The sequence below is a fragment of the Hesperophylax consimilis genome, chromosome 8 (genome assembly GCF_061612785.1).
Source record: "Hesperophylax consimilis isolate HC1 chromosome 8, BYU_Hcon_1.0, whole genome shotgun sequence".
NCBI lineage: Eukaryota > Metazoa > Arthropoda > Insecta > Trichoptera > Limnephilidae > Hesperophylax > Hesperophylax consimilis.
The window spans coordinates 6,874,597-7,018,775 of NC_142843.1; the positions used below are offsets into that span (position 1 = coordinate 6,874,597).

General features: G+C 35.4%; 2 protein-coding genes and 1 pseudogene across 2 annotated transcripts; all 3 read left to right on the top strand.

The window, feature by feature from the left end:
* Positions 1-39,127: 39,127 nt before the first annotated feature.
* LOC149421492 (gustatory receptor for sugar taste 64a-like) lies at positions 39,128-39,529 on the top strand. Its single transcript, XM_089634713.1, has one exon. It carries the CDS (start codon positions 39,128-39,130, stop codon positions 39,527-39,529), a length of 402 nt encoding a protein of 133 aa, XP_089490839.1.
* Positions 39,530-64,504: 24,975 nt separating this feature from the next.
* On the top strand, positions 64,505-76,441 carry LOC149421493 (uncharacterized). The gene is made up of 5 exons (XM_089634715.1): positions 64,505-64,673; positions 64,809-64,915; positions 65,427-65,514; positions 65,680-65,737; positions 76,369-76,441. Exons 1-5 carry the CDS (start codon positions 64,607-64,609, stop codon positions 76,439-76,441), a joined length of 393 nt encoding a protein of 130 aa, XP_089490841.1. The 5' UTR covers positions 64,505-64,606.
* A 67,724-nt stretch (positions 76,442-144,165) lies between these two features.
* The window catches only part of LOC149421494 (uncharacterized), a 1,500-nt pseudogene continuing 1,486 nt past the window's right edge, over positions 144,166-144,179 (top strand).

A 144,179-nucleotide genomic window follows, 5' to 3' on the forward strand; every position in this document is an offset into this window, starting at 1 on the left:
TCATCCAGATTTCGGCCCGGGAGGAGTCCTGGAAAGCGACGACTTCCGGTGTCATTTTTGGGATGAAAATATCCGAAGAGCCACATTACCAAAACTAACGGCAAAAGTTGATTGCAAATTTGTTATGAAAAAAAAAATCGTTCGGCCAACTTTTGTGTGGGGAGAAGTACCTAACAAATGACATTTTAGGTATCCTCCAGATGCGGCAAAATATCTCATCGGCCACACGAATGCAATCGATGTCAGAATTTAGATAAAAGTTCCCTGTTTACGAATATGTCGGAAATTCGTATAAATTCGGCCGAGGAGAACCTTGTGGTCTACGCGATTATTCGAGCGAAAAATACCTTTCTTCTAGCGACATTTTTAAATTCCCGTTCCTCGCCAAGGTTCCCGCCTTATTTACTATCTAACTCGGTCTCTAAAATACTCGACAGCTAAATGCCGTCTATGGGTATTCTAATAGACGATAGGTGAGCTCTTACTCAAGGATTGTCCGGCATTTTCACTTTATATAATTATTTTTGCTAGACGACTTTGATATATTTATATCACCTAATGAATAAAAGCAAATCATCGAAGTGGAAATTAACTCCCTTCCTGACATTCGATCAAGCTGAAACTTGGCAGATAAACTCGTTCTCAATGACATTGCATTCTATCAACTTTTCTTTCTAATACGAAATAATTTTCTTTTCTACGCATTTCTTTGAAATACATAACAGCAGTTAATAATCGAAATAAATGTCGGTTCTACCCAATCGGATTCGGCTCAGCAGTTAGCATGGTTGACTCCTGTCCCTGGGGAGGAAGGTTCATTCCTCAGTCAAACCATTTTTATAAAATAAGTTTTAATGGTTCACAGCCATTAAGAGCCGATGCCTAGGAAGTAAGGTTCAATCCCCAGTAAAGATTTTTATTTTTTAAAAATACATCTAAAAATAAAAATGTGTACATTTATTTTTTTTCTCTCCCTTATTACACCATTTAGTCCGCCAATAACATCGCAATGATAAATTTTTATTGTAGGTACATTTCTGTCATCTACCTCAGAACAGGTTACACCTGATGAGATAGGTAATGTAAGGCATGCAATTGAATTGCCGAAAATGATTTATGGTGTCTACTAATATTCGTGTTGTTTTTTTTGTATGAAATTTTTATTTTTTTATTTAATCGTTAATTTATCGACACTGAACTGAAATCTTAGTATTCATCCAGGTAACAATCTTAAAAAATGTTATTTATGCTGATTATTTATTGCTGCACACAAAATGGAACAGGCATTACCGTCATAATATTAACGGTTAATAGTCGGTTGGTTCACACTTAGACGTCATGGGTTGAATTCTGTATCTAGCACGATTGCACATCGAATAAATGGAGAATACTTGGCGTTTTGCAATCGTGCTCGGGAACGATAAAGTCACCGATATTATCAATAAAATCTTTGTCGATCGACCGTGCTAGGATAAACTGGATATAGCCATATAATTTTTCATCCCACAAGCCATATTTTCCAGTTTAGACAGGAATAGGAAGAATTAAACATTATAATAATAATAACATAGCATTTTTATAGCGCAGTTTTGTGTTGTTTCACTTCAAGTGCGCTTAACTATAATAAACTTAAAAATAAAATTTCCTATTGAGTTCCTATAAAAAAATAAATTAATAACATAATATGAAATAAAGAATAAACGGTTTACACAAAAGCAGAGAATAAAATTTAACTATAACAGTGCTATTTTAGTAGAGGACAACAATAAAAGACAATAACAGTGCACGAAAAATAAGAACTTTAAAATTAAAATATTATATAAAACAGGAAAACATTAAAATATTATATAATAGGTGGACATTAAACATAAAAGTACAATAAGGAGGAAACCGAAACCAAACAATTACCGGAAACTTCAAAACCTGGCTTTTTATAGTATATTGAAAAGAAGCTTAGATTCATGAGAATATAAATGATACTATTTTTTGAATAATTTTGTTTTTAAAACCCGTTTAAATTCAACCAAATTTTGTATATTGGTAAGGGCTGGGAGAAGTTTATTTCAAATGAGTGGGCCAGCTCCACGAAAAGAGCGATCATAGTAAACAGCTCGATTTGACCGAGAAAGTTCGATTAAACGATTGGTAACATCTAGATCTGCTGACCTCAGAGTAAGCTGTCTATCGCTTAGGTTTTGTCGAACACATAATTCCGATATATAGGCTGGCGCCATTCCCTGCAATGCTTTAAAGGTCATTAAGCAGATCTTGAGCTCTATTCTTTCAGGGCATCGAAGCCAATGAAGACGATCCCTTAGAAGCGGGGTTATACGACAATGCTTAGATTCACCAAAAATCATTCTCGCCGCAGCATTAAAAACGGACTAGATTCTGTTGAATTGTTTTTTTGGTAGGCCAGCATATGCACTATTACAATAGTCCATACGTGAGACAACGAACGAATTTATGAGTGATTTTGCTCCATCAGAGGGAAGGCATCTCCTAATTGATTTTATCTGCCTTAGATGGAAAAAGCCAGCACTTACAGTTTTTGAAATTTGCGATTCAAGAGAAAGACAATTGTCTAAAGTGAAACCTAGAAATTTTATTTCCGTAGAAGGGATTATATTTGTATTCTGAATATGGATTGGACTGGAGTCGATGAGGGCTTGTCTTCCAGGAGAAGCTATCCAAATAAATTCCGTCTTTGTCGGATTAAGTTTGAGTTTATTAACAGACATCCAACTTGAAACCTTGTCAATGAAACTAACCACCTCGTTTTTAAGGACGTCTTTTTCATCCGGGGAGCAAAACTTGAAAATCAAACGATCATCCGCGTAGCCTTGTGATTCAAAGCCAGCTAAGTGAATGAGTCGTTTGAGACGATTAGTATATATAATGAAAATAATGGGACCCAGTACAGAACCCTGGGGAACTCCAAATTCGATGGGAGTTTCAGGTGATGTATATTTATTGAAAGTTACTGAAGCTACTCGTCCAGACAGGTACGATGACATCCATTGGAGTACATCACCTCGAACGCCAAATTCGGTTTCAAGCACATTTAATAAAATACTATAATCTACAGTGTCAAATGCAGCACTCATATCAAGAACAGATACCAAACCCAACTTACCTGCTTCCATCCCGATGATCAAATCTGAAATTACCCGCAAAAGGACAGTTTCCGTTGAATGAAACTGTCGATAAGCAGATTGATTTTTGGCAAATAGACCGGCCGAGTTCAAGTACCCCACCAATTGTTTGGCAACGATTTTCTCAAGCAGTTTTGACAGAAATGGTAGGTTAGATATTGGCCTGTAATTATCTGTATTGTCTGTATCAAGATTTTGTTTTTTTAGAATCGTAGTTATAATTGATTTTTTAAGTGTTCCAGGTATAAGTGAATTTACTAGTGACTTCTGGATAATTGCGGTAATTATAGGCGTTATATCCGGAAGACATTTCTTTAAGAGCCAGGTAGGTATGGGATCTTGTGTGCATTGTTTATTAAAACAAGACATCACAGCACGCGTGACATCTTCTTCCGTTACAGCTGCGAAAGTAGTGAAGTCACCAGAGAGCGGACTTGGTGCTGCGACAGAAGGCGATCCTACTACACTGAGGGCCCGAATGTTTTCAACCTTATTTCTGAAATGTGTTGCGAGGCTGTTTGCTTCAAGGGGTTTGCTTCAAGGGAGGAATCAACCTTGATGTTGCTCTCTCCAGACAAAGTCTTTATATTTTTCCAGAGCTTTCAAGGGGTCTTTTCTGACTCAATTTGGTCACACCAAAAGTTTGATTTTTTCTTCGTCACTTCTTCCTTATACACTTTTTGCTTTGCAATCCAAAGCTGCCGATTGCTGAGAGTTGGGTTCCGTCTGTAAGCCCTCTCCAATTTACGCATTTCCCTTTTCCTTTGAAGACATTCTGCATCGAACCATTTACTGCAATTTCTAATGCGGCAGATCTTTTCTGTGAAAGGAGCATTTTTATCAATTAATGCCAGTAGCGTAGAATCATAGAGAGTAACTAACTCTTCTACCTGCATTTCGCAATACTTTTCCTTATCACAGAGAGGCGAGGTTTTTAATTCGATGCAAAATGTCTCGAAGTCGAATTCTCTCCAATTTCTGGAGATAATAGATTTAAACTCCAGTTTTGGAGGATCGAAGGCAAACACACATATGACGAGACGATGATCCGATAGTCCGATGTCCGTAACATCTACGATTTTCGGAGGAAAACCGACCCGGGAAATTATTGCGTCAAGTGTGCCTCCTGCATCACGAGTAGGTGAGTTAACCCACTGGTCGCAGCCGAAGTCACGCAGAATTTTATTAAATTTTTTAGTCATGGGATTGGCTTTCTTTTCCAAGTGAATTTTTATATCTTCCAGAATAACAACGTCGCAATTGTAATTGGAGGTGCACTCCAGGAGAGATCTAAATTCATTGAAGAAAATTGCAGTCGGTGTGCATGACCCGGGACGATAGATGGAAATTATCACGAGGGATGCACCATTAGCTGAAGCCTTGCAGCCGACAAACTCAAAAGTGGTATACACCTGACGTATTCCTATACTGTCTAAGCGAATACCATTTTGCGCTACAATTGCAACCCCCCCGTGATGTGTAAAATTAACGTTGTTTGTGTCCGTTTTGATCGGTCTTGCAGCTTCTACACCGAGAAACCGCTTGTCCGAAGTGTTTTGATGGAGTATGAGTCTGCATTCTCATGCCAAGTCTCCGATAGCGCCAAAATATGAATATCTTTGCCCCTTATCAGATCCGCAATATCATCGTGTTTATTAGTAATGGATCTCGCATTCCAAGCCGCAACATTCAGAGACTTGGGTGGACGCAAATTCCTGGTTTGTGCTAACCGCAGATTTTTCACTAATTTTACCTTCCTCCCGGCTCTACATCCTCGTTTCCTTCCCTTACGTTGGGGAAGAAGTACACCATTGTCCTTTTCATTATCACCACTATAAAAACTATTATTATTGTTTATTACCGGTAAGGGTCGTAAGGCATACAGTTCGTCCAAAGTATATCTTATAACGATTTATGACCTTACTCGTTCCGTTGGCGTCATGTATCTTTTATCAGGAGATATTTCAATGTGGATGAGTGCTTCAGGCTAATAATTATTGCTTGTAAAATAATTGATACCTTACTACCCATTTCGAAATGTTCCCACAAAAAATAAAACGTAACCTTACACCGGTCATCGCTTCACCCCGGCAGAAAAACATGTGGCATCCATCTGTGAACCCACACTGCACTTTTAAATACAGCTTTGTCTGTTAAAAGTTTTTGATTAAAACTCTTACTTCAGTATTTTAAATTGTCATATCTATTAGAATTTACACTAAACATAATTAACATTTTAACATAAAAAACACAACAATTTTAATATTTTTGACCAAAAAAATTTTTCGACCAAAAAAACAAACACAAAATATCACTAATAGACCGGTCAGACAAGCGTACAAAGAAAACATAAAAACTCCGACGGTAAACACTACCTTTGGACAAAGACACCATAAATACCACGCTATTAAAGCATTCAACAGTCTTCCACTTGAAACAAAAATTGAGGAAAATAAAAATAAATTCAAACACAAAATAAAAAAATGGATTAAAGAACAAAAAGACAATATTACCAAAATACTATAACATAAAAGAATAAAACATATACACGCAACACAAAAAAATATATAAAACACGCAACACGCACAAACACATATATTATTATAAATGCCGATTTACATTCTCTTTTGATATTTTTCTTTTAGTGTTATAATTATATTTTAATTTTTAATCTTTATTTTTTATTTTAAATTTATCTTTATTTTAATGTTGTTTTTCTTTTATTTTTTTTAAATGTATAAATTCTTAAATTATAAAATGGGGGCCTCAGCACGGGTAAACAACCCAGTGAGGCCAACATTACTAAATTGAAATATGAAATATTGTAAAAAAAATGTATCAACAATAAAAAAATAAAAAAATAATAAAAATTTCACTTATAAGGACGAACTTTCAGAACACTAGTATAAGAACTACCCCGTCAGGAGAATTAAAGTCCGGGAGCTTATATAGATACGTGTCTGCAGCTTCTAAGCGCGAACACAACTTTGTTTTTGATATCTTTGGAATAGTTGTATTTTTTTTTTAAATCTGTGATAAAGTTTATTTTTTTGTTAAGTGTACTCGTATAAGTTGGTGGTCGAAATTTAGAAAGTTTTAACTTTAAAAAGTTTTTCGGCTTAATGATGATTTTTTTTTCATAATATTGTTCATTTTATTAATTGTATAAAGCCCTTGAGGTGTTTTTTTTCTCACTAAAACCGCTATATTGTTTAGTTAGTGTAGGTAAATGGCAAGTCAATATTATTTTAGAATTTGGAAAAAAAAAATTTTTTCTATAAATATGTGACAAGATTTTTTCCCTTATTCAAAAAAATATATATAAAAAAGGTTGGAATGAAAAAATTCGGAAAAATTTTATAAAATGTCACGGAATGCTAACCGTGTCTATGGTTCGCAAATGTATTACGAAATAAAGTGCGAAGATAAACAAAATTGCAAGCTTAAAGTACGAGACGATGGAATAGCCGTTTTCAAAACAATTTCAAGAGATGTTTCAGATATGTTTTAATTTATCTTTCAGTTTCGTTTCATTTCAGCGCTGCATAAATCGCCTGTTCTCTAAGCTAGGTCGCAGCTGTTATCTTCCCTGAAGATTTAAAGCGTAATTTCCTGAAAAAGTGTGCTTTATTGAGAGGAAGTATATATATCCCAATTGATTCATAATATTAATGGTGGTATAAATATGCTTGGAATAGTTATTATTACTTAAGTGATATTTTATTGCAGAAGGATAGCGGACTTCTCGTGGTTTATAGCAATATAAGGAAAGATTCTATTGCTGGAGCGATTCGTGAATAAAATGTATGTTCTGGTTTATTATCATTCCTTTGCGCTAGAAAGCCATTAACATAATCCTTAGGTTGTATATTTAAACGAATGAATTAAGTTAATGTAAACAATTTCATTTCGTTGTGTTTGTCAATTCAAATAAATCTCCTCTTCTGTAAGTACGCATTCGGTATCTAAACGTTTGAATATACGAAATTGGTGAAGTATAAAAATTGCTTTCTTTTTTAAGTGATTGGATCTGAAGGAATTGGAGATTACTTTTGCTAGTTTAACTTAAGTGCCATGACATTTTGATGCATTGTACAACATTGAATAATAAAGTCTGCAACGATTGAGGTGAAATGTCACTAAATTTCGCTTTAAACAGTTAACTACATTTTTTTTTTTTGGTATAATATTTAACATTTCATAGTTATCTAGTAATCTTGGCCTCACTTGGCGCGTGCTGAGGCCTCCATTTTATAGAGAAAATATAAATTTAAAATTAAAGTAAAATAAAAAGAAAAAAAATTGAAAAAGTTAAAATCATTTTATTTTATAAAATTTGGTAATATCGTCTTTTTTAATCTTTTGTCCATTTTGTAATTTTGTGTCTGAATTTATTTTTGTTTTCCTCAATTTTATTTTTTTTAAATTTTTTATTTTTACTGTTGAATGCTTTAATAGCTTCGTATTGATATTGTCTTATTCAAAGCTTGTATTTACCGTCGGAATATTTATGTTTTCTTTGTACGCATGTCTAACTGGTCTGTTTTTTTGGTCAAAATGTAGTTTAGTAGAGTTTTAACCTGTAATTGGCTTATATCTAGTACGTCACAACTGTTAAATAATTGATCTGTATCAGTCAGTCTATGTTTTTTAGTATTAGCTTTAAGATCGTTTTCTGTTCGATTTCTATGTAATCGATAAGCGAGTTTTTTAATTACTTAATTTAGTTTAATTTTGTATAGATTTGATGCATTTAAAACGTGGACTATTTTAATAATAGCTTTGGTAAAAGAATTTCACATTAAATAATATAAATGACAAAATTCAAGCATTCAGGAATATTTGCTCACACATTCTTCTTCGCAGGAGAAATGTAGATCTGCACAGAGTCGGCCCAAAATAAAATAAATGGAACACTCCTCTAGGGGATTTATCCTTGTTATTTTCATTTTTAAACTTAAAATAGGTCTTATATCATCAAATATTGATACAATCGACTTGCGATTGATCTAATTCATAGTAAACGATACCTCACTTGACCTAGTTTATGAACATGAATTTTTCAAAAATTCGCCTTTTTCCCCCTGCCCATAGAGAGGTCGTTCGCAATTTTTTTTTTGGGCGGCCTTCGCATATCTTCTTTATACTGCCAAGATGAACATATAACCAAAGTTTCACGAATACATGAATTTTCTCATTTATCAAACTCCTTACCTATTCCATGATGTCCAGGAGTCAATTTGATAGTAATAATTGTCTAGCATCACTTCTCCAAAAGGTCACTGACCTTCATCTATGTTATTCATTCAAGTATGTGATAGGCGCTAAAGGTATGATATCTGGAAAAAAAATAATTGCACAAAATTTTTCTCCAACTGACTGAAATTAGTCGATTGTAATGCCTTCTGATCTCTCTCTCTCTAATAAACCACTCGTGCAACGCGAAGAGAAGTCAAAATGGAACTCTTAAGACGAGACAATACTCTAAAATAAAGTCAGAATCTAATAGAAATAAATATGCGATGCGCAGGCCTGGTTTATTGGCCCTATCAAATCTCTAAAATAAAGTGGGAATCTTATCGAAAAAAGTGATAAAGTCGTATAAAACAACATTCGGCGCGCGGCCCGGCGTAACCTATGGTCGATTTTGCCTTAGCAGGCCTAAAAAATCGATCTTTCCGTGGGGTTTATTTGAATTATTTCTGATGAAAATATAAATAAAACATCAAATGTTTCTAAAGGGATACCTTGGCAAATTACTAATTCATCGTCTAGTAAAATAAAATCTGATGCTTACCGCTAATTTTATAGAATTTCAAACCGTTTTACATAAAATATTTTAATTGTAAGTTACTGTTTTAATTAATCCTAAATATAAATAACTTACATCCGGAGGGATCTCTCTAGAAACATTATAGATTTTAGTAATTCGTTCATCAGAAATAATTTAAATGTGAGCGTAGAGCAAACCCCCGTTATAAGATTCTTATGTCACCTTAACAACAATGCCATACACGAACTGGTTTACGCGGTAGCTCCCAAAGGGAAATAAACGTGTTCAAACAGATAGTAAAATATTTTCAGAAAACCAGAAACTATGGTATTTTTATCTGTTTGAATATGTAAGTACTGACAGGTTACCCTACAGCAAGCACTCAGAACGTAAGCGCTAGGGTTTACATTTGACGTGCTTGTACATTCTACTGAAGCATTAAAAAAAGGTAGAGTGTTTGGAGGGCACGCGAACAAAAGTGGTTGAAGAATGGGATCGAGTCCGCACAAGCCATCACGTTAATCATTGATTACTGCGATGTGAAATGATTTCTGATGTGTACATTCAGTCCATGAACGTAAAGGCAAAAAATTGATTCGCCGTAAAAATTCTTGTTCTTTATTAACATTTGCCGTACCTACCTATAAATATTGTTCTGTATTACTGAATTTGTTTCAGTTATGTAACATGTTAATGTTATTTGGATTTTAAATAAATTGTTGATGTTATCTGAATTGTATATAAATGAAACGCTTCGTTTACACCACTTTTAATAAAAAAAATACAGTGTGTGGCAAGCCTACGCACGAAGGAATTATAAATTAAACTTTTAGTATTCTTCTCTCTCTCTTTTCATTTCATTATTCTTGTGCCACGAATGTTTTTCTCACTTCTATCTCGTCACTACTCATTTTTTACAGTAAAACTCTGTTCCAAATCGAATAAACCACAATAAATTACGTATTTCACTCGTATTACACTCACCGCGCAGTACACGAAGCAAGCAGCTGATGCCTGGCGTGGCGTCGTTGGCTAGAAAGAGAGGAAAAGAGAGAAGAGAGAGAGAGAGAGAGAGAACGTTCGTCAGTGGCTCCCTCACCTTAGTAAGCGACTATGGTGAGAGAGCGACAGTGAACGGTGAGCGGTGGTGGGGATCCCGTACCCCACCACCAAATGATCACTGTTTTTCGTGACGGTCATGAGTCGGTTTTACTCCGGTCCTCGAAAATGCATGACGCGCGTAAAGAAGTTTCACTTCAAAAAAAATTGAATGTATCAAAACCAATGGTTTCATTTTCAACGAATTTAAAAATAGATAAGTATGGACAAATAAATACATAAAGACAAAAAATTATAATGAAAGATGATTAATTTGTTATTATTATAAAATATATATTTAATTTTCATTGGCTATCATATTTCTGTGAGACATTTAATATTTCGAGATGTAATTATTCAAAAAATCACTAATTCGGCATGCACACAAAATTATATATAAGTTATACATTCTATTTAAAGCTCTATTTTCTTGAAAATCAAAAACCCTACGTTTAGGTATCAAATGTTGGTAATAAATAGTAAACAAACATGAAATATTACTCTGAAATATGAAATAATTTTTTTATCATTGAAGAAGATATTAATTATAAATTTAAACGAAGCCTGAAACAGAACAAGACACATAAAAATAAAAATTAGATTACGGTCTCAACTAGGAATCCAACCCAGGTCTTCACTCTGTCTTAGCGGACAACGTCTTTAAGCACTCGACCCCTGGAACCTTATTGTAATACGCCACTTTTGTCGATTTTTAATTCAGAATTAAAAATATTGTACCGGACAGCAGATGGATTTACCTAAATAATTATTAAATAATCAAGAAAATGAATATTTATCTGATATCACACATTTTACGATGCCGACTCATTTTAGGCTTATCTCGCACGATGAAAAGATTTTAAAAAACGCACACGTGTCATATCGCCAGTTCAAGGATGAATTACTCGCACGACAAAACTGTGGGACCTTAATAATTAATTCTCGGCGCTATGACGCCTTATAATATTTCTATTTGGATATAAGAATAATTGCTCTACATTAACATGTGTAGAAATTGTTGAATTCGAACCTAATAAATACGCAAACAACTGACCCAACCAGTCAGTTGTCCGACGACGTTCGCGAAGTTGTTTTTCATTGCAAATCCTTACCCAAGGTACCCCCGAGAGGAAACCGGCATTTTACAGTCGATGTCACTGGCGTAGGTGTCCAGTACAAATATTATCTAGCATCTTATCTTTTACATCATTTTGGAAGCTATCTCTTCGAATGATTACAAATTTCTAACAAAACCTAGATAGTGTCTCGGATAAATATATCCGAATTTTAATAATATTTTATTTTCATTAACTTCTTACGTTCGTTTAGATTCATTAGTATTATCTTCTTCTTTCGTGATATATTACATTCGTGTCTATATTCTTAAAATATTTTAAAATTAAAGTTGTTCAAATAAACATTAAATATTTTTTAGATTGTAAAATGGGGTTGTAACGTAGATGTTACTGAAAGTTTGTAATTAAGAATCGCAAATCTCTGAAATATGAACGAGGAGCTTTAAAGCAATTAAGTTTTGGTTGACTAGAGAGAGTAAATAGGAGAGAACCGGTTCATTAGCTTCCGAATCACGAGTCATAGTAACCTAAGCTTCGGTTTCAGGCAGCTGAAATGTAGGGAGTGGTTTACTCAATTAACTCGCAGCTGGGCTTTGTTATAAGCTTGTAATCTCTGCTCAATGTGAAATAGAAACGTAAAATAAAATATTGAAATAATTTTAATATGCCGAAATACCTGACAATCTGTGATCGGATATTATATACCTTACAATATCCTCACAACCTATTAACGGAGCGGTGCAGAAACTGTATTTTCCGTCTCCTGGTGACAAGTTTACAAGGACGGGAAGGTAGGGAATAATCAAACAAATCATTTCCATTGTCAAAACACAAAAATATTTTTATGGTAAAAATTTCATGTTCTTTTCACCAGTGTTTTTAAATCTGTGGGTCGCCGGCAAAAGGAAAAAGGCGAGGTTCTAACTACAATAAAAACACTATTTCAGTGATAAGGATGAGTTTGTTTATTTTTCAAATCGTTGTGCTATTTTAGATATATTAATAATCAAATCATTTTCCAAGTTAAGTCTGTTTCTCTTTTTAGTTTTAATGTCCACCATTGAAGAGAACGTCAGTTCACATAATTATGTAGTGGCAAATGGGACTAATAATTTTAGAGCTTCTCTTGCCAGCTCTAGATACTCTTCTATTCTTTTCGTTCCTGTACTTCATTTTTATCATTATGTTCATGTACTTCATTTTTAACTTAATTTCACTTTTTTTATTTTTTTATTTATTAAAAGTATACAATACAGAATATAGTATATTATATAAAGCATTGTACTCCCAGGAGTTAATAAACTCATTGCGGGAATGATACGCATTACATGAAACATATAGTTGTATGTATTAAATGGACATATGATGGGACATACACAACATTATTATTTCAGATAGTCATTAATAAGTTGAAGTTTGAGCATGTTAGTTTGGGTCTTTTTACATTGACTTGCACATTTGATCTCGTTGGGTAGTTGATTATATTTTGTGTGAGCTATGTATTCTAGGGATCTTAGTCCATATTTTGTTGATTTGATTTTTGGTATATGAAGTTTGTTGTGATTTCTTGTGTTGTGTTGGTGTACGTCGCAATTGTAATAGAGTGTAGTGTTGGAATGTGCCGAGTGTTGAATTACTTGTAATATAGTTTTCGTTATTTCAAAAGTGGGAATGGTATTAAAAGGAAGTATTTGGGTGTTTCTGTAGATGTCTTTGACATGTGTGTCCCAAGGTAGACTGAAAATATTTCGCAGGGCTCTATTTTGGACGACTTGGACTTCTGAAATCATTTTTTTTGTAGCAAATCCCCAGATTCCGGCGAGATATATTAGATGTGAGTGAATCATAGCATGGTAAATCGATTTTAATAGAGAGGGAGGAAGTAACCCGCGAAGTCTATATAAAACACCAGTTATAGGAGTAATTTTGGATAGAACATGTTTAAATTGGTGTTTCCATGTGAGTTGTGAATCAATGAAAAGGCCAAGATATTTTGTAACATCAACCCTTTCAAGGCGGTTATTATCAAGACTTATATTAAGACTTACTTATTTTTGTAATATTTATAATTTTCGTAATACCTGCATCAACAGTAAAGCGCTCCTGAGGTGATATTTCAGAAAAGCGGCGCTATACAAATTGTCCCGTAAATAAATAAATAAATTTTCTTTTCATCCAAAACACGTCAACACTTTGGGGCGTCCAATTCGAAGTCGCACAAAGCCTTCCCAACTTACCTCGTACTTAATTTCAAAGCACTCGCGTCTTCCTTGCGGAGTGTAAGCCGTAATAATGAATATAGGTACCAAAATATATAAAATAATTGACGTATTTAAATTACTAACTTTTTGTCTGTATCTATGGCCAAATGGGGTCGCCAGAATTTTTCAACCCGTAAAGGGGTCGCGTATTCAAAAAGATTGAAAAACACTGTTCTAGACTACCTACTTACTTTATCGCTTGTTTAAAATCTTCATCGTTTGTTCCAAGTTTGAAAATGACACTTCAATTCAAAGCAAATTTGAGACACTGCAATAAGTATTGTGTTACATTTTTCATTTAGAATTTTTAATAGGTACTAGTAGTTATGTCAACAGTAGACTGCGCAGTGTTGATTACTCAGACTTACTCGGATTACTCGCACAGTCGCAACGCTCCTATAAAAAGGTACTGTCAAACACGGCTGCCATCTTGAAAGGATTGACTAGATACGGAATAAATTTTCAGTCAGACCAAATGCCAAATGGTCGTGTCAAAACAGGACTTATTTTCAATGATTATATATAATATTGGCGATTCTTAAACGAAAATTTGAAACAGAAAAATCAGAAAAACATACGGTGGTATCTAGGACTTGAACCCAAGACAAATGATCTAATGGGACCCTATCTCATTCGGTCAAATTTAATTGTATCATATCTTGAATAAGAACTAACAACATTATCTTCATTTTCTCACCGCACATTTTCATTGGCTGCTATCTTTATGAAAGATCGCAAGATTCAACTCAAACTTAATGCAATCTAAGCAGCGTCTTGGATAAATATATCCTATTTTAATTTTTAATGTGCGATATCTTTTGACTTTTCTGCAGTCTAGGATAAATATTCATTTAGAATTTATTTAAAAAATAAATATGTTTATAATGTTCAGGATATTTAACATGGCTACATATTCATTAAAAAAGTGATGAACTCAATTGAACAATGTTTCAAAGTTTCTATAAAAGTAAAAATGTTAATTCCACGCTTACGAACTTTCATACTTCATATCGTAGAAATAACGAAGTCAATTTTTTAAAACTGCCAAACGCAGACATCTTTCATCGCATAATAGCGGGTGAACCAAAATATATTTTGTACCTTTTACTTATTACATACTCTCACTATAAGCTTTAGTGTACAGGTGATCCATAATTGACGTGAGATACATGTTTGAGGAAAATTTAAACAAGCGCGAATTTTACTCACCAATATTACAGAATTGCCCACTGACATATTTTCACAAGGAGTAAATTACACCGATTTAAATTACACATGTCAAAACATTATCGTATTTTCAATAAAAACTATTTTTATGTAAATACTGCACAGTAGTGCCAACTGCTCCCAACTGTCTGGAGCCAATGAGACTATTGTATCCCCAGTTGGGGTATTTTGTGAGGCTGAAGGTAGTGAGGAGGGGAAGGAGATGTTTAAGAGGAAGGTGGGACAGTGCCTGGCTATTTAAACCTGTTCACCAAACACGGCTAAAGCAACTTTTCAATTCTGAATGGTGGTCTAACACCAGGGTGATACTGAAAGTATCGTCCACTCTAAATGTAGTTGATGTTAGGTTTGACGTGTGTAATTCCAACATGTAAATTAAGATTGTAATTCTCTCCATTTGTAATTTTGTTCAAGTATGATTACATCAGTGTGTAATTCCGTAAGCGTGTATTTCTGGTAGTCCAATATTGATGTGTGTAATTAACGACCGCTTAATTTTGTATAATACAACATTATTAAAAAACGTATTAGACGACGAATTCTCAAGCAAAAAAAACGTTTTGTTAATAAATTGTCAAATATCAAAATATGGTAAAATAACAAAAAAATTACACATTGTTCGCAGAGGGGAAGATAATTGGAATAAACTACTCGTATCACTGTGGAAGAAATGAAATTTTAGGGTGTGTCTACAGGGTGCACTAGGTACTAAGTTCACCACGCGAGTTCCGAGTTTCGTCCCTAATAAGGCGACATAAGATTCTAATAACGGGGGTTTGCTTCACGCTCACATTTTAATTATTTATGATGAACGTATTCCTAAAATCTCAAATGTTTATAGAGGGATCTTTACCATAGGCAGTCCCTGCCATAGTGCATTTGTGCAATGCACTGCCGCACATTCATCGTAACATGAGGTTTTATATAAGAAATAGAAAACAAATGATAATAGCACAGTAATAAAGAGAGAAAACGTGCGCCAACATCGTCATTTTTAAAGCTTAGCAACTCCATACTAGACTCGCGTAGTGACGTCACATGACGTGCTCTCACTATGGGCATTGGGCACTAGCTATTATAGTGGCTTAAACCGTGAAATGAGGGAGACGGACTACTCTCATAACGGCAATTCATTTGTTACAGCAGACAGCTCGTGCATTCGCAGCGCAAACGGAGACGCATCCTTGGCCGTTGACAATACATTACACATGCGTATACCAAACGTTTGAAATGAATTAGTTAGGATTTTCATTTAGAACTAACTAACAATGTTGGATGTTTCAGCGCTACAAATCTAGATACAAACTTGACGGTATGAATTCGGTATTAGCACTGAGCCCGGTTTTCACATGTTTTTCTCTGTTGAAAAATTAATAGCAAATAAATTCTCGCGACTCAATAGTTTTTATAATAATGACCGGCCAAAACCATTGTTGAATATGATATAGGTTTGTGAGGTTAAGGCAAAAACTGTAAGCCGGGTTTATAAAAACATTACTTTAATCGACATTATCATGGCTTTGTTGATGTGATCGTTAGTTTGCCGTGTACAATTTAATCAGAGATGTGCTTTATTTCAAATAAATCAATTTCAAATGAAAATGCAAAATGGGTATTTTCAATTTTGCATTTTAAATGCTTTTCTCAATGCATTTTCCATTTTAAATGCTTTTTAGCAACATTCTTCCTACTATCTCCACTCATCTTTTTTTCATAACCCCCAAATATCAGTCGGTCCTCAACCTCACTATCAGAGATAATTTACATTTGTCAAGTTGCTCCCTGGTAGGATCCCTGGCAATTGAGTGATACCATTACAAAAAATACTGATTCAAATACTGAACATGGCCATGACGCTGTAATATTAAATGTTAGATAGCAGTTTCTATATTTTTACGTTGGCAACATTAGTCCCGCGCAAATGTTTTGTGGTTTCATAATCTGAAGTCGTGGTGTTTTTGGATTTACTATCATGTAATATGTTTTTTCTACATTGATGGCTCATCTTACTGAAAAAATGGGAGCTACAGGTATGCAGCTCCCTAAATCATTTAACCCTCATGTCTCTGGCATATTTTGTCAGAAGGTCGGAGTATTTCCGCTTTGCGGTAAACATTTAAAAAAATAAAAAATGGTTCAACTTAGGTTTTACTAACTAAAATTATTATTTTTTAAATCAATCTAAACCCTACAATACAAATTTATTATAAATGTTATTTTTAGTTCACTTTTTGTCGTTTGATATGAAAATAATTAATAAAAATATCACTTAAATTAAGTTTCATAATTTTTTTTCAAATCTCGATCGGAACCTTTGGTTTCATGGAGATGTAATTTTTCTGTGGTTAACTTCTATATTTGAATATATAGCGTGAGGTTTTTTCTTTCTATAACTGTATATCGAATTTCTCAGCATGACGATAAGGGAGATACAACGATTTTTTATGAGACCATGTTAAAAAAGCGAACATATTAACCTTAGGGGTTAATTTATCTATATTCATATTTATCTATACATATGTAATATCATTTTTAGTGCAAAGCACTGCTATCAAATTTAGTCATAAACCGCCTCTGATCCGTATGGATGTTACTCATTTATATTTAAGATCAAGAAGAACAGGACCTTACACATAATAGAATGTATAGCCACATAATAGAATGCCTTTCATATGTATCCCACGAAGATAGCAACGGTCGTATTTAGCTCTTGTTAATGCATCAGTGATACCAACATAACAGTGCGTTCCTAATGGCGGCGCATTGTCGCCACATCGATTCGCGAAGTGAATTTTGGTTTTACGAAATTGAAAATCAAAATGCATAATTTTCCGCCGCCCGAAATGCAAAAAGTTTTCTTTTATAGTAATTAAGGCGAATATAAAGTTTTTTTCTAAAAAATATTCGTAATAAGCGTGTCAGGCCCTATCCAAAAATTACCGAAAATTTGAAACAGAAAAATCAGAAAAACATACGGTGGTATCTAGGACTTGAACCCAAGACAAATGATCTAATGGGACCCAATTTCATTCGGTCAAATTTAATTGTATCATATTTTGAATAAGAACTAACAACATTATCTTCATTTTCTCACCACACATTTTCATTGGCTGCTATCTTTATGAAAGATCCCAAGATTCAACTCAAACTAAATGCAATCTTAGCAGCGTCTTTTGACTTTTCTGAAGTATAGGATAAATATTCATTTAATATTTATTCCAAAAATTAATATGTTTATAATGTTCAGGGTATTTAACATGGCTACATATTCATCAAAAAAATGATGAACTCAATTGAACAATGTTTCAAAGTTTCTTTAAAAGTAAAAATGTTAATTCTACGCTTACGAACTTTCATTAATTCTTCACATTGTAAAAATAACGAAGTCAAATTTTGAAAACTGCCAAACGCAGACATCTTTCATCGTATAATAGCGGGTGAACCAAAAAAAAAAAAAACTAACTAATCATCACGCCGTTTCTCCGCAGGGGTACGCAGAGAGGACGGACCGCCAAACAACTCGGTCTTGGCACACACTTCTTGCCTCATTCACATTCATACATCGTCTCATACATACTCTTCTATTGTTCTGACTCTTGACATGGCGGGTGAACCAAAATATATTTTTTACCTTTTACTTATTGCATACTCTCACTATAAGATCTTTAGTGTACAGGAGATCCGTAATTGATGTGAGATACATGTTTGAGGAAAAATTAAACAAGCGCGAATTTTACTTACCAATATTACAGAATTGCCCACTGACATATTTGCACAAGGAGTAAATTACACCGATTTAAATTACACATGTCAAAATATTGTATGGTATTTGCAATAAAAACTTTTTTATGTGAATACCGCACAGTAGTGCCAACTCCTCCCAACTGTCTGGAGCCAGTGAGACTATGGCATCCCCAATCGGGGTATATTGTGAGGCTGAAGGTAGTGAGGAAGGGAAGGAGATGTTTAAGAGGAAGGTGGGACAGTGCCTGGCTATTTAAACCTGTTCACCAAACACGGCTAAAGCAACTTTTCAATTCTGAATGGTGGTCTAACACCAGGGTGATACTGAAAGTATCGTCCACTCTAAATGTAGTTGATGTTAGGTTTGACGTGTGTTATTCCAACATGTAAATTAAGATGGTAATTCTCTCGATTTGTAATTTTGTTCAAGTATGATTCCATCAGTGTGTAATTCCGTAAGTATGTAATTCTGGTAGTCCAATATTGATGTGTGTAATTAACGACCGCTTAATTTTGTATAATACAACATTATTAAAAAACGTATTAGACGACGAATTCTCAAGCAAAAAAAACGTTTTGTGAATAAATTGTCAAATATCAAAATATGGTTAAATAACAAAAAAAATTACACATTGTTCGCAGAAGGGAAGATAATTGGAACAAACTACTCGTATCGCTGTGGAAGAAATGAAATTTTAGGGTGTGTCTACAGGGTGCACTAGGTACTAAGTTCACCATGCGAGTTCCGAGTATCGTCCCTAATAAGGCGACATAAGATTCTAATAACGGGGGTTTACTCCACGCTCATATTTTAATTATTTATGATGAACGTATTCCTAAAATCTCAAATGTTTATAGAAGGATCCTTTACATAGGCGGTCCCTGCCATAGTGCATTTGTGCAATGCACTACCGCACATTCATCGTAACATGAGATTTTATATAAGAAATAGAAAAAAAATTATAATAGCACAGTAATAAAGAGAGAAAATGTGCGCCAAACATCGTCATTTTTAAAGATTAGCAACTCCATACTAGACTCGCGTAGTGACGTCACATGACGTGCTCTCACTATGGGCATTGGGCACTAGCTATTATAGTGGCTTAAACCGTGAAATGAGGGAGACAGACTACTCTCATAACGGCAATTCATTTGTTACAGCAGACAGCTCGTGCATTCGCAGCGCAAACGGAGACGCATCCTTGGCCGTTGACAATACATTACACATGCGTATACCAAACGTTTGAAATGAATTAGTTAGGATTTTCATTTAGAACTAACTAACAATGTTGGATGTTTCAGCGCTACAAATCTAGATACAAACTTGACGGTATGAATTCGGTATTAGCACTGAGCCCGGTTTTCACATGTTTTTCTCTGTTGAAAAATTAATAGCAAATAAATTCTCGCGACTCAATAGTTTTTATAATAATGACCGGCCAAAACCATTGTTGAATATGATATAGGTTTGTGAGGTTAAGGCAAAAACTGTAAGCCGGGTTTATAAAAACATTACTTTAATCGACATTATCATGGCTTTGTTGATGTGATCGTTAGTTTGCCGTGTACAATTTAATCAGAGATGTGCTTTATTTCAAATAAATCAATTTCAAATGGAAATGCAAAATGCAAAATGGGTATTTTCTATTTTGCATTTTAAATGCTTTTCTCAATGCATTTTCCATTTTAAATGCTTTTTAGCAACATTCTTCCTACTATCTCCACTCATCTTTTTTTCATAAGCCCCAAATATCAGTCGGTCCTCAACCTCACTATCAGAGATAATTTACATTTGTCAAGTTGCTCCCTGGTAGGAGCCCTGGCAATTGAGTGGTACCATTACAAAAAATACTGATTCAAATACTGAACATGGCCATGACTCTGTAATATTAAATGTTAGATAGCAGTTTCTATATTTTTACGTTGGCAACATTAGTCCCGCGCAAATGTTTTGTGGTTTCATAATCTGAAGTCGTGGTGTTTTTGGATTTACTATCATGTAATATGTTTGTTCTACATTGATGGCTCATCTTACTGAAAAAATGGGAGCTACAGGTATGCAGCTCCCGATACCATTTAACTCTCATGCCTCTGGCATATTTTGTCAGAAGGTCGGAGTATTTCCGCTTTGCAGTAAACATTTAAAAAAATTTAAAAAATGGTTCAACTAAGGTTTTATTAACTAAAATGATTATTTTCTTAAATTAATCTAAACTTTATAACACAAATTTATTATAAATGTTATTTTCAGTTCACTTTTTGTCGTTTGATATGAAAATAATTAGTAAAAATATCATAATATTAATAAAAATATCATATTTCATAATTTTTTTTCAAATCTCCGTCGGAACCTTTGGTTTCAAGGAGATGTAATTTTTCTGTGGTTAACTTCTATATTTGAATATACAGGGTGTATCGGCAAGTACCCGACAAACTTTAACTAGCCATTCCTCAGCACATTTGGAGTAAAAAATGTTATGGGCGCTTTGCTGTCCGGTAACATTTTTTTTCCATTAAAAACAAAAAATAAATAAAAAATCTACACTCCGTCACTGTCATTTGCATTGAATTTCGTGTTCAACAGCTGTTATTAGCAAGTGTCCTCGCTCTTTCGTACACACTAAATAATAATAGTTAAAAATGAGACGAATGGTGCCGTGTCATTTCGTTGTGATTGTAAAAGCGCGCCAACGTAGGTACGTACGTACATTAATCAACGAAACTCGAACAAAATATTGCCAGATGGGTTTTCAAACTTTGACAAAGGATAAAACAGTGGTGACATGTGGTGAAAATAGGAATAGCAAATTTTTTATTAAAAAAAATGTTACCGGACAGCAAAGTGCCCAAAACATTTTTTACTCCAAATGTGCTAAGGAATAGCTGGTTAAAGTTTGTCGGCTACGTGCCGATACACCCTGTATAGCGTGAGGTTTTTTCTTTCTATAACCGTTTATATCATATGTCTCACCATGAAGATAAGGGAGATACAACGATTTTTATGAAACCATGTTAAAAAAGCGAAAATATTAACCTTAGGGGTTAATTTATCTGTATTAAATATGTAATATCATTTTTAGTGCAAAGCACTGCTATCAAATTTAGTCATGAACCGCCTCTGATCCCTATGGATGTTACTTATTTATATCTAAGATTAAAAAAAAACAGGACCTTACGATTAAAATATTTTATGAAAAACTATAAAATTAACAGTTATATTTTTTGCACAACTATTTGACTTACGTCGTTACGATTCGGGCTTTATTTTAGGGTATTGTCTTGTCTTAAAGAATTCGTATATACTTTATTAAAGAATTCGTATATACTTTATAAAAGAATTCGCATATACTTTATTAAAGAATTCGTGTATACTTTATTAAATAATTCGTTAGACTTTTTTATTCGCGCTTTTTAGTACAAATTTGACGTAATTTTTGGGAAAAGCGGTGTTTTTTGATTGATTGATTGATGTTGCAATAAAATTTGTGTTTTCATTTTATGTATTTATTTAACGCCCAGAGGGCTTTTACATGATTGGTATTATAATTTTAATTTGACAAATACTTTGAAAAATAAAAAATAAGAATAAAATTATATTTGATAAAAGCTATGCAACAATTCATACAAACACAAGAAACAAAAACAGAAAATTACAGCTATTTGTAGGTTTACATGATGTGTTTAGGAGTATTGTTGAAATAAATGTTTTAAATGATCCACAAAACTTGCCAAGTTGGTATTGAATATGTCAACATCACCCAAGTAATGATTTCCCATGGTGGGAAGTCGTTGTATCGGAGAGTGGGCAATGTAGTTTGCTTCTGTAGAATATTGTATTCTGTCGTGTTGTTACTGTGGGTGTATGAAGATTGCGGAAGATTTTCTTTATAATGTCAGAAAGTAAATTAGAGGAAATGATATGTTAAAATTATACTTTATTAACTCTGTCCAGACACTCCATACAACGCATGTGAGCCGTTTCCAACTAGAAAATAAATAATTAAGCTGTCAAAAAAGGGCAAAATATAGTGTATCTAAACAATTGTAACCATAATATTGTATTCGAGCTTTCCAAGTATTTCTTAGCAAGTATTTATTGACTTACTTGCTAGTTGATAAAGGCTCACGTGCGTTGTGGGGAAAGTCTGAACGAATTTATGTTTATTATAATTCATTGAAAAAGGTACATGCGTACCCGGAAATTAAAACGCAAAAGGGTTGGAATCGTTTTGAATGCTTATTTAGACATCATTTTGAAGAAAATGATTTTAATTATGGAAGAATAATGGTGTTCGTTTTCGACCTCCTTCATAGAAATATATATAGCAATTAAAGATTTATGAAATTTAGAATATAACATTATAACCTATTACAACCTAAAACAACTTTTTATTTTTTATTTTTTTTTCAATAAATAATACTGAACAAGAGTCTCAAACCGTCTGGAGAGGGTAAGACTGTGGCATTCCAAATTGGGGTATGTTGTGAGGCTGAAGGCAGTGGGAAGGGAAAGGAGTTGAGGAAGAGAAAGGTGGGGGAATAACTGGCTCACCAAACACGGCTAAATCCATTTCAAGCTACTTTTCACTTCTGAATGAAGTTCTTGCACCATGGCGATATTGAGTGTTTCTTCCACTCTGGAACGTGCAAGAAAAAAATTGTTATTGGACTAAATTTAGACTCTTAAGCGAATAAGGATACACAATCTATAATCTTAACTGCATAAAAAAACATAAGTATACCCACAAACTGGCGATGCCTATGTGAGATTTTTTGATATTATACATATTATTATTATTTATTGGATAATTTGTATAGCGCCGCTTTTGTGAGATATCACCTCAGGGGCGCTTTACAGTTGATGCAGGTAATACAGAATATATAAATATTGCAAAAATAGAGTGAAGTTAAGTTAAGTAAAATGAAGTATAGGAACAGGTGACACGAAAATAGAAGATGGAGACTCTGCAGCAAGCATCTTAGGTGGTGAAGAAACTGGGCCAACTGCTGCAGCGAAAAAGTCCACCGCGTCCACCAACAGTGCCAGCACGAGGTACGTCATCCGTCCAGGTATGTGTCTGCTGCTAATAAAGCGCTGACACACTATCCTCTCACAGATACCAGACCTTGGCAGCACCGCTGTGACGTTCTACAAAGATAGAATATGGAGACTCTGCAGCAAGAATCCTAGGTGGTGAAGGAACTGGACCAGCTGCTACAGCAAGAGAGTCCACCGCGTCCAACAACAGCGTCCAGGTATGTATCTGACATAGATGAGAGACCCTCACCTCACATAGATGAGAGATCCACACATAGATGAGAGACCCTGGCAGCACCGCTGTGACGTTCGGCAAGTCCATCATTTATCTCAATGTAATCCTGTTCCTGGTAATTGTTGAAGTGGTGCATTCTGCCCGCAATAAAAGGCGACGGTCGGGATAATAAATTACCCTGGGCTTAATAAAAACTTGCCAGGGTTCAAACTTGCCCAGTTTCCGAGAATTTCGTTGAAAACATCTGGGGTGCATTTACCGATCGCCGTTCGTTTCGAATGTCCAATATTTTTGAGCAAATTTCCGAATATTCACTTTTAAAACTCTGCACTCAAATCACATATTATAAAATTCTAAGAATTATTAAGTTTATTTTTATTTATGTTCAAATGTAGATTGATTGATTTTAAAAATAATTTCAAAGGGATGTTGCCTCATTTCCCTTGAAAATACTAAAAAAAACACAAAGCGGTTGGAGGACGCGTTAGGACGCGTCCTGCTGCTACGACGGGCGCTATACTATCGTACTATATTTTTTGTTTAATTGTATATATATATATATATATATATTTATAAGAAACTATATTTTTTTTAATCTTCTGTGTAGAAATAAGATTAAAAAAAATATATATATTTTTATTTTTTTTAATCTTATTTCTACACAGAAGATTAAAAAAAATATAGTTTCTTTTTACTTTTTATAAAATTTATATATTTATATGTATTTAACAAAAAAAATATTAATAAATAAAAAATTATTTAAAAAAATCTTTTTATTTCAGCTAGGTACCCCGTAATGTAGGTACTATTATAGTTGACAATACTTCCTGGCACGTTATCATGCGTTTAGAGTGAAACCTGTTAAAACTGACAGCTAGAGAGAGCCCTCAAATATCTGAAATGGTTTTTCCACACGAAGAAAGAATAAAAGGTCTCGCCGGATATACCCGAATAAAAGCCTTTGACTATTTAAGGTCGTATTTCTACCAATAAAACCCGAAAGAATTATCTTTTATAAAGACGAACGACGTACATTATCATTACGTGGTGTAAATAAAATAAAATAATCTATAAAAATGATCGTAAAATATGAACGCAAGTTTAATACATACTGTGCAGGGAAGTGTTATAAACGTTGTTAAATTTAATGGGGTGTTGTCAAAGGCGACGTAGTTTTATTTTTATAAAATCCAATAAGAAGTAGCCGATGAGGTTATCTAGGCTTTCTATGGTCTCAAGATAAATATCGCAAAAAAGAAACATGTATAGCAAAGATAGACATGCAAATAAGAAACACTCTTATGTCTCGAGTAAAATTTTCATTCAAATTCAAACGTTGTTCGTGTATAACAATGATGGACATGCAAATAAGAAACACTCTTATGTCTCCAGTAAATTCTTAATTCAAATTCAAACGTGGTTCGTGTACAGCAAAGATAGACATGCAAATAAGCAACACTTTTATGTCTCCAGTAAATTCTTAATTCAAATTCAAACACTGTTCGTGTTTAACAAAGATAGACATGCAAATAACATACGAATAAACGAAATAAGAGAAATTAAGCGGTGTTTTCGTTTTTACGTTGAATACTACATTCTGCATCACGGGTGAAACCTGAACTTTAAAATACATTGCTCCTATCACATGGGCATTGCAATAATTGTCCCTCATTGGAAAACTTTTACCATGACACGTATCTAGATGTAAAAATTGAGCAAAATTTAAATTTCACTGAACACATCAACTATTTAAATAATAAAATTAAAAAACTTACCTTTTTCTTTAAAATAAAATTAAAAAATACTTAATAAATATCTACACGGCTCTTTGCCAATCACATTTGAATATGGTATTATCGGATGGGGAAGTGCAAATGACAATATCCTAAAATCACTCATTAAAAGATAAAAAGCCATAATAAGAATTATTATTAAGAACTAACACTGACGAAATCTTCAAAAGAACCCAACCTAACATATCATTTCACTTAAATAACTCTATTCTAAAATAATACTCGTGTACAATCATAAAAACAAAACACAAGAAATATAAACTAACACATTTACTAGAAATACTAGATCTTAAAAACATATCCAACAAGCAACACATACAAATACAACATTTAGGCAAAAAAATTCTCATACTATGGTACTAAACAAAACACCACTCTCATTCAAAACTTTTAAATCTCAAATAAAAAGCTGGATACAAAACAAAGGGATATCAGAAATAGATAATATACACCAAATGCAGACTGATACTGAAACCACCCAACTGAACAACAAAAAAACAATGTTAATTATTCCAGAAAAATACTATTATTTATAATTAATTTATATTATCCATACTCTAAAATTTTCATCATATGTAAATAAAATCCCCAGCACCGGAGATCACAATGAGGATATCATTATATATATTTGCTACAACAACAAAAATATTATAAAACACTTATTATTATTATGTCAAATTATTATAGGATATTTATATAATAATATTTTTTATTCCAGGATGTGGGGAGGTTAGTGCAATCCCACACGTCCCATATAAATATACATATATTTTTGTACAGTAGGTATGTGAAATTGAAAAAATATATGACGAAGAATAAATTAACAACTGTGCAGGGCGTGGTCTATATTCAATAAAATAACATTAGTAATAAATTTAGGAGGTAGAGGTATAGTCAAAATAACTTTTTTGAAACATTATCAGGTAGAAATGCTAAGCACTTTTTTCCATAGGAAAGCTCATAGGTCAGAAATGCACAAAATAATTTGCAATGCAGATAGAATCATTACACTTTTAAATTTATACGACGAGAATGCCAACATTTTTATAAATCCCAACCAGGAATCATTAGATTCCTGGTCAAATAAAATTATTCACGCAAAACATTTCAATTATCTCAACCCAACGTATGTCGACAAATTTTCTAGATGGTTGAGTATTGGAGAGTTGAGCGCAGAAATAGAAGGATTTATGCTTGCCATTCAGGATAGAGTCATTTATACTAAAAATTATAGGAAGCATATAATCAAAGATACAAATCAAATTGATGATTTATGTAGAAAATGTTTGGTTTTTCCGGAAACTATAGAACTTATTATATCAGGATGTTCTGTATTAGCACCGTCCGAGTATACATTTAGACACAATCAAGTTTTTAAAATAATTCACCAATGTTTGGTAATTGAACATAACTTGATTGACTGCCGTAATATAATACTCGTACCATATTATGAATACGAACAAAATTCATTTTTAGAAAACGAATTTTATAAAATATATTATGATAAAACTATATTTACTAACAGACTGAATATATACTAGCAGAAGTCATAATAGACCCGATGTAGTTTTACATGACAAAATTATAAAAATAACTTGTAATTATAAAAATCAGTCATGTTAAATACACGTAGGATTGGGAAAGATTTTTTAAATATTTATGTTGAGGGATCAGTAGGATTTATAGGCCCTGCTAGGAGTTCTACCGAGCCGAGCCCTCTGATATGAAAATATCTGGAGTCGGTGAATTATTTTCCCATTTGATTTCTGGTGAGTTGATGTGTTGTTCTTGTATTGTTTTTTTATTTATTTTGCTTATATAATGCACTTGCATAATGTGGATTGACTAGATGATAATTTTAGCAAAGTGTGTGGAAGGCTTTAGTTTTTCCTATGGGGAAGATTTTACCCGGACATAAAGTCGGAAAAAATAATAGTTTTTATTCCAGAATATGGGGAGGTTAGTGCAATTCCACACTTCCCATATATATATATATACATATTTTTTGTACAGCAGGTATGTCAAATTGAAAAAATATATTACGATGAAATTAACAACAAAGTAATTAACAACTATGCAGGGCGTTGTCTTGAGTATATGGAGTTTGCATTTTTTTTCAAACATTATACCCTTAATTCATGTGCCATTTAGGTCCTACAACAAAGATATTTTTGATACCTCATCCTTACGCATATAAAAAAACATTTTAATCTACGATAAACAAGCATTGGCAATACATCAACTATAGAAAATTAATTCAATAACAATTTTGTCCTGGTAGAATATGAATCTACCCTTCCTGCTATTTCTGATTCCCTGGTTATTTAGCATCCATTTCAATCCTTTCCCCCCACTACCCCCTTGATAGGAAGGACCTAATTATTCACAAGACTTGATTTATATTATAATCATGGTGTTATCATATTCTCGGGTGTTATATTTCACGATTGTGGCGTCGCGTGTTACGAGAAAACGATTTGTTCGCCAGTTCATAATTTACGATATCTTTGCAAATTCAATTAATCAGAATTTTGCTTAAGTGTTTCTTTGTTAAATGCGAACGCTGTAAGTAGCTTTGGGTTGTTATTGATATCATAATGGAAATTAATTTCAAAAGATTTATTATCGTCGCTCTACCCACTGGTGTGATTGGTGTCGTATATGTACATTCACCATGTTATTTAATTACTACCATTCCTCAAAATATTAATATTAAAATATATGAAACTGCTTATTGCGGCTTAAAGCCAATAAATTCAACTAGGTTTCACCTCCTATCCAATATGTTTAGATTCTATAAATAAGGCACATTATGAAAAGCGATCTCTCAAAACGTTTTTGCAAAATGGTAATAAATGCCAGAAAACCACTACAGTGCCTACTCAACTGAAAATAAATATTTTCTTCTGCTTATCACTACCATTAACTAATGTATAAGAATCACGATAAGGGTTATCGCAAATATATAAATATATAATATATGATGGGCCGGACATGTGCACCGAATGCCAAGCACACGTGTACCAAAGAAGGTTCTAACAGGACACCCGGGAGGCAAACGAAAGGCGGGCAGACCTAGGCTGAGATGGGAGGACGATGTCAGGAAAGATGCCAGAGGACTACTCCATGTTGCAGATTGGAAGACGACGGCCGAGGACAGAGGGCGGTGGAGGCTCATGTTAAAGGAGGCCAAGGCTCGAAATGGGCTGTAGCGCCATTGAAGAAGAAGAAGATATAAATATATTGAGTACAGCACGTTACAAACTTGCTTTCCGATTTCATAATGGAAAATTCCTGTGAAAAAAAGGTTTTCAAGATAATATTATTGATTGACAATGCAAAGTCATTTGATTCAATTGAGCACAATAAATAAATTCCAACAAGTCGTTCCAACATTGTCCAATTACATATATGTATGTCTAAACAATCCTTCGTCCTGCTGATTACCCTACATCCCTGCTATATGTTCTACACAGTGGAGCTATCCCAGCTCATTTAAATGTAATTATTGTCAGTCACTCAAACAATTCTTGGTATTGCTCGAAGCTGGAATCGTTGGAAATTTCAATATTAAGCGTTGTCTTTCAAAAGGATTATTACCACAATAGGCATTGTTTGAATCTATTTTGCATAGATTTTATAACACGATAGATATTATCGACTGCAGATTAAAATCCCTCCAACCGTGCTCTCTGGCACGAATGGTGTTAGGTAAAAATATAAATATAAAACCTTGTCTTGTAAACATATCTTTACCTTTAATAAAAAATAACAAAGTATCTGTGGAAATGTTGTTTTTGGTAAAGAATGAATGCTAAACTTTGAAAAGACTAACAAACACTCCCAACATCCGATCGAGCTGAAACTCGGAAAATAGCTCTTGTCGATTACAATGCATTTTATCAATGGTGGCAATCACGTAGAATGTGAATCTAATGACATTACAGCAGTTAATATACGAAATAAATGTCGGTCCTACCTGATCGCCATTTGGTGAGATCGGTAGCGTTGTTGACTCCATTTCCTGGGCACGAAGGTTCAATCCTCAGTCAAACCAGACATTATGTTTTTCAATAAGACATTTTAAAATACATGTAATATTATCTAATTATTTTTTTAACCAATAAACGAAATATGATTAGATGTTCTAAAATCTCAACGTATTTTAAGAATTATCTTTTACCCTACCCTATTCACGAATACAAAATTTTTTACCGAAATATTTTTTCTATTGAAAATTTGACGTCTTGCCTAATTGTTAATCTTACTCGATATTATCCGATTTTTATTTTATTTTTTTTATATATTAACTCCACACAGGAGGCCCTGAAGAAAATAATTTCCCTCAGGGCCTATGTCATCTTTGGGGATGCCATGTGGAGGGTCTTTTTGTATAGAGGAAGGAGTGAACATGGGTCTTGAAGAGTCCCATGTTGTAGGAGGGAGGAAACACATAGGCCGGCAGTTCGTTCCACAGCCGAGCTGTTGAACTTAAGAACGAATCGTAGAAGCGACTCGTTCTCATGTGACAAGTGTCAACTGTGTGCAAATGTTGGGCGCGCGTTTGGCGTGTATCCCGACTACGCACCGGTGCCGAAGGGATCAATGACGCTAGTTCCTCAGAGCATCTCCCATTGTAATACCGATAGAACAAGGACAGCATACCTACCTGACGCCTGTGCTCTAAAGATTGCAGTCCGTCTGTTAAGATTGGGGAATCTATCAAACGGACCGCCCGTTTTTGCACAGAGTCTAGGGTTTTTTTCAGGTATTTAGGGGCTCCGGACCAGAGATGGCTGCCAAATTCGACAGTAGGGCGCACTTGCGATTTGTACAGGGTCAGCAGTTGTGTATTATTAAAGTATCTGCGGGCCCTGTACAGTACGCCCAGCTTCTGAGAGACCAACTTTACTCTGGCTTCGATGGAGCCCCCGTACCTGAGCTGGTCACTTACAGTTATACCAAGCATATCAATGGAAGGCCTGTTCGGAAGATTGCTTCCGTTGAAGGAGACTAGATTATCATTTGGATCCCTTTTAGACGTAATCAGACAGGATTGGGTCTTTGAAACATTAAATTCGACGAGATTATTTTTACCCCAGGAGTAAAGTAACGTAATCAGACAGGATTGGGTCTTTGAAACATTAAATTCGACGAGATTATTTTTACCCCAGGAGGAAATACTCTCGAGATAACCGTCCATTCTCTGCTTCAAAGCCCTCCGAACCGTTGGAGTTTGTGTGCCCTTTAGGGGCTGAACTGTACTGTCATCCGCGTAACAATGAATCGGTGCACATGTCAAAAGGTCATTGATGTGCAACAAAAACAAAGTCGGAGACAGAACCGATCCCTGTGGGACGCCAGCATTTATGGAGTGCGAGGAAGAGGTGAAACCGTCAGCAACCGCCTGAATCGACCTATCCTTTAAAAAGTCAGCAATCCACGTAATCCACAGGGATGCGGGAAGTTCGTAAGAATGCAATTTTTTGACAAGTCCTCGGTGCCAGACCCGGTCAAAGGCCTTGGATATGTCTAGTGCGACCGTTTGGGTCTCACCGTGACGTTTCAGGCACCGCCCCCAAACATGCGTCACATACGCAAGAAGATCACCGCACGAGCGATTCCGCCGGAATCCGTATTGACGGTCGTTGATAATTTTGTTCTTCTCGAGGTATGTGAGCAGTTTGTCGTTGATCACACGTTCCATCACTTTGGACAGAACTGATGTGATCGCTATGGGGCGGTAGTTGGCCGGGTTGGAGCGGTCACCTTTCTTGGGAATAGGGTGAATGACCGCTTTTTTCCAACCAGAGGGCACAGTGCCACACTTCAGGGACATTTTGAAGAGCTTTGTCAAAACTGGAACTATTTCCGCAGCACACCTCTGCAATACCAGGGCAGGTATTCCATCAGGTCCAATAGCTTTGTTTACATCGAGCCCCCGTATGACGTGGAGTACATCCCGATGCCGGATCCTCAGCTTTTTCATATAGAAGCTGCAGTGAGGAACCGACGGCGGAACAGCACCTCCGTCGTCGAGGGTCGAGTTTTCCGCAAAAATTTTACCTAATAGGTTAGCCTTTTCGGTGGCGGTGTTTGCTAGTGAGCCGTCAGGTCTGGTAAGAGGTGGCAAACTGGGTTTGCAAAAATTTTGACCTATTGAGCCCGCAAGCGACCAGAATGCTCTGCTGCCATGCGGGCAGGCAGCCAGCTTTTTGCTGATCTGTTAATCTCTTAAATATAATGCTAATACGAGTTAAAAATATTCGTGACAACCTCAAAGTTCCAGTCAAAAGAAGATAGATTTGATAGATTTCATGACGCCAGAGCTCACTGGTCAAGCTTATTTCAGATATCTCACACAGATAGAGTTAACTATTATTATTTTTTCAATATTTAACTTCGAATTAATGGTCTAGGAGAGACGCAAAATTAATTAAAACACGGATTTTAATTGGAATTCAATTATTTGGTTAACTAAAATCCCACATCAAGCAGTCACTTCTAGGTGAGGTACAGCCATAAACATTTGGAAAACTTGTTAAATATACCTTTCCGATTTTTGACAAACTTCTTTAGTGCTTTAATGTTAGTTTATAACGAAGAATACAAATATATAAATGAATACATATTTTTAAAATAACTTTTTTTACTTTTGAAGATAATACTAACAAATCTAAAAAAAAAGATTACGTACTGAACTGTATATGTATAAAAATATTATATTTTCATTTAGACTTTTATAAAAGTATCCAATATAAATAAAAATCTGATAAGTTTATCCGAGACACTATCTAGGTTTTAAACAAATAACTTTGTGATCATTCAAATAGGTAGCTCCCAAAAATAGGGTAAAATTTTTTTTACAACATAATATTATCATTCTGAATTTGAAATATGAGATCGACAAAAATGACATATTATAATTAGTTCCATTCTCAGTTGAGACCGTTGCCTTTTATTCTTCTGTGTCTTGTTCTGTTTAACGTTTTGTCTAGATTTTCTAGTATTATCTACTGCGTCACAATATATATATTTTAGAATTCAGTTCAGATAATAGATCGATAGTTTGTTTATCAATGGTTAACCTTACTTAAAAAATGCTAGAAAGATAAGTCGAATGTAAATAGAGAATCTGTTGTATAAATTATATTTATAATTTATCGAAAATTCTAATTTCGATTATCTGTGCCTGAAATGTTAGTTATTCCTGCAAGAAATTTTTCATGTTCAATGAATTGAAATTTATTTTTAATTGAGTCAGTTCCAAAATTGGTCAACCCAACCCAATTCATAAGAAACAGTTATATGTGTAGCGATCGACGCTCTTAGAATATGTACCAGCTACCTACTGCCTACGAGCACCTACTTGCGACGTCCGAGCAAACTACCTACGTCAATACAATTGCGTGTTTGACTAGGTACATTACGCGCATCCGTCTGAAAGTTCTAGGCAACTGCCTAAGCATAATTTTAGCAGTAAGTATAAATAGGCCCAACGCAGCGAGTCAGTCAGTCAATCATCAGTCAGCCAACAATTAACCAGTCTCGCGAGTGACCAACCTTGCGCCTCTGCTGCGCACAGGACCATACATCCGGCTCTGCACGGTTCAACCATGGACTCGTACGGGATCATTACAGCGCCCTGGTTTTAAGATCCCTGGACAGCTCTACATCAACGCGCCTAGACCCTGCGGCATCCTCGCCGGTCTGCGCATCGGCTCGCGACATCCTCTCCGTCCTGCATCTCCCGTTCAACCACCGACAGGTCCATCGTATCTTTGGCTACCTTGTTCAGCACTGGAGCACCCGGAAGACCCATGGTCTTCAACAATTCCTGACACATCCACGAGTCCGGTCTAAACGCGCCATTGCCAACTACCGCCTAGACCACTTCACCGCCTGCATGTCATCGCCATCGGTCCCGAAGTCATCTTCCATGCTGTATCCTGACTCAATTAAAACACTGTGACCTTCAACGACTCTTTCATTAAGTGTCTTCGCTACCTGATCGCCAAATTTGTATCTCAATACAACTGGGTTTTAATACACAGATAGAAACTGAGACCATCGGAATGCTTTCAGCGATGACTTCAGATTGGAGCACATTGTGCGTCAGCGCGCCATACGATACAGCAAATGACGCAAGCGACTGCTGCAGCAGTGGCCTGTTCAGTCGGTCAGTTCAGTACGTATCCAGCTCTAGTCAGTTCAGTATGTATCCAGCAGGAATCGGCCAGCTTTTAGGTTGTCAGAATCAGTGGATATTTCCATCGGCAGCACCAGGAATTGGCCAGCCTTTAGGTGATCAGCAGCAGTGGACAGCAGCAGGAATTGGCCAGCCTTTAGGTGTCAGAATAGGTGGCTAGCAGTCAGTAGCAAGCAGGACGTCAGCGGTGGCATGGTCATTTGATTATAAGGGCCGACACACGGAGACGTCATACTATTTTCTAAATTACAAATGTAGATCTAAGGAAAAAAACTGTACAGCGCCCTTGAGGTGATTTTTCACAAAAACGGCGCTCTACAAATTATCCAATTATTATTATTATTATTATTATTATTGTAATTTCTTGAGATTATCAAGACATCATCATGATTCGCGTTTGATATAATGCCTGAAATGTACAGAAAATTTTATTTTAGTTTCAGACAACAAATAAAGTTTAAAATAAAGCTTCCCCCGTCGTGAATCTCTAAATAGTTTAAAATAAAGTCTCTATCCGCGTCTGTCTGTTTGTGCACTTAGTTCTTCTAAACTAAGCAACGGATTTTGATTTTTCACTATCATTTAGAGAACTTCTTCCGAAAGGTGTATATCTATAATACAAGGATATTATACATATAGAAATTAGAGAAAAGTCGAGCAACATCGGGTATACGTCATTTAGTATTAATATACACCTCTATATTCCCCAGTCGTTACAACAAAACTTAAAGCTTTCTTAGAACGTATCGTAAGCTGTTGCAGAAAATTTGCATAAAGGGGTACTGTCTTGCAACGCTAAATAGTTTACGGTCCATGGAAAATTTTAATAATGTAAGTGCAGCTTGCCAACATTTCGCACACTTCGGAAGGAGTTGATAAAAGATTTATGAACACTTCTTACATTAAGGATCCATCGAAGCCAGTCAAGTTAGCCTCACAGAAACTGGCGTTCTGTAAAGGGCCAGTAGATATTTTAATAGTACATAACGGCTGACCCAGTACATATCGCAAGTGCCCCCTATTTTTTTATTTGGCAGCCACCTCTGGTCTAGAGCCCCAAAATACCTTTAAAAAATTCTGGACTCTGAGCAAAAACGGGCGGGCCGTTTGATGAATTAATAAACGGATTGGAATCTTTACAGCACAGGCGTCAGGTGGGCATGCCGACCTTGTTCTACCGGTTTTACAACGGAAGATGCTCCAAGGAACAAGCGTCATTGATCCCTTTGGCACCGATGCATTTTTAAGAAACACGTTAAAAGCGTGCCTTTTTAGTATGGTATGAATTAAAGCTTAAATATGAACCAGAAAATCTACTTTTCCACCGCTCTCGTACGTTTAGCTTCACTAATCATGAAAATATATTTTTCTATATGAAATTTTTGGCTTAACCGCACTCTTTCCAATTCATCATTTCCACCATGAGCTATCGAGCGTTGTATATATATGTTGTATAAATATCATTTTCGTAATTTCAGATTAATTATTTCAATATATTTTTCAACAATATCTTTGTGTTGGAAAGGGGTGTGCAAAGTGAAAAGATATGAAAGCTGGATAAAAAGATACATTGCATTGATGGAATCTTAGAAACATGTTAATTAAGCCTCAAACATAGCATTTGAGAGGGTATTCCATAAGTTAAGAGGAATGGTGTTTGCAAACACCGCTTATTCTACATGTCCATTATATTATCGCTAATCGTACGTTCTCAGACACGAAAACTACTTGATTTTCATTCCAGAGGAATTTCTACATTTGTAAATGTTTAATCCATTCAATTCGAATTCAGATAAATTTGGACTTACCACCCCCATAACTAACACACTGTTTTTCGGTTTATCTCTTCCGTTGGTAAAATTGTGTTAAACAGTACATCAAAAAACTTTTTTCTAACGAACTAGCTACTACGCCGTTTCTCCGCCGGGCTAGGCAGAGAGGACGGACCGCCAAACAACATGGTGTTAGCACACACTCGTTGCCTCATTCATATTCATATATTGTCTCACAGGTGCTCTTCTGTTATCCCGACCCAAGTATCTGGTTCACTTGATCGTACCATGTCTTCCTCGGGCGTCCTTGACTTATTCTATCATTTACATTCGTGTCATATACCTTACACCCCTTTCTTCGGTCATTCGCTCTACATGCCTAAACCATCTAAGCGTCTCTTTCCGGTTTCATCAGTTTGGTATTCTTTTCTAATCTGCACCATTCTCACACGATCATACATGGTTCTACCACACACACATCGCAGGGATCTCATTTCTTTAGCATTGAGACTACATTTGTCCCTATTTTTCCAATTCCATCCCTCAGTGCCATATCAAGCACCAGCACTCAACCCTAACTTCGCTTTTTTGTACATATTTTTGTGAGCGCTGATCGATCCTCGATTAATTCAGTTTTTTTGCATTTACCTTTTTTTCAATATCTCTATCAGCCATTTTGTTTCTCGCAAACATATGTACTTTCAAAATATACAAACTCGCTTATCTTCTTAAAGTATTGCACACTGTTTTCGTACACTCCCTTTCAAACACAATGACTGTAAACTTACTTACATTCATCATTTACTCATTCTTCACACATACTTCGTGCATCCTAAACACGTGGGCCTGTAGATCTTCCAAACTGATAGAAATCAGCATCATCAGCATACAACAGGGTTTTCAATTATTTAGCATTATTCTTATTTGAGCCATTCCAATATCCGACACGTGCTCTACTACCGAAGCAAACTAAATGTAAAAGTAAAGAAAATATTAAAGCTTGTAGCTTCGATTACATCAGCTCCCTCCTCGGAGTGGTGTGAGCTTAGGGCGGGTATTTTGTAGACAGGCGAGGAAATACACTTGCAAGGGTTTAAGTCTGGGATACCCCCGACGCAACAGGGTAGCAGACAGAGCTGAATAAGTATTTCAGACATCTCAGTTTTCCAATCTCACATTATGAGTATATAATTTGAACCTTTTGGTCGTTTTTGCATTGGTGTCATAAAACTGATGAAATGGATTTGTAAGATTGTATTGATCGAGAATATTCATGTGAATATTAAAGGAGTATTGTATATAAAATTCTACGTACTAGAAAATCATGATACCAAAAAAAACAGTCTTTACTAGCTCCTAATATAGTCACGGCTCCCTAAAGGATTCAACTTACTATTATTATTATTGTCATTCTATTCTGTTTTATGTACAATTCATCTGTGTTTTTGTTTTTTTTTGTTGTTGTTTTGTTTTTGTTCATATTTTTATACTGTACCTATATGGAATGTGTGGGACTGCATTAATCTCCCCATATACCGTAATTTATTTATTTATTTATTTACGCCCTAATGGGCTTTTACAAAAGTAGTTAACAATTAATACAGTTGTGTTACATAGTTTAAAATAAATTATGATTTTTGATTAAATTAAGGTAAATTCAAATTAATAGTGTGGATTACGGAAAGCTAAATATGTATTAAGGAACATATACATATAAAAACAAAAGTGTATTCACTATGGAGTTGTGAATTCATACATCTCAGTAAAATGATTAAAAAGATTTCGTTTTATAACTAATACGGAATCTTTAAACATGTCTACAATATTCCCAAATTTATTTGCCAAAATGATGTAGTCTATTTATAGGTGTATGAGCTTCATAGTTGGTTTTAAAATTGTCACAGAAAAATGTAGCACTTTGCCTCGTATTTCTAGTCGGTACGCAAAATTTTATTTTGGCGAGAATTTCAGGGTTGTCAATGGAATTATTAATAATTTTATTTAAAAGTACAAGATCAGAGATGATCCGCCTATCTGAAAGCGTTATTAAGTTTAGTTGTTTCATCAAAAGAACATAGTTAATATTTTGAATTGGAATATTCAGTTTAAAGTTAATAAATCTTAGAAATTTGTTCTGTAAATGTAATAAACACTTATTATTAATATTGATAATATAAACTAGCTTATAGGGGCAACTTTTAGAATCTTGGAATATGAATCTTGGAATAATTATTGATAATAACATCAAATGGAAAAGTCAAATAAATTCCACAGTAGACAGAATGAGAAAACTGATCTATATATTTTTTAGACTAAGAAATACTGTATCATTAAAAATACTAAAAGATATTTATTATGCACTGGCGCACTCTGTCCTACAATATGGAATCGTGGCTTGGGGGGGTGCATATAAATCATCCCTACTCCCATTGGAAACTATTAAAAAAATACTAATAAAAATCACCTTAAAAAAGCCATATTACTACCCAACTATAAATGTTTTTCAAGATTTCCCGGTTCCCCCACTTATTATAAAAATTTATGACAAAATTGCACTCCTACAAATACATAAAGATTTCTTTAGTAAAAATAATTTACCACAATTGAATATTAGCAAAAGAATAATATCTGTTGGAGGACTAACCGTGCCTCTAGCACGAACCACAACAGCACAGCATCACTATATATTCAAGGGTGTAAAATTATTTAATAAATTACCCCTTGATATACGATCGGAAGAAAACTATGAAAAATATTAAAAAAAAATTAAATTAAAATACTCTTGTACCACCTCATAACTTTACTTATTGTTTAGAAATATGTTTTTGCCTTTTAAATTCTTTGAATCATTTATTAACTAACCTATATTTTTATTACTTTTATTGTTATTTTTGTGTTATTTTTTGTTTTATTACTAATATTTTTTGTTTAATTTAAACAAATGTTAAAATATTTTTGTTGTCCTCTCCTAAACACAAGCAGCTGCTTTATTAGGAGAGTGGTTGAAATATTGGTGTTTATATTGTTAAAAAATTGTAACATTGTTTATATGTTTCAATAAAAAAAATTTAAAAAAATCCATGAATTGCCAATAGTTAAATATTAATAAAAATCAACCATTTCTATATATTTTTAAATATATATACATTTATTTATAAGGATAATATCAAATAAGGATATATATGTTGTTTAAGCTGTGGACCTTTTATAACACAATCAATTATTCATTGGCAATGAATTTATAAGGGTATAAGGGTACTTACGGATGTAGAGGAACATTCACTTGTTGGGATTCACTGATTCACTTGGATTCCACTGTAATTTTGGTTTTAGCGAAATATTATTTATTGCGATGCGTTAAGATGATTTTGATTGTTTCTTGCGATAAGATACGTTATGGGTAATGATGTTCCCTTCGCGTCACGGCGGTTGGTTTTGCACTGACTGATTCCCGGACAAAGAGGAGAGGTATGAAGGAGAGGAAAACGGGGTTCAGGAACAAAATTCATTGCCATAAACAATTCGCAATTACACGACAATTAGCCATTATTTGGCGTAAACATGCTCCCCGCCTTGACAGAATGGTCAAAACAAACCAACATACGATAGCAAAAACAAAATAAATAACTGCTATAGAATAACATGGTGTTTTCATTGTTCAAGACGTGTGTCTATTGCGAGTAAAAAAAATATAATAATGTAAAAAAATAAGAAATAAAGTAATTAGAAAAATAACAATCAGATGTATGTGTGCATACTTCGTGTTTTGGCCTTTCCTGATAGACATCGTGTACTTCATCTATTCGTCCAGCTTCCTCGTGGGGCGGTTTCTCATAGTGTCATTGACGGCCGCCCGCCTGAACACCGCCACCAGACAACCCAAGGCACTCCTTCTAGCCGTGTCTTCGAGCCACTACTGCGTTGAGGTGCAAAGATTCCTGGACCAGGTGAATACAGACAAAATAGCGTTTACGGGACTCAACCTATTCGGCATTACCAGAGGACTCATTTTAAAGCTCGCAGGAACGGTGGTCACCTACGAGCTGGTACTGCTGCAGTTCAACGCCCCTACACTAAGTCGGTATGCAAACATCACCATCTCTGCCAAGGACATCGAGAATAAAATGACAGTCAATGCAATTGTCTAGAAATGTTTTGTAAAGGACGTTTTACACGATGCTTTTTTTTCCGTGCAGTTTCCATGTGGGTCGAATTTTCATATGGATTTGGGATGGAAAAAAGGAGTTCTATTTTGATATTTACCGATTTTCGGATAATGTAAGATTACGTGGGACATTATTTGACGCCTGTTATCTATCATTGTATTATGTAACTGCATTATGTGGTAATGCATGTTTAGTCCGTTTTATATTTAAAATGTTGAAAAAAATACCATAAAAATGCGTAATTTCGATGGCAACGGCAAAGGCAAATTACAGATGCTTTAACGAAGTGATCCATGGTTCTTTTTGGCAATTTACTACCGTTCAAAATGTTATTTCTTCTCTAATGACAACTATCTGCATGAAATTGTTAGAAAAAATATAATAATGTAAAAAAATAAGAAATAAAGTAATTAGAAAAATAACAATCAGATGTATGTGTGCATACTTCTAAAATAACTAGGCTAACTAATGAAAAATAAATGCTTATTGATTTGGTAAAGGGCAAACCTTTACCACAGGACGCTTGTAAGATCCTGCCTTGGTTCGGACAAGTACCACTCGAACAATACCATCCTTGCCTGGATAAACTTCATCTATAATACCTAATGGCCAGTGCAGAGGTGGTGCGTTGTCAGCCTTTAATAGCGTACCCTTTTGTACAGGATTAACTGGAGTTTTCCATTTTAACCTAGTTTGTAAAGAATTCAAGTACTCTATCTTCCAACGTCTCCAACAGTTCTGAACCATGTGATCTAACATAGATTTTCTTTTAAGTAATCCGACTGGTTCTTGGGACACGTCTGCAGAAGGCAATGCAGTTAAATAGGTTAATGTGAGGAAATGCGCTGGGGTAAGTGCCAACGGTTCCAATGGATCAGAACTCAATTGAGACAGAGGACGAAAGTTTAATAAAGCTTCAATCTGAGCTAAGATAGTGGATAATTCTTCGTAGATAAGGAGCTGCTCTCCTATTACTCGGTATAAGTGTGTTTTCACACTTCGGACATTGGCTTCCCAACTACCACTGAAATGAGGGGCACTAGGTGCGTTTAATTTCCAGTGGACTCGATATTCTGATAGGGTATGTGAAAATGCGTCTTTAAATTGTTCAGAACTCAGTAAATGATACAAATCATCTAAATATGATTTGGCACCGATGAAAGCAATTCCATTATCCGAATATAATGTACTGCAAAGTCTTCGTCGTAAAATAAAACGTTTAAAGGCGTTTAGAAAGCAATCTGTGCTGAGATCAGAAACAAGTTCAATATGCACGGCTTTAGTGACGGGATATATGAATAAACCTATGTAAGCCTTTAAGCGACGAGTTCCTCTTTGTTGATTCATTGTGATTGCGATAGGTGCTGCATGGTCTACGCCCGTATGTAAAAATGATTTTGATTGTTTCACCCGGCACTCAGGCAAGTCTCCCATAATCGGAAAATTGGCTTTTGGGTTGGTTTTGAAGCAGGTGTTGCACAGGTGTACACGTTTTCTAATCAAGTTTCTAGCGGAAAGTATCCAATATTTTTGACGTAGCAAAGATATTAAAAGCTGTGGTCCAGCATGTAGATATTTCTCATGGTGATAATCGATGAGGATGGTCGTGACGTGTTCCTTACTTGGCAACAAGATCGGATGTTGAGAATTGTAGTTCAGATCAGAATTTTTCAATCTGCCTCCAACACGAATAAGAATAATGTCTAAAAATAGTCTTAATTTTCTTAATGCAGGGGCTAAGTAACGTTGCTTTTGTAAATTCTTTAGGTCATTCTCAAAATGAACTACTTGTACATCACATAGTATGGCCCTCTCAGCAACTTCTAAATGATTTGATGTTATTTTGAGTTTTTTGCGATGAGATACGATGAGTTGCGTTGCGTTTCGTTGCGTTGCGTTGCGTTTTATTGCGTTACGTTGCGGTGCGCTGCCATGCGATGTGATGCGATGCGATGCGTTGCGTTGCGTTGCGTTGCGGTGCGATATGATGCGTGTTGATGCGATGCGATGCGATGCGGTGCGATGTGATGCTTGTTGATGCGAAGCGATGCGATGCGGTGCGATGTGATTAATGTTGATGCGATGCGATGCGATGCGGTGCGATGTGATGCATGTTGTTGCGATGCGATGCGACGCGGTGCGATGTGATCCTTTTTCTAGCATCAAAAGATGACGTAAAGCTACTTGATAAGATTCTCCTTGCATTTTTGGAGGATCCTTAAATGGGATGTTAACTATACATCTACCTGACGGATCTCTGATGGTAGATTGAACATAAATTGCATCATGGACATTTTCTTCCGGTGATTGTGATTCACACTCTGTGACCTTTTCCAATTGACAGAATTTTGCAATAAGTTCTTCAACCGATGGTTCTGTCGTTGTGCAAAATGAGTTACCAAGGGAATAAGAACTTTCGATAGTAGGTGCATTTCCTATTATTATATATCCTAAGCTGGTCTCAATGGCACTTGGTAATAACCGTGTGCCTTTTACCTTACCGGGTAATATTATTTGGCCAAATAAATTGGCTCCGATGATTGCATCTATGACCCCTGGGGTGTGGAATTCGTCATCGGCAAGTGGTAATTCATTTAAATAAGATAAAGCGTTTAGATTTAGCGATGATGCTGGCAGCTGAGTTGTGATGCGATCTACGACCAAAGGTCTAATGGAGAAAGATACTTTATTGTTGTAACGAGACTCAAACCTCAAATTAGTGACTCCTTTAACGCGTTGAGCAACATCCCCTATTCCTCTAATCGTGGCGTGATTACGATTTGGGAATAAATGTAAGCCAAGGCGTTGGCAACATTCCGTTGTAATGAAATCGTTTTGCGATGCGCTATCGATTAGGACACGTATTTTCTGATAATTATTCCTAAAATCAAGAACATTAATGGATGCGGTCCCTAATAGTATGGTTTGATTCGGAGAAAAAACGTTTGCATCTCCATTATTCAGAGTGCACAATGTGACATTATCGGATAGATTTTCAGATTCACGCTCGGAATTTTCCGCTAAATCTTGCTCATTAGAGTGAGAAGAGTCGGATGCTGTTGTATTAAAATGTAATAGAGAGTGATGATTTTGATTACAATATTTGCATCGGTTTTCCGATTTACATTTATTAGCAAAGTGCATTTTACTAAGACAATTTCTGCATAGATTTTGTTTTTGAGCAATTTCAAATCTATTCTTAGGAGATGCTTTTAAAAATGTTGGGCATTTATAAATTGATGTATGATCTGATAGGTTACATACAGCGCACTCGTATTGTTTTATTTTACTGTTTGTTACACTAACAAATGCTTGGCTATATTGCTTCTTAAGTGAGTTTTTCTCCATGCGCTGTTGCGATTTACATTCCGGTAATGCAGATGTTCGCTGTAATATTTTTGCGTGCTCACGCAAAAAAATCACGAACTCTTCATATGAAGGTGTCTCAGATCTCCTTACTGACGATTCGAATGCCATAGCTGTTTCCTTATCTAATTTTTGAGTTCCTATATAAAGGAAGAAATATTGTAATAAATTCGGAATTTTTAATTGTTGTAACGCCGAAATTGACGAATGAAACTGATCTATAAACGCTTCTAAATTGGATGCTGTTGGAATAGTTATTTGTTTAATGTTTAAAATTTGATCGAAATAATACGCTGCGTGTGCTCGATTATCTTCATATTTCTCTATTAAAGCATTCCAAATAATTTCATAATTATCAGCTGTTGTTGGAATCCCAACACAAATATTTAATGCTTTATCAGACAATGAACCGACCAAATATTGTACTTTTTCTGCGTTAGAGAGATCTGTGTTTTCGTGAATAATATTTTTAAACGTTTCATAATAAATTTTCCAGTTCATTAAATTCCCATTAAAGCCGGGTAGCGTTAACTTTGGTAACTTTAGATTATGTTTTGGTTGGGTAGTAGATGACGACTGATTCATATTTTCACTATTCATTTGCCTGGCGGTTAGTTGAATAATGGCGTAAATTTCGTCAAATGATTGTTCCATTTGAAAATTGGGAATATATTCCGAATTTATTTTAAGGTTGAGCGTGTTTATTTTAATAACCATTTCTGAAAATTCCTTCCTAATCTCTGGTAACAATGTGGCGTTTGCGCAAAAAGTGTTTTTTGACGATGTCGTCTTCAAATTTTTCATGCTATCAAATATTCTCTGAGCTCTTGAAAAGAATGAATTTTGACGAGCTTCTAATAACTTAATTTCTCTATTAATTTCTACATTTGACGTTTCGTTAGTCATTTTTATGATAAATAATATAATAACAATAAATCGTTTAATTAAAATAAATAATGCGAGATCTTACTGTACAAAACTATCTACCCTACCCACATAAATAATTCGACACGTATTTAACGATGAAACACAATATCGTGGATAAATGCGTAAATACGTATTATAATTACGTGATGCGCTGGTTCATATCTCTACATAATAATGTATGTGGCTCGAATTGACCAAATGTTTAAGCTGTGGACCTTTTATAACACAATCAATTATTCATTGGCAATGAATTTATAAGGGTATAAGGGTACTTACGGATGTAGAGGAACATTCACTTGTTGGGATTCACTGATTCACTTGGATTCCACTGTAATTTTGGTTTTAGCGAAATATTATTTATTGCGATGCGTTAAGATGATTTTGATTGTTTCTTGCGATAAGATACGTTATGGGTAATGATGTTCCCTTCGCGTCACGGCGGTTGGTTTTGCACTGACTGATTCCCGGACAAAGAGGAGAGGTATGAAGGAGAGGAAAACGGGGTTCAGGAACAAAATTCATTGCCATAAACAATTCGCAATTACACGACAATTAGCCATTATTTGGCGTAAACATATGTATTTTTTGGTTTGACCAAGGATTGAATCTTCTTCCCCAGGGACTGGGTCTTAAGACAAAATGTATATAAAACTTAAACATCAAAATAATGGGTTGACTGAGGATTGAACTTTTTTTCCCAGGGACTAAATAAAAAGAAAGAATCGCGACATCACTTTAGCCAAATTCTGATTGGATGGGACCAAGATTTATTTCGTATAATAAATGCAGTAAGTTTTTACAATATCATCCAATTCCTGAGAAAAGCTCGTCTGTGCGTAAATAAATAAAAAAGCTGATGGAGCGCCCCTGAGGTGATATCTCGCAAAAGCGGCGCTATACAAATTGCCCAATATTATTATAATGCATTGTCATCGACACCAATTCTATATGCTAAGTTTCAGTTCGATCGGGTGTCGAGAAATGGTTAATTTCCACTTAATTCAATTATTTATTTACTCATTAATTCAAAAAAACAAATTCGAAATTCAATCAGAAGTATTTAAAAAAGCTGTCGAATTTGGTAATAAGCTTGTAGCAATCGAGCTTATAATAATTACTGGGTTTGCAAAAAATTATATCAACATTAAATTCGAAAAACGTGTTAAGTGATGCGGTCCTGTGCTTTTCTCTTGATAACTCCTGATTGCGGGGGGAAGCGCGCTTGGGCGAGAAGTAGGGCGCGGGTGGGGTGGTTGCGGGGGATGTTTGTGTTCACTTATAGGCGAGGAATTCAATATCTTCGGTTAAGACTCGGTATTTGAGTTGATGTATCTAGCCGCAAATCAAGATATTCATTAGCTACACCGCCAATCTAGAATGAATATCGTTTCCATCTTCCGAACTACACGTTCCATGTTTTAGGTTTAGCTTGCAGCTTAGCAAATTATTACGTACTTACTAAATTTTTTATTGGTAAATGGCAGCGCACTTACGTTGCGAAAAACTTTTATACTTGCACCATTTTATTAAATTTGAGGTTATGCCAGTGAGTAAATTTTAATAATGTTATTATTGTCGAATATAACATTTTCAAATATATATTTGATTTTTTTCCAGATGGATTTTAGTGTATTTCTAAAAAAAATTACTGTTATGATTATATCGGGATATAAAATAAATTATTTCAATAACAGAGCTTGCCGGTATAGTAACTACCTGATTTCTACAATGTATGTAATTACCGTCCAAATTTAAATCTTCAGTGAATTTAAAAAAAATGTATTGGTATCTCTGCAAGTTCTTCCTGATTTTTTGCATTGGGAAACGTCCTTGAATTACAAATATTGCTTAAACTGAAAAAGGTCTGACGGCAAGGCTCTCGACTAGCAAGTTAGAGGTCGCAGGTTCAAATCCCGGCGTGCGCAAGTAAATTTTATTTGATTAATTTGTAGGTTTTAACGAATGAATTAACACGTTTCCTGGTAAACTTTTACTATATTACCAATATATTTTCACATTATCGAAACACATTGTTTTCATGAAAATCATGAAATATTTTCGCAATTCGTCATCATATATTAATAATGCAAACTTACGTAATCCGATGTCGGAATATAATCGTAATTTACTCTTGTTACTAATAATGTAAAGAGATTCTTAATAAATTAGCAATACTCATTTTACTCTGTGTATGCTGAGTGAAACTTTAATTAACCATAGATATCCGAACAACATTACCATGAAATAGGATAATTTGTGATTTTCACAGACAAAGTTTTTAGGTGTTGAATTTGTAATGTGTAATGGTTCCTCCTATTTTAATCAGCCTTCCAGTAGTCCGTATGGTGTTCATCTTCCTAGAAGATAAAATAGTTTCAGGAAAGTCAAATGTTCTTTTGGGTATCAGTTAGTTAAAACGTATCTTTCTATTAAAGTAGGCTTCAACATTATGGGAAAAACCCTTTAAATCCGGTACCGGAAAGTGTAGTGCTAATCCGGCCTCCCAATTAAAAAAAAAATCGGTTTTACATACATTTCAATCAACTTAGTGTTATGGACCTTCCCGGTAATTAGAGCTCAATTCCAAAAAAATGGATGGATATTATGTAATGATATCAAGGATTTTTACGGATAACATAGTTGAATGCCCTCACGCCCTACATGATTTCCCTTTTGTTATCTTCTATTATGTTTAAACCATCTGCCTTATATGAGTCAGTCCCAATTCACTTTCTTGTTAATAATAATAATTGGATGACTAGTATAGCGCCGTTTTTGTGCAAAATCACCTCAAGGTTGTTTTCAATGTTTGGTTAATACTTTTTACTTTTCTACTTTCCACATAACTTTCAAACTTCACGGTTCCGTAGCAAGCGTTTAAAAAGAAGAAGATGATAGTTTGAAACAGAAATGTGTAAATATGAATGGAGCGCGAAAATATTCAGCTACATTTATGAATTAAAAGATGAGATGTTACATTTCAAGAAATGATATCCTTGGGACGTATGTGTGGTAAAACCATGTATGACTGTGTGAGAAATGTAGAGTGCAAGGCTGATGTAAGCGTATTGAGTAAGATCAAGAAAGGGACGCTTAGATGGTTTAGGCATGTAGAGCAAATGAACGAAGAAAGAAGTGTAAGTAGAATATATTATGCAAATGTGAATGGTAGCAGAAGTCGGGTACGCCCGAGGAAGACATGTCACGACCAAGTGAATCAGATACTTGAGTCGGGCTATGCCAAGAGTCACAATAATAGAAGAGTATGTATGAGACGATGTATTAATGTGAATGAGGCAAGGAGTGTGTGCCAAGACCAAGTTGTTTGCAAGTCCGTCCTCTCTGCCTACTCCTGAGGGAGAAACGGCATGATTGGTAGTTAGTACATTGAAACGGTTCCATGATAAGTCAATACATCGACAATTCAACACACCTTCAAAAAGTGATATAAAGTCATTAGAAACGAAGAAAAAATAATTTAAACCTAACCTAACCTACTTAACCCAGTTAATAAAGTTTTTGTTTCATCATTTTCCATGACTTTATATAACTTTTTAAAGATGTGATGAATTATCATTTTGATGATTTATCCGGTCACTCATTAAAAGATACACTGTGATTTTTTTCATACCCGTAACATGTTAAATAACTGAACAAAATGTATTTTTAATAATTTTCGGAGTATACTCTGCAATGTTGTTGCGCGGAGAAAATTTCATAGAGTTACCATTTCGGCTCCACAAATAATAATAATATTTGGCGAATTTATCACTTCAAAAAGCACCCCAAGAGCGCTGTACAATGTCTTAATATTACCTTCAAAACAACCATATATTTTCTTTGGAAGTTAAAAACTGAGTTCAAAATATTCAAGAATGCGGTGCTTAAAATTTCAAGTGCAATAAATATTCAAGCTCTCTTCCACTTCGTATGGTATATTTTTTCAAAAACTCGGAATCCAATTTAGCGCCATTCACAAAATAGCAAAGCAATTATTGTTAGACCAGAATTTTATTTGTGTCGAGTTGTTATGTTCACAAAAGTTCACAACGTCATTTGACGAACTGGATCACTAAAATCAATCAAAGATGAGCCTTACTACCTTACTCTGCAACAATGCAGGAAGGGGAAATTTCATTTGTAGATATAGATTTGTGTTTGGCATATTTCATAAAAACATGCTCTTGTATTTAGTTGTGGAGTCAGTTTGCTTTAATCTTATCATAAATAAAGTCCTACCATTTTTATTTGAAAAGCATAACAAAAAGATACGCGATATTTAACATCTAGTTATTTAAATCTAAATTCGATTCAAAAGGTAACTAGTAAGCATTCCTCGGCGCAATCGAAGAGCGTGCAATTTTTTTCAGTATTATAGTAGAAAATGTTTTATCAAATAGTCAAAATAAATTAGTCTAGATTTAAGTTACTCTCAAATTGGATATTGTCATAAAGAACATTCGCTACATCTCATATTAAGGGTCAATTTTTTTACAAAATTTTTTTATTTGAAAGTTTATTTATAAGCATCTGCTGACAAACTGCTTTTGCAGTTAGCGGGTATAAATAATAAAAATCATCTAAAGTTCTGTTAATATTTTAATTCTGTGAAATAATTTGTTCCATAATGATCTAATATACCAAAAGTTTAATAGAAAATTCACAAAACTTGTAAATTAAATTTAAAATTTATCAAATTCTTTGAGACTATTGACCCTTAGAGATCTTGATTAAAAAGGTTTTACGCCTATAACATTTTTACCCCACAAAAAACTCATATCTTCGAACACCCGTTACGCGCCATACTTATGCTTATTTGAGCGAAAAAATAATAAGACATTACCCTCTCCAATCCTTTTATTCCTTTCCTTAGTCAATTCAATCAGGGCCGGTCATACGCTGGCGCAATTCAAGCAGTCCGCTCGTGGCGCCGAATTAACAAGGCGCCAAGGCGCTTATATCTAACACGTAACAGTCCTAACCCATCACCCTTGAGATTATTTTTCACAAAAACGGCTCTACACAAATTTACAAATCATCCAAATATTAATAATTACTTCATCATCTACCTAGGCGTCTACTGGTTTTGACAAGGGGGGTCAAAATTTTATTCGCGCCATGCGCCGTTTCGCTCAGGGCCGACCCTGAATTCACTAACCTTGGATGATAAGAAACGCCTCCAATGGTTTGTCCATTAGCGGAAATATGGCACAGGCGTTACTAAGAAAAGATTTTACAGCATTTGTATTCGGGAAGTGTTAAAAAAAAATGAACGAACCGAGATTATTCAGATGACGAGAACAGATGTTGAAGTAGCTATTTAAAAAGTGAAACTCTTAACGAAATAATAAAACAAACTTTACTGTATTTCAAGTATTAATTGTGTATTATAAAAATAATAGATTCGTTCTCAGCAGGGTTATTTTGTTAATTTATAACACTGGTACAAACAGATATTAACCGTACCAGTAGGTACTGAAAAAAATTATTGATTTTTAATTGGGGAAACAATATTCTATCCATGTTTCGAGTGTTGTCATATCAACATATGATACAATTTAGGACGTTTTAACATCTTAAAAGGAACGGCTGCAAGACCTTTTCCATTCAAATCTTAAATTTAGACTTTAAGCCAAAATACACAACAAAACAGAAAAACTAGATTTTTATCAAAGGATATATTAAACAAATATACAATAATATAATAATACCTATAGCATGGATTTTTGCTATTTTATTTATTTGTGTTTTAAATAAGGGCCATAAAATAATAAAAAATTTCATTTAGTGGTAATCTTGGCATTTTTTGTGAGTTATATTATTAAAGTTATTTAAAAAAAACACTTTGCTCGATTTACTATAAAATATGATGAAATAAATATATTATACAAAAATTAAAATGTTTGAAAATAGCATAGAGGAGGAGAATATACTTTTGTAATACTAATATGTTAAAGAATATATAAAAATTTAAAAAAAAGCATTTTTGTGTGAGTAAATTAAAATTACAAATGACTGATTTACGTTAGTCGCACATAAATTAAATTTCCACCCAAAGGCGGTCTTTTTTCCATGTTATATTTATTAAATTTATTTTTCATTAGTTAGGGCAAGATTTCTTTTAATTATAACAATTACTCACAATAATGAAAAAGTTGCCTAAAAAATAATGCAATTTTGATTTATTTATTGGCCTACTATCACAATTTAAAATACAAATAAATAAAATGGCGCATCATTGTATTAACAATGGTTAATACAAGGAGAAATGTTACAACACAGGATAATTAAAAAATTACTGCTATGATAAAAATAGGGTATATAAACAATAATGTTAATGTCAAGCCAAGACAGGAACAAGGTTTTGATGGAGTTCACGACTTTTGCCACATATATATTGCCACGACCGGTCGGTGGCCGAGTTGACATCGCGCTTGGGTCCCACTCAGGCGTAGTATGTTCATTGGTTCAATTCCTCGGCTGGCTAAGTCCTCCATCACAACTCAAGCAACATTTTCAGCTTACTGTGGTGGTAGTAGGAGATTTTCAAATATTGTCAGGTTATTCGTAACCAGGGAATGTTTGTCTTTCTTTAAAAAAAAAAAATAAATAAATAAAAATATAAAATATAACTTGCGTAATGACTGCCAAAAATTATTAAGACTTACACCAAAACATTCAAGGTCCTGACTTGAGTTGACAATAGTATTATATTTATACTGTATTTTTTTATAAAAAATAATTGTTATTAGTTTTGTATTTTGGCCTCACATCCAAATTACTGTTTTGTATGAAAAAGGCCGCGCAGCCGTTCCCCTTTACAATACCCAAATGTAATGTAAAAAGGAAAAAAAAAACTAAGAAACCTACAAAAACATTAATATGTCATATGTGTTATCACAGTCACAAAACCAAATAGAAAACTAACATTTGTATTTTTTGAACTGGCGTTCAAAACGATATCGTTACGTTTGGTTTAATAACGAGAATTTATGTGGTAAAAAAAACTCAGCCAGAAGAAAATCGAGTTATAAAAAAATATATATTTTAACAATTTATAACATTCGCCCAGACAACGTAAAACTCGCAGCCTGCGTGAAAAACTAAGGTATCATCGCTTAGATAAAATTTTCGTAATAAGTACCTGCTCCAGTTTCCTTTCTTCCATAAAATATGATATTTGGCACGCGTGAAACACGTTTTGCCGTATCATATTTCTTTATGTTAGCAGCGAATACTGTTTTTACTTGGCATAATTTGAATGATTTATTGATATATTAAAAACCTGCTCGAAATCTTTCTAAGAGCTCGTAATACATAATAGTTTAGTTAAGCAGCGTTTTTCTAAGGACAGACTGTTGTAAAATATAGACAATTTAAAAGCTCGACTACATCTTTGCTTCAAAAATAAAAATAATACCACCAAAATTATTATAAGTACGTGTTCTAATTATTATTTTGCCTAAGTTACAGAATTGTTCCAAGAAAAAATCCTTTTAGTCCTTGTATTATTTCATGCTCTTTGCTTTAAATAAACTTTAAGCATGTATTTTTAGAATGTAACTACTTACCTACCCATAAAATAAGATTTGATAACATCAAAAAAAGATTGTTTTTCCAATCGCTGAATTTTTATTTGCTTTGTGGCCGATTTGTTTATTTTTTCAAATCTCTACCTACGGGTTTTTAATACTCTAAAATAAAAAAAAATATAATTTAAAGATACGGAAAACGTAGCTTCTTGGAAAACAATCTCTTAAGATTAGTGCAAATATTCTTGCAGTACGTGAGTCAATAATTTACGATATATCAAAGCTTATTTAAACTATTTGATTGAAATCTGGGGAAACGTTTATGAAACAAATATAAATTAACTACCGGTAACTCAAAACAAAGTAATCAAAAAGTTATTTCACTTCAAACCTAGAATATTCACAAAAAATTGTACATGTGAACAAAACTGTTAACATTAAGAAAATTATATGAATATAATACATATAGCAAAATGAATAATAACTCATACATACAAACACATAACTCATGAAAACGTCCCAAGTACACACACATTTTACACGGCAACACGATAACATACATTTAAACACCATACATACCCACTATGGCAAGCAATCCATTGGTTACGAGGGGGGCAACAAAAAAATGGTTCACTTTTATGCTCAGTGAGCAAAACACTGAAAGTGAATAATACTTTTATGTAATGTATTTCTGTGTAATGTATTAGTTATTTCTGGTTAAATAAGTGAAAATTTAATTTTCTTTTATCTTAAATAAAAATGTATACATTTATTTAAAGTTACATATAAATTTAAATTTTAAACAAAATCTTAAAAATTTTCGAGTTATTGAATCTACGAATTCAGTGTAGGCATGTTCTAGTTTTTTTATATATTTTTTTTAAAAAGCAACATCGCATCCATTGATTGTACTCCTATTTCACGATAAATGTTCATGTATCGCATATATTTCCATAAATCCGTCATTCTATAATACATACCGTAATTGATGATTCACACACATACATTCTCTAGCGATTGCGTTCAACTACTTGATAGAGTCAAAATGCTATTGACTTGCCTACCAATGGACAATGGACAATATCAGCGGGAACATAACACGTCAATCGGTTTAATTGTTGGCAGATGAATCATTAAAATACGTTAAAGATCGACGATTAATTTCATTCATTAATTTAAGATATATTTCCAGCTAATAATAAATACTAATTTTATAAACACCCTAGTATAATAGAACTTCCTCCTTCTTCTGGCGCTTGTAAAATTAGATTATTAACGTTTATTTTAGTTATAATTTTCTACATATGTAATTATATATTTTATTAAGATAGTAGTTATAGGCCTCAGTCATAAGTCTCTAGATATAAGTCTCAGACGTAAGTCACTAGTTTTAAGTCAGTAGTTCTAGTGTTAACTATTTAAGAAATATATTTGTACAGCGCCCTTGAGGTGATTTCTCACGAAAACGGCGCAATATAAATTAGCCAAATATTATTATATATGATTACGGCCAAAAGTATTTTTGTGATTTGTTTTTGGGGTGTTATGCCGTGTTGCGCTAACTCCTTCTTTAGCCAACATTGCGGACAGCATTGCAGTGTCCATCATCAGGGCAGATGTGTTATTTGAGGTTGTGTTAAAATGTGTATGTCATACATAAGCTCACATTTTAACACAACCTCAAATAACACATCTGGCCTGATGATGGACACTGCAATGCTGTCCGAAACGTTGGCTAAAGAAGGAGTTAGCACAACACGGCATAACACCCCAAAAACAAATCACAAAAAAAATAATATATATATATATATTATTATTGTATATGAATTCTTTTTTAAATTTAAATTTATTTATTTCATCAAAAAATTACAGAATATATATAATATATCATTAGTAAGTTGTATAATTATATGTCAGTTAGAAACAATGAAATTGTTGGAAGAATAATGTTACAATAATACGGCAGTTTCTAATATAAGAAAAAATATATATGAATGTAAGAGTGTTATATAGAAATGGCATAATATACTATATTTTAGGTTGTGCATAACCTGCCTCACTAGGCGAACCTGTATTGAGGCAGAATTTTTAGTTAATTATTTCTCCATTTAGTCTATGGTTTGCTAATATGTTAATGTTTAATATGGGTTCACATACAGCAATGATCTTTGATCATAATCTCTTTGTTTTGTTTTTAAAGCCCTTCATCCAAGCGTTTCTCTGTGTAAATTCTAAAGCGTACTGGTAGTACAACGGCCAAGAACTACTCTTTCACTTGAATTTGTAATATATTTTTTTAATTGAATAAACTAAATATCATCAATATGAATTCAGATTTTCACGTCTAAAAGTATTATAGTGATTTATGTTTGGGATATAACATCCTTCTTTAACCAAATTTTCGGAGAGCATTAAAAAACAAATCTGCCCTGATCGTGGACCCTGTAATGCACTCCGAAACGTTCGATAAAGCGCACGTAGCGCAACACAGCATAATACCCCAAAAATAAATCCCTTCAATTAGCATCTTGTCTTAAAACTTAACATTTAAAAGTTAAATATTAAATTTCGCGATGCAAATGACATTTAGGATTTCAAATAGATACTTTCATTCATTAGGTATCATGAAAACTCGATGTAAAAAAAAAGTGCGAATTTCATGACGCCACAACTCACCGCAAGCATTATGAGACATGCTTCTATACTTTAGGGTTAAGATTTTTAAAAATTGCGATCGGCGACGTCGCAATTTTAAATTTGGCGGACAATTTTTTTTTTAGATTTACAAAAACCGTTCGTTCGTTTTATTCCGGAAGGACCGGCTGCAAGGTTAGCTGTGTCAAGCTGTACATAATACCTACACGCCTTCAACTAAAATATATCAGGTAAGGTGATAAATCTCTTTGAAATGGTTATTCACGTGTAATTTCTCCCCGGTTCATATGAATGCTAATCAACCTCCATCCCCTGTTCCCCGGTTGATTGTACCAATACCTGGAATCCAACCCTTGTTAACCCCCTGTAGTAATGTGTATTGCTTTATTTACATTAACATTCATCGAAATACACTTTGATATTAATTACAACTCCAAACTTTCTATAATCAAGGTAATACTATAAATGTATTACCTTAATAAATTACCTGTATTACCTTATCTTCTATACGGTAATCGAACTTAGATCATAAACTTAGGTGCCTACATTAAATCAAAACATCCATTCGAATGTATATATGTAGTAAATATGTGAACAGTTGGTGCATCTCGCGTTCACAAAAAGCATTTTTCTAATTTTCTCGTAATCAATAAATAAAAATCAAAATAAATTTCCTCTGAAATCATATATGATTTGTTAGTAGATACATAAATACCTACCCATTTATTAAGAGACATTTTTTAAATTTTAAATAAGTAATTTTACAATTTGTCAAAAAAAGTCTCTCTCGCAATGACAATTATTTTTTAACTTTCGTCACGTAGGTAACACGTTTTGAAAAGTGAATAAGAAAATCTAAATTAATACGACGATTTCACATCCGAATAAAATCTTTGTTGAACCTTTAAAACGGCCACCATCTTTAAACGGAACGTACACTCAGTCAATAGATTTTGTTTTAATTTTTATTATTGGTTTACCAAAAAATCATAATTGTGTACATTGACCGGATAGTAAGAATTATTATGCTGAGACTATTATGTCTCGATTACTGTCAATGAAGTTTTTATGGATTTAAATTGTCCCCATAATTAGGTATGCTCGGTGCGTTTTGGGTTTTCAGGACCTAAAGAAAAAATATGTTTAAAAAATATATATATATTACTGATATTTTCACAGATTCCGCACAAAACTTTCAACTGCCTGAAATCAATGCAAATTAGGGATAGTTATATCAATTTTATTTCAAATCTATATAGATTATAATTCTAGTGATTTTGTGTTCAGTGGTTAAAAGTGGTTCACAATTAAAGCTGGAGTTTCTAGAATGCAAGGCATCTTCAAGACCTGCTGAACTATTATCAGCCTAACGAACGGGTAAATTAATAACGATATTACTGCAAGCTGCGGTGGTATTCCAAGCCACCAAATTGAAGCTTTCAAGGCGTTCGGGCGGATAGCTTCAAATTTGTTATAGTTATACCTAGTTTCTCTAAACTTTAGCTTGTGAATAAACCATTGTTTGCTTTACGGTAATTCGGTTCATGATACAATTTGCGTGATTCGTGGTAGCTTGCACAATGTGACTTAAAATAACTATAGGAGATATTAAATAGTTTTCATACTAATAAAATAATGTGGTAACCTCGGCATTAGTGTATGAGCTCATCCTTAGAGGACATTAGGTTACCTATAGATGGCGCTAGCTGTCGAGTATTGTAGAGACCGAGATAATTAACATGGTGGGAACCTCAACGTCGGGGTTCATATTTTTATTTAATTAGCCCGCTAATTAGTCGAATTATTGTTTTGATGAAGCTGGAGTTACATATTTCCTGGTTTGGGAAGACCGTTAGACCTCTCCAAAAGGCCTCTCGATACATCGGCTTGCACCACAATTTAAGGGATATATTCATACATTTGTCACTCTTAGACAAACTGATCCCTAGATTCCTACCCAACCCTTATACCTTTTACTTTACTAGAACTTCCTTTCATTCATGTCCTCTCTTGTCTCATGTTTGTGCTTGCGCTGCAGGTTTTCAATTTATATTTCTACTTATTTTAGGTAACTGTAATAATTTATTATTACTTCATTTTCCTGTATTTATTTGTGTGTACTGATTCATGTTTGTATATTCGTTCATGTAAACACCATTATTTACAAAGAAAAAATATGTAATTCTACTAACTGTGAAAGTAAAACATAATAAAAAAAATCAAAGTAGCTGAACAATACTGCTATCTTCAAGCTTCAAGCCATTATTGTGATTGAGCTGACAATCATCCCCATAATCCTCTGTATGCGGGACTTGTCTGATTACTGTCAAAGGCTCGTGAATGAGAGATGGTACCTGCCTTATCCCTGGTCATAAAACATGGTTATTTTGAATGAAAAACCACTTCTGTACTTGATATTTGATCAGTGCTTAGTAAACTTAATACTAGCGTTAGTAATAAATTCTTCCCCTACCCAACGGAGGATACCACATGTGCTTCATTTATTGCATTGGAAAAAAAAGTCATACATTGTCGATTTGAGTGGCCGCCGTGAACAATTAATTGGATAACTAACATCTCTACTTTAGGTCATAATTGATGGATTTATTTCTTATAAATTTAGCTACCAGCGGTGTCCCCCAAGGGTCACATTTGGGACCAATTTTATTTTGATATTTGTGAACGATGTGCTCACTATATTCGACGATGTCGAAGTTTCAGTGTTTGCCGACGATATGAAAATATACAAAGTTATAAAAAATATGAATGACTGTCAAAAATTGTCAAATAACTTGTTTAAACTATTTTTTGGTGCAGAGAGAACTATCTACACCTAAATATAAACAAATGTCTAATTATGAGATTTCATAGAATAAAAAATCAAATTATTTATGCTTACTCCATAAATGATGTAGTTCTAACCGCTGTAACTGAGGTGAATGATTAAGGGCCAATTGCATCGAAAATAATTAAAGTAAGGTTTAAAGTTAAATATTTAAACTGAGTTTAAGCCCTAACTAAAGTTAAGCTAAAATTCAACAAAATTGAGTTGCACCAACATTAAAATAGTTAGTTTAAAGTTACCAGTGTTGCCATCGAAATGGCTTCGAATTTTCCTTGTATTTGATGTTTGTTAATAAAAATAAACACATAATTATTTTGACGCGTGTCAACACTGCAGTTCAACGCGCTTTATCATTGTCTTTGACGCATCTTTGACGTTTACGAAGTTTTGAGGTTATTTCGCAGCTCAGTTAAACATAAATAATAAAAATGGAAACAATCACAAAGTAAGTAGGTTTTATTATTGTCGTATGTGTATTTTATTCGACTTGTTATATTATTTTCTTCTCAATACGACGAACTTTACTTTCAGAGAGAGATCTTCAAACTTTAGCGCCGAAGATGTCATTTTGCTGAGAGAGCTCGTGGAGGCCCACAAGAATATTCTTTTGAATAAAAAAAGCGATGCTGTGCATGTCAAAGAGAATGGTTGTGCGGAACTCTTTCGTACGCAATTGTGCGGGGGGTTGCGGTATTGCGGATGCGATATAGACTAAGACAAATAAAAACGAATTGAATTGCCTTAGTGTTTGCAAGAGGAAAATGAGTGGGAAAGGCCAAAGACTTACCCTGGTCTCGTTCTCCATAAGCCGCTGGTTCTGCTCTCTTATCAGTTTGCATACAATTAACATTAACACTTAACACAAAACAAAAAAACACAGTGAAATTCACTGCGGCGGGTAAAACCGTTTCACTGGACGATTGTGCTCCAAAATGATCACAGCCGAGTTCAACATATGCGGGTTTAAATATGACACGAAATGTTCGCGGGTAAGATGCAACGATAACAACTGATAACAATACTCCTTGTCTCTGGGCCCGGATCAAGGAAAGGGGACAAGGGGCAAAGGGGGGTGAAGGGTACACATTTAAGGCTATTCAATTTTAAACCTCACGCGCAACTATCCCCCCCGCCTTGAAAGGGTGCGAAATCACCCCCTTTAAACCGCATTGTCATGGCATTTATCATATAAACAAATTAACATAACCTACAGTTATCCTAAATTTCCTAACCTACATTGACTAAACCTAATGCTACTAGACTACTATTGAGTTGGCAAAGGGTATAGCCGTATTACTGGGCGAATATAAGATCCCAGCACTGTTCTGACACGAGCAACACGAATTACTCCATCTTTTGCGGGGAAAACTTCATCAATAATAGCTAACGGCCAATGTAATGGTGGGGCGTTTTCAGTTCCCACTATTACTACTAAGCCGACCTTTACTGGATTAGTAGGAGTATTCCATTTTGGACGTACTTGCAAAGTATGCAAGTAATCTAATCTCCATCGCTTCCAGAATGATTGAATTAATTTATCGAGTAAATCATGACGCGATAGAAGGTTCAAATTATCCTTCTCGATTTCCATGGCGGGCAGGTGTTTTAAGGGAGTTGTCGTTAAGAAGTGAGCTGGCGTTAACGCAAGGGGCTCGGAGGGGTCTGAAGAGAGCGTTCTACACAATGGCCTCGTATTCAGAATGGTTTCTACTTGTGCAAGTACTGTAGTTGCCTCTTCAAACGATAGAATCTGATCTCCTATTACCCGAAAAAGATGAGTCTTCATACTTTTAATATTGGATTCCCAATTTCCACCAAAGTGGGGTGCTATTGGCGCATTCAAATGCCAGCTTATTCTATTATTGGCCAAAATACTTGCGAATTCTTCACCAAAATGTGAAGATGACGAAAATGCGTGCAATTCATTCAATTTTCTCTTGGCTCCTACAAAGTTAGTTCCGTTGTCTGAGTATAAATTTGACACAGGACCACGCCTAGAAAGAAATCGTTTGAATGCGTTCAGAAAACATTCGGTGCTCAAACTTGATGCCAATTCAAGGTGTATAGCTCTTGTTGTCAAACACACAAATAAGCAAATATACGCCTTTTGAGAACGAATTCCACGTCCGCGTGATACGGTTACCCTTAAAGGCCCGGCAAAGTCTATACCCACATGCGTAAATGGTTTTATAGACTGAATGACACGACAATCTCTATGATCCGCCATTAAAGGTGCAATTGTTTTAGGGCGTAGCCGAAAACACGAATTGCATTTATGTACTCGATTTCGAATTAAACTACGGGCTGACAGTATCCAATATTTTTGCCTCAAAATAGACATTAATAATGCGGGACCCGAGTGACAATGAATTTTATGATAATGATCAACCAACAAATTTAAAACGTGATCCTTTCGCGGGAGAACTATGGGGTGCTTTTGATCATAATTTAAATCCGAATTAACTAAACGACCTCCCAACCTTATGATTCCGTCATTCAAGAACGGTCTCAAACGTTGAAATACGGGTTTACACGTCTTTCCTTGTTGTAGATTTATCAATTCCCCGGGAAAGTACGCTCGTTGTATTTCGCGCAATATTTTAAGCTCAACGAACTCTAAATCTGACCCACTTATATATTTTCGATATGGCAACACCTTAAGAAAACGAAATACGTAAACCAAACATCGTAATAATTTATTCCACGAGGAAAAGCGCTTTGACAGGGTAAGAATATCATATTCTTCTAAAACAGAAGTCATTACTAACGAAATAGACTTCTGTTCGGGTAGTTCTGTCACCATAGTAACATCAAATGTGGTAATGGGTCACCGATCAGGCCTAAATTTCATCCACGGTGGGCCATGAAACCATAGCGGGTGATCTAAAATTTGATTGGGGGTAAGCCCTCGTGACAGACAATCAGCGGGATTATCTGTGCCTGCTATATGATTAAAACAGGTAGCCGATAATTGAGATTGAATTTTAGCAACTCTATTAGCCACGAATGTCCCCCAACGGTGCGGAGAAGACTGAATCCAACAAAGTGCTACAGTGGAATCAGTAAATGCGTATATATTTTCAATTTTCAAGCGTTTTTCTAAGGTTTCTACTACGTTATGCATTAATTTTGCAAGTATTAATGCAGCGCAAAGTTCTAATCGTGCGAGAGAAACAATTTTCACAGGAGAAACCTTCGATTTTGCACAAGCAACATGTACTGAAATTGCTTCATGATTTTGGACATGGAAATACACTATACCTCCATATGCCTTTTCGCATCTGCGAAACCAACAATGGTTACGATGCTACTGGACGTGATGCCAGTATGACGCGGAATTTGTATTCTATTCAGTGAGGAAAGTTCCTCACAGAATTGCGTCCATATCCTTACAATATCGTCGGGAGGCTCATCATCCCAATCGCATTTGTGTAGCCATAATTGTTTAATTAAAAGCTTGGCATATAAAACGACAGGCGCGATGAAGCCCATAATATCCCATATTTTTGCGACACAAGACAATATATTTCGTTTTGTACAACCTGTTTTAGGTGTAGAAGTGACGAACGAGAATAAATCGGAATTTGGTGACCAGTATAAGCCCAATATTTTATGCATGCTTACTTCATCAAATTCCTTTATCGCTGATAAGCGATGCGAATCTGGAATAGATTCCAGAACATTTTGCGAATTGCTGGTCCACTTGACAAGGTCAAATTGGCCAGTCTTCAATAATGCGATTAACTGAGAGGACGTTTCCTTTGCACCCTCTTCAGTTTCCATACTATATACAAAATTATCCATATATAAAAATTCTTCAATAATTTTCTTAGCCTCAGGAAAAGCTTCTCCTTCATCGGAGGCCAATTGCCTGATAGTGCGTAAAGCTTGAAATGGGCTGGATGTAAGACCAAAACAAACGCGGTTAAACTCATAAGTTTTAATATCTTCGCTGGGCGAGAAGCGATACAAGATTCGTTGATATCTCCGATCACTATCTTTCACTCCTATACACAAAAACATTTTGCGTATATCAGCTGAAAGAGCTATTGGGAATACACGAAAATTCATAATTATATTAAATAAATTTCCCTGTAAATTTTCCCCACTATATAAAATATTATTCAATGACACGGAAGTGCTTGTTTTTGCGCTAGCGTCCAGGACTATTCTCAAACTGGTCGTGATTTTATCCTCTCTTACAACTCCATGGTGCGGAATTATGTATGAAGGCATCTCATTTCCTTCATTTGAAGTGCTGAGAGTCAAATAATCCTTCTCTAAATATTCATTGATAATATTATTATAAGCTTCTCTTAATTTTGGAGAGGCTTCCAATTTACGTTCAAGACATAAAAAACGTTTCTTTGCCATTGCAAATGAATCCCCAAGGGTTGAAACATCCCCTTTAAATGGCAAAGTTACTATATATCTTCCATTTTCAGGATCTCTTGTGGTTGTTCTTTGATATATTTCCTCACATTCACGATCTTCAGGACCTTTAATAGACGGTACGTTTACCTCTTCTAATTCCCAAAATCTTTTGAGACAAATATCATCTGGTTCTTCTAGCATGGCACAACAAGATACGCAAACATTATCCTCAACCCGAGTTGGTGCTGATCCCAAAATAACGTATCCTAGAACTGTTTCTAAAGCATGCAGATTATACCTCTGAAAAGGGTCTTGAACCCTTTTTGACAACAGGAGATGCGGGAAGAGCTGGGCTCCTAGCAACATGTCAATTTCTCCTGGTTCTCCATATGACTCATCCGCCAACGGTAAGTCATTCAAATATGACAATGAAGGTACATCAACTTTGGCGGTAGGTAAGCGCTCTGTAACTTTATTCACAATCAATGAAGTAATGTTATAATTTATTGCTCGATTGAAACGAGAGTAAATTTCGGTCTGTATGGAGCCTGTAATGGGCTTAGACGATCCTCCAATACCCTTAACGGTGGAACAAGACGGGCGTTGATATTCAAAAAATCCTAATTTTCTACAACAATCCCGAGTAATAAAATTGCTCTGAGATGCGCTGTCCAATAAACACCTAACGAGATGTTCATTTCCCTGTGCGTCTATTATTCCCACTCGTGCGGTAGCCAGCAATACAGTACAATGAGTCTTTAGATTATGAGATCGAACAGTTGAAAAAGTACACAAAGCTACATCAGAATTGGAGCAGCCCGGTTTTGGATCATTCGATTGATCAGCTTTCTGGTTTTCAATTCTTTGGGCATTTTGAGAGTCTGACTGCCCCTTGTGTGATGCACCCTGTACTTCAAAATGTAACATTGTATGATGAAACTTGTCATTACACTTATGACAATTTTGATTTGAATTGCAAGTCCTAGCCTTATGTCTATCACTAAGGCATCTAAAACAGAATCCCTTTCTTTTGATAAAATTGAACCGTTCCCTTACAGTCAATTTTTTAAATTCTGAACATTTAAACAAATTTCCATGCGATAAATTATTGCAAAGTAAACATTTAATAGGCTGACGATTTTCCTCACTACCAGCGCTCATATAGGCATGCGTCGATTTTTGTGACCGTTTTGACGTTTCACTTTTATTTTCCACCGATTTTCTTGAAGAACCGGTTCCTTGCAAGATCTTAACTTGTTCCCGAACAAATTTCACCAAGTCTTCAAACGAGGGGAATTCATTTTCCCTATTGTATGTTTCGAATCCTTTCACCGAGTCCATATCAAGTTTTTTCAATGCAATGTGTAAGAAAATAAAGTCACACAAATTATCTAAATTTACATTTTTAACGGCTGCCACAGCTGACGCAAAATGATCAATGAAGGATTCCAGATTATTAATATTTGCAACAGCAAAGGATTTAAAATCCAAAATTTGATCGATGTATGCAGAAGATATTACTCTTTTGTCGTTATATTTATCGATCAACGAGTTAAAAATAATTTCGTAATTTTCCGGCGATAAAATGATCCCGGCGAACGTTGATTTAACACGGTTACTAATTTTTCCCAACAAATAATATAACTTTTCTGAATTCGAAAGTGTATCGTTATTGTGTACGGTGTTAATAAAACTTGAATAAAATATGGGCCAATTTTTTATTTCCCCATCGAAATATGCCAATTCAATCGGTGGGAGTTTTACACTACATTTTTTCTGTTTACTAACCACCCGCGAAGTGTTTTCCCGATTTAATGATATTTTTCTTTTGATATGTCCGTACATATCGTCGAACTTGAACCATCTTTCAAAATCAGGTTCAAAGTTTGAATCGATTTCCAAATTTAATATATTTATTTGTTGAGATATGTCCTCATACTTACTTCTAGTCAAGTCTAGAGTTTCAACTAACGAAAGAAACTCCTCTAGAATACTCAAGTCGGAAATTTTATTTGATAGTTCAAATAACTTAGTAAGACGTGCATCTAACGCATCTCGCTGAGCCGTCAGTAATCTCAACTTTTTTTCTTTAGTGGCCATTATGTATTTAGCAATAAATAATTAACCCAAATAATTAATTATAATTTAAATAACGCTATAATTTAATTAACGCTAGCGTAATTGATCAAAGTAAACAATTCTTCTGATATGTGTTTCCAAATTAAACTCAATAACAACTGAATATTATTATTCTGTTTACTATCTATTGTTAGCGGTCGTTAATACATACCTACGTACTTAACGCTAGCGAAGTATGTACTCGTATTATTAGAATTCAGTATTGAATACAAGTACCTACTTACACAATACGATTCCTTGCGTTAAACCAGGTACCTACATACACGATTAAATTATTGTCAACCTATAATTTGCCACGAGGAATTAAATGTAATTCGTTTTTAATATAACTATTTGACGGACTAAATTTTAACCCATTTATAATGCAAATGCCATGATTTTGGTACAAATAATGATTATAGATTGCAATTGCGAACGAAAGTAATACAATATAACCCGGTTCGAAATTGGACCAATTTGATGGTTGTGCGGAACTCTTTCGTACGCAATTGTGCGGGGGGTTGCGGTATTGCGGATGCGATATAGACTAAGACAAATAAAAACGAATTGAATTGCCTTAGTGTTTGCAAGAGGAAAATGAGTGGGAAAGGCCAAAGACTTACCCTGGTCTCGTTCTCCATAAGCCGCTGGTTCTGCTCTCTTATCAGTTTGCATACAATTAACATTAACACTTAACACAAAACAAAAAAACACAGTGAAATTCACTGCGGCGGGTAAAACCGTTTCACTGGACGATTGTGCTCCAAAATGATCACAGCCGAGTTCAACATATGCGGGTTTAAATATGACACGAAATGTTCGCGGGTAAGATGCAACGATAACAACTGATAACAATACTCCTTGTCTCTGGGCCCGGATCAAGGAAAGGGGACAAGGGGCAAAGGGGGGTGAAGGGTACACATTTAAGGCTATTCAATTTTAAACCTCACGCGCAACTAGAGAAGGACCAGACATGGGAACTATTGACAACCAAATATAACGCCTCCTGTCCCCCAAACCGTTATAGATCCACTAAACAGCTTAGAAACAAGTTTGAAAACTTGAAAAAGTCTGCTAGAAAGGTTTGTAGATTGTCACACATTGTTTTCTGAAGTCATGGATTGTTTCAAAATTGAAATGATGAGTTAATGTTTTTTCCAGGAATCTTCACAATTCACAAAAGAACGCCGAAAGACTGGGGGTGGTCCACCACCATCCAAGCTCAGCGATAATGCAACGTGGATGCAAGGTGCCATGCAAATATCCATGGAAGGGATCAACTCTGAATTTGATGACGATGCTTCTATAAGTAAGTTCTATATACTATCCACTGTATGATTAGCATTCCAAACATCTTTACTTTCATTCACAGTTATGGATTGCGAATAATCATTTATTTATGACAAAATATGTTATAAAACCAAATCCAACATTCTGTTTTAAGCTGCTGAAATTCTGCCGTGCGCCCCGATCCTGCACATAAGACCCAAGACACCGGAAGACCCAACTGTGGAAGAAGCGGATGTTCAGACACCATTTTTGATGGAATTTGTAAGAAAGATGTTAATATTTTTTACAATTTATTTATTTAATATCAACGGTATAAATATACCCTAAACACTGATTAAATATCATAAAATCATTGTTAATTAAGAAATAAATAAATAAAAAATAGAGTATAACAGTTAATTGTGGCATTTGATTGAGAAATGACACCACAATTACATACAAAAGTACAAATAAAATTGATTCTACTTTTTTTATAAGAAAACTCTCTTTTTAACTTTTGAAGGTTATTCTCATCAATGTAATATATCATTGAAGAAGATAATAATAATAATCTAAATTAAAATATGAAAATGTACATGACACAGAAAAAATAAAAGATAGCGGTTGCAACTGGGACTCGAACCCAGATCTCTCGTCTGGTAAAACTTTTCCATAAGCACAATACGTGTTGAAAAGGGAGAACTCATTTACCCGCTATGAGTATGGAACTTGTCCCCCAACTGTTAGCCAATTATTCTTCCCACAATAACATGGAATAATGATGTCTTTATAGGTGGCAGTGGAAGATCCCCCACTCCCTTGTGCATCGGAGTATCAAGGTGTAGCGACTAAACGCTTACCAATAACACCATCCCTGAAAAGTGAGTTTAGTTGTGCCTTAAGTATTATAGAATCTTATTATCTTAACAGCATCTCACTAAATGTTTCAGTAAATTTGTCTAAACTAGGTAGTTTAGACAAATAATTTAGAAAGGTAGTAGGTACTTACTATCTAACGTTTTTAATGTAATGTAATATTTTTTTAGGCCTATCAAGAAAAAGAAAATTATCCACGCTAAACGATGTCCGCAGAAATTTCATGGAGTTGGCGGATGAACAAAAAAAATCTGTAGATTTGTCTACAGATTTAGACCTCGAGCACAAAAAAATTCTTCACGAACAGGAATACAGGCATCGTGAAGCTATTTTTGAATTAAAAATTAAACAGATGAAACATGAAGACAGGCATCGTGAAGCTATTTTTGAATTGAAAATTGAACACATGAAACATATACACGAGTTAGAAGTAAAAAAATTCAAAGAGGAAAACCGAAAGGAGAATGATTTCCCCGTTACAATAGATTAAAACATTTATTTTCTTTCTTTCTATTATTATTTGTAAATCTTTTTTATTTTTAAGTTAATTAATGCATTATTTTATACAAAAAATTACAATAAATGAGCAAAATAACTGTTGACAAGATTTTTTCGTATGTCATTATTACCCTGTCCAACATTTTCAGGAAAATGTTCTCCGTCAATTTCTTGGAGAATGGTGACAAAGTCCGGTGGCTCTGTGACATTGTTGTTAGTGCATATGTTGTGCAACACCGCTGTGGCTACAATCACGGCTTCCACTCTTGTGGCATCGATTCTCAATTTCATTCCTACTGCAGGAAAACGCCTTTTCCATATCCCGAAAGTCCTTTCTACAACATTTCTTGTCCTGATTTGGCTTTCATTGTACAAAAGTTCAGCGTCAGAAACAGGATTTGCCAGTGGGGTTAATAAATACGGTTTTACCGCATAACCACGATCGCCAACTAGGTGTCTGGCTCCATAGAGCCCATCTTCCAGTTTTCCTTTAATTCTGGAATTGTTAAAAATGGTGCTGTCATGTGTAGAACCTGGCCATCTTGCCACAATGTTGGTTATTTTGCAGTTGGCATCCACTATTGCTTGCACGTTGTATGAAAAGTAATCTTTTCGATTACGGTAATACTCAGCATTGTTCCCTCCAGGAGAGAGAATTCCTATATGGGTGCAGTCGATGGCACCAATTGTGTTGGGAAATCGAGCAATGCTGTAGAACTCGTTGGCACACTGCTGAATTTCATTCTCTGTTTGAGGAAATACAATATATTGTGACCGAAGGCGGGCTATTGCTCTGCTAACCCTGTCTACTACACGCGAGACAGTACTTTTATGCACCCCAGAGATGTCTCCTGTGCATCTTTGCATCGTTCCTGTTGCATAAAAATGCAATGTTATTAGAACCTGGTCCACAGCACAAACAGCATGATTTCTGAAATGACAAAAAAATGTATTTTGTCAGTTACATACAATATAACTATGCTAGTATATTATCAATAGAACTTATTAGATACATTAGTTTAAATAAACCTACTTGTTTGTAGACGTTGTGATGTCATTAGCAATGAGTGATGTTAATTGCCTAACCATACTTTTCGACATCCGAAATCTGGCGATAAAATCCAACTCTTCCCACAGAAATGATCGGTTCGTGGATTAAATTGTTTCTTTTTTCTATTTCCCACATATTCTAAAATCAATCGATTATCAAAACCCGGATTGTCGGACATTTTTTCAACTATTTTCTCTTCAAACAATATTTCGTTCCTTGAAAGATGGTGACGGATGACAGCTGAACTAAAATTGACCAAAATCTAACTTTAAACTCTCAACATCGCTGGGTTAAATAAAAGTAACTATTTTGTAACAATTTAGTTAACTTTTATTTAAACGAAGTTGAAACAACCCATTTAAGCAAGAAATGATAAAAAAGTTACTTTTATTTAACCTTAACTAAAAAGTAACTTTAACTATTTTCGATGCAACTGAGCCTTAGGTGTAAACTTTGACCAAAAACTGAATTTTAGAAACCATATTGAAATTACGTCAAATAAAGCTTTGAAAATGTTGGGTTTTGTTATAAGAATTTGCAGCCAATTAAAAAATTTGTATATGTCATCAGTGGTTGCAATCACAGCAATCGTTTATCGATTCTTAGTTCCGTACGTACGTGCCGATGCGGATGCCGCACCTGCCCACCAACTTCGTGGCAAGCCGGGTCCAATGAGGCTAGTTTAGATCTTGCGTCGCAACGGGAGAGATGGATTCATACCTCCGTCACTTCTGTACACACTGATCCCTAGATTCCTACACACTCGTTATGCATTTTTCTTTCCCATAACTTATTCTCCTTTCTTTCCTTAAAAAGACCCTACACACAGCATCCCCAAAGACGACATGCCCTCAGGGAAATTATGTTTGGGTAAGTGTATTTTTTGTGCATTAACGTCATCTAATATAATCTCACATTTTCATTTACTTGTTGCCTCCAAAACCAGGTTTTCCCTCCGTTTTATTAAATATACTTACTTAACACATACGAAATTTTCTCTTAAGTACCTCGATCAAATTGTTAACCTTTTTTAAATACATACAGTAATCGCAACGTGCTATGATATCAAGATAAGTGCAACACAACTATATTTTTCGCACGTACCTCAGACTTGAAGAACCGCTTCAATTATTTTTTATTGTCATTCTAGATAAAAAGGTACTATTTTTACTCCGCTGACGTGGAACGTAAAAGGAACTGGTTTGCCGGTACTGCGTTTGATATCCCCAGTTTCCTTCTACGGCTGCCATGGGATCCGATGTTGCTACTGCCGCTTACGTTGTCGTCTGTAACCGGAGCCATTATACTAAACTCTGAGATTCACAAAGAAAGCGCAGTTTTCCTTGCGGCGGTTGCCTCAATTGTTTCGTGTTTCTCTCTCTTCATTTGAAAGCATTGAATAATGCGTGGCTGTTGCAAACGGAAAATATGCTAGCCGGGAAATAGAAAGAAATGAACAATACACAAAAACCTGTAACATTTTCACTCGAGTCTTCGTGTTTTAATCTTATTTTTAATTAAATACAGCATTTATCCACTTATTCTAGAGCCAGAAAGAGATGGAAGCGAAGAATAGGAAAGTTAGGCAGTGCCCGGATATTCAGACCTGGCGACCAAACACGGCTAAAGCAACTTTTCATTTCTGAATTGGGCCTTAAAGAGTCGGCGATGTGTGAATATGGTGCGGTGCAGACTACCAAACATGTGGGCAACGAATGCCCGCTCCATTCATTCCCTGGCGGGATTGATGAGGTCCACATGGCGACGCCTAAGGCCCTAGACTGGCTTGCAGACCTAGATGTCCCCCTCTGATCCCTCCACCATACGAAAGAAGAAGAAGAAGAATTCTGAATGGTGGTCTAACACCAGGGCGATACTGAGAGTATCTTCCACACTAATGTTAGTTGATGTTAGGTTTGACGTGTGTAATTGTGGTCATTTAACACGGGTAATGCAATTTCAAGCAACGCTTTAATTCGGATTTATTTTTCTTTACATTAACCCCACACCGGCCTGCGTCATTTTTTGGAATGCAGTGTGGACGGTTAATTTGAAGGAAAGGAAGGAGAGGAAGTTCTGGGAAGGTAAAATGTATGAGGGTTGGGTAGGAACCTAGGGATCAGTTTGTTCAGGAGTGACGGTCATGTAAATATATCCCTCCCGATCTGGCACGCCACGCAGCTGGTGTGCAGGCACAACCTGAACACACCTCACTTGACGAACCCGAGCAAACCTACTAAATCACCAAACGTAGCGAACCACTTGAGATGACCTCTGGCAGTGTTGATTATCCAATAAACGGTTCCTGGGGTGGCGGTACCCAAACCCGCCTCTCAAATAAAAAAATAAATAATCTGAATTATTACACCAGGGTGATACTTGATGTACTGGCTGTATCACAGAATATAAACAATTCATCAAATTTCAAAGTTAATTTTCATGTTTTATTCACATAACTGAAATCCCACTTTCATTGAAAACTCACAACAATATTTTAACATTTTAGTCTCAATTATAAAGCTAGATACAAAACATAGGTATATCAGAAATAGCCAATATACTGGACACCAAATAAGACTAATCGAAACCACTAAACTGAACGAAAAACACCGCGTAATATATTTATTATTACTTTATTCTATCCACACTACAAAACTATAAAAAGATGTGAATTAAATCCTCGGCACGGGAGATCCCAGTGAGGATATCATTATATAATGTCACTTTTAGTAAAAACTTAATATAAGACTGAAAAACTATTATCTAATGTCACTTAAAACTATAAATGTTTACCTATTAATGTCACATTTAGTAAAAACTTAATATAAGTATACTTAATTTTAAAAAAAGAGTAAAAATTAAATTACATTTGGCATTTCATAAACATTTGGTTCCTTAGAACAGGCAATCTGCCTAGCTAGGAACTAAATTCGACCCAACAAAACGTAATAACACTTGTACCTTCTCATTTTAAATATATGCTCTCATTATGCTATATTATTACTGTTATGTCTCCTTTAAATGTATCTAATGTAAAAAAAAAAAAAAAAATCTATTAGTTACAACAACAAAAAAGTTCTGTGAAAGCTCTATTCAAGTTCTGATTTTATTTCACCATAAGCCGATTGTTTGACAGTACTTAATAATAATAACAGAACTTGAATAGGACTTCAACATGTTCATTACCGTTGAAATTTGATGAATTGCTCAAGTTCTGATGAAACAATCCGTCCTTAGGTCCATCACTTCATCATTTTTTATTCCTTAATAATGACACCTAATCTAATCTCAGAGTTACGACCTATAGAGATGCACGTTTATGATTTTTTGAAGAATTTTAATATTATTTGAAAATCTGATGCGACTGACAATTTTAATCTTTGATTGTGATTTGAATTTTTTCGAATTGGTTTTAACTCGTTAAATTTACCGACTTCGTGGCAGACCTTTGATTAATGGTAGGTATTTCTTATGACCTGACCTTAAAAGGAATTCCAAAAGTCAGTAAAATAATATAATTCTTATTTTTCAGAGACTTTTAAACTATTTGAATGAAATTGATCACTAATATCAAGTAACATTTTGCCATTTCATAGACACAACGAATAAACACTTAAAGGGAAGTTTAATATTTCATGACCTTTCTGGTGAAAATCTAAGACGACTGCGAATGAAATTGATGTTTAATTTAACCACTGCCAAGGTTTATAGTAAGTTTGACCTTTCTTTGAATAACCGTATTTTAAACAATAATGAGTTATTAGTTTTACACAGTTATTGCCTACATAACCTAATACGTAATGCTTGATACATAGTGTGGGATTGGTGTAAGGGACGTATATAGCCAAAAATATGTAACAGTAAGATAAGATTACCTTTATGACTCTCATTTTACTACTACTATTTTTTAATTACTCATTGCTCCTACGGACGGCAAATTGGAGACAGCCATCTTACAAGATATTGGCGAATTTATGTCATAAAGCCGCTGTATCCAGTTGAAACCGTTTCAAATGGTTTTTGAAATCAATAATTATGAAGATAAATCTTAAAATTACATGTTCTCGGTACGATTATCATAATCAGAAAAATAAATTTTAATGTCTTCCACACATTTTTAATGGTATTCGTAGTTTGTGAAAATAACCGTTTGGTAAAATTTACGTCATTTAGTGAGTTTAGTGAGGCATTTAAAGCGGTTGAAATCGAGACTTCCCCGCAATTTGGGGAATTTTCCACGACTGGGCAACCCTGATGTGGATATTTTAGACCATAGATATATTAATCACGTAGACTGGTTGTGATGTATTAGCATATTCAGCCGTACCAACCAAACGGTGTGTTTTAATGAGATGGTATTTTATTCGTTTTTAAATTACCGTTTAAAAATTCTACGTAAAATAACATATAACGAAACTTCTATATTCAGAATCAGCGATTGTCAATTGAACATTTTTTAAGCCATGATATTTTTCACTGAAGTTTCTTATTGAGCGAACGAGAGTGTGGCGGCAACCATTGGGGTGTGAGAAGCCTCGTGAAAAGACTGAATGCCGAGAATTTAAATTTTAAAACACTTTTTTACCCTGATGCGAGCCTCATTAATTAGACTTCGAATCTGAATGTTGATAGTTCAATTCCATCCTTATAATATTAGGTGGTTTTTCGGGATCCTGCCAATCTGGCTTTTTACGACAGACAATCTTTTTAAAGGCGGCTTAGCCACTCTCTTATCGCAAAGAAAATTGGTGATTTAACAAATAAAATAAGAAACTAAGATTGTTAAAGTTTCGCAAGAAGCTTAACTACTTCAGTTTTATAGTTCAAGTTTTCTCGTGATGAATAATAATTTATTAATCTTTTATGGAGAACTTTGTCAAACGATAACATTAAATAATCTTCATAGTTTTAACAAACAATGGGACAAAAATCAACCCTTAAAAACCAAGTTTTTTGTTCAATTTCAAAGTTTATTTTTGGTTTGACTGAGGAATGAACTTTCCTTCCCAGGAACTGGCTCTTATACTGCTCTGAACTTTTAAAATGCCTGTTAAAATTTTCTTGTTTTTGGTTTGAATGAGGATTGTAACTATCTTCCCAGGGAGTCCAAGAGTGACTGAGTCAACAATCTCAAATACCAATCGGGTTGGACCGACATTTATTTCATATATTAACTGCTGTAATGTCGTTCGATTTCAGAGAAATGGGTTTATATCCGCGTGTGTTTACGTGATTCCACCAGTTGATAGAACGCACTATCAACAACAACGAGTCTACCTGTCGATTTTCAGCTCGATCGGGTTTCGGGGAAGGGGTTTATTTCCGCTTCTAAGATTTTTATTCATTAATTTCCTAAAACAAAAGTTAAACTCAAATAGATGCATTTAAAAAGTAATGAATTTACGCAGTAATTTCCATGTCGGAAAACCACCAAACATACCAATAATTGGACACGAATCATTTCAATTTAAACGTAAACCAATCACGCTTTGATTAGGTTTTGGGAATTTACCAAATGAACATTAATTTATTTGGCTAATTAATTAAAATCTGCGTTATTTGGAGGACTTTAAATGTATTATTCTGTGAATTCTGTATAGCTCGTTGGATTCATATGAAAGTAACTACTATTTAAGGTAGGTAACTATTGCGGTAATAAAAAATGTAACTAAATTTAGAAGGTCATTATAATGTACTAAAATACGTAAACATTTAATTTATTTTTTAAAAGAATAAACAGTTTCGGGTTAAGTGTAACCTGACAATATTTGAAAAAACTCCAACTGCCATCATATGGGGTTATTTCACAGAATTTGAACAAGTATTCAAATTTCAACGTTCTTTATCAAGTTGAAAGTCTTATTCGAGTTCTGTTATTATAACATTATGTTGCTTCACAGAACTGAAATTATAACAGTCCTTGAATGGAACACTTACAGAACATGTGTTACTGATTTGATCAATTATTTTTAATGTGATTCGTTCAGGTGAGGAGAGACTTACATATTTGTTAGTTCAGATAAAAATGGCGAGAAATGCTCTCTGGTTCTGAACACATCATTGTAATACTAAATGAATATGTGAGAATGAACTCTTCGACAAAGAATAAAACTATCACAGAACTTTTTGAACAATTCTTTTTGAGAATTTGAACAATTCTTCAAATTTTTAAAATTAATTTTCAAGTTATGTGAAAGATTTTTTCAAGTTCTGTTATTTTTTCAGTTCTGTCAAGTAACTAGCCTATAATGATATAATAACAAAATTTGAATAGGACTTTCACAGAACCCGAAAATGAACGTTGAAATTTAATGAATTGTTCGAATTTAATGAATCAACCCATCCTAAACATTAAATTTGAAGAAATTTTCAAATTCTGTGAAACGTAATCCATCCAGTTACTTAAATTGGTATGTGAAACACCACGTCTTTTACTCCCTTAGGAGCATTTTAGTTATTGTATTTGTCTGTGCGTAAGCAACAATTAATTTATTGGCTTTCTCCAGCGAGACGTAAGACATCCTAAGGCTAAATTATTTGATTCCATTTATGTTACCTTTTTCACTCCGTCCGCTCCCAGAGTAATAGTGGCTAATGTACCCTCGTATGAAATATGATAAGTTTTCCTCCAGATGTTGGGTTATGGCGGCACACGAGGGTTCAAGGTATTACTCATTCTGTCGCAAGAATTCTTCAAATAACATTTTGCACGTGTGCGTTATTTATGTGGAAATGAGTTAAATGTCACGTCGTTTGGCGGCGTGAAATTTGTGGACGAAAAGTGAAAATTATAAGCCAAACGGAGAGGTACTTACGGGTTCCCAAGGCTTAGTTAAAAAGAAATACAAATTTATTTATTTATTTATGGGTACAGATTTTTTTTTATTTTAAACCTCTCCTAACTAGAAAGTTAGAGGTTTGATCTATATTGTATAAGGTTTTCGGACAGTTCAACATACTTTTGAAAAGTGATAAAAAATTGTTGGGTTATGTAATATAATGTGTATTTGTTCGGTTAGCTGGAAGGAATAGGATGTAACCTATACCCTGCTATTCCACAGTGGAATTAGTTACACAGAGAAACAGTAAAAATTAGTTGATTTTTCACTGTCCTAAATCGTCATTAATCCATTGAATATACAAGTAATGTAACTTTTTTTGGCGTAAGTGAATAACAGAGTGGAAGATACTCTTAGTATCGCACTGGCGAAGGACCACTGTTCAGTTTCCATACGTTGCTGGAAATGGCTTAAGCCGTTAGTTTTGTGACCAGATCGGAAAAGCCAGATATATTCCAACTTTCCTCTCCCTTCTTGATTAATTCTCACAAAATACCCAATCAGGGATTCCGATCAATTGGAAACAGTTGGACACTGTTATGTTATATTCATGCATGTAATTTTGAAGTGATTTTCCACATAAACGGTGCTATATAAAATCATCCAAATATTATTGTTTATAATTAAGAAAATTTTTAAAAACCTCCCCTACTTCAAAGTTAAATGCGTGAGCAGTTACAATAGGGGATGATGCCAGTACACTGGCATTAATTATAAAAATTGGCATCTGTTTTTTTTTACCTTTCTGTCTTATAACAGAGGCTGGAATGTTAAAAGTTACAAAATAAATTTTCTTTGGAAAAGTAGTTTCCCAGGTGGCCGGTATTATTTTCAGCTCAGGTAGACATATAGGAATACAAAAGATATCTTGTTTCGACCTTGTGCTTCATGAAAGTTTAGGGAAAACACTGAAAAATTATTTGTATTAAGCCGAGTACCTAGCATAAAATTTTAAAACCTTAAAACTAGGAAAGAAACCTAGTTGTAGGTAATATTTTTTTACTGGGCATTAGAATGAACCGTATTTATTTTTATTTTTTTCCAAGGAAGAAAATACTTTGGGGTGTGACGTGTGACATATATATTTAATGAAAAATCATACTTATAAATCTTATCTTATCATACTAATACACCACTTTTTTATTTAATTAATAACTGACAGCTTTAGAGATTAATTAAACGTTAATATAAAAGCCCTGGTGAAGCTTGCAGTGTCCATCATCAGGGCAGATCCGGTAGATCCTAAAGAAGGAGTTAGCGCAACACGGCATAACACCCCAAAAACAAACAACAAAAATGCTTTTGGCCGTGAGAATCTAAAAACTTACCTGGTTGGCTGTCAGTTATTCTCAAGATTAATTAAAAGTTAATATAAAAGCCTTGGTGAAGCTTGAGAAAAGTGAAACCTGGTTGGCTGTAAGTTATTAATTCAATAACAAAGAAGTGTATTACAAAGTGTGTTTTTTCATGTATCTACTTCGGAGATGAAAAATTATTGGCATCAGGACAGTCCAATCTACAATTAACAATTTTATACAATAAAAGAAGATAATTAATTTTACTAACCGAAATACCGATTAAGAAATTAAAAAAGCGTAAAAAAATAATTTGATTTTTTTTTCAATTTTTATGTTAGAATATAGTTGTTTATTTAACATTATCATGATTTCTTCAGTCCCTGTTCTTACAGTTCTTAATAATTTTCACCATGGCTTTTTGGGTTTTGTAGATAATATTGTCCTCGCTGGGATCTCCGGTACTGAGAATTACATTAACATTTTATAAAAATTTAGTGGTCAGAATAATATGAAGTAAAAATAAATACATTAACATAGTGTTTTTTTTTTAAATAGTTATAAATATATTACATGGTACCCATGAGGTGATTTTTCGCGAAAACGATAGGCGTGCTAAGTGTACTAATGTTTTAAAATTAGTTTTTTGAAAATGTGTATTGTGTTACTGGTGTAGTCAAAACCATAAACAAGTATTCTGTCTAGTAGTAAATATTTCTGCAGATGACCGTTAAGAAAAATTGAGATATATAAAAGAAAAATTATTTATTTAATAATTTAGTCATTTTTAACTGAATCATACATCGACTAAGAATTACCAACTTTATCTTCATTTTCTTAACGCATGTTTTTTTGGCTGCTATCTTTTATGTATTGTAAGATTCTTCCTAAATAAAATCTAGATAGTGTCTTGGATAAATATAGGTATTTATTTACATTTTAATGTTAGACATCTATTGACCTTTCTACAATTCTAGGATGATTTTCATTATTTATTTTTGGAATAACTAAACGTGTAAAACCTCCTTTTGTCTGTTTTTAATTATCGTTTGTTAAAATTTGCATCATGATTGATCCAGCAAATTACGCCGGAGTGTGAATGTTAGTTGTAATCATTCATTGCCAAAGCAATCATGCCTTGTTTGAGTTTTCATTACTTTTATGGGGTAAATCCAGGGCCGGTCCTGTGCAGAAGCAATTGGAGCAGTCCGCTCCAGGCTTCGACTTGCCAAGGCGCCTAGAAACCTAAGAGTCTAAGCAATGATAATAAGATAATATCTTATACAGAGCCCCTGAGGTTTTTACTAGCACCAGGCGCCGCTTCGCTAAATTCACTCCCTTGGTCCATCGATATTATCAACAGAGGGTGTGCACCGTGCACAGACAATAAAACTTCATTGGCGATTTCATAAAAGTGGATTAAGACGTCGAATAATTCATTTCTAGAAACGATAAAACATTTTACGGTTGTACGAAGCGTAAAAATACAAATAGTGTAGGCATGAAACTGGGCAAAAAATTCGACTCTCTAAGATAACGAAGCGATTCCCTCTTCAATTCCGCACTGCGGTTTCCAAACTTTTATATCTCTGCCTTTACTTGCAGATTTAGTGTGTTGGGAACTCTTGATAAAGTAAAAGGTTCTTTACAATAGTTGCGTGTATTTACATTACAATAAATAAGTCTGAATTTAGCTACACTGTTCAGTACCCGAGGGTTGGTAATTCTCTGTTTCTAGAAGCTTGAAGTCTGACAAGGATACCCCACAGGCAATTGCTACACTCTAGTGACATCTGTCAGACTCTGGAGTAAGCTTTCTGACTAGTGCCATCTATCGCCTGAATACCCAACTTATTACCATTCATCACACAAACGAAGGAACCAAAGAACCGGAACAACAAGAATGTTCTCCAGGTCTTGAAGGAGTTATAATAATCGATTATTATCATACGATCTGTGGTCTAATTCAGTAGTGTTACACAAATAACCGATACCTTTAAAACATTTATGAATGTGTTTATGTCAAGGGTCCAGAACACTGTTGTTTGCAACTACTCCTTGTAAATTCTACTAAGTAAACTGGTTCACTAGTTTGTTGGTGTATTACATTCAACAGTTCTCCGGAGAGTGTTAGTTGTTGTATCCAGTCAACCGAATGTGTGTTGGTATAATAAACATCTCCAAAACTTTTATTGCCTGAGGATGCTTGCGCAGGGGGTAATAAATGTACACACTTATGGCACTTAAACTCGCAGTTAAAGGTGTTTATTATTTAAGTAAAAAGGTATTACTTACTGAATGCGATTCTGTACCTAACTACAAGTACTACCAACATCGAGTTAATGTGAAAGTAAAATCCACATAAGAATGAAGTTATGAAGAATGTATTACGTCGTTCTCATATTTCTTCATGTAAAGTACGATCTCTATATCTAGAAGGGTCTTAGAAGGTGAGTAGGTAGTAGTAATTGACGCCATTTGACTATTTTCAAGTTGGAAAATTCTCACTTTTATAAAAATATACTTTTTTTGGAAAAATAAGTGCTTTATACAAAGGGATTTGAAGGGTTTCTGATATGACGCTATGATATAAGTCTATTCAAAACCATTAACTGCTCAGGCCTCTGACATATTTCTTAAATACCGCAGTCCGTGGTTGAGGGGTAAGGCTCTAGGCTAGTAAGCTGGAGACTGCGGGTTTAAATAAAGTATTTTTTATTAGATTAAATTGTGTTATTTCACAAATTACTGATTTAAAATAATCTTTTATAAATTTGCGGCACGTTTTTGAGTGGAATATACTCTCAGTATCGCCTTGGTGTAAGACCACCATTCCGGATCGAAACGTTACTTGAAATAGCTTTGACCATGTTTGGTGACCAGATCTTAGCCATATAAGTACGAGGTAAGAGGGGAAGTCCCATATCTTACTCTTCCCCATCTCCTTTAGCACTAACATAAGCCTCACAACATAACTTAATTTGTGATACCATAGTCTTACTGGCTCCCGGTGGTTGGGAGCAGTTGGGACTCTTGTGCGGATTAAAAAAAAACTAAAATTTTGTTTGTAGTTCTACTTTGCACTAAAATGCCAATGACTATTTCTGAATGCATCAAAAAATGAAAACTGCTTTTGAAAGGTGAATGGCTTAGAAATTTTATTATTAGAAATTAAAAAATAAGTTTTAAATTTTAAATTTTTAAATACAAATTTGAAAAGTTTTAAAATGGCTAAAACAAAAAAAAACTTATTAGAAAAACGTTTTATAAATATTACTCTCCCTTCACTTTTTTTTCTATTCATATAAATATAGTAACTTATTTTTTTTTTTTCAAATTGCGATAGAAACCTTTGATTTCGTAGTAACGTGCATTTCAATTATTTTGTGGTTATATTTTAGATTTTAATAAAAAGCATTGTGTTTTCTCTTTCTATCACCGTTTATAGTCGCGTTTTTTTTACACGTTCTATCACCATGTTCCTCACAATGACAGTAAGGGAGATATTACTATTTCTATAAGACCATATGAATTGTACCCATAAACAGATTGATTCAACGGAAAATAACTGTTTGTTCCGAAAACCGAACAAATCAGCCTGAGGGTTTAAATAACGAATCAGCCTCAGGGCTTAAATAAAAAAAATTGACTAATAACTTTTGACAGGCCAAGATGCCAAACAAAATGTTTGTAACCATGTGGGTCTTCCTACGACCCCATGAATTTTTCTGTCTTATGGGCTTTTAAACTATAGAAATCCCAATTATTCAGTCAATTATTAATGGTAACTCCTGTATTTGCGCAGAAATACGTAAAATACTAAAATTATATGTCAAGCATAAGCTAATATAAGGAGGATTTTAATTTTGGGTAGTACCTATTCCCCACTTGGCTCCGGGATAGATAATAAAGAAGTTTATGCTTAGACTTCAGAAGGTGAAACATGTTCTCTTCAATATAAATTATTATGTAACTATTGCCAAAAGATAGAATTTCAAAGCAGACAGATAGGATTTCAAAGCAAATCGGCGCTGTGGGCCACTCTGCCCTGAGGCTAATAAGTGAATTGTACACACAATATCCCGAAACTCGTAGTACAAGCGGAAACTGGTAAATCTATTTCACATTATTTTACAAATTGGGAGGTGGGTATGGGTACCGCCGCCCCAGGAACTATTTATTGGATAACCAACACCCCTGCCATAGACCCCTGCCTCTAGGTCTTGGCGGCGGATGAGTTTGCCCACCTACCGCGTAACGATTCGGATCCTGAGAGACTGGTTGAGGGAGGAGACCCTTCTCCAGCCGGGCCCTCTTTACACCCGTCGCCTTGCACAGTGATGGGATGGATTCGTCCGTCACTCCTGGACACATTAACTTCCAGATTCTCACTCGCCCCTCATACCTTTTTCCTCCCCAGAATTTTCTCTCCTTCGATTAGATTAGGGAGAAATTACATTGTAAAGAATTTTCCCATTGGAAAACCGTTCCTCCTTGGTGGTGACTAATTATGTAATACTAAGAATTTTTAATATGTAATTATCCCTTAACATGTTTCAATAATCGATTTGTTAATATCGTGTATGACTTTTGTCGAACTAGCTTGTTTTACACGGTCTTCTGTCAGACATCGTAATTTTTCAAGCTTACTAAACATTCGACTTGTAAATTTGCTATTTTGAAAGACTTGAGACAAATACGTTTTTTTAAATATTTTCAGCTTCACAAATCCCACACTTATTTTAATTCCCCGGGATTTTTCACGGGTCTGCGCTAGTAATAACTAAGATCTTACACTGACGAGTATATACATAAAAATAAATGGTTCTTGTACCATATTCGTTCCTACACAATTCATCCATTAATTTCAAAGTTTGTCTTATTAGTGCCAGGAGTGTTTAGAGAGTGAGTAGAATTCGGGGACGCTCATGAAAGACGCATTAAATAAGTTAAGACGCATTAATTATTTTTTATTTATTATTTACAATATTGTATTTTTTGTAAATCTCTTAGGCCACAGGTACAGAACCCTTAGTTTTTTTTAATATTCTTTATTATTATTATAATGTTAAGTGAAAATCTGTTATTGGATTTTATCTTTATTATTTAGTTTATTCTTATATATGTAAATAATCTGTTGATTTTCCCAAATAAATAAAATAAAAATAAAAAATAAATAAAATCTGCACTGGGATGAGTTACGGAGTCGAATTAATTATGGACACCAGTTTTTTTAACCGTAATAATGTCGATTTCACGATACTACATAAATTGATTTGTAGAAAAAGTCGGGGATGCAATGAAGATGACCTGATCAAATAATTACAGGGTGCGCCAGAGAAACTTACTTATTTGAAAAAATTCTCGACCGTTGAGTTGGGCAAGTAGAGGGGCGAGAGGGGGCGCATCTGAAGGAAGACGTCCCCAAGTTTGTTTCCCATTCTCGTCAGTTGCCATTATGCTGTGGTCTAGAGAGCAGCGGGCATGAATTTGCTGCGACAACATTTCCCCAACCGCCTCATCTCTCTCCGAGACGATCTCCCATGGCCGGCGCGCTCTCCGGATTTGACTCCATGTGATTTTTTTTATGAGGTTATTTGAAATCACTTGTTTATGTCGATCGACCACGGACCATAGATCACCTGAAAAACAACATTCCTGATGCTATTGCCAATATTCCGATTGATATGCTGAGAAGAGTGGACGAAAACTTCAAAAAACGACTTAACCAGTGTATGCGCGATGAGGGTCGCCATTTAAAAGATGTAATTTTTAAGACAGTATGAAAAAAACTTGGTACATTGCATTTTCAAATAAAAAAAGAATTACAACAATAACTACAGTGCTTTTGTTTTTATTGAACTTTCAAATAAGTAAGTTTCTCTGGCGCACCCTGTATTTACTGTAAAATGAGACGTAAGTGATGAACAAAGAAAGAAGTGCAAGGGTAATGTATCACTTGGAATTGAATGGTTGAAGAGGTGAAGAAATGGCACGACCAAGTGAATAAGTACAGGGTTTTCCAATAAGAGGTGTTATTTTAAATAGTCCGCTATTTCACTTGACTGTCATTTTTTGACATTTGACAAGTAGAAACTATGCCATTAATAAAAATGGAACGATACACGCTTCAACAACTTTATTATTAAAAATTATTAAAATTCACTTGAGTGAATCAAATGCAAATCATCTTGAGTGATGAGGCCCATTTCCACCTCGGTGGCTTCGTCAACAAGCAAAATTGTCGCATCTGGGGCTCAGAAAACTCAAGAGTTATTGTTGAAAAGCCTCTCTATCCTCAACGTGTGACTGTCTGGTGTGGTTTATGGTCCGGCGGAGTCATTGGATCTTACTTTTTCGAAAATGAGGCTGAAGCAACAGTTACGGTGAATGGATCGCTATCGAGAGATGATTAATGATCATGGCCGGAATTGGATGATATTGATCTGGACAACGTTTACTTTCAACAAGACGGCGCTAAGTGCCACAAAAGCAACGAAACTATTGATCTTTTACGATTGAATATCAAAATTATTATTTCCACCTTAAGAATGCGCCCACTTGTCAAGTACTCTAGAATTCATAACTTGTAAACTTTACCCCAAACAATTTATTATTTTAAATGAAATACAGTGAACCGAATAGGATTTAAATTTAGTCAAATAATTTAATGAATAATTAAATCAAAATTTCCACAGCTGTTTTCCTTTCCAATATATTTATATTAATAGAGATGATAAAACTCATCAGAAATATTTGGTGCTGTGTTTAAAATACCCTCGACAACAATCAATTTTAATCGAATATCGATGAAGGCTCCTGAATGCCACCCCCTTGGGATTTAATGGAATTCAATTAGCAAGTTAATTTTATTATGTTGCTAATTAAATATATTGAATCTCACGAGGCTCATATTATATTATATAGTTATGACATGAAATATGCTAATTAAAAAATATTGGGTTTTACATTAATTTGAATGGTAATGCCAAATTTTGCATTGTCATGAATCCTCAGATTTTTAGATGTTTTTATTAGAATGTATGCAATTAAATATGTAACTTATAGCTTTTAGATTCAATCTTATTTTCTTTGGGACAATACTATAGTCATGTAGGGCATAAAATCTACAAATAAAAAAATAATTAAGGCGTTTCACTACGTTGTGGAACATATGGAATCGGGCCGCTACTATAACACTTCTTATGTAGATGGCGATAAGGTTTAAATTAACGCTTAAAACAATCCGCCTATTTTGATTTAAGTAAGAAAAAAACATTGTCAAAAAGTGGATTTTTTTTAAACATTCAGGTACAAATATTCAAATGTTTTAAGGTCATTTAAAAAAAAACTTAAATCATCACATTATTCAATAAAACCATAACTGTAAAGAGGTTCTTAAACAGGAGATATTAAACTTGAAAGCAGTTTTTATAGGTTTAATACTTATTTTTTCTGAGCTTATTAAAAGACATTTAAAAAAAAACACTCATTTATTTTAAAGGCCGAGATGTGTTCTACTCGCAGTATTTAATAAAGGCATCTGAATCATTTTTAAGGGATCATATTGTCAAATCAAAAACGCGTGATCTAGCATTACTTCGTAGTGCTTCGCCTTAATTACATTTGAAAATATTACCATTGTTTAAGACAGTAGGTAAATCGTTAATGTTTTTTTAAAACACTTTTTGTTAATAATGAGTAAGTACTTTTCGTCGTTTAAGGGTTGAAGTGGGACAGTTTAGAGAAATTTAGATTCAAAGAAATTAAATAGCTTAATGTCGTTTTATTATTAATACATGTTAATTATTAAAATAAAATAAAATAGTATATTGTTAAATAAAAATAGTATGTTGTTAAATAAAAATAGTATATTGTTAAATAAAAATAATATATTGTTAAATGAAAATTCAAATCATATTTTTATTGTGTGTTGTTATTGTTTCCAAGTGTGTTTAAAAATGTCACTATGCTAGCTGACCTATACTCGGCGTTGAATGATTTGCGGTAAAGTTTTGAATTTGTCAATTCTAGTGTCCCTAAAAACTGTGCGTATTTTTAAGGTGGACATAATATTATTGTAAAGAATTGAAAAGTTAACTTTTTTAAAGTATTTTTTTCACTTGATTGTGCCAAGTCTTGATTTTTTCACTTCCGCAGTCACACATTCTCCTTATACTTCTTTTTTCGTTTAGCACATACGCCTCATTTTATAGAAACTAAGTATTTGTTTCACTTGGTCGTGCCATTTTTTCCTTGGGCGTCCTAAACTTATTTTACTATTCACTTCCACGTCATACATTCTTCTTACGCCTCTTTCTTCATTCATCTTGTACGCTTCTTTTTTCAAAAAATAATTATTTGATTCAGGTCTTCCTCAGACGCTCTCGAATCTTTCTAGTGCGCACAATATTTTTTCTGTTAAATAACTACGTTCGTTATTTAACAGAAAATATAGAAAATAGATAATTCGTTAATTCGACTCCACATCTCATTCCAGCGCAGAGATAATTCTTCTCACATCCATTTAAACCACTATCTAAACATTCCTGATAATAATAAGAACAAACCTTGAAATTTTCAGCAAAATCTGTCCAATAGTTTTTGAGTCTTAGAACACAAATACGGACATGGCTTTTTATTTACTTGGAAGATTATCATCAAAATTATTTACGCAGTGGGAAGAGCAAGATTATTGATTTATTTATTTTTAATTATAATCGTTACAATATACTTTCAAATAATAATTGTCAAAGTTGCCTATAAAATCGTGAAAATTTTAATTACTTTAAGACCTGATTAGGCTTTGTTAAATTTCTCTAGAGAAAGCTTCCAAATTCAATACATCCAACAACATAAAACCTAAATCTTTTTTAGGTGCTTTTCCGCTTGTTATTACTTTGTTTGTTCATCTCACGTATCCACGTCACAAGTTTCAACTATTAATTGGACTACCTATATCGTTATCCCAGAGCTAAATTCGCTGGCACCATGTTAACAATTCATCTATTTAATTTTCATCTATGCCAATACCGTAACCGAAACTACAGAGAAAAGTTGATTAAACCAGGGATCACACGAAAAAAGGGGGAAATATGGTAGATTTAACCACTCGAGTGGTCGCGTCAAAAACTGGAATATAATGAGTGATTGGAGTTCGAGTTCGACATTTCTCGGCCTCATTAAAAAATCATATCTTTGAATTTTAATAGGGAAACATATAAAATGATTAAAGTGCCATGTAGCGAATGAATTCACCTATAATTTACCGTTTATCCTAAACTCGAATTCTTCGAGTAAATGGTATATAATGGCGTGTGATCACTCTGTCGATATATTATATATGAATATGCCGGGTGCATAACAACACAGTGAGTATTTAGTGGTTCACCTCGCGATAATTTGCCTGGCAAACGATTATTTTTTAGTGTGAATCATAATGCAGCAATTTTCAGACAGGTCACTCTTTTGACTTTTTTCCGTATGACGGCATCACCAAGAAATTCAAAACATTATTTTAACCCCCTTTCTTTATTTTTTGTCGAACAGAAATCATAAGTGCACCCTTAACAAGTTTTTCGTTAGTTGTCGAACACTGTCCTTTTTACACAATTCAACATGAACCAACACAATACCTACATAAGAATGTTGAAAGGTTTTGACGGATGTTTTTTTATTTTTATATTCATCATCTGTGTAGTAAGTTTTTTTAGGGAAAGTAAACAGAGAAGGTTCTGGGACGGAAAAGGGTATGAGGGATGAGTAGGAATCTGGGGTCAATGTGTCCATGAGTGACAGACGTATGAATTCATCCCTCCCACTGCGGTGCAAGGCGATGGATCGCGAGAGTCCGGCTGGAGATGTCAAAACCAATCTCAGACTCAACCAGTTTCTCACGATCCGACCCACCATGGTAGGTGGGCAAACGCTTCCGCTGCCAAGGTCTAGACAAACCTCGCCCCATGAACCCAGGCACTCCTGCTAAGTCACCAAACGTTGCAAACCATTAGGAATTATATATGGCGGGGGATTTGGTTATCCAATAAATGGTTCCAGACCCGCTACCCAAGATTTTATTTTGAAAAATTAAAATTTAAAAAAATATGAATATTTTGAATATTGTTTTTATAAATTTGTAATGTTGCATGGTAGAAGTATAATGCACTTAATTTTCTGACCTTAAATTATTTGAATAAAATTTCGGACGAATATGAATAGGGTTTTTTAATATAGTTTTTATTATTAGTTTTTGTGATATGTGAATTGTTTGTGTTTGATTTTTATATGTACCGCCCCAGCCTATAATGCCGTATTGTATAATTGGTTGACAGAAAGCGAAGTATATGGTTCTACGTAATTTTTCGTTTAAAATATCTCTTAAACATCTAAATATATATGTTAGTTTCCTTATTCTGTTGTTCAGAATATTTATATGTGGGGACCATTTTAAATGCTGGTCTATTGTTATGTCTATTGTTATGTCTATTGTTATTATTGTCTATTGTTATATGCCTAGGTACTTAATATTGGTCTTGCTTTCTATGTTTGTACATAACATATTGCATTTGTGGTTTTCTGTATTTTTCACAGAGTGGATAATTATGTTTATTTCTTTAGGTGTTTCTTGTTTTTTAATGAAAAATGGTAAATAATAAGTTTTTTTTATTATTTACCATTTTTACATAGATGCCGTATCCCTAAACTATAAAATAACGACAACAAAAAAATCATTTCTAGATTTTAAAGGCCATGCTAGAAGAGATTTTAAGTCTCTATTATATTGTCAATTTAATCAGTAAATTACTTAAGCCCATTTTGTAAACTTTACAGGAGAAACAAAAAAAACCCTTTTTTTGAGAAAGTTCAAAATTTTGAGAAACTTTACTTTCTTATCTTTGGATTTACTTTAGATGCATAATAAATGTTGGTTTTCGTATGGAATAAAATAAAGTTATAGTACAATTTTGATTGCACCCATTTGCAGTGGCCACACGAGCGATCTCGGTATTAACTGTTCCTAACAGTTCCTAACTAACTACCTAACTCAATACAGTGACTATTCAACACACTTTTAAAAAGTGATATAAAGTCATTAAAAACGATGAACAATTTTTTTTAACCTAACCTAACCTAACTAACCTACTTAACCCAGTTAATAAAGTTTTCGTTTCATCACTTTCCATGACTTTATAAAACTTTTTAAAGATGTGATGAATTATCAGTTTGATGATTTATCCGGTCACCGTTTACAACAAGCGAAAGCAGGAGCATCCAAAAAGTAGTCGACTCACGCTATACACATCATGGCTCGGCCTATTTCAGCATATCGCTCGCCATACACCACCAATGGGAATGTACGGCGAGCGATATGCTGTAATAGGCCAACCCCTGAAAAAATAGCGCGTTTATGGCGTGGTCTGTCACAGACTTTAAGCGAGCGCTCACTTCAGCGATAATGGAGAGACGATAACTTAATTATAATAAAAGGTGGCGAGAATGTTCCCATTTTCGCAAATTGCGTCATTGACATTATTTGTTGTAGTGTACTGTTTATTTTCTCTCCTAAGCAATACACTTTTGATAATCGGGAAATTTCAATAATACTTCGGTTTGTTCTGAAATGACGAGTGCTTTTATGAATGAATATCTAACTGGTCTCACGTAGTTTTAATCTTTGTAACCATTCGGGTATTGGACTCAAACGTCTGACAGTTGTCTCTATCATGTGATACTACTATTGACACCTATGGAGACACCTTGAAGCTACATAAACTATATATCCTAACTTGAAACACTAACGATATTGAAATTACATATATATTGACAAACACTACATTTGTAAAGAATTGAGACTTATATTTATTTATTATTTTTTTGGTAAACTAATGTTTCAGACAAGATTTTTTATGCATAGCACAAAGGGTAACAATTATTTTACAAGCAATAATTATTCGCCAGAAACACTCATAATTAATATTTGACAAGTTCTAGTATTTCACCTAAAAATGTTGACAATTTGTCTCGACGCCATCTAGTGAGAGAGTTAGCACTTACAATGCCTTTCTCATATAAAATAAAGTTGGTTGTTTTCAGGTGAAAAAATGTAACAAGCAGTAGTTGTTGAATTAAACACTAGTATATATTGAATTGTTTCGCGGATAAGAGATAAGCCGCCATAACTCAGTGGTCAGAGCTGTCGACCGGAAATCGAAAGGACACGGGTTCAAGTCCCGTTGGCGTCATGTATCTTTTATCAGGAGATTTTTCAATGTGGATGAGTGTTTCAGGCGAATAATTATTGCTTGTAAAATAATTGTTATATTTATTTATTTATATATACACCTAAAAAGGCTTTTACATAGAAGAACTTTTACTTTTACATGATGCAGTGTACATAGGAGAATATCTGTATTATACAGGAGATACTGACAGTAAATGGATGTAATCCATTGTAAAGAAGGTACAAAATACACAATTGTAAAATTGTGATTACAAGTATAATGAGAAAATGACCTTGGAGTTATCTTTGACTCCAAATTACGCTTCTTGAATCACATTAATAGCATTACCAGTAAGGGATTACAAATGCTTGGATTTATTCTCAGAATCGCTAAAGACTTTAATAACATAAAAACTATAAAATTACTGTACACGTCTCTGGTTAGAAGTCAGGTTGAATACAATGCAACCATTTGGTGTCCTCATTTCAACTCTCATTGTTTACAAATTGAAAAAATTCAAAATAAATTTTTACGTTTTATTAATTTCAAAATTGGTATTCCTATTATTGAAATCAATTATGTCAATTTACGCAGTAAACTTAACTTATCGAAATTATCTGAAAGGCGAAAAATATTTGATCTTCTTTTATTATATAAAATTGTTCATTCAAGGTTAGACTGCCCTGACACTATAAACTTGCTATCTTTACATATACCTCCAAAATATACTAGACGGAATATTTTATACTACAACAATAACTTCGCTACGAATTCTATGTTAGAAAGAATACATAGGTTGGGCAATGAACTAAGTGATGTGGCTGACATATTTAATTTAAATTTCAATACATTTAAAGCAAAATTAGTCCACCACTTTTTAAATTTAAATAATGTATAAGAAATCATTATAGTTTATTTCGATTTTCTATTGTTTGTTTTATAATGTTGCTAAAAATGAAATTTGTAATTTTTATGTACTTAAAAGCCCAATAGGGCGTCAATAAATAAATAAATATATAAAAATATTAAGAAATAATGAAAAGAAAAACTAAATAAAGAAAAAAATCTTAATATGAAGAAATATTAGTAAAACGTAAGAGTAACATAAAGTAAAAAAGAAATTACAACAACACTACATATAAAACAAATCATTAAAACTAATTTACCAACGCTACTCTATTTGTAGGATTCGACAAAGTGTCCCCCATACTTGTTGCCCAGATCATGCATTCTATCGGTCAGTAAGTATGTCTGATAGTTGGTTGTGTGTGTATTGCAGAAGAATGTTATATTTTGACTTGTATTCCTAGTCGGCACATGGTATACAATAGTGGCAAGGATGGCAGGACCATCAATTGAGTTGTTTATGACTCTGTGTAACACAACCAGGTCTGAAATAATTCTCCTGTCAGACAGTTTTCTTAGATGCAATTGATATATGTGTATATAAAAAATCGACTGCACGTTGACAAATCATTGCATGGATCGCTTTAGTCTTCAAGAATGCGGAAAAATTATTGCGATGCAGTGTATCATTTATAATACATTCAATACATGCTTGAAAAAAATATTAATGTGTAATTACCAATCTCATATTGGAAAATTAATAGGACGCTGAAAAAATCCGATAAAAAATTATAAAAAGTTTTTAATCACGATGGAGTTCCACCATTAATTAGTTTTATAGTTTCCTCTTTGAAAAACGTAATCTATAATTCATAAACGTTGTTTTTACTGTAGAATATTGTGCTAATAAATTTCAGAGAGAAATAGGAAAGTGTTTCAAGTATGGAGACTCACGTGTAGGTACATTATTCTGAGAGTCAGTGCGCACAAGTTTTACATTTGATATCAAAGGAAAATCGTTAACATGCACATTAATGCATGTTAACTCCAGATCTGTCCCGCAGGCAATCTATTTCTCCCCTCTTGTATACGTGTCTAGGTTGGCACGACATTTGAAAGAGTTAAACCTTATTGTTTTATTTGAAAGTCCATTTTAACCTTTACGCATTTTTCGCAAAACCTCGTTTTCTTACTCGCATCAATCTATTAATTTTCTGTGTAAATCTTGTGAATCTGTAACAATAAAATATTCATTCATGTCTTTCTGTGCCACATGATCGAAAAATACCGAAAACATTCACATTTAAAATATCATCTGACATTAACATTCAAACCATTATTATTATTTGCGCCAGTGAGACTTGAGACTATGGCATGCCCAATTGAGGCATGTAGTGATGCTGAAGTCAGTAGGGAAAGGAAGGAGATTGGGAAGAGAAAGGTGGGGAGGTACTTGGGTATTCAGATCTGGTCACCAAACACGGCTAAAGCAACGTTTCAAGCAACTTTTTAATACTGAATTGTGGTTTTACACCAGGGCTTTACTGAGATTATCTACCACTGTGGAACGGGTAGCACATATACCTTAAATTATTTTTAATTAATTAATCGTGATAGAACACATATTATTGATACACAATATACTTGCGCATGCCGGGATTTGAACCCGTGACCTCCGGATTGCCAGGCAAGATCCTAACCCCTCGACCACGAAGGTCGTCAATGAATTAAAAAAATCGCTGAAAAGATACGCAAATGTTTAAGAAGATAATTAAATTCTGTCAACTTTAAATGATCCTTTAGAAACATTAAATAATCCTCTCGCAATAATAGAAAAAAAACTTTCATATTTATGAAATTTAAAAAAATTGGAAAATTATTTATATGAATTTGCATGCTTGAATTCTTCAATTTATTTTAGTTCTAACATTTATTTGCTAAAGCGATTATTTTTATTTAGGAATTCATGAAATCTGTTATTTTGGTCGACCGAATTATTAATACCCTTTCTAGAATTATTTAATACTTTTGAATTAATTACTGCAAGTAGAACATATAATTTTGTCCGAAAATGTGTTTTATCAAATTTTTCTTACATTTCAATAATATATATGCATACAATTACACATCTGGGAGTCTAAAAAGAATGAAGAGATCATATCAGCCTTGCAAAAAAATGTAGGTATATAATGAATTCATATATCAACAAATATTCAAATATATATTCAGACTACCTAACCTAATTCGAATAGGCGATTGTTTGAAGAATTTTGAAAGAAATTGCCTACCATTTGGATGTGAAAAACAATTTTTTATTCAAATTATTAAATAAAGAGAAAAATTAATTTCTCATTGATAACTGAAAATGTACTAATTTACTAACCATCACGTAGTCTTCCCGCAGGGGTAGGCAGAGAGGACGGACCGCCAAAAAAAGTCGGTCTTATTATTTTATTTATTTATTAATCTTAAGTTAGCTCACATCTTCGTGTGTGTTAATAGTTTTATAAACATGTACATTGTTTGGCAAACATAATCTTTCTTTAAATATTTCAATAAAGTCACAAAAAAGAAACATTAATAATTGAGATACATATATTTTCTTAATTCATTTTTGAACTTATTAATATTTGGTCTTGGTACACACCCCTTGCCTCATTCACATTCATATATCGTCTCATACATATTTTCGATTATTTTGACTTTTGACATTGCCCGACTCAAGTATCTGATTCACTTTATCGTGCCATGTCTTCTTCGGGTGTCATCGATTATTTCTACCATTCACATTAACGTCATGCATTCTCCTTACACTCGTTCATTCTCTCTACCTGCCCAAACCACCTGATCTTACTCATTTCAAACACTTATACTCGTACATTTACTACATGTATATACCCACCAAGCATTGGCGGCTCGTGACTTTTGCGTGCACTAGAATGCTAATATTACAAAAATTGCATTGTCGATGTTGTTGTAGCTGAAAAAGATTATTTATTTTTTCCTAAAATTGCTTTTTTTATATAATTTTCAGGAAATTTTCCTGAAAATTTTCCGACACAAAATCGAATTTTTGTAAAATTTTAAAATCGTTTTCAGCTACAACAACATCCATAATGCAATTTTTTATAATATCGGCAATTTAGTACACCCAGAAGTCATAAGCCGCCACTGCCACTAAGGATTTTTTTAATAAATTATCGAAAAACATCTGAAGCAATCATTCATAATGTTCTAAATTGAATTTGAATTTTGACCGGTCGGTGGCCGAGTTGACATCGCGTTTGGGTCCCACCCAGGCGTAGTGTGTTCAATTCCTCGGCTGGCTAAGTCCTCCATCACAACACAAGCAACAATTTCAGCTTACTGTGGTGGTAGTAGGAGATTTTCAAATATTCTCAGGTTATTCGTAACCCGGGAATGTTTGTCTTTCTTTTTAAAAAAAAAAAAAAAATGCGATTTAATCTTCATTATATTTTCAAAAAAACTGTTTTTCTCATTTGCCACGCATTTAAAAACTGAAATAAGTTGAGTAGTCTGACCATTCACTATATACATAAATTATTTCTCAATGACTACTATTTTTATTTACATTTATGATTTTTATCTCTGTAATTCAAAGGATTCACAGCCTAAGGAATACAATCGTTTCAAGTAAATAAACATATTTCTCTTTGTAAATTTCGAAAATCAGAAGCAAAACTGATTACGCTACGACAACATCAAAGTCCTTTGTGTATTATTCTTCATACCTATAAAATACCAGCGGTATTTATTGTATCTTGTTGTAGAACAATATTTTGAAAATTATTTTAAATTCGGGCACCATGTGATCGGAACCAATGATGCTGGTATTATTAGTGGCTGAGTTGGCATCGCATTAGGGTCCCATCCAGGTGTTATGTGTTCGATTTGTTGGATGGCTAAGTCCTCCATTACAAAACACGCAATATTTTCAATTGTGGTGTTATTTTGAGATTTTCAAATATTGTCAGGTCATTCCTAATCCGAGAATCTTTATATTTATTTTTAAAAAGATAGTATATATGTTGCAGTCAAAGTGATTAAATAGCTATTATACATAATGACTGGTAATTATTTATAATAACAAAATTGTGTAGACAAAGTAATAAATTATTCACTTTATCAGGATATTATTCATAATATTTGGTCAAAGTTAGCCAAAGTAATAAATACGGTCCAACTGACTTGTTACCCCCCTATCCTAACCTAACCTATAATAACCCAACCTAACCTAACCTAACCTGTCATAACCCAACCCAACCTAACCTATCCTAACCCAACCTAACCTAACCTAACCTAACCTAAGCTATCATAACCCAACCTAACCTAACCTTAGCTATATAAAACCCAACCTAGTTTAAATTTACTTTATAAATAAAAGGCAAATTGAAATATAATTTTATAATCTTTACCTATACCTACTTGTTTTATTACTACATCCAAGTCTTCGAAGATATTATATAAAATTGCTAGTTAATGTGATTAATTCTGTACCAATTAACACATTGTCTTAATTGGGTAGACATTATAAATAATGGCTGGTTAGTATATATAACATCCGGATTTATTACTTTGGCTACAACATATCTTTTTCGTTCAGCTGTCTAGCCACCTGAAAAGAAAAATTTCCTACTGATCTTTAAAAAAACACCTTAATTCCGTTGGCGAGCTGTGACTTGTATTTAAGATCAAAATCGTGCTGAAATAAGATCCTCGAGGGACGTAAAACAATGTATGACCGTATTACAAATGAGGCGATTCGAAAATAATGGACACATGGATGTAAGTACGAAAAAATGTAGAATTGATGGGCGAATAAATGATCGTCATCAGATTATATTGTGACGCGCAAGTGGGTGAAATAAAAATCAAGAACGCCCCAGGACATGGCATGATCTGAATAAAAAAATGAGTAAGGCTAACAGAAGATTGTGGGTATGTGAATATGGATGAAACAAAGAGAGTGTACTTAGATAAAGTTTTGCAGGGTATCAAAAGTGTATCAGCCCATCCCCTCCGCGAAATCGCTTGTTTATTAACCAAATTATATACTGAATAATCGGTAGTTTCTTGTTTTCAATCCTCAAGGCCATCATTCCAATTTTTTTACTGAATAATCGGTAGTTTCCAATTTTCAATCCTCAAGGCAATCATTCCAAATTCTTTAGTGAATTATCAGTTGGAATTATGTCAAAATTACGGAGAGTGAAAGTGAATTATTTATAAACATATAAATTTTATTTAAATGCACAAATTTCATAATAATGTGGAAGATTGGAGTCGAGTTCAGAATTAGAAGAGATGAGATGTTGAACGGAGGGGAGGTAGTTTTAGATAAGGCCTAATAGAAGAGGAGATATTTATTTAGAGAGGGACAACCAAAAAACATGTGACCTTAAGTTCCCACTTCGAGAAAATTATATTTTTTAAAGACGAGAGAGAACCAATGACATTATGTCTGTGGAGAAAACAGAGGGATGTCCAATTTTCATTCGAAGAATCAGGAAATTCATTTTTTGTAAAAATTATCTCATTGTTAAAACTACGGTTTTGATAGGATAGTCATTTGTGTGAAGGCTGTAATATTCTCCATCTTTTTGCCATTCTTTTATTTTTTTAAAACAATATAAAATTTTCTTCTCTCTTGGCTATGGCCGATATTTAATTTTTTTTCTCTAAGGCTTTGCATATGTGTTCGCAGGGATGGAAAATTCCTCCCCTACAACACATAAGCCTCCATGAAAATTGGACCCTTAATTTCTTTGATATCTACAGAAAGCTACTTAAAGCTCTCTTGTACTATACATCTTTATAGACATATGTACTTAACTGATTAATACGTTATTTACGAACTTGAACGCAAATATTTTCGTATTTATATTGTAATTAAATTCCATCAAACGTTGTGTAATTTTTTGATTTATGATATAGGATTTTAATTACTTTCATTTTGTGGTAACCCTCTTGGTTCTGATCAAGGCGTTGCGTTTCAAAATTGAATTGGTCTTTCCATTGCAAACCTAGTCTTAAATGATTTCTCTGAATGAGCTAGCTTCCCTATTGTAACTATTCTGATTCCCTGCACCCTAACAAAGTCGTAGTTAATCGCAGGTAAAAGATATTATACATGTTTATTTGAACAGGTAATTAAATATAACTCAAATGGTTAATTGTTAGTAAATTTGATTTTATTAAACTCTTGTGTCTGTTTGGGGCCACTCCTTTATGATTCTGCTGCTATAAGGTGCATGTAAAGATTGATTTAGTAGGTTAATGTAATTAGTTAATTGCATATTTGACAAACTCGGAATAGCCCATTTGCTGGCATAATTTGGCTCCTATCCTCCTACAAGTAAACGAGATGATCGAGAATCAACGGGAAATTCGCACAATCTTTTGACACGGTTCATTGGCTGGTACCTCAGTTACCGTGTTCCAAAGAACCTTCCATCGTCATCATGCACTGCCTTCAAGTCTCTTCTCGAGTCCCGAAACCCCCAAATTCCGACTCCTCCTTGGACTACAATTTACTTAGGGCGAACCGGTTTCGTCTTATATACAATCATATACTCACGGTTGGTGTGGACTTACGGGTCGTGAATCCTCATTCCACGTTTAAGAGAAAACGCGAGAATGGTCCAGAAGACCTAAAATGCAAGCTGTATGCAGGTCCGCATTCTCCAGTAAACAGTACATACGAATAAATATATGTATACATACGTTTTGGGAAAGGTTTAAACATGCAATGCAAGACTACCTGTCTCGCATCCCAAGCTTGGATCTCGTGCCAAGAACTCTGCGAAGCTCTAGGTTTGGTAACCGAATAAATACGTAATAATAAGGTGATACTAATAAATACTAGTAAAATAAGATCTTATTGATAGTTTGTTTTGGAGAGCTATCGAACTCCAGGCTTTTTGTTTGGTTTTGACGTTTTTATTTAAGAGAATCGTCATCTCTATTTTGTTTGGTTAATGGTCTTGTTATAGGAGCGACCACTGCCTCCTATTTGATGAACTGTATTTTTCTTTCCCCAGGATTCAACATTAGATTTAGTTCATCCTATCCCGTGATTTTTCAACTGTTTCATGTAATTGATTGCCACATAAGAGGGTACATGACTTTCAACTGTCTCAGGCAACTGATGGGGGTCTGTATGAGCACCCAATCAATAATATTCAAATGTTTCGTATAATTATTCGATATAAATCTTTCTAACCCGTGATTTTTCAATTGTCGATTGTGAATGATAGGTATTTGTAAGCACGCAGCTTTCAGCTGTTTCAGGTAACTAATAAAAATCTATGCGACTATCTAACCAATGGTGTTCAAATGTTTCATGTAATATTTCGATATAAATTTTGCTAACCCGTGATTTTTCAATTGTCGTTTGTGAATGGTAGGTATTTGTAAGCACGCAAAAATCGCTGCACATTGTACAATGACATCCTGGTAATTATCTAGTTGCGGCCAAGGTCGTTTTCAAACTATGCTGTTGACACAGTTCTCCAGTGACTTTATTTATAAACATATCGAATAATATAAACACCTTCTTTGACACACTAACCCAGATGTGAGATTGTTTATTTAAGAAATATTTCTACCTCTCCTTGTAATTCAGTTATGTTACCTTTTATTGTGCATAGTTAATTAAAATATTTTTTAATTCCTTTTTTGAAGTTAAACTATTTATTTTATTTTCCGAATTTAGTAAATTTACTAGAGGTTAAATGGAGAATAAATATAATTATATATATTGTTGCGACGTGAATGGACTGTAATTGCGGTATTTTGTGATATTGTTTGATCGACTTACCAATATCTCCAAGCTGTCGGCACCTTTCACTTTGCTCTGCTTTAATCACCGGTGGGGTAATTGTTAGTATTGGAGGAGGTCAAGGAAAGGAATAGTGAGATTGGATTTGCGAAATGGTTCAATGCGTTATAGATTGCTATTTTTATGCACTTTTCACGGCGTTCTTTGCGGTATAACATTTGCCGTTTACAGCGCGGCGCGGTGGTTTTAATAACTCAAGATAGGTTATGCGGAAAGCGGTTGCACTTGCGGCGCGGTTACTTAAACAACTGACTCATGTAGGTAAAAGGCGCGGAACGCGAGTGGGAAACAACTTGAACCAAATACTATGCAACAATAACTGGCCCGAGCATGCCCCCCGCCTTGACCAATGGTCAAAGTAACTAATACAACAAAGAAAAAAAATGAAAAACAAAAACACTTTATGAAAGGATTCAATAAACAATACTGAACCCGCGGTAGAACTAAATTCTAAATTAACTAAATCTAAGATAACGTTAAAGTTATTGTGTAGGCAGGGGACAGAGTTTAACGACTGCCCTGCGATATGTTCCGGAGTTAGTCTTAACGTCCGCAACGCGGATCACCCCATCTACGCCGGGGTGGACGTTTACCACTACGCCAATAGGCCATTGTAGTGGTGCGATATTGTCACTCTTAATTATTACCACGGTGCCTTTCGTTATTGGATTCGAATTTGTATTCCATTTCTGACGCGATTGCAGCGTATTCAGATACTCCATTCGCCATCGATTCCAGAAAGTCTGGACGAGACGATCGACAAGATGTTTTCGTTGCAGCAAATTTACTGGCGCATCTGACAAATCAGCAGCGGGTAAAGATTGTAATGGAGTGAGCGTTAAAAAATGCGCGGGTGTTAAAGGCAATGGAGCCGAAACATCGGTAACGCTGAGCACTGATAATGGGCGTGAATTTAGAATAGCTTCAATCTGATGAAGAACCGTTTGCATCTCTTCGTACGTGAGAAGAGATGTACCCACAACTTTATTTAAGTAACATTTAATGCACTTAATGTTACTCTCCCAGATCCCACCGTGGGGTGCTTGTGGAGGATTCATCTTCCACTCGATACGATTTTCCAACAAATTTTCTGAGAATTCTTTCTTGTAGTCCGGTGACTCTAAAAGTTCGAATAAAGCCTTCAAATGCGATTTAGCTCCTACGAAATTTGTCCCATTATCAGAATACATTACATTTTCAGGCCCTCGACGGGATAGAAAACGTTTGAACGCGTTGAGAAAGACTTCGGTCGAGAGGTCTGAAGCGAGTTCAATGTGAACCGCGCGGGTCACCAGACAGATAAATAAGCAAATATATGCCTTTTGGCTTCTAACACCTCGACGTCTATGCGGGATTATTTGAAGCGGCCCAGCGTAGTCGACCCCCGTGTGCAGAAAGGCCTTAGCTTCGCGGACGCGGCAAGCGGGTAAATCTCCCATTATTGGGAATTGCGGTTTGGGATTGACTTTAAAGCATGTATTGCACTGATGCACGCGTTTTCGAATCAAATTGCGCGAAGAAAGTATCCAAAACCTTTGCCTCAACAGAGACATAAGTAAGGTGGGTCCCGTATGCAAGTTCTTAGTGTGGTAATAATCTACTATTAAATCAACTATATGATCATGAGCGGGTAATAAAATAGGATGACGACTATCAAATTCGAGTTCAGCGTTTCTCAATCTGCCTCCTACTCTTAGGAGACCGTCCTGAATAAATGGATTTAATTTAGCAAGAACTTGCCGTACTTTCTTGCCGTCGTTCACTGACTTCATATCATCGGAAAAATGTACTTGCTGAACTGCCTTTATAATAGCGATTTCTGCAATGTCAATATGGCTTAGCTCAAATTTACGCGGTAATTTCCTAATGAAGCGAAACACGTAAATAACAATTCGAATTAATTTCGACCACGAATGAATGCGAGAAGCCAACGTGCATAATAAAGGTGACACGATTGTCTTGAGGCGATTATCGGTTTTAGGTTTCATTTCGGGTGGATCAGCTACACGAGAGCACAAGCCAAAAGTAGTTGGCTGTTCATACTGATTGGGTTTCAATTCCGGTAACTGTTCTGAATTTGCGTGCTTAAATGGTGAAATAGGCCACTCGAAATGCGGCTGGCAAAGCCATTTTGGACCATTCCACCAAATGTCATTTGTTATCAATTGCGATGGTAGCATACCTCTTGACAGGCAGTCGCTAGGGTTATCAGCACCTGCGACATGATAAAAATGACTACTGTTTAAATTTTCGTGTATTTTTGCTACACGATTGGCAACAAAGGTTTGCCAGCGGTGAGGTAATGAATGAATCCAACTTAAAGTTACAGTCGAATCAGAAAAGGCAAATGTTGAATGAATAGTAAACCTAGCGGAGTAATTATCAATTACCTTTTTTAACAGGTGCGATAACAATAATGCAGCTCATAATTCTAAGCGTGCTAAGGAGACTATTTTTAGCGGCGCTACCTTTGATTTTGCGCAAACTAATTGAACCTTAATTCGGTTATCAGGAGTGGTCACATGAGCGTATACCACTCCTCCATATGCCTTTTCGCTGGCATCCGCAAATCCAACAAGTATTAACGTGCATCCTTCCGTGACTCCTATATGACGTGGAATACGAATCGTCGATATTGACGGCAATTCCGCGTTGAACTGCTGCCACTGTTGTGATATCCTTGCGGGTGGGATTTCGTCCCAATCGATTTTCAAATTCCACAGCTCCTTTATTAGAAGCTTGGCTTGTACAATTATAGGTGCTACCAGACCCATCACATCAAAAAGTCTAGCGACAGATGATAAAATATTGCGTTTCGTACAAGTTCGATTGTCTGGAGTAACTTCAAATGCGAAAATGTCATCCGAAGGATGCCATCGTAGCCCAAGGATTTTTAGCGATGCATCATTATCGAAAGTTACACTTTGCGACAGGCGAAGTTCCAATGGAACGTTTTCTAAAACTGTGCTGGAATTGGATGCCCACTTAGCGAGTTGAAAACCTCCTGACTGGAAGAGCTCAATCAACTCTTCAGCCGCGCGGATAGCTTCTTGCTCATTTAAAGCAGAGCTAGCGATGTCGTCTACATAAACATCTCTATTAATAATATCCTTTGCAAGAGGGAAGCGAGCGCCTTCATCTAACATTAATTGTTTGATTGCTCGAAGGGCTAAGAACGGACTACATTTAAGACCGAATGTTACGCGATTGTATTGGTAAGCCTGAAGCGGCTTTTGCGGATCGAATCTATATAAAATTCGTTGATAACGACGATCTTCTTTGCGAACATTTATACATAAATACATTTGACGAACGTCTGCGGATATTGCGATAGGAAAAAGGCGTAAATTCAGAAGAATGCAAAATAAATCATTCTGTAGGCTTGGTCCCGTGTGTAAAATATCGTTCAAAGATAAACCAGTTTTTGTCTTTGCGCTTGCGTCCAGAACCACTCTCACCTTTGTTGTCATTTTATCTTCACGCCTAACTGCGTGATTCGGGATGTAGTATGCGTTTTCGGACGGTAAGGCTTCCACCTGGGACAGATAACCTTTATGAATATGTTCTCTTATCACTTCATCATAAAGCGGTTTTAGTTCTGGCAGATGATTAAATTTTCTTTCTATTGCATAAAACCGATTTTGCGCAGCTTGCAATGAATCACCTAAGTCACAAGGGTTGCTTTTGAATGGCAAAGCCACTTCATAAGAACCGTCCTCGAAGCGAGTTGTGGTGCCTTTAAAAATGTCTTCAGCTTCTTTTTCTTCGAGGCTGTGAACTGGTTCCGAACCAATATCTTCGATTTCCCAGAATTTTTGCATTAAGTTCTCAATTTCGTGCGTAGCGCAGAAAGTTAATGCGGTGTTTGGTTGAGAATTTACTGGGGCGTCACCCATAAAAACATAACCTAATGTGGTTTGAATCGCGACTGGAAAACCGGGGGTGATTATCTTATTTGGTAGCAACAGTTGAGAGAACAGACTGACGCCAATTAGCAAATCGATTGGGCCTGGCATTGCCCAGGTGTCGTCTGCCAGCGGAACATTTATAAATTTATATGACGTCAAGTCCACCTTGCAAGTAGGTAAATGAGCGGTAATTTTTTCTAAAACTAGAGCGGTTATGGAGTATTTGAAGTAGGGATCAATCCTAGATTGAATTGTCAATGTGACACTTCCTCTTATTGATTGCGTTTTGCCACCTAAACCCTGGACTGCGAAGCGCGTTCCTGAACTGACTGCCAGGCCTAATTTTTCACAACATTGTGAAGTTATATAATGTTTTTGTGAGCCTGGGTCTAGAAGACAGCGGACGGTATTCTCTTCACCGTTTCGATCAACAGTGTGAACTTTGGCGGTAGCAAGAACTTCAGTGGTTGCCCCTTGTCGCGTGGTTGCTGACATAGTACATATCGGCGGTTCTGCATCGTTAGGTTGAGTTTCTCCATTGGATGTGGAGGCGTTTGCTTGACTGGGTTTATCAAAATGAAGAAAAGTATGGTGCTTGCCATGACACTTATGACAAGTGCCTTTTGATTTACATTTTGTAGATGTATGTTGCGGGCTCAAGCAATTAAAACACAAAGATTTTTCCTTTGCGAAGGAAAACCTTTCCTTTGGTGATAATTTTAAAAATTGTGTACAAGTGTACAGTTGCGTGTGGTTCTCATTTAGACAATAAAGGCATTTTGATTGCGTACTCGTGTAAGTATGATGTGTGCGGAGTTGAGCTGTGCGACCAGTTCCACCGGAACTGGTTGAATGTGTGTTGGCGGTGTTAGGTCCACGAGTTGTTGAAGTTTGTTGCAGAATTTTGACCTGATCTTGCACAAACGACACCAATTGCTTGCAGGTGGGAATCTCAATTTCTCGAACTGAGAGCTCAAATGCTTGTGCAGTTTGCGACTCTAACTTCTGCAAAGCGCATTGTAGTAATATAAAATCCGAAAGGTCTTCTATTCCCAATTGTTTTAGTGCGGCAATAGATGCTGAATATTTTTCTATAAAAACTGTCAGATTGTTTGCGTTGTGAGCTACGGTTTTTGAATGAAATATGTTATTCAGGTAATAAGTGGCAAGAGATCGCTTATCTTGATATTTATTGACTAGCGTATCCCAGATTATTTTATATGTGTCTCCAGTTGGCACTAAACCTGACGTAACATTTTTCGCGGTTCCAGTTAATTTTCCAATTAAATATTGTACGCGTTGCGAATCGGATAGTTGTGAATTTAAATGAACATTTGTTTTGAATGTTTCATAAAATAGGTGCCAATTTTCCATCCGTCCATCAAACGTAGGTAATTCTATAGCGGGTAACTTAATAAAATTATTATTATTAGTCGTAGCAGCACACGCAGATGTAGATGTTTGCGGTTTTGTAGCTAAATTTGGTTTGAAATTATTTCGTGCGTGAATAATACGTGTGTATAATTCTTCAAACTGTTCCCAGCTTGAATAATCTGGTTCAGAATTCGGGTCTGACGTAAGAGTATTCTCGTTAATTTGATCAATAATTAATTCAAATTTATTTTTAATTTCTAAAATACTTTCAGATTCAGACATAAATGCTTCACCTGAGCGTGACGCTTCGAAATTAATTGGCAAATTATTTGCAAGCAAAACTAAATTTTGAACCCTTTTTAGAATAATATCTCTTTTACCTTTTAGTAAAACTAATTGTCTTTTTAGTTTGTCTTCCATTTTTAGAATTATTTGCAAACTAAAAGTTTAATTATTTATAAAATAATGCGCAAGAAACACAAGTGTACTGGGCGACAATTTGTACTGACGAATTATAGTGGAGAAGTTATTTTCCAAATAATTAAATATATTGTGCAATAAACTCAAGCGATGTTTACGTACGTACTTAGGTTGGCATTAATACATAGACGAATATATTACGCTGGAATATCTTTGCGATTTGCACCGAATAAATTTGCTACAACAACATCGATAAATAATTTAATTACCCAAGATATCAAGGAGTACCTATACCTAGGCATGTAATTTCAAATAGCGGACGAGTATTGCTAACTGAATTCTTACACAAAATGAATGTAATTTGCGATTGAATAGGAACAAATATGGTTCTAGAATTACCAAAATGTAATTCTCAATTTAAATAATGCGGCTCGAATAGGACCAAATGTTGCGGCGTGAATGGACTGTAATTGCGGTATTTTGTGATATTGTTTGATCGACTTACCAATATCTCCAAGCTGTCGGCACCTTTCACTTTGCTCTGCTTTAATCACCGGTGGGGTAATTGTTAGTATTGGAGGAGGTCAAGGAAAGGAATAGTGAGATTGGATTTGCGAAATGGTTCAATGCGTTATAGATTGCTATTTTTATGCACTTTTCACGGCGTTCTTTGCGGTATAACATTTGCCGTTTACAGCGCGGCGCGGTGGTTTTAATAACTCAAGATAGGTTATGCGGAAAGCGGTTGCACTTGCGGCGCGGTTACTTAAACAACTGACTCATGTAGGTAAAAGGCGCGGAACGCGAGTGGGAAACAACTCGAACCAAATACTATGCAACAATAACTGGCCCGAGCATATATATATATATATATATATATATATATTTATATATTTATCCCCTCTCGTACTATGTTGATCTCGCGCGACGGTACGCCAGGTATATGTTGATCCGTTTGCATTTGTTGATCCACCCCGGATATGTTGATCCATTACCCAAGCTGGCATACATATGTAAATCCCTACAGATCAACTTGTGTCATCGAGATTTAGCTGTAAGCCACGCCCATTTTTCGGTCGCATATACATTTTACACGATTTATTTTGTTGATCTATATATTTCAGACAAACTTGACCGCTTGTATGTGTTGTAACTTGTAACCGCCAATTTCGCGCGCGTTGTGGTACTTTTTAGATTCCGTTAGAACATCCATATTCTATGAAAATGACTCTGTACTTAAAGAGGATAGACTGCCTCACGCGTATTTATATTGAAATGGAACTTTCGCAAACGTCAAATCCATGCTTAAAAAACCTTTTGAACTTGATTAAACAAAAATGTAACTTTAATGCATCATTTACTACGTTTCGTGACTTAGCAGGGGTGCCCGGGTTCATGGGGTGAGATTTGTGTAAGTCATTTTATAAGAGAAGTTTTGAACATTGATTGAATCAAATTTTATCATAATGTATCTTTTACCATCTCTCCCGACGTAAGTTTCTTGTAATGATTAAGTTGAAACAAAGCGTAATATCCATAATATGTGCCTATTAAAATTGCGGCGATTAGATTGGTGAGAATTTAATCTTTCAAATTTTAAATTGAAATTGCTGAAAAATTAATTCCAATTTGTTTTTTACTAAACATGGCTAAAGTCATTTCAAGCACCGATTCCAACCAACGATGTTTTAGTATATGTTCGTCAATCAACAGGAGCCATAATGTCTGTACATCAGAGCCCTCGAGAACTATTACAATTATGTGTACTGCCGCCCCGGGAACCATTTATTAGATAACCAATACCCCTACCATTAGTCACCGCCAACGATTTAGCGAGAAAGTTGTTTATTTTTTGTATTTTTTTACATCGTCTCCACACAGGAGGCCCTAAGGAAAATCGTAACCCTCAAGGCCTATGTCATCTTTGTGAATGCTGTGTTGGGGGTATTTTGAAAGAAAGGAATGAGTGAGTTCTGGGAAGGAAATAGGTATGATGGGTGGGTAGTAATCTGGGGGTCAGTGTGTTCGAGTGATAAACATAAGAATCCAAGTCTCCTACTGCGTTGCAAGGCGATGCGTTGAAAGAGGATTAATCGATCCGGCCCACCACGCATTTGGTAGGCAAGCGCATCCGCCGCCAAGAACCGAACAAACCTCACCCCATAAACCCGGGCACTCCTGCTAAGTCACCAAACATATCAAACTACTTGAGGTGGCTCTCGACTAGCAATCCGAAGGTCGCGGGTTCAAATAAATTTTACTAAAATTAATTTGCACTATTTTACAATTAGTGTTTGGTTATATCTGAATAGCTAGGTACTCTCCCACCTTCCTCCTCGTCATCTCCTTTGAGGTCTCCTTTGAGGATGCCATAGTCTCACTGGCTCCAGACGGGAGCGGTTAGGACTGTATGACTCTGGTGCGGTATTCACACAAGTTTTTATTTGTAAAAAATGAAAAAAGAAATATTGACAATATTACAATCAGATATCATATTTCCTACAAAAAGCTACAGCTTGCTTCGAGAAGTTGAATAAAGTATTTTTAGCACAAACATGGCAGAAGATGAACTAACACGTGCAGTTTATAGTAATACCAACTAAAAGCACTTCAATATATTTTATTTAAATTTTGTAATTCCTTCATGCCTCATATTAGTGTTTCATAAAAAAATACAAATCATATCACACCACATCTTAACCAAAAAGCCGATATGTTTTTATACACAAAAAAGGGTTATTTGGGTATTCTCTGTATGAAAACTAATTTCATACAGAGAATTTCATATATTTAATTGTTTTGTCTTTGATAATCAACGGCTATGGAATTCTACGTCTTGCCACCGCGTTTCCCGATACTATTGATTACTAAACACGGCGAAATATTTCAAAATGACTTATTAACGATTCCAGAATGTACTTTATTCATAATTGTTTTAAAAATTTATCTGTTTCTTTAGACATTTTTTTTTATAAAGTGCCTAAAAACTTCGTTTTATTACTTATCCACTGGAGCGATTTCTGCCATATTTTGCCAATATTGTGCAATATCTTAGTTTTACCTCTAGGTACACAATAGAGTGGGTACTTATGGAATCTAGAAATATGGGATTATTGATTAAATCTAGGTGGATTCGTTAGCTTTAAACCGCATTTAGTAGTTTATATGGTTTCTGTGTTAATGTTTTTGGGGGATGATTATACCGGTACAATTGACCCCGTATTACAACTAAACTCCAGTTTCTGTGAGTACAGCTCCCAAGTTTTATAAACTCAAGTGCATGTCCGTCCGTAACACTTAGTCAATGTACTTATTTGTTCGTTGTCCTCTCTTTTCTAATGTGAAGTTGCTATTTTAATTTAAAGGAATATATATATACACATTGTTTGGGAATTAAATGACAAAATTGATTTAATATAATAGTATTTGTAACCACCTTGAAGCTGTTTTTTTAGTTCAGCTGATTTCCGGTCATATTGTTTTATAATATTAAATATGGGATGATTTTAAAAGAATCATCTTTAGAGCTATTCGAAACATTCGCAAAAATCAAATCCATAAAAAAATCATAACTTAGCAGGGGTACACTGTTGCGTTTGCTCAGCTACTACGTGGCGGGCCGGATCGAAAGAGACTGGTTGAGGGATACCTTTTGGCCATAAAAATCTAAAATGGCGGCAAAAGGAAATTATTCCATATTCAAATTCGGCGGTATGATTTTTTTATGTGACACCTCTCGATAGAGCGCCCCTATCTTTACACGTTAAATACAGAGAAACTATGTCGCCAACCGGTTGGGCAGCGTTATGAGGCGGGTTAAGGTAGGGGCTGTAGGAATGAATTTATTAATACTGGTCTTAAATAGGCGCGAATTATATGGAGGAGGAAAAACAGATGCTGATAGCTCGTTCCACATGCGAGCCGACTTACGGTAAAACGAGTCGGAGAAACGACCCGTTCATATATGTATAGATAACATCAACTTAACTGTGAACGTGTATTCCGCTCGGACCGTCGAGTATCAAGCACGTGCACAGTGCAACGGGGATCAATGCTGCTAGCTCCTTTTAACAGGCTCTAATAAAATATCTGTAGAATAGACACAGCATACGCACATTTCGTCATACATGATTTTACTGCACATATGCCTCAGGGATCTCATTTCTACAGTATTCAGTCTACTTTCAGCCTTCTTCTGCCAGTTCCATGCCTCACTTCCATATATTAGGGTAGGTACCAGCACTCCATTGTGGACTGCTAGCTTCGCTTCTTTGGACAGTTTTTTCTTAGCTCCAACCTCGTCCAATCATCCATTAATTACCCATTATAATCAAGAACCCGGCCTCCCCTACTAAGTCACGAAGCGTAATCAGGGGAGATGGTAAAAGATACAGGTTCAAAATTTCCTACATAACATTATTCCTTTTGCCGCCATTTCGGATTTTTATGGTCGAAAGGTATCCCTCAACCAGTTTCTTTCGATCCGGCCCGCCACGCAGTAGATGGGCAAACGCATCCGCCGCCAGGACCTAGACAAACCTCACCCTATGAACCCGTGTACCCCTGCTAAGTTATGATTTTTTTATGGATTTTGTTTTTGCGAAATTTTCGTTTCAATCTAAATACGCATACATTTCTTATAAACAATTGATCGAAGTTGACCTAATACGATAGTGTGGGCACGAACTTCGCTTCGCTTCGGGCATCTTCGCTTCGCGTCGCCCGACTTCCGATTGTTGTCGGTAAATGCGCCCGAGTCAAAGGACTCGAAGCGTCTGTCTCTAGCCGCCGGCCGGGATATAACGACACCCTGATTAGAATACATTTAATTGTTTTGTCTTTGATATCATAAATATTTTTAATAAATTAAAAACGGCTATGGAATTCCACGTTTTGCCACCGCGATACTATTGATTACTTAACACGGCTAAATATTTCATAACGACTTATTAACGATTCCAGAATGTATTTTATTTATTACTGTTTTAAAAAATTTTCTGTTTCTTTAGACGATTTTTTTTTATAAAGTGCCTATAAACTACATTTTATTATTTATCCACTGGAGGATTTCTGCCATATTTTAGACCGGTCGGTGGCCGAGTTGACATCGCGTTTGGGTCCCACCCAGGCATAGTGTGTTCAATTCCTGGGCTGGCTAAGTCCCCCATCACAACACAAGCAACATTTTCAGCTGACTGTGGTGGTAGTAGGAGATTTTCAAATATTGCCAGGTTATTCTTAACCCGGGAATGTTTGTCTTTCTTTTCAAAAATTAGTTTATATTGTTTATGTTTTTATGTTTTCGGGGGATACCAGAACAATTGACCCAGTACTACAACTAAACGTCAGTTATTTTTTTAAAGTTTCTGTGAATACAGCTCCCAAGTCTTGCTCAAGTGCATGTCCGTCCGTAACACTTAGTCAATGTACTTATTTGTTCGTTCCTAATGTGAAGTTGCTATTTTAATTTTAAGTCATAAATGAGATCCCTGAGGCGTATGTGTGGTTAAGATTAAGAAAGGGACGCTTAGATGGTTTGGGCATGTAGAGCGAATGAGCGAAGATAGGAGTGTGTAAAGAGGATATATGATGCAAATGTGAATGGTAGCAGAAGTCGGGGAAGCCCGAGGAAGACATGGCACGATCAAGTGAATCAGATACTCGAGTCGGGTCATGTCAAGAGTCAGAATAATAGAAGAGTATTATGAGACGATGTATGAATGTGAATGAGGCAAGAAGTGTGTGCCAAGACCGAGTTGTTTGGCGGTCCGTCCTCTCTGTCTACCCCTGCGGGGAAACGGCGTGATCGTTAATTAGTTAGTTAGTTAAATATACACGTTGTTTGGGGGAAAGTTTTATCTCATTCATAAAAAAAAAACTTTTTTCCTTCTTTTTTATTGAGATTAAAGCAAACTATGATATAAACATAATTTTATTTTTTTATTTTATTACACTAAATAGTTACGGTTCGTGACTAGACTGATTTTTTTGATGCCAGATAGTGTATTACGTTAAACATAATTGAAATTTTGAAAAATTATTATTCAACTAATTAAAAAACTTCTTTTCCTCGTCGAAGTTATTAAAATTGGACAACTTTGGTTGAATTGGTTCAATTGGCCACATATAGAATTCATTTGGCCCACTGTAAAAAACACTTCATATAAAATATAATCGAACAAATTGATTAAATATAATTGCATTTGTAACCACCTTGTAGCTGTTTTTTAGTTTATGATTTATTTATTTCAAAGAAAGATGCCGACTTCCGGTCATATTGTTGTATAATATTAAATATGAGATGTTTCTTTTAAGAGCATTTCATTTTATTTAGAGAACTTTAAAATATAAACATTTCCGGTAAGGGTTCCATGATAACTCAACACAGTGACAATTCAACACACCTTTAAAAAGTGATGTAAAGTCATTAGAAACGATGAATAAAAAATTTAAACCTAACCGAACCTAACCTACTTAACCCAGTTAATAATGTTTTTGTTTCATCACTTTCCATGACTTTACATAACTTTTTAAAGATGTGATGAATTATCATTTTGATGATTTATCTGGTCATCTCCGGTAAGATGTAACAATCGTTTATACAGAATATTAATATTTGAAGTTGAGTTGAGTTCTGCGATTATTAAGCTTACGAGTTTTTTTAAATTCTAAAATAATGTGATAATCGATAAAAGATGGGTGGATTCATTGCTTATAATATAGATCATTTTGTATGTCTCTATATTCAAATTCGGAGGTATGACTTTTTTATGTGACACCTCTCACAAGAGTGCCCTTGTCTTTATACGTTAAATACATAGAAACTATGTCTCCACCCAGTTGGGCAGCGTTATGGGGCGGATTAAGATAGGGTCTGTAGGAATGAATTTATTAATGCGGGTCTTAAAGAGGCCTGGATTATATTGAGGAAGAAAAACAGATGCCGATAGCTCGTTCCACATACGAGCCGACTTACGATAAAACGAGTCGGAGAAACGACCCGTTCATATATGTATCGATAACATCAATCCGCTCGTGTCCGTCGAGTTGTCGAGTATCAAGCAGTTGTCGAGTATCAAGCACGTGCACGGTGCACTGGGGATCAATGCTGCTAGCTCCTTTTAACAGGCTCTAATAAAATATCTGTAGAATAGACACAGCATACGCACATTTCGTCATACATGATTTTACCGTACATATGCCTCAGGGATCTCATTTCTACAGTATTCAGTCTACTTTCAGCCTTCTTCTGCCAGTTCCATGCCTCACTTCCATATATTAGGGTAGGTACCAGCACTCCATTGTGGACTGCTAGCTTCGCTTCTTTGGACAGTTTTTTCTTAGCTCCAACCTCGTCCAATCATCCATTAATTACCCATTATAACCAAGAACCCGGCCACCCCTACTAAGTCACGAAGCGTAATCAGGAGAGATGGTAATAGATGCAAGTTCAATATTTCCCATATAACATTATGCCTTTTGCCGCCATTTTGGATTTTGATGGTCAAAAGGTATCCCTCAACCAGTCTCTTTCGATCCGGCCCGCCACGCAGTAGGTATTTTTTTAATGGATTTGATTTTTGCGAAAGTTTCGTTTCAATCTAAATACGCATACATTTCTTATAAACAATTCAAGCAACAAACAGTCGAATGAACACGTCATTTTGATTTGAAACGGTACCATCTCACAGTCATTTCATGCGATATTCGACTCTAGAGACTAATACTTTGAGTTCAATATCACAAAAGATTACGGAATCAGATAAAACCTTGTGATGAACAGTCCACCGATTGCTCTTGATTGGTTCATTTAGTAAAACCATATATAGGGACACAGATCAACTTTGTCCAATAACTTCTTACCTGGATCAACATACTACGGGAATAGATCAATATATATGAGATCAACATAAGTATGCCAATTTAGGTAGATCAACATAAATTATGCATCCGATTTCCATACAAATTTAGAAAATTTTATGAACAGTATATCAAATGGTTTTTCTGGCAAACTGGCAACATTGATAATTATTGTACCACTGTTGTCAATTCATTCAGATGTATTCCACAATAGCCAAGTTATATGGTGTTAAAGGTGGATCAACATAGTCTAACAACTTCTTACTGGATCAACATACTACGGGAAGAGGTCAATATATATATATATATATATATTTATATATATATATATATTGTCCTCTTCCCGTAGTATGTTGATCCAGTAAGAAGTTGTAAGACTAAGTTGATCCACCTTTAACACCAAATAACTTGGCTATTATGGAATACATCTGTATGAACTGACAACAGTGGTACAATAATTATCAATGTTGCCAGTTTGCCAGAAAAACCATTTGATATACTGTTAATAAAATTTTCAAATTTTGTATGGAAATCGGATGCATAATTTATGTTGATCTACCCAAATTGGCATACTTATGTTGATCTCATATATATTGATCTATTCCCGTAGTATGTTGATTCAGGTAAGAAGTTATTAGACAAAGTTGATCTGTGTCCCTATATATGGTTTTACTAAATGAACCAATCAAGGGGCAATCGGTGGACTGTTCATCACAAGGTTTTATGTGATTCCGTAATCTTTTGTGATATTGAACCCAAAGTATTAGTCTCTAGAGTCGAATATCGCATGAAATGACTGTGAGATGGTACCGTTTCAAATAAAAATGACGTGTGTTGCTTGAATTGTTTATAAGAAATGTATGCGTATTTAGATTGAAACGAAAATTTCGCAAAAACAAATCCATAAAAAAATCATAACTTAGCAGGGGTACACGGGTTCATAGGGTGAGGTTTGTCTAAGTCCTGGCGGCGGATGCGTTTGCCCATCTACTGCGTGGCGGGCCGGATCGAAAAAGAAACTGGTTGAGGGATACCTTTCGACCATAAAAATCCAAAATGGCGGCAAAAGGAATAATGTTACGTAGGAAACTTTGAACCTGTATCTTTTACCATCTCTCCTGATTACGCTTCGTGACTTAGTAGGGAAGGCCGGGTTCTTGGTTATAATGGGTAATTAATGGGTGATTGGACGCGGTTGGAGCTAACTAAAAACTGTCCAAAGAAGAGAAGCTAGCAGTCCACAATGGAGTGCTGGTACCTACCCTAATATATGGAAATGAGGCATGGAATTGGCAGAAGAAGGCTGAAAGTAGACAGAATACTCTAGAAATGAGATCCCTGAGGCATATGTGCGGTAAAATCATGTATGACGAAATGTGCGTATGCTGTGTCTATTCTACAGGTATTTTATTAGAGCCTGTTAAAAGGAGAAGCAGCATTGATCCCTGGTGCACCGTGCACGTGCTTTATACCCGACGGACACGAGCGGAACACAGGTTCACAGTAAAGTTGATGTTATCTATATATGAACGGGTCGTTTCTCCGACTCGTTTTACCGTAAGTCGGCTCGCATGTGGAACGAGCTATCAGCATCTGTTTTTCCTCCTCCATATAATTCGCGCCTCTTTAAGACCAGCATTAATAAATTCATTCCTACAGCCCCTACCTTAACCCGCCTCATAACGCTGCCCAACAATGATCATTTTGTATGTCTTTATATTCAAATTCGCAAATATGATTTTTTATGTGACACCTATCACAAGAGCGCCCCTGTCTTTACACTCTAAATACAGAGAAACTATGTCGCCACCCAGTTGGGCAGCGTTATAAGGCGGGTTAAGGTAGGGGCTGTAGGGATGAATTTATTAATGCGGATCTGAAAGAGGCGCGAATTATATGGAGGAGTAAAAACAGATGCTGATAGCTCGTTCCACATGCGAGCCGACTTACGGTAAAACGAGTCGGAGAAACGACCCGTTCATATATAGATAACATCAACTTTACTGTGAACCTGTGTTCCGCTCGTGTCCGCCAAGTATCAAACAGGTGCACGGTATTATATGGAGGAAAAAACACACACACGAGCGGACTTACGAAAAAACGATTTGTAAAAACCACCCGTTCTCATAAAGACAACATCAACTTTATTGTGAACGTGCGTTCCGCTCGTGACCGCCGAGTATCACGCACGTGCACCGGGGATCAATGCTGCTAGCTCCTTTTAACAGGCTCTAATAAAATACCTGTAGAATAGATTTCGTCATACATGATTTTACCGCACATATGCCTCAGGGATCTCATTTCTACAGTATTCAGTGTACTTTCAGCCTTCTTCTGCCAGTTCCATGCCTCACTTCAATATATTAGGGTAGGTACCAGCACTCCATCGTGGAGTTTCGCTTCTTTGGACAGTTTTTTGCTATCTCCAACCGCGTTCAATCATCCATTGATTACCCATTTTAAATAATTACCCATTATAATCAAGAACCCGGCCACCCCTACTAAGTCACGAAGCGTAATCAGGAGAGGTGGCAAGAAGTTCAAAATATACCATATAACATTATTCCTTTTGCCGCCATTTTAGATTTTTATGGCCAAAAGGTATCCCTCAACCAGTCTCTTTCGATCCGGCAAGTCCACAATGGAGTGCTGGTACCTACCCTAATATATGGAAATGAGCATGAAACTGGCAGAAGAAGGCTGAAAGTAGACTGAATACTGTAGAAATGAGATCCCTGAGGCATATGTGCGGTAAAATCATGTATGACGAAATGTGCGTATGCTGTGTCTATTCTAGGGGTATTTTATTAGTGCCTGTTTATATATGAACGGGTCGTTTCTCCAACTCGTTTTATCGTAAGTCGGCTCGCATGTGGAACGAGCTATCGGCATCTGTTTTTCCTCCTCCATATAATCCGGGCCTCTTTAAGACCCGCATTAATAAATTCATTCCTACAGACCCTACCTTAACCCGCCCCATAACGCTGCCCAACTAGGTGGCGACATAGTTTCTCTGTATTTAACGTGTAAAGACAGGGGCGCTCTAGTGAGATGTGTCACATAAAAAAGTCATACCTCCGAATTTGAATATGGAGACATACAAAATGATCTATATTATAAGTTATAACCAATGAATTCACCCAATTTTTATCGATTATCACTTTTTATTAGGATTTAAAAAAAATTGTAAACTTTATAATCACATAACTCTTGAAAAGAAAGTCCCAATGATTGGCATAAATCATTCAAATCGAATAAACATTATTTTTTAAATATTAATATTCTGTATAAATTATTGTCACATCTTACCGGAAATCGTTATATTTTAAAGTTCTCTAAATAAAATTAAATCTTCTTATTTAAAAGAATTATCTCACATTTAATATTATTTAAACAATATGACCGGAAGTCGGCATCTTTCAGTGAAAAAACACCACAAGGTGGTTACAAATGCAATTATATTTAATCAATTTTTTCGATTATATTTTATGTGAAGAATTTTTCACAGAGGCCCAATGAATATTATACAATGAAATCACTTGCTTCATCGGTAGAGGAGACCAAAGCCAATTGAACCAATTTGACTTTAACATTTTCTACGTCTTGCATATAAAGTTTACGATAAAAATACTTATAATCAACGTCAGACAATTTAACTGCCCACCAAATTCGTATACGATTTTTTTTCAATCTCATATAAATTAAGCTATATACCTACTCATAAACCAATTGAGTGAAATGCTGCAATGACCCCGACCCCGGGGTCATTGCAGCATTAACGGAATGTTGATTGAAATGTAGAATTTAGGCACATAGTTGTCCAATTTCAATAACTTCGATGACGAAAAGCAGTTTTTATAATTAGTTTAAACTTACTCTTCAAAATTTCAATTATTTTTAACGTAATACACTATATATCCTCAAGAAAATCTGTTTAATCACGAACCGTAACTACTTGATGTAATAAAAAAAGAAAAACAAATATATTTTAATATCATAGTTTGCTTTAATCTCGATAAAAACAGAAGAAGAAAAAGTTTTTTTTATGAATGAGATAAAACTTTACCCCAAACAACGTGTAAATATATTAATTAAAATCAAAATATAAACTTCACATTAGGAAAGAGGACAACGAACAAATAAGTACATTGACTAAGTGTTACGGACGGACATGCACTTGAGCAAGACTTGGGAGCTGTACTCACAGAAACTTAAAAAAAACTTGGGTTTATTTGTAGTACGGGGTCAATTATTATTATTATTATTATTATGTAATGAGCAGGCAGCATTCTGCTGATGCGCTCATATCTGATTTCACAACAAGTTTGACAGTAATTGAGTTGTACTGGTATAATTATCCCCCGAAAACATTAAAACGGAAACAATATAAACTACTTTTTTAAAAGAAAGACATACATTCCCGGGTTTTGAATAACCTGGCAATATTTGAAAATCTCCTACTACCACCACAGTCGGCTGAAAATGTTGCTTGTGTTGTGATGGAGGACTTAGCCAGCCCAGGAATTGAACACACTACGCCGCGCCTGGGTGGGACCCAAACGCGATGTCAACTCGGCCACCGACCGGTCTAAAATATGACAGAGATCGCTCCAGTGGATAAGTAATAAAACGTAGTTTATAGGCAGTTTATAAAAAAAAAATTGTCTAAAGAAACAGATACATTTTTAAAACAGTAATAAATAAAGTACATTCTGGAATCGTCAATAAGTCGTTTTGAAATATTTAGCCGTGTTAAGTAATCAATAGTAAACGGAAACGCGGTGGCAAAACGTGGAATTCCATAGCCGTTTTTAATTTATTAAAAATATTTATAAAATCAAAGACAAAACAATTAAATGTATTCTAATCAGGGTGTTGTTATAACAAAAGAACGCCGGCCGGGATATATCCGCGGGCGGCCACGCAGCTGCATTATCTTAACAACGAAGTTTAGGTCTGGTAAGTTTTTAGATTCTCACGGCCAAAAGCATTTTTGTTGTTTGTTTTTGGGGTGTTATGCCGTGTTGCGCTAACTCCTTCTTTAGCCGACGTTTCGGACAGCGTTGCAGTGTCCATCATCAGGGCAGATCCGGTAGATCCGAAGATGTGTGGATCTTAAAAAAAAATTTTTGAATACCACACCAGAGTCCCAACTGCTCCCGTCTGGAGCCAGTGAGACTATGGCATCCCCAATTGGGGTTGTTGTGAGACTGAAGGTATTGTGGACCTCGAAGGAGATGACGTAGAGGAAGGTGGGAAAGTACCTGGCTATTCAGATCTGGTTACCAAACACTAATTGTAAAATAGTACAAATTAATTTTAGTAAAATTTATTTGAGCCCGCGACCTTCGGATTGCTAGTCGATAGCCTTACCCCTCGATAACGGAGGCCGTCATTTAGGTACGTTTTAAATTATGTTTTACATTTGAAAGTAGAAGTTTATCACAATTTGGGAGGAGGGTATGTGTACCGCCGCCCCGGGAACCATTTATTTGATAACCCACACTTCTGCCATAGGTCTCCCCAAGTTGTTTGATATGTTTGGTGACTTATCAGGTGTGCCCGAGTTTATGGGGTGAGGTATGTGAGGGGCTTGGCGGCGGATGCGCCTGCCTAATAACTGCGTGGTGGGCCGGATCGATTAGTCCTCTTTCAACGCATCGCCTTGCAACGCAGTAGGAGACTTAGATTCTTATGTATATCACTCGAACACACTGAACCCCAGATTACTACCCACCCATCAAACCTATTTACTTCCCAGAACTCACTCTCCTTCCTTTCCTTCAAAATTCCCCCAGCACAGCATTCACAAAGATGACATAGGCCCTGAGGGTTACGATTTTCCTCAGGGCCTCCTGTGTGGATATGATGTAAAAAATATAAGAAATAAACAAAAATCTTGCTAAACGTTGGCGGTGACCTATGGTAGGGGTGTTGGTTATCTAATAAATGGTTCCCGGGGCGGCGGTACACATAATTGTTATAGTTCTCGAGGGCTCTGATGTACAGACATTATGGCTCCTGTTGATTGACGAACATATACTAAAATATCGTTGGTTGGAATCGTAGCTTGAAATGACTTTAGCCATGTTTAGTAATAAACAAATTAGAATAAATTTTTTAGCAATCATAATTTAAAATTTGAAAAATTTAATTCTCACCAATCTAATCGCCGCAATTTTAATAGGCACATATTATGGATATTACGCTTTGTTTCAACTTAATCATTACAAGAAACTTACGTCGGGAGAGATGGTAAAAGATACATTAAAATAAAATTTTATTCAATCAATGTTCAAAATTTCTCTTATAAAATGACTTAGACAAATCTCACCCCATGAACCCGGGCGCCCCTGCTAAGTCACGAAACGTAGTAAATGATGCATTAAAGTTACATTTTTGTTTAATAAAGTTCAAAAGATTTTGTTGATCTCATATATATTGATCTATTCCCGTAGTATGTTGATCCAGGTAAGAAGTTATTAGACAAAGTTGATCTGTGTCCCTATATATGGTTTTACTAAATGAACCAATCAAGGGGGCAATCGGTGGACTGTTCATCACAAGGTTTTATGTGATTCCGTAATCTTTTGTGATATTGAACTCAAAGTATTAGTCTCTAGAGTCGAATATCGCATGAAATGACTGTGAGATGGTACCGTTTCAAATCAAAATGACGTGTGTTGCTTGAATTGTTTATAAGAAATGTATGCGTATTTAGATTGAAACGAAAATTTCGCAAAAACAAATCCATAAAAAAATTATAACTTAGCAGGGGTACACGGGTTCATAGGGTGAGGTTTGTCTAAGTCCTGGCGGCGGATGCGTTTGCCCATCTACTGCGTGGCGGGCCGGATCGAAAGAAACTGGTTGAGGGATACCTTTCGACCATAAAAATCCAAAATGGCGGCAAAAGGAATAATGTTATGTAGGAAATTTTGAACCTGTATCTTTTACCATCTCTCCTGATTACGCTTCGTGACTTAGTAGGGGAGGCCGGGTTCTTGATTATAATGGGTAATTAATGGATGATTGGACGCGGTTGGAGCTAACTAAAAACTGTCCAAAGAAGCGAAGCTAGCAGTCCACAATGTAGTGCTGGTACCTACCCTAATATATGGAATGAGGCATGGAATTGGCAGAAGAAGGCTGAAAGTAGACAGAATACTGTAGAAATGAAATCCCTGAGGCATATGTGCAGTAAAATCATGTATGACGAAATGTGCGTATGCTGTGTCTATTCTACAGGTATTTTATAAGAGCCTGTTAAAAGAAGCTAGCAGCATTGATCCCCGGTGCACCGTGCACGTGCGTGATACTCGACGGACACGAGCGGAACACAGGTTCACAGTAAAGTTGATGTTATCTATGTATGAACGGGTCGTTTCTCCGACTCGTTTTACCGTAAGACGGCTCGCATGTGGAACGAGCTATCAGTATCTGTTTTTCCTCCTCCATATAATTCGCGCCTTTTTAAGACCAGCATTAATAAATTCATTCCTACAGCCCCTACCTTAACCCGCCTCATAACGCTGCCCAACCGGTTGGCGACATAGTTTCTATGTATTTAACGTGTAAAGACAGGGGCGTTCTAGTGAGAGGTGTCACATAAAAAAATCATACAGCCGAATTTGAATATAAAGACTTACAAAAACTTCCGTCTGGAGCCAGTGAGACTATGGCATCCTCAAAGGAGACCTCAAAGGAGATGGCGAGGAGAAAGGTGGGAGAGTACCTGGCTATTCAGATAAAACCAAACACTAATTGTAAAATAGTGCAAATTAATTTTAATAAAATTTATTTGAACCCGCGACCTTCGGATTGCTAGTCGAGAGCCACCTCAAGTAGTTTGATATGTTTGGTGACTTAGCAGGAGTGCCCGGGTTTATGGGGTGATGTTTGTTCGGTTCTTGGCGGCGGATGCGCTTGCCTACCAAATGCGTGGTGGGCCGGATCGATTAATCCTCTTTCAACGCATCGCCTTGCAACGCAGTAGGAGAGTTGGATTCTTATGTTTATCACTCGAACACACTGACCCCCAGATTACTACCCACCAATCCATACCTATTTCCATCCCAGAACTCACTGTCCTTCCTTTCTTTCAAAATACCCCCAACACAGCATTCACAAAGATGACTTAGGCCTTGAGGGTTACGATTTTCCTTAGGGCCTCCTGTGTGGAGACGATGTAAAAAAATACAAAAAATAAACAACTATCTCGCTAAATCGTTGGCGGTGAGTAATGGTAGGGGTATTGGTTATTTAATAAATGGCTCCCGGGGCGGCGGTACACATAATTGTAATAATTCTCGAGGGCTCTGATGTACCTACAGACATTATGGCTCCTGTTGTTTGACGAACATATACTAAAACATCGTTGGTTGGAATCGGTGCTTGAAATGACTTTAGCCATGTTTAGTAAAAAACAAATTGGAATTAATTTTTCAGCAATTTCAATTTAAAATTTGAAAAATTAAATTCTCACCAATCTAATCACCGCAATTTTAATAGGCACATATTATGGATATTACGCTTTGTTTCAACTTAATCATTACAAGAAACTTACGTCGGGAGAGATGGTAAAAGATACATTAAAATAAAATTTTATTCAATCAATGTTCAAAATCTCTCTTATAAAATGACTTAGACAAATCTCACCCCATGAACCCGGGCACCCCTGCTAAGTCACGAAACGTAGTAAATGATGCATTAAAGTTACATTTTGTTTAATCAAGTTCAAAAGATTTTTTAAGCATGGATTTGACGTTTGCGAAAGTTCCATTTCCATATAAATACGCGTGAGGCAGTCTATCCTCTTTAAGTACAAAGTCATTTTCATAGAATATGGATGTTCTAACAGAATCTAAAAAGTACCACGACGCGCGCGGAATCGGCGGTTTTCAATTTACAACGCATGCAAGCCGTCAAGTTTGACAGAAATATACACGGTGTCCGGAAACTCGTAGTACAAGCGGGAAACTGGAGAATCTACACCACATGGGGAACCCAAAAAAACATAAAGTTTTTTGATTTGAGCATTTTCAAAAAAAAAAAAAAAAAACCCAAAAAAAATATTTTTCGGCTATTTTAGGGTTAAAGTTTTTTCTGGTGTTTAGGGTTGAATAACAGATGTTTTAACCCTGCAGAGCAGAAATATTTTATGATTACACCGGGTTAAATGAAGGGTGATTTCAAAATAATGCTTCAAATCCGAGTTTCTTCATTTGTTTTACTTTCAAATAGTTTTAATTAGTTGGGTACTTTGATCTTCAGTAATAATTTATAAGAATTTGATTAAAAAAAAAAAAAAAAAAAAAAAAATCAACTTCAAACTCGATTTACTCGATAACGAAAGCTCAAATAAAAAAAATATATACTACAAAATCGACTCCAAATGTGATGTAGATTCACCAGTTTCCCGCTTGTACTACGAGTTTCCGGACACCCTGTATAGATCAACAAAATAAATCGTGTAAAATGTATATGCGACCGAAAAATGGGCGTGGCTTACAGCAAAATCTCGATGACACAAGTTGATCTGTACGGATTTACATATGTATGCCAGCTTGGGTAGTGGATCAACATATCCGGGGTGGATCAACAAATGCAAACGGATCAACATATACCTGGCGTACCGTCGCGCGAGATCAACATAGTACGAGAGGGGATAAATATATATATATATATATATATATATATATATATAAGTGCACATATCTCGATTGTCAAAATATGTTAAATAAGAGTACATATATTAACAAATAAATATAAGATATATGATTATATATAGACTTGAATATTAATAATTACATATTTTCTTTTTCAATAATATAGATATGTCATCGGGTAGGTATTAAAATCGCTACCATTTCGATTGTTCGATTAATAAATAAAATACATATATATAATTACATTACTCATATATATATTTTTTATTTACAATATACATATTTTAATGCGTAATTCCTTTTGTTGTTTTAATAATTTAATTGATATACCATAATCAGCTGTGCCTCCTCACTCCTTGGGCCTGAAAATTATTTATAAAAGGAAAACTTACCCCATCAAGATTTTTCCGGTTGGGTGCCACACAACAAAATCTTGTCAAAGAAAACCCTACCTAATTAATTGTATTTTCCAACTAATTTCAAAATAAATCTTTTCGACTATTTATTCCTATTTAATATTTTATTTCTTGCTTGATTCATATAAATTAGCTGATATTTAATATTTGTGATATAGATGTGCCGGAAAACTATAAATTATTTAGGTTGAACTATTTTTGTTATTTTCACTCCTTTTTAATTTTTTTTATATAAATTTATAAGAAAATTCATTCCGAATTGCGCAAACTTTTAATTATTTCGATTCTGAATAAATTAAATATCTGTTAAAACTTTCTTCTAAATTGCACTGATTTCATCAATATTTTAACCTATCCACAATTAGTTTATTTTTTTTAACTGTTTCTTTTTGAACAAAGGTTTGGGCGTTTATTATTATTGAATCCTTTTTTGTTTTTGTGTTTCTTTTAAACTAAGATGAAGGTATTTACTATTAATAATTTTAAACAAAATTATAATCTATTTTTAAATATTAATTCGCGAACACGTTCACTCTAGATTAACGATAAAACTCTCAATTAAATTTGAATGTTTTCACTTAGAATGAAATAATAATTTTTAAAATTTAAATAATTCACTAGTAACTTTGTTGCACTTTTCACTTTACACTTTTAAGCACTGAATTTAATATCTATCTTTTTTAACACGGTTTGATTAAATTAAACTGACTTATTAAAATTTCACTGATTTTAGCACTTGTACTTTTCCCGAAATTCTCCAGGTAAAATAAGTCCAGGGACTTATTTAAAATTTAACACTTAGACTTGTTCAAAATTTAACACTTAAAGATATTTCACTTGTTAATTTTTACCAAGAACGTAGTACTGCGGCGTATCCACCTTTTCAAAACCTCGACTGACCGTCCCAAAACTGGTGTGCATCTTATTTTATACCCCTCTCAGGTTCCAAAAGACGTATCTGAATTTTCTTTGATAATCAATTCTATCTTTTAACAACTCGCAAATCCGAACACACCTTCCCCTAATTTCAATTGTGCCTACATACGATCTTCTGTTTTCCGGCTCTGGGCGGTCGTTAGTTTTTATCTCACGACTCTAAATCGATAGGGTCCGAATCGGGTAAGTCTGCGTTAATCGCCCAAGCTTCCTTTGTCCTCTGTTCATACAAAATGTAGTTAAAATCTCATGATTTTGCGTTCCTTTTTTTTCTCAATTCGCGATAGGTCCGTCCTCAATAACATATATATAGATCTCAATTTTATGCATCTCGTGCGAAAATTGTTTAAATCCATGTCGAAATCTTTACTACGCATTTTTGAATTTCGATTTGTCAAAATTCTACTTAATTTTATTGTCACTTATATGAGCTTTTCCATTTTCACCCGTACTTTCTCTCTTTATGTCGCAGATTTGAGTTTTCCCTTTTTCTTTGAATTTTATTTTATTCGCGACGTTTTCCTCCACAAATTTCTTCTTTATTCTTATGTTATTTCTCATAACTCTATAACTAATTATTTTCCAAGTCGTATTTATTTATTTCACGGATAAATTTGAATTGTATCGCTATTCTCCACTTGGATCATTCCTTATCACCGTTCTTTACCCTTTCTTTTATCTTTTCTCCACTTTTTCCGATGTGTGTGGTCTCCAGGAAAATTTCATACTTCATTTATTATTAATTAATATATAGTTTTCCACACTTCCATGGGAGATATACCTAATTTGACTCTGGGATATCTGTCACTTTTATTGCCTTACTCGATCTCCGCCCCATCTTCTATCTCTTACATACAAGATTTCACATATATCATACGTCTGGACATCTGTTTACGTCTCGAATTTATGTACTACGGCCGTAAATTTAATTTAATTTTAGAGCCATTAGTTTTAATCTCTTTTGCTTTATCTAAATATCCCATAAGCCCCACGTTAAATTTTATTGGTTTTCTAATCGTTTATTACCTTAACGTAAATAAGAATCATGTTCGAATTTCGATTGTTTATCCTTTAAAATACACATGAGACTGTCAACCTTTTATCTCATGTCACTTCTCCTGCAGTCTTGTGTAACTCTAATATCTATCTACTCTGATAATCATGTAAAATGCCTACGTTTCCTGAATTTAATATATCGCTATATGTTTAGTTTTACTGTCTTCTTCTGATACTCAATTTCCATGTCCCTAGGACCTTTGTAGCAGCTCAAAATCTCTGTATTATCCTTCCATCCGGTCGCCGCACTTTTCTAAAATGTCTATTTTTTTGCGAGATTTTCATTCAAAATTGATTTACCAATATGTCCGCTTCATTTTAAATTGATAACGATTAGTTTCCATTGTTTCCAACACTCTCACCTCTCTTTAGTACGATTTTTTATCGAACTTGACACCCTATCTCTATCATAAATAATTGCACTACAGTTGAAAATTCTGCCAGCAACCTTCTTTCGTTTTACCGTCCTTCTTTTATACTATCACGTTTATAATTTTTCCATCGCATTTTTGCGTGTGTGTTTTTCAACTTGTAAAAACTTCAAAGCACTCGATTTCTATGGTTCGCTATCTCATAAATGTCTCAGTTATTGTAAACATTCCCAGTATTCGTTCCCTTGAACGTCGACTGTTTACTCTATAGTGCGTTCGCCTCTAATTTCTGTGGGAATGGAAATGTAATTAATTATCTATTTTAATGTCGGGTCCAAAGTTCATTCCTTTGTCTTTCGTAGACACACGCCTTTCCGTTCACTGATTGGTTACTCAAAATTTTATAGCTTTTTGTTCAGATCTATTGGTTGACAAAATTCAATGTTTATTTTCAGGCCTAGACAGGGGATTCTTTTCTCGTCCTAGACGATTTTACGACCTCTCTGCTTTCGTCCCAGAACCTCGATTTAATTCCAACTATTACAGGTGTCTACTGCAAACAAACTGAATCAATCTGAACTCAACAGATGTCGCTAGAATGACGGTTTTCATAATTAATTTGCATATTTTTAGCAGCTTTGGTTTATCTGTTTTTTCACTGTGATTTAAGCCTTTCATCACAAGGCATAGCAGGTTCCCTTGGATTCACTAGCAACTTGCCAATACTCTGCCCAAACTTTGCAGGATCTATATTTGAGGATGACTCGTGCGAAAAACTTGAAATAAAAAAATATATATTTTCAGGATGCTTGTTAGCGAACAAGCATATTTTTAAATACATCTATTTGAATTTTGATTTTGTTTTCTTTTTTATCCAATTGTAATTTGGCTTAGGTGTTAGCGGGAATGACTCCAGTTCCTGGAGAGGAAAGTTCAATCCTCAGTCAAACCATAAAAAATAATTCTTCGACATTGCCTACTAGCCGACTCAAGAGATGGCGCAACTAGGTAGTAACTAAAATTGAAAATAGATGTGTTATGGTAAAACGACTTTGTTTTTTTACCAGTTATTTTTTTAACAAAATAAATTTTACGGGCTTTTTGAACTCTATCTCAAAGGGCAGTAATAGTGTCAGCGTGCCTCTGCTAAAATCTAATTTCCAAGAAGAATGAATAGAGATTTTGATACTAAATAAGATTTCAGCAAGAGACTACAGTATACCTATGGTACCATGGAAAGGTACCAAAAAATATGGTATTTCTCGTGCCTTAAAATGGTTGCCTCAGTCTACATTCACAAGTGAAAGAGGTTAAGTGTCCCGGTAATAGAGGTAATAAATGCATAATTGGAGTCATGAAGACATCAACAGTTTATTGTACTGAGTTGCTTATCTAATAAAGATACCATAAAGGTAGTAAAACTGTTTGTCGCCATCCGTTTATAGACGGGCAGAATCAGGAGTAAATTAAACGGGAATTTACACTTATTTAAAATGTGTGTACTAATTTTATTTATTTAATATAATTTTATTTAATTTTATTTATTTTTATATAATTTTAAAGCACTTAGGTCGGGATGTTTCAAACTCTCGTCTGCGTCATTTTGTTTTTTTAAACATCTACTTGATTAAGGACGGGTTGTTTCGGAGAAATTGAACAATTCTTCAAATATCAAAGTTAATTTTCAGGTTCTGTGAAAGATTTTTTCAAGTTCTGTTTTTATTTCAGTTCTGTCAAGCAACTACCCCATGTTGATATAATAACAGAACTTGAATAGGACTTTCACAGAACCCGGAAATCAACATTGAAATTTGATGAATTGTTCAAATCCTCCGAAACAACCCGTCCTTAGACTTTTGTTTTCGACAATGTATTAATATTGGAAGCGAAAATTAATCCACCTTCCGATATCTGATCGAGCTGATAGACTCTTTGTCGATGACAATGCATTCTTTCAACTTTTGGTGGCAATCACAAACACACATGCGGACATATACGCGTTTCTTTAAAATCTTATATAATTACAGAAGTTAATAATAGAAATAAATGGCGGATCTACCAGATCGGCATTTGGTTAGGTTGGTAGAGAACATCGTTTCCATCATCAGTCAAACCATGTTTTTTAAGTTTTAAAACACATTTTGAAATTGGTCGTTAAAAGTAAAAGAATCTTTATTTTTGACGAGTTGATTTTGTGACAAATTCTCGATTCGTTTTAGATTGTGATAAAATTGTTATCGAACTATTAAATTAGTTTTTTTTTCTTTTACATTAACTCCGCACAGGTGGACCTGAGGAAAATAATTACTCTCATGGCCTGTGTCATCTTTGGGTATGTTGTGTGGAGGGTCTTTTTGTGGAAAGAAAGGAGCGAACCTGGATCTTAAATAGACCCATTTTGTTACAACGGAGGTAACACGGAGGCGGACAAATCATTTTACAGCCGAGTACATAATTAAACCACGCGTTGCTGTAGCAGAGTCTGTCAATGCAGATAGACAAACACTAGCGCGTGTTACTTTTACGTGCATCAGATGGCGCTGTCTTTAAAAAAACATGATTTTCCTGTCACGGTGACATCTATATTATTTAGGTATATAAAAACACACACGTATTCGAATGAAACGTTGTGTCAAAATTTCAAAGCAATCGGTGAAGAACTGACGGAGATTTAAGATTTTGAACAAAAGAACATTTAATTTTTTTTTTCATAATACCACTAAAGTATTTTCAATTAAAATAAATATGGTATGTTTAAATTAATTTAAAAAAAAATGTGTTATAGTTAATTTGCTTTCTTTATACCCTTCGAAACACTTAGCCATCTACCTCCCTTGGGTTCAGTCCCCTGGTTCTTAGTGATTCTACTTCACCATAAAGTCGAGTTAATTCTCACTAACTTGGAGCAATGTATTGGTGCAGACTAGAAAATCGAATGGGAGGTTCCAGCGGGATTATCGAGGTGGCAAGGTGGGAATGAACAGAACATCGTAGATAATAATTTATTTATGGGAAGAATCGTTTTTTTTTTCAATTTTTAGTCATAGAGCACTGCCATTACTTCGTTTTTGTATGTTTTTTTGTAAACTCGCAGTATAATTGTCTAATACCTGGATATACTGCTTCTCGATTTTTGGGAAATGGAGCTCAGAATGGGATTTATCCTTTACAATCTGTATATTTATTTTACAGCTACAATTCACACTTTATATTGTTATGAAACTTTTTATTTTTCCGACTTTATGTCCGGGTTAAATCTTCCCCATTGGAAAAACTAAACCCTTCCACACACTTTTTCACAAATTATCATCTGGTCAATCAACATTATGCAAGTGCATTATATAAGCAAAATAAATACAAAACAATACAAGAACAACACGTCAACTCACCAGAGATCAAATGGGAAAATAAATTAAATAAAATATAATTATATTTTTATTGTTTTAAAACTTTATATCATTATTTTTATTTTTTTAAATCATAACAAGATAGTGCTGCCTCCTGTGGCCACTCTCGGAATTAACCACGCACGCCAGTTCCGCGGCGGCAACCGTTCAACGGAATCTGTGATTCGGCATTCAATGCTACCACACAAAGATATTAAAAGAACGAGATGTGCTATGAGCAGTTCATACTGTGTGGAATTGTTTTGCCCAGTGTCGCCGGTATTGTTCACCAATACTACTGCATACCTTCGCTTACGCTAAGGTATCCGCACTAATACATAGAACAGATTTCTGTGCGTACACGTCCCGATAGTATTCAAAGTACCCTAATTAGGTAGTACTCCGTCTACGGTCCGGTGGCCAACATAGCATATCTCGTTCTTCTAATATCTTTGCTACCACACGTGCAACGCGCACGCCTCGGGCGTTGAGAAGAAGTTAAATTAATTAAAATAGTATTGAGACTGAGATCTGGTTACGCGCCTTAAAATCACTATCTTTCAACAAGGATTGAAGGGTGAACTCCTGACTGGATTTCACAGAGAATCTAGCAATTCTGAGTCATGTTCCAACATGCTCGCGGCGCGTGGCATAAAATGGCTGCCTCAACACGCACCACTGACCGCAGGAACTCATGTGAGCTGATCCTTTTAACCCCTATTCATGTGCTATGATAACGTTCAGTGACGTGTTCTTTTTATAAATGCAGAAGGAGAGAGAGAGAGATATAGTAATTAGGTAGAATAACCATGTACCTGTACCTACTTATAAGTTTGGAAGCCCTGCCATAATATACACTTGTTAAATATCACTCGTTTAACATTAACGAATCTCTGTTCTGCTCTGAATGTAGTAATATAAGGAGATAGCTGGCCCTCGACCTGATATGAGACAATATCGTGCCTTTACGTTGAGCTAACCGTGAATTGACGTAGGTTTGCTGACTCTCAAACCTTCTTGTAGCCTTATTTTGCCCTGCCATTGTGTTGCACATGCGTCCTTACAAGGGGGCCTTTAAATATAGCACTGGTTTCTAGTGTAGGACGCGATTCCCTTTAATATAGCAATACTGATCTACGAAATCAAATGAAAGATCATGGTTTAGCAAATGGGATAATTTTTATTTAAAGAGTATTTATTTCAAGCTGCGATTTTGTGAAAATGTCCACGCCAAGTAGGGGAGACCGAGGGGTTTTGAAACAAGGGTGAGTTGAAACAGTACCGATTTCTCCAAACTTAAAACCGTTGGCGAATTGACAACGTCACTTTTCAACCTTTTACCTCCGAATGCTGGCTCGTCAGTTCGCTTCGGTGCCGATAGTCAAGCGGTTGTGGAGTTGTGCGTGCCGTGTCTCAAAAATCGTCAAAAGTAAGTTTTTTACGTTTTTTTACGATGCCTATATTTTGATAATGGTTTTGTATTTTGGTTTATGTTATATGTGTTTCGAAAGCTCATTAACTAACGATTTATTACATATGTTTGGTACAATTGATTTTTGTGTATTTGCTTCTTGATTGTGGATTAAATAAAAAATGGGAGGTTTTTTCGTACTGAGGAGATTTGAAACAGACTGTTTCAACTCTCCTCGTTTTCAATTTTATTTCTTTATTATTTTACGGGCACAAAATAAAATGTTTTTTTGTTGATTTAATTTGTTTCAGAATGCCTACTTTTTATAAAAGAAAGACTGACAGAGGTATGACAAGTATCGAAATATATGATCTCGCAGCAGAAGAAGTAACTTTGCGACAGAAAAGTCTCATGACGCGGCTTCGAGTTACAAACTGAACGATACCTCCCTCTACAGGTATATTTAAAAAAAAACTGCTTATGAAGCAAAGGAAATGGCGACTGCTCCAACGGTTGGATATTCCGAAAAGACCGTTTTTTTAATCTTCAATTTACCGGCTACTCCTCCTCAAATCAGCTACGAAACAGAAGACGTACCCAAGTCTGCAGAAAACTCTGATTCTGAGAATTTACCTGATCTGGCGATATCTGAAGTAATGCTTAATACTATCACGATGCCTTCAACCACTGAAGATATAATACCTGTAGCATCTACATCACGAGATTCTTCAGTTACTGTGACAGCAATTCCATTCTCACCTGAAACTATTAGACCCTTGCCAAAAGCTCCACCAAGGAAAGGAAATCAAACAAACAGACGCAAAGTGAAATCCGCTGTCTTAACCGAAACTCCCGTAAAGGATGAACTAGCTGCAATCGAAGCAGCTAGAACGGCTAAGAAAAAGGTGAAAAAACCTAGCTTTAAAGAAACAAAAACAACAAAAAGATCAAAACCAGGCACTCAAATTAAAAAGGTCAAGGTTGTCAAGAAACGAAGAGGAAATGAAGACAGTTCAGAAGAAGAGGAATCCCTTTGCTTTTGTTGTTTAGAGCCATATTCAGATAGCAGAGCCAAAGAAAAGTGGGTGCAATGTCTGGAATGCAGCAACTGGGCTCATGAAGCTTGCACTAGTGGGGAACTTTCTTATGTTTGCCACAACTGCTTTTCAGACTGACGTTTTTTATTTTCTTAATATTTTTATTTCTGTTAGTTTGTTTTGTACTTGAATAGTTTAATTTTTATTAGTAGGAATGGGTAACTTTATTATGTTTGCCCCAACTGCTTTTCAGATTGACGTTTTTTTATTTTCATAATATTTTTATTTATCTCAGTTTGTTTTGTACCTACTTGAAAAGTTTAATTTAAATAAATACCTTTAAATTATATCATCATTTTTATTTTACAGCCCTTAATACTTCTCAAAAATCATATGTTTCAACTCTCCTCGACCACTGTTTGTGATGGTTTGAACAATCACATAAATAAACGAAATGAATGTACTCCAAAATTTTTTTTGTTTGGGCTAACAGATAAGATTTATTGACAGGCGGGCTTGAAGTGCACATGTTCCCACGGGAAGGAAGAAAGAGATCGCATGACAGTCTGTTCTTGTACGCGGATACGTCGACAGCTCCGAGAAATCAATACAAATCAGAAGTGTTGTGTGAAATTAGAGTTAATTAGTGAATTCAAATGGTGTTAGAAAGCTTTGTTGTATATTGAATTAAAGTGAAATATTATTGAACCGGTGTTTGTGTAAAGTGAAAGTGGTTGTACTCAGTGGAGATAGGAACAATTGGATAATTTGTAGAGCGCCGTTTTGTGAAAAATCACCCCAGGGGCGCTAAGAGTTGGGCAATCGCGATTATAATATAAAATGTGTTAAATTAAACGGGATTTCGTAAATATGTAGTTCAAACTAAATTACTTGTTTTAAAAACATGAAAATAATAATAATAATGATTGCGTTGTAAAACAGAGTGAACGTATTTAAAGGCAGGAAGTTTTTTAATCGGGCTAGGGAGGAATTGATTTGACGAGATGGCCTTCTATCCACGGAGACCAAAATCCAGAGAATCAAACAAATCATAAACTCGGGTTCGAATCCCAACAGAGATTAGGGAGGTACAATTGTATTTACAGAATTATTTAATTACCCTTTTATAGGCGTAGGAAGGGGACCAAACTTGAACAAGTTGCAAGGATTTCGCTAAAAGGAGGAAAGAAGCCGATAGGGAGGTGACCGAAAATTAAACTGATTTAGCTATGTAGTGTGTAAACAGGTAAGTTTCACACTAGGATTTGGAGGTGACTAACAGGGTGAGTTTTTTTATATTATTTATTAAATAACAGAAGTCCCTTTAAAGGACGGATACAGCATCCAAGTTTACAACCCCTGCAGCCCAAATAATGTTTCAGAAAGGGAATGTGTCAATCAGACTATCTATCAGCTGAAAAAGGGGGACGGGCCAATGACCTTTTCATATATAGGACAAGACGCAGGTACAGTCAGTCAAAGGGGAAGTTTTGCTAGCGTATGACCGCCCGAATTGAAAGCGATCGGATGCAACCAGACAGAACAAAATGAATACTTTTCTTCTGTTATTTGACTTTCTAATTTAATACTTTTCATCTATTGTTTGACTTTCTAAGTTACGAATTGGGATGCACAAAAACAAATCTAGAGTCAAAAGAGGGAGATGGTAATCTCCGAAATAAAACTACCAACCGAAGAACTTTTCTCAACAGGTACCTTTCGAGAGGTAGGCAGCCTCTTTAAATTAAATGCAAAAATCAAACCAATTATCCGTTTATACCTACCTGAGAGGATAGGTATTCAATAGAAGTTACCCATACCTAATACACGAGGGTGCTAGTAACCTCGTAAAATAAATACTGGAACCGAATATTAAAATACAGACAGTCCTCATCCTAAATTTGGCATTTCGAGTAGACCTTACATATATCTCACATGATAATTGGCTGAATGGGTAGGCACACAACCTATCGCTAAAAGCAGGCTAAATGTCGACAAGATCGTCGTGTGTTATCTATGTTATTGACCTAGAAAGGGATGTAGATTCCCGACGACGAGGAATTTACAACGTTTTCTGGAGGTGGCGCGTAACTTAGGACCTTACGTGTCACATTTTCGCGACTAGATTCGTGACAAGGGATGTCATGGTTTTCCCCTTTTACACTCAGTAAAGTAGATTATCCTGGAGGTGTATGAGGTTGGGGCAATTCTGAAATTGGTGATGAGACCTGGTTTTAGAATTTGGTGTATGAAACAAAATGTGAAAACTGTTTCAACTCCCCTCGGTCTCCCCTACTTTAATCTTAGTTTGCCAATAGATAGGGTTTATTTTGACATTTCGTTGTGTTTACGATATGTAAATCTAGTAAAAGTAGTCCACCTATTTATTTTATTGCCAAGATTACTTTCGGTTACCGTTTTTTATTGAAAGTTTGGTTAGATTACAAATGTATCCGTAAAAAGTAGTTACATCGTGCCGTAAATAAAATAAATTAAAAGAATCTTTCGTTTTAATCTTTCGGCACAGGTATTTAATTAAACCATTTTTAGAAGGAGACTCTTCCTTCTACCTAACGATGAGTCGTTTATGAACGAGACGCTCTTTTCGATGAGCAATATTTGTACGACTCCCGGTAAACCGTACAACGGCTCAATTGGTTACTCTTTTTATCGGGAGGTATTTAAGAAAAATAGTACCGTTAAAAGTATCCAATTATTAATTTTCATTACAATAAAACGTTATTTATTTATATAACTTGGATATATACTAACTACCTGGCATCTTATTTCTCTTGTGCTACGAGTCGACGTACCCGTAGTAAGAGTCATATGCTTATGCTGGGAACTGGGAACCGTGGGAGCAGGGTGCCGTATTGGGCGAGCGCAGTATTCTCATTGTTAATACGCTCTGAGCTATGGCGAGCCGTCGTTCAATTGAGTTGACTCTTTGAGACATTCGAAAATATTGAGTTGATACCGTGGCTCTCGCTTTTATAGGCGACATCCATCCCTACTTCGTCCGGAATAAGCAAAATTATCATCATAATACAAATACATAAATATAATATTTATGTAAAGCGCATTGAAGTCATAAAAAAAAATGGCAATCATTTAAATTTTAAGATGAATATTGGTAACCACGACATTAAAAGCTCGATGGAATATCATGGACTAAAGCCATTAAAAACTAGAAGATCTCCGCAGATATAATACATTTCCATAAAATTATCAATGGTACTTTCGATTGTTCGCCCCTTTCCAGTCCCAAGGTTTAGAACCAGATATAGATCACTTTTTCATCTCTAAAAATGTTCTACTAATCTCAGACAAAACGCTTTTATATTTAGAGCGTGTACCCTATACAAAAAGAATTTTAATGATATTGACATATTTTCGTGTAAATTATGAAAATTAAAAAATATACCTTAGCTATTATTGAATAATTATTAATAACATACTGCAAGTTATCATGTTGTTGATATGAACCCTGTCCATTTTCAGTCCAGTTGCATGTGATAATTTTATAAACATTGGTCAGTTTAGTTGTAGGTATATACATATATTAGTGATTATTGGTGTTGAGTGAGGATAAAATTAATATATTGTAATTTATATGTGTTCCTATATCCTATGTTATTTTTATTTTATCTAATATTTTGTAAATATATTTTGCCCACGATTACTGGACCCTTAGTTTGTTATTTTAATTTTATGTTTAATTGAAAACCTATCATTAGATATTATTTGTATTATTTATATAATAATAATTATTTAAAAAATATAATAATTATTATATGCATTTAATATATACTTGCTGTTATAATATGTCAAATCGATTTGGTTTTATGTATTATTATTGTTACTATGGTGAACTTACAATATTCAGAATATTTTTTTTATGAATTATGTATGTAAAAGTCCAATGGGCGTATAAATAAATAAATATAATTATTAAATATGTAATAAGTTGATTATTTAATAATTAAAAAAATCTGTTGATTTTCCCGGATAAATAGACAACTATTTACATAAAGAAGAGCATGGCGGACTCCTGGCGGGCGGCTTGGATTTGATTTTTATAAAAATTACCAGTTGTATTTCGAGGTAAATGAAATTTTGCGCACCTGGGTATCTAGCACGGTAGATTGTATATCAATAGTACAATAATTATGAAATCTGTCATTTATGGTCATTAGCGAAGATTATGATTCTGACAGTCGGTAGACAAAAGCACCCGCTTTTGGCGCGCTTACTTTTAGCGGATTGGTGCAATGATCTCAGACTTTACTTAAATATTTCAATAAATCAAACAGTCTCAATTTTATCGAATAAAAAATCCAGTCATCTTTAGTTAAAATATTGATAACAATTGCTATTGAGATATTAACACAAATTAAAAACTTATGCATCACTTTTCTAACAATCAAATCTCTAACACGGTCGTACAAATGTCGGGATTTATAACTGGGTTTACTAGAAATTTCAACAAAATTAAGTGTATTAAACTGTTAAATGTTGTCTTTGTTAGAAGCCAACTTGATTAAAATTCTCCAGTCTGGAATCCATATTACAATATGTGTGTAAAAGCTATTGAAATGATACAAAATAGATTTTTACTTTTCTATGTTTTAGAATTAGAATTCCAGTGATTTCGTTGAACTACGACACTGTTTTAAATTAAATGAATATGCTTAAATTGTCTTTCAGAAGGATTTTCAGTGACTTGGTATTTCTATATAAAATTCTACATTTTTCTAGAATAGCTTGCATGTATAAGCTATCCTATTTCACTACGTAATACAAGAAGTCAGGATTTAATTCAGTGCAGAAATTCTGGGACTAACTACCATATGACACATATGTTATGCCAATTAAGCATGCACTGGTCTGAGGCAGTCAACTCTTAGATCAGCAACATCATCAGCTGTAGGCAGAATGATGGAACCTAAGTGCAAGCCAAATACTAAGTTTAGTGATCGCGCTTTTAGAGCATCTGGGCCGAAGGCTTCGAATAAACTTCCTTCATAATAAGATCCATAACAAGTACGACTGAATTCAGGTCTAAACTGAAAACTTACCTTTTTAAGCTGTCATACCCATAAATTAAATATACCATCCCAGGGAGAAAGTCCAATTATATACAATTTTCCAATTATATCCTAAATCTTATATCTAAATTTCGGTAATAACCAATTAGTTAATGTTAATCTTAAGTGACCTACCAGCTAAGTATGTTCCCGTATATTATCTTAATGTATAGTTAGTAATAAGATAGATCATTGTAGAAATGTATTATATATTTTTAGAGTGGCCTTGAGGTGATTTTGCACAAAAACGGCGCTATACAAATCATCCAAATATTATTATTTTTATTATTGTATTCTTCATCACCCAGAATACTTATGGAAGGAAATAATTATACCGAGTCAGTGGACATTTCCAATTTATCACTTAAAAATACAAAAAAAAATTGTTAGCGAGGCAGTTTAGTTATGTATAATAAATACTGTATAATTTTTTTACTAGTCATTTGTAAAATCAACAAAAAAGGGCGTAAATTAATAAATAAATAAACAATCAAAGTGATTAACACCAAGAATGTTACCACCAAAAATATAACGTTTTAATTACGATATCCTCAAGTTGGCTCCCTTCTCCCTAGATAGAATTAAACCCGGTCCAAACTCAACTGGAAACATAAACAAAACTTCAATTAAAAATATTTTTGCTGAAATATGTAGGTACGTAGATTTGAATATTATTTGTTTTATATTTGAAAAGGTTTGCCTTTGAGCCTGTCCTTGCTGTGGGAGATTTAAACAGAAATATTCTGGAAAGAAACAACGAACAACGGGTTCTTACAACAGATCGTGGAATATTATACTCATGGACATTTAATACTATGGACAAATTTTAGTAAAATATAAGAAATCAAGGAGAAACATATTCGGAAAAGCGAACTGCGTATTTCAGAAAAATCATCGGAAATATATATATATATTTTTTTTATAGTGAATACCTCACAAGAGTCCCAACTGCTCCCGTCTGGAGCCAGTGAGACTATGGCATCCCCAATTGGGGGATGTTGTGAGGCTGAAGGTAAGTGGGGAAGGGAAAGAGGAAGGTGGGGAAGTACCACCTGGCTATTCAGATCTAGTCACTAAACACGGCTAATTTGGAGCAACGTTTCAATTCTGAATGGTGGTCTTACACCAGGGCGATACTGGTAGTATCTTCCACTCTGGAACGTGCCGCAAATATACTATATATTATTTTAATTAATTAATTGTGAAATAACACAAATTAATCAAATAAAATGTATTTTCGCACGCCTGGTTCGAACCCGCGACCTTCGGAATGGCAGTCCAATGCGTTACCACTGGACTATGCCGGCCGTCAATATGAAAATAATGCATCTTCCTTCTCTTTCTTTGATAGATGATTGATGGGTATATTTTATTATTATGATGGAGTAATAATAAAGCGTGTTAGTCATCATTGTTGGCGTTATAATAATTTGAAAGTCTTTGCCACTTCAAGGAAACTCCTCCACCCTGCACCATCTCAGGAAGGGAGCTAGAAGAATATAAATATCGTCTTTAAATATTCCCTAAATCATTTAAAAATTACCCATAACTTGGATAATTATTATGCGCTAGCAACACAGACATATATCATAGCTCTCGCGGCAGCAATGCGTGCGCATTGATTGCGTCCAACTGTTTTATATATTGTATTGAATTTAAAACTTGTCAACCGATTTTTTTTATGAAACCATGATTTTGATTCGAACATAAGACCTATATTCCTATCGTGTCTGTTACGTATATGTGTACGTGTACGATTCAAATCCAACGACCAATCACAATGCCTATTCTTTGTACCAGATCGTGCAGTCGAACCATAGCCGAGCTCAAATTATTTATTTATTTATTTAGAATTTTCGGCACATGTGCTATTTACATACAAAGTTTATTTTTTATTTTTTTACATATACATAGTGCAGTATTAAATTTTGATGAGAAAAGTTAAAGAATTAAATTTAGTTAAAACATAACAAATAAAATATCAGTAACGAAAGAAGCAATGACAATAGCCTGTTATGTAGTGACCTCATTAAAATAAGTGGCGTTAAAATGTGTTATTAGTGCAGCTTTATACTTTACAAGGGGAATATTAAAAGTATCTGCGATTTTAGCATAAAAGTTCCCAAGTGTGTGCAATCTATTCATAACTGAATTATATCTTGAGACTGTGGTATAATTGTCACAATAATACATACTAGAGAACCTTGATCTAATGGTAGGTACATGAAATTGAATCAATATTAATATGTCAGGGCTATCCAACTGATAATTTATCATTTTGTATAAAAATATAAGATCAAAAATTTGACCAAATAGCCACAAAAATGAGCCGATATAAATCTCACAGCTACTAATACGGCCGGTATACCTACGAATCCGCAGCGATTATGAGTATGGAAAGTGTTCAAGCGAAATATGCATATTATATTTCAACATAAATTCGGAATACGGGATCTTAAAATGGAGCAACGAGTCCGTAGCATTAAATTGCACATGTTCTAGAGAAATTAAGCTCAGACTCTACCCATTGTATTAAGTATTCTTATTAATACTCAAAGAGATACATAAAACGGAATGAACAGAATTAAAGACGGAATGATAACCCACAAGAAATTATAGCCAGGATTTCATCAAGCAGAATTTTGGGACTCACGTTTCGTATGCTTTTGTACCTTTACATTACAAAATTAATAATAAACATCTTGCGTTCTGAACAAAACGCACAATTATTGTTTCAATGAGGAGAATCAGGGGTGGACCCAAATTATTTATTTTAAATTCTACATTCGTACGAGTTTTACCGTGTAATTTTTACAAAAAGTTATCTTTAATTTTTTTTTATTATAAACAAATGTTTAGAAACAAGGTTTTTGTGCATAGCATAAAGGATAACGTTTTATTTTAAAGTCATAATCAATTATAAATTATGAAAAATCTAGTAAACAATATTTTTTTATGAAAAATACCACTCCATATTGAATAATTTTGCGGGTTTGGAATACGTAGCGCAATTTGTAGAGCACCTGACCGGCAATCAGAAGACTGTGGGTTCAATTCGCATATATTTTTCTCGGAAGATTTTTTCACTGTATTTGAGTGTTTCAAGAAAATAATTATTTTTTTAAAAAAGAAATTAACTTAAACGTTGCATTCGAATACGCCTGTGTTTTATTTACATACCGACTATAACATGTTTTTTGGTAAAACAGCGCCATCTGTTAGACAACAGCGCAACCTGACGTAAAAGCAACACGCGCTATTGTTTATATATATTTACAAACTCCAACGGCTCGGAGGGCTTTGAAGCTGAGAATGTACGGTTATCTCGAGAGTATTTCCTCCTGGGGTAAAAATAATCTCGTCGAATTTAATGTTTCAAAGACCCAATCCTGTCTGATTACGTCTAAAAGGGATCCAAATGATAATCTAGTCTCCTTCAACGGAAGCAATATTCCGAACAGGCCTTCCATTGATATGCTTGGTGTAACTATAAGTGACCAGCTCAGGTACGGGGGCTCCATCGAAGCCAGAGTAAAGTTGGCCTCTCAGAAGCTGGGCGTACTATACAGGGCCCGCAGATACTTTAATAGTACACAACTGCTGACCCTGTACAAATCACAAGTGCGCCCTACTGTCGAATTTGGCAGCCATCTCTGGTCCGGAACCCCTAAATACCTGAAAAAACCCTTGACTCTGTGCAAAAACGGGCGGTCCGTTTGATAGATTCCACAATCTTAACAAACGGACTGCAATCTTTAGAGCACAGGCGTCAGGTAGGTATGCTGTCCTTTTTCTATCGGTATTACAATGGAAGATGCTCTGAGGAACTAGCGTCATTAATCCCTTCGGCACCGGTGCGTAGTCGGGATACACGCCAAACGCGCGCCCAACATTTGTACACGGTTGACATTTGTCACATGAGAACGGGTCGCTTCTACGATTCGTTCTTAAGTTCACAAAAAGACCCTCCACACAGCATCCGCAAAGATGACATAGGCCCTGAGGGAAATTATTTTCTTCAGGGCCTCCTGTGTGAAGTTTTTTTTTTTTTTTTTTTTTTTATATTTACTCCACACAGGAGGCCCTGAAGAAAATAATTTCCCTCGGGGCCTATGTCATCTTTGGAGATGCTGTGTGGAGGGTCTTTTTTTGGAGAGGAAGGAGTGAACATGGGTCTTGAAGAGTCCCATGTTGTAGGAGGGAGGAAACACAGAGGCCGGCAGTTCGTTCCACAGCCGAGCTGTTGAACTTAAGAACGAATCGTAGAAGCGACCCGTTCTCATGTGACAAGTGTCAACTGTGTACAAATGTTGGGCGCGCGTTTGGCGTGTATCCCGACTACGCACCGGTGCCGAAGGGATCAATGACGCTAGTTCCTCAGAGCATCTTCCATTGTACTACCGATAGAACAAGGACAGCATACCTACCTGACGCCTGTGCTCTAAAAATTGCAGTCCGTTTGTTAAGATTGTGAAATCTATCAAACGGACCGCCCGTTTCTGCACAGAGTCAAGGGTTTTTTCAGGTATTTTGGGGCTCCAGACCAGAGATGGCTGCCAAATTCGACAGTAGGGCGCACTTGCGATTTGTACAGGGTGAGCAGTTGTGTACTATTAAAGTATCTGCGGGCCCTGTACAGTACGCCCAACTTTACTCTGGCTTTGATGGAGCCCCCGTACCTGAGCTGGTCACTTATAGTTACACCAAGCATATCAATGGAAGGCCTGTTCGGAATATTGCTTCCGTTGAAGGAGACTAGATTATCATTTGGATCCCTTTTAGACGTAATCAGACAGGATTGGGTCTTTGAAACATTAAATTCGACGAGATTATTTTTACCCCAGGAGGAAATACTCTCGAGATAACCGTCCATTCTCTGCTTCAAAGCCCTCCGAGTCGTTGGAGTTTGTGTGCCCTTTGGGGGCTTGTCAAACAAAAAGCTATCATGAACTGTACTGTCATCCGCGTAGCAATGAATCGGTGCACATGTCAAAAGGTCATTGATGTGCAACAAAAACAAAGTCGGAGACAGAACCGATCCCTGTGGGACGCCAGCATTTATGGAGTGCGAGGAAGAGGTGAAACCGTCAGCAACCGCCTGAATCGACCTATCCCTTAAAAAGTCAGCAATCCACTTACACAGGGATGCGGGAAGTCCGTAAGAATGCAATTTGTTGACAAGTCCTCGGTGCCAGACCCGGTCAAAGGCCTTGGATATGTCTAGTGCGACCGTTTGGGTCTCACCGTGACGTTCCAGGCACCGCCCCCAAACATGCGTCACATACGCGAGAAGATCACCGCACGAGCGGTTCCGCTGGAATCTGTATTGACGGTCGTTGATAATTTTGTTCTTCTCGAGGTATGTGAGCAGTTTGTCGTTGATCACACGTTCCATCACTTTGGACAGAACTGATGTGATCGCTATGGGGCGGTAGTTGGCCGGGTTGGAGCGGTCACCTTTCTTGGGAATAGGGTGAATTACCGCTTTTTTCCAACCAGAGGGCACAGTGCCACACTTCAGGGACATTTTGAAGAGCTTTATCAAAACTGGAACTATTTCCGCAGCACACCTCTGCAATACCAGGGCAGGTATTCCATCAGGTCCACTAGCTTTGTTAACATCGAGCTCCCGTATGACTTGGAGTACATCCCGATGCCGGATCCTCAGCTTTTTCATATAGAAGCCGCAGTGAGGAACCGACGGCGGAACAGCACCCCCGTCGTCGAGGGTCGAGTTTTTCGCAAACATTTTCCCTAATAAGTTAGCCTTTTCGGTGGCGGTGTTTGCTAGTGAGCCGTCAGGTCTGGTAAGAGGTGGCAAACTGGGTTTGCAAAAATTTTGACCTATTGAGCCCGCAAGCGACCAGAATGCTCTGCTGCCATGCGGGCAGGCAGCCAGCTTTTTGCTGATCTGCAGGTCGTGTTCGAATTTTGACCTATTGATGATTCTCTTGCATTCCTTTGCCGATTTGTTGTATGCTGATCTGCTTTCGGGCGTTCGAGATGTGTTGTAGGCTCGGTAAGCCGCGTTTTTTCGTCGGACTGCTTCGGAGCATTGTCGACTGAACCACGGCTTTGAGCCCACACCAGTTTCTTTAGTAGTCGATTGTATGAAGCCATCCATCGCCGATTTGATGACTTCACCAATCTTCTGGGCACATCTTGAAGGGTCCGAAGTCCGAAAACAAACAGCTGACCACGGAAAAGCGTTGAAATGGGCCCGCATACCGAACCAATCTGCTGACCTATAGTGCCACACTTTTCTCCTCAGCCTCTCATTGGTTGGTCTGAGGCTAACGGGGATTGATGTCGTCACTAGGCAGTGGTCAGATGATCCCAGAGGCGCTGTGACGTCAATCTTATAACCGTGTGGCACAGTAGTTAAGAATAGGTCTAACAGATTGGAGCGGTGAGTCTGGACATCAGGACCCTTGTAGGCTCCTGAACCAATTGCTCTAATCCGTAGCAAATGTCAAAGGATTCCGCCTGTCGGCCAGCCGAGTCCGTTGGGCCTGAAAACTTCAACCATGGTTCGTTATAAACGTTGAAGTCCCCCAGAACAACAAATTCGGCCGAAGGGTAGCGGGGCAAGAGATCATCAATAGTATCGCTCAAATGTTTGAAGAGCTCGGAAGTGTCTGATTCGCTATGGTTCGGTGAGCGGTATAGACATGCGTAGAATCTTGCCGTACTGGCAAGATTGACGCGCACCCACATTACGTCGAATCTGGAGTTTTCCAGACTCAATAGTCGCACACAGTTGACGTCAGCTCGACTATAGAGGCAGACTCCTCCTTTCAGTCGGAATTTGCTTGCGAGGGTAAAGCCCGGGCAGTCCAGATAGGAGGAGTCTGGCGGCTCGGCTATCTGAGTTTCGGATAGGAAAAGAAGGTTGGGACGTTGGGACAAAAGATGGTGATGGACGGAATTTAAATTTATGTGCAGGCCGCGAATGTTGGCAAAATTTACCAACAGTTTTGGCCCGCACCGGGGACGCCTGCTACTCGCCGCTGTAACGATGTTAAAATTGTTGTGTTGTATGTTCATGAATTTATTTTTTTTATATATTTTTTTTTTTTATCAGGGTAGGAGGTGAAAGGAAAGGTCTGGAAAGGAAAGGTATGAGGGGTGGGTAGGAATCTGGGGTTCAGGCTGTCCAGGAGTGATGAGCGTTTGGTTCCAGCCCACCCACTGCGGTGCTAGGCGATAGGCTGGGAGAGTCCGGCTGGAGAGGGCATCCAATGCGCCCCAAACGCTGCTGCTGGGTCCCCTCCGGTCACGAACCGGCACAACAGCAGTGGCGGGGTTTTTTCACTCGCTGATGGGGCAGCCCACCCTTAGTCGTGAGCCTGAGGGTCGGGCCCCTGTACTATCGAGCGGCCCGGACAGCGGTAACCGGTTGTAAAGGGTCTCCCTCAACCAGCATCTCCCAACCGGCCCGCCACGCAGAAGGTGGGCCGACGCACCCGCCACCAAGGCCTGGGCAAACCTTAACCCATGAACCCGGGCACCCCTGCTAAGTCACCAAACGTAGCGAACCACTTGGGGTGACCTGTGGCAGAGGTGTTGGTAATCCAATAAATGGTTCCCAGGGCGGCGGTACCCATTCCCGCCTACCAAATTGATTTAGTTAATATTAAAAAAAAAAATATATATATATATATATACAGGGTGTCCGGTGGTAAAGTGCAGTAACTTCGGGAGGTGATTCTACGTGATCGTGGGAGTAAAAAAGATAAATAACTTTTTCTGAAATTCCAACTTTTAGATGTACTTTTAAGCTAATAACGAAAAATTTCTCCGACGTGCCTAGACGGCATTATTTTTTTCGTCGTTGCCAAATCTACATCCCGCGCCCCTTCCTGCACCCCCCGCTATTGTAATTCAGTAAGCAAACGTCTGTGCTTTGAATGTCACATAATTTGACGCGCGGAGTAAACAACTTTGAAAATTTAATTTATCTAGTGTTTAAAGTCTCATTTAAATAAAAACTTGTTAATTTAGTGTCTTTATCTAGTGTTTAAGTCTTACTAAAAAGTACATCTTTATTTGGTGCGTGTTTTCCTTAAACATCGAGTTTTATCGAGTTTACGCCAAAGAAGTAAATAACGTCGAAGATCTCCGGTTACGTATTCACGAAGCCGCAGATGAAATACGCCACAATGTACGAATTATAAATAATATTACTGTACGTTTACATACTTGCCTACAAGCAGAAGGTGGACATTTTGAAAATATTTTAAATTAGTAAAAAGCGATGAAATTAGTTAAGTGTTCAATGAGTTATTAATATTTTTTATAATAAAAAGTGTAACGTGATTTTAGTGCAGTTCTCTTTTTGAATTTGGTAAAATATCAAAACATACGGCGAACTCTGTGTTGTTATTGTTTACAATTCACATGCGGTTTCCATGGATACGCGCCACTCACAATATCGGTTTCCATGGATACGCGCCACTCACAATATGCAACGTTGCCACGTTCACACTTGCGAATTTATCTTTATAATTTTATAATTTATGTCTTTTTGTATGAAAAAGAAAAAATTGGAATTTCGGAAAAAGTTATTTATCTTTTTTACTCCTACGATCATGTAGAATCCCTCCACAAAGTTACTGCACTTTACCCCCGGACACCCTGTATATATATACATATATATATTTTCACAGACAGACTGAGTCACGGCAACAGCAAATATCAAATAAATAAATTGTAAATTGCAATAATGTGTTCCTCTCAAAATGTAAATATCACTAAATAACTGTTGTCTGCCTTTACTTATGCAGTATAACAGTAAAAGGTTCTTAATATAATTTCGTTTATTTACGTTACAATAAAAGGTCTGGTTAAACTATATTGTTCGTTACCCGAGGGTAGGTAATTCTCTGCGCCGGTACCTGTTACACCCTAGCGACATCTGACGGACTATGGCGTAAGCTTTACGACTACCGTCATCTATCGATTAAGTACTCTGCCTTATTACCATACATCACATAACTTCTTTGAATAATTCAGCTTCTCGGACAACAACCGACCGGATATTCTGAAAAAACCGCCCCTTGTTACGAATTATTTACGTTCATTCCATTGAAAATTAAATAATCAAGCAGACATTGTCCAGAAATATAGAGTTGTCTTCGTGCAATGTCTCCGGCACAGCGGGGCTATTGTGTAACAATCAGACTCTGCACGGAGTTTTGAGACTCCAGTGAGCGCGAGAAAATTGGCTACGGGCTAAACAATAGACGTGTCGAAGTTTGTATCGGATCACAGTTCAATTAATTTAACACAAAGCACCCGACGTTGATATATTTTCCAACAGTGCAAGAAAAAAGCGAAATTAAAAAATGAAAATTGGAAGTTGCTCTATTTTTGACTGAGCGTAGCAATGTCATTGTAATGCATCTGTCTGTATATAAGTTACGTTCCCGTTTCAATGGTGTGAGAAAGATTATTTTACAAATCAGAAATCGTTGTATTTTTTTACTATCTTTTTCGCACTTTATTCAATACTTGCTGACGTGTACCTGGCGTTGCTCAACTCCTCTCTAATTTCAATAAACAAAATATTCATGTTATATATATATATATAAACTTTCCGGAAAAAATTCTCTAAATGATAATGAAAACCCTATCAAACTTTGTTCCATAGTTAAGGCCGATTTTAGTGTCACGCCGACCGCACGCGCACAGTCGGCGCTAATGGTCGAGATATTATATGAACTTCTAGGAAGCGTTTTTGAATGACGCATAGCTATCAGCGTACAAGGTGGTCAGCGCTGATGGCTAAGCGGCCGTACGCGTCGCGCGTCGGCGCCGCGTAGCTGTCAGCGCTGACGATCGCACGAGCGCCTCTGCTTTCAGTGAGCGTTCTAGTGTCGAGCGGAACAGACGTCATCGCGTGTACAGTCATGACAAATCACGAAGTGGATACAGGTCGAGTTATCGATGAGGTTAGCCTGAGGTAGAAATTGTGGGATGCATCCGATCCACTCTACAAAAATAAAGATGCAAGAAACAAAGCCTGGGAGGATATTGCCGACACATTGTTCGAAAATATTTCAGGAGAAAAAAACAACAACTAGGTTTGTTTACTTTCTTATTTTATTATCTGAATGCCTACACTACAGGACGTAACAAAGCCTTTTTATGTTAAAAATATACACGAATCTTGCCAGGGCACGCTTCCAATAGGGCTCATAAAGTACTCAGCAAAATGTTCTCGCAGAGCGTGTCCAGACCTGTTTGTAGGTACAGTTGACAAGTCTACCATACCCTCAATTGTAAGTGTGTCTTCAATACGATAACCATCGCGAATTCTTATAAAGTTGTGCAAAACGCAGCATGCTTTAACTATATTCTTTGTAACATCAAAACTCACATTAATAGGCGTATGAAATACTCTGAACTTGTTTGACATTATACCAAATGTCGATTCTATGTATCGTCTACTGCGGCTCAGTCTATAGTTAAATAGTTTTTTCTTGTGGGTTATATTGGATCGTGCATATGGTTTTAGAATTTTATTTGATATTCCAAATGCACCATCACCCACAATTACATGTGCAACTGGAGTATTTGTTCCAGGCAGTGGCTTCGGTTCTGGAATATTTAAAGTGTTTTGTTCGAGGCTCCTGTAGAGTGTACTGTTTTGGAATATAGTCGAGCCCGAGTTTTTCCCATATGTTCCAATGTTAACATATGTAAAATAATAATCTGCATCGCAGATAGCTAGGAGAACTATGGAGTAAAAAATTTTATAGTTGTAGAATATTGATCCACCACCAGTTGGATTTACGATTCGGATGTGCTTGCCATCAATAGCTCCGATGCAATTTGGAAAGTTAGTCTTTTGCAAAAAAACCGTTAGCAATATTTTTCCACATCAGGTGTAATTGTTGGTATGCATTCATCGTGTAGTGTTTCCCATATTACTTAACACACTTCGTTCACGATCTTACTGATTGTTGCGATTCCCATCCTAAATGAGCACTGCAAATCTGTATGTTTTCGACCCGTAGCAAGAAATCTGAAAATATATTTTTTTTATTATTTCAGGAAAACTGGTCCAACAAAGGTGGAAAACAGCGAACATATTTTCGAACCAAAAACGCAATGAAAAAAACGCC

Coding starts and splice junctions, on each gene's coding strand:
- LOC149421492 (XM_089634713.1), top strand. CDS start 39,128: ATGTGTGCATACTTCGTGTTTTGGCCTTTCCTGATAGACATCGTGTAC.
- LOC149421493 (XM_089634715.1), top strand. CDS start 64,607: ATGCAAGGTGCCATGCAAATATCCATGGAAGGGATCAACTCTGAATTT. Junction 64,916..65,426: donor CACCATTTTTGATGGAATTT/GTAAGAAAGATG, acceptor ATGTCTTTATAG/GTGGCAGTGGAAGATCCCCC. Junction 65,738..76,368: donor GTCCGCAGAAATTTCATGGA/GTTGGCGGATGA, acceptor GGGTAAATCCAG/GGCCGGTCCTGTGCAGAAGC.